A 144,179-nucleotide genomic window follows, 5' to 3' on the forward strand; every position below is an offset into this window, starting at 1 on the left:
CATCAACACTGACCGCCATCACTGAGACCTACGGCTGATCTGCAGAAAGAGATCTAAATGGAGGTGGAGAGGGACGCCACTGATGCAACATGTACACCAGTTTACATGATTGGACATCAAGGCCTATTAAAAATAGGATCAAGCACACACAACACTTTGTCAGCCTTGTGCTGTTTGTGTTAATGATATAAACATAAACAGACCACAACATAAACATTATTTTGCATTTTTGAGAGGATAAACTCCCTTGAAATGCATTTCGTTAAATGTGCATGAAAATAATCATTTTAGCTACTTGGTCTACTTTAAACCCACATTTAAATCAAATACAGTGAAGAACAAAAAGATTAAAAAAGCAGCAAAAATAAAATTGTTGAACATGTCTGACTTTTTGTGTGTCTCAGAAATGTAACGTTTTTAAAAAATAAAAACATTTATAGCACCCTAAACATTATTCTCACACCCAGTGGTGAATGGCCATGACCAGATGGGTGTTCAAAGAAATCCCCGTCTGAGTCACTCAGACTGGGGCTGTGGCATGACATCAGCTGCTGTGGCCTTTCAGTATCACATTAACAAACATACCCTCATGCAATCTAGAGAAAGAGTCAGGTGTTCAAATACTCATAATGCAGGCAGAATCAGTGACTCCTGTCATGTTGTTTTATTATAACACTGGCAAGTTATTGCAGATGACTGTCTGTGTATGCATTTTTGATGTGGCTGCTTAAAGTAAAGCCACATTTGTATTTTTTGTTTAATGTCAGGTTGGAATGTACCTCAGAATAAGAATTCCATTATTAGTTCCACAGAGAGGACATTTACAAACTGTGCAAAGCATTTGAGTAAATGCACTTGGTTACTTTCCACAACTGGATACACTTACAAAATATCTCCAATATTTGGATATAAATCCCACCATTAATAGATTTTAAGGGTATTTGCTTTGGGAAATTAAACAGTTTTGATACTTTCATTTTCTTAATTTTGAAATGTAAAGTAATGAAAATATTTTAGCATTGGTTATTGACAAAGGAGGTGGGCACAGTGGCCAGTTGCAGCCCTCGACACATTTTTTTACTTGTGACACTGCATAGATAGCACGTGTTGTAGCCTGATGAGCAGGCTGTTTTGAAGAGGGTGCAGACGCTGTATCACAGTTGTGATAATGAAAGAAATCCAAGAACTCTGATGAAAAAACCCATCTGCTTAATGTGAGATGCCAAAGCAGTATTGCCACATACATGACAAGCATACAGTATTTCCAGAGATGAAAATAAATGTTATTTAGACAGAGGCACAGGAGAGGGATTATAAACCCCTTTGTTATCTCATTTTATATTATTCTTTGACATGAACCCCCCTCAATTAAGTTGAGAGTAAAAACAGACCACATGTTGAAATGTTAGTGCTTTATTGTACTGCTTTGTTAGCAGACTGTACAGTACGTCCTCTTTCATAATGCATTTAATCCCTTGTCCACAGACATATTCATTTATTGTTTATCAAAGGTGTTCAAAGTTGTTTTTCAGGACCCGGCTGTCTTGTGACCGGAGGCTTTCTGCCTCTTCTCCTCCTTTCACCTTCTATCCCTCTCACATAAGCTCAATGGTAGCAAACATTACGCAAGATGTTGGCTGACTATCCCTAGCCAGGAGCACATGGTGTAGCCGCAGGTTTAGCAGGAAAACAAGATCACACGTTGAAGTAAGAGGGGGCGGGCCTGTGTCACTAAGGTCATAAGGAAGTGGGATGGGCCATCATAAATATCTTCTGGGGCAACAAGCTCATTTCTGACATGAATGGCCCTCATCAGGAGATACTCAGGAGGAGGGGGGCTCTGTTTTCACGCAGAGGTTATTACAGTTTGAAATTCTACAGGGGTGTGTTTCTGTTGTTGTCCTTGTACAGAGGTTAGTCTTGATACTGTATAGAGTTGAAGCTGCAGGTATTTCTGCAAGTACGTGTACATCTGCATCATTTCCTATTTTACAAAACTATGTTCTCAAATCTACTGAGTGTGCACTGTATTAAAACATAATGTATGTATGACACTGTCGGAAACCTTAAAGCTACTTAGTAAGAATTAAAAAATATAATGAAAGGTACTAATAAGACCCCTAAATGCTGATATCCTCTGTACAAAGTCCAACCTTACATATATAACCATGTCATAGTAAAAACCTACACTGATACAGCTTTGTTAGTGGATAGAAGTCATTTTGGTTGACATGTTGAAATGAACATTGAGCCAGCAGGATTATTTGCAAGAACAATCCTGTATCTATTACAAAAAGTACTACATGTTACATACATGTGTCTGTGCACGTGACGTAGAATGTTGTTGATCTTAAATCTATTCATTATTAGCACCTGCCTGGCACGCCAAATAAAATAAAAACTGTCAAACATTACATAATGTGCTAGAAGGCGCAAACAGCCATGTCTTACAGTACACGGTTGCAATAAGTTGCATACTTTTCTCCCGTGGGAGGTGCTGGTCATACCCTTTCCAAGAAAACTCCCAGAGCAAACTTCCTAGAAACAAGTAGCCTGCAGTTTGGAAAGCCAAACATATCTGGTTGGGAAAATCTATGCCTTCTATGTATTACGTTGGAAAGAAGCCATACTGGAGCACTGATATGAATCCAATATTTAGCCAAACTCTAAACACAGAAAGAGTTACCAAGCATTTGGCAACAGCATTTGTTTTGTTTCGACTTGGTTCCCGGGAACACCTTCTTTTAAAAAAATAAAAATCAGAATGTGCTCTTGTTACGTAACATAACAAAGCATTTTGAAAACAGTCATGTTTTAAATACTTAGAATCTCCATGCAGATTGGATAATACATCAACAAATACAGTCTGCAACTTGTCAGCACACAGCTGAAATGTTATTTCAATAATCTTTTGGGGCAGGGCTGCCATGGTTGTCACTATTTTTAATTTATGAATGTCTAATAAAGTTTAAGTGGGTACATGTTATAGATCATCACACGTTTGCTCTTTTTAAAAACCAGTGGTGTAAGATGACATAGACATGGAAATGTTTTAGTTTGTTATGTAAACATGTGACATTGTAATGTGTCTTTATGGGATCATTGTGACAATCAGGGATGCAATGAACTATTTCTTTCAGGGTTTATTTTCAGTTTTCTTAATTTATTGTTTGGCCTGTTAAACTGCATCCTCTTCAGCGTGAAAAATCCCCTAAATGTTATGATCACTTTCCTTCCTAAACTAGCTACAGCTTTACACGTGGTGAACAACTCACAAGACACAAAACCGTTAGGGTGTGTGCTTGAACATTTGCAGAGTCACATTATCTCCCAAACCCTTTACTCTGTGCAAATAATCAGTTTCATCAAAACAACAGGGCATACACTGCTGTTTACACACTGACAGAGCTGGACACGCTCCAGTCTGATTGGCTGCGGCCTGAGCTCCTTCCCCCTTTTCTTGGCCGCTTTCCAGTACTTTCCTTCATCTTGCAACCCCTTCAGGGGCAGTCTGGTACATTCCAGAAGAGAAAAACACAGCAGAGGGATCGAAGAGCAAAAGGCGGGTACACACGTAACACCAACTGCGAGTACAGTGGGGAGTTGAGGAAGTGACTCCACTGAGAGGAGGGACAATCCTGTAAGAGGATCAGGTTTCAGCAGGAAACCAGGTCATCACAGTGCTTTATGGTATTGGCTATTGGGGCAGAAAGTTACATCATGTTTATTCAGATGTGTTCTTCATAATAAAGTGGGAATTATGAATGGCAAGTAATGTAGACATAATATATCCTACTGTTGGAGAGGGATGGAATGTAACAAAGTAAATTTACTGAAGTGATGCAATTTTGAGGTAGGCCTACTGGTTTTTATTCCACTACTTCTATGGCATACCTCTTCTCACATTTCAAAAGCACACTATACTTTGCTTTACTTCATGTCTAAAGATATCATAGTTGTATGGCTCCTTCCAGTGTACCTTGTTATTGTGTTATTTGTGAGGTGTTTCCTTTGTGAATAATTGATCCTCATTGTTCACATAATTCATCCATTATTTATGACTGTTAACTTCTAAACCAAACCAACAAGGTTGTTCTCAAGATTTTCCATGACCATTGTTGACCCGATCATGCAGAGCCGGCCTCACTCAAAACAAATCTCTCTATGTATGCTGCTCAGCTCAGTCTGGCATGTTGCTTGCATAACCAGCTTGATCCAATCATTAACTCCAGTCAGTTCTAGAAATACGCAATTTCCTCTTCATGACAATAACTGGGACATCGGCCAGATTGCATAAAGCCTCTTACATTAAACTGTAGGATTAGTTATGTTCTCACTATATACGGTTATGGTGTCTGATGCCACCCAGTGGACAGATTTATATTTATTCTTTTAAAAGTGCCAACAGTTATGGCAGTGAGGATTTGAGTCGCGTGTGACCTTCAGCTGCAACCAACACCTACAGGTTGGTCATCTGAGAACCTGCCTGGTGGCCCGCGGCCGAAAGTGTGGAATGAATCAGACTTGATAATGTCTTGATAATGTATAATGAGTTTATTATTATCTGTGTGTAACTTAATGTGTGTATAACCAAATTGATTGTAACATTTGTACATTATACTCTTAAATAAAAAAACTAAATTACTACATTGATTGTTCAGATGTGAGTGATTAAACTGATTAAACCTGAGACTAAATTCAAAACGCAATAGATTTGTTTAGGACGTAGCCCGGCACTATAAGCTTCAGAAACAAATGCCAGTCAGTGTGAATTTAAATACTGATTACCAAAGTCAATTTATCACAGTACAGAATCATTTTGATGTAACAACATAGTGATTTTTATATAGTACAGTAAGAATTCATACTAATTTTAGATTGTTTTACAGACAAATAGACAAAAGCATCCTGGAATGATTGAGATTCAAATAAAATAAAAAAACATTGAGACAAACATACACCTCTTAATACTTTGCTCTGATAATATGTTTGAAAACGCTTTAAAAGGAACAGAACGCCTCATCTCACAAGCTTAAAACCTACAGTATGTGGCTAAAATAGATTACAGTACTTAAATATAAAAATAGACTATTTTTCTAATTTGTTTGTTCTTTTAGTTCTGCAGTCTTCTTGATGGACGGATGAGATCGTCCGGTGTGTGTCAACCGGTCAGTTCTGTCCCTTCAGTGACACATCCGGGAAGTCATCTCTTTCTGCAGACATGAGACACACATAACTCAGAGTTAGAAAATACAGGGAAAAAAACTTGAGATGTTACCACACTTTAGGATGCAATAAGCAGGTTATTTATATATAACTGTAAGCTTATGAAGATAAGATATTGAATAAAAGCAACAAATACATAAAGCAAAGCAACATATTGAGATGTACTACTGTTGGGGCTAAGAGAAGCTACAGCACATCAACACAGTACAAGACAATGCTGGGTATAGCAAATAATAAAGGTCAATATCTGCACACTAAAGACCTCATGAAAGACGACACAGGAAGTGAGGATACCCGGCCCGGAGGGAGCCCGGGGTCCCCTTCTGGAGCCAGGCCCAGAAGGAGGACTCGTCGGCGAGCGTCTGGTGGCCGGGCTTGCCACGGAGCCCGGCCGGGCCCAGCCCGAAAAGGCAACGTGGGCAACACCTCCGCTTCTCCGTCCCGCGGGCCCACCACCTACGGGAAACAGCGATGGGGTCGGGTGCGCTGTCAGAAGGGTGGCAGTGAAAGCGGAGGGTCTCGACGGAGCAGACCCGGGCGACAGAAGCTGGCTTTTGGGGACGTGGAACGTCACCTCTCTGGGGGGGAAGGAGCCGGAGCTTGTGCGGGAGGTGGAGCGTTACCAGTTGGATCTGGTTGGGCTCACCTCTACGCACAGCGTCGGCTCTGGAACCTTACTTCTGGATAGGGGTTGGACTCTATTCTTCTCCGGAGTTGCTCAAGGTGTGAGGCGCCGGGCGGGTGTGGGGATACTCACAAGTCCCCGGTTGGGTGCTTCGTTGTTGGAGTTTACCCCAGTGGACGAGAGGGTCGCCTCCCTACGCCTGCGGGTTATGGGGGGGAAAACTCTGACTGTTGTGTGTGCTTATGCACCCAACAGCAGTTCAGAGTATACGGCCTTCTTGGAGACCCTGGAAAGAGTCCTGTATGGGGCTCCTGAAGGGGACTCTTTAATCTTGCTGGGAGACTTCAACGCACATGTGGGCAATGATGGAAGTCAGGGAAGCCGTCCGACTGAAAAAGGAGGCCTTCAGGGATCAAGTTGTATTTTGTTGGACGAACGCACTTATTGTAAGTCGCCTTGGATAAAAGCGTCAGCTAAATGCAATGTAATGTAATGTAATGTAATGGAGACACTTGGAAGGGCGTGATTGGGAGGAACGGCCCCCCTGATCTGAACCGGAGTGGTGGTTTGTTACTGGACTTCTGTGCTAGTCATGGATTGGCCATAACAAACACCATGTTCGAACATAAGGATGCTCATAAGTGTACGTGGTACCAGAGCACCCTAGGCAGAAGGTCCATGATCGATTTCGTTATTGTATCATCGGACCTGAGGCCGTATGTTTTGGACACTCGGGTAAAGAGAGGGGCGGAGTTGTCAACTGATCACCATCTGGTGGTGAGTTGGGTCGAGTGGCGGGGGAAGCCTCTGGATAGACCTGGTAAGCCCAAACGTGTAGTTCGGGTGAACTGGGAACGTCTGGAGGAGGCCCAAGTTCAGGAGGCCTTCAACTCATACCTCCGGCGGGCCTTTTCGGGCATTCCTGTGGAGGTTGCGGACATTGAACCAGAGTGGTCGGTGTTCAAAGCCTCTATTGCCGAAGCCGCGGCGAGGAGCTGTGGTCTCAAGGTCCTAGGTGCCTCAAGGGGCGGTAACCTTCGAACCTCCTGGTGGACACCGGTGGTCAGGGAAGCCGTCCGACTGAAGAAGGAGGCCTTCAGGGATTTGTTATCCCGGGGGACTCCCGAGGCAGTTGCAAGGTACCGACAGGCCCGAAGGGCAGCAGCCTCATCCGTGGCCGAGGCAAAGCAGCGGGTGTGGGAGAAGTTCGGAGAAGGACTTTCGGGCGGCACCTCAGGAGGGGGAAGCAGGGAACCATCCAAGCTGTGTACAGTAAGGATGGGACGTTGTTGACCTCAACTGATGGACTGTTAGGGCATTGGAAGGAACACTTTGAGGAACTCCTGAACCCGACAACTCCGCCCTCTATGTTAGAGGCAGAGCTGGAGTATGACGGGGGACCAATCTCCCGGGGGGAGGTCACTGAGGTCATCAAACAACTCCACAGTGGCAAAGCCCCGGGGGTGGATGAGATCCGCCCAGAAATGCTGAAGGCTCTGGGTGTTGAGGGACTGTCATGGTTGACACGTCTCATCAACATTGCGTGGAAGTTGGAAACAGTACCGAAGGAGTGGCAGACCGGGGTGGTGGTTCCCCTTTTTAAAAAGGGGGATCAGAGGGTGTGTGCCAATTACAGAGGCATCACACTACTCAGCCTCCCCGGGAAAGTTTACTCTAAGGTACTGAAGGAGGGTCAGGCCGATTGTCGAACCTCAGATTGAGGAGGAACAATGCGGATTCCATCCTGGTCGTGGAACGACGGATCAGCTTTTTACTCTCGCAAGGATCCTGGAGGGGGCCTGGGAGTACGCTTATCCGGTCTACATGTGTTTTGTAGACTTGGAGAAGGCGTATGACCGAGTTCCCAGGGAGTTACTGTGGGAGGTGCTGCGGGAGTATGGGGTGAGGGGGTCTCTACTCAGGGCCATCCAATCTCTGTACTCCCAAAGCGAGAGCTGTGTCCGGGTCCTCGGCAGTAAGTCGGACCCATTTCCGGTGAGGGTTGGCCTCCGCCAGGGCTGCGCTTTGTCACCAATCCTGTTTGTAATATACATGGCTCGGATTTCGAGGCGTAGTCATGGGGGAGGGGGTCTGCAGTTCGGTGGACTAAGGATTGCACCACTGCTTTTTGCAGATGATGTGGTTCTAATGGCTTCATCGGTCTGCGACCTTCAGCACTCACTGGATCGGTTCGCAACCGAGTGTGAAGCGGCTGGGATGAGGATCAGCACCTCCAAATCTGAGGCCATGGTTCTCAGCAGGAAACCGATGGACTGTCTACTCCAAGTAGAGAATGAGTCCTTACCCCAAGTGAAGGAGTTCAAGTATCTCGGGGTCTTGTTCTCGAGTGAGGGAACAATGGAGCGTGAGATGGGCCGGAGAATCGGAGCAGCGGGAGCGGTACTGCAGTCGCTTTACCGCACCGTTGTAACGAAAAGGGAGCTGAGCCAGAAGGCAAAGCTCTCTGTCTACCGGGCCATTTTCGTTCCTACCCTCACCTATGGTCATGAAGGATGGGTCATGACCGAAAGAACGAGATCGCGGATACAAGCGGCCGAGATGGGTTTTCTCCGCAGGGTGGCTGGTGTCTCCCTTAGGGATAAGGTGAGAAGTTCGGTCATCCGGGAGGGACTCGGAGTTGAGCCGCTCCTCCTTCGCGTTGAAAGGAGCCAGTTGAGGTGGTTCGGGCACCTAGTTAGGATGCCACCTGGGCGCCTCCCTAGGGAGGTGTTCCAGGCACGTCCAGCTGGGAAGAGACCAAGGGGTAGACCTAGGACCAGGTGGAGGGATTATATCTCTTCGCTGGCCTGGGAGCGCCTTGGCATCCCCCAGTCAGAGCTGCTTGATGTCGCCAGGGAAAAGAAAGTTTGGGGCTCTCTGCTGGAACTGCTACCCCCGCGACCCGACCACGGATAAGCGGGAGAAGATGGATGGATGGATCTGCACACTAATCTCTAGGGATGTGCTAAGAGTCCTTTTCATTTTCTCTAATGCTTCTTTTGGGGTTATCGAATGAAGCTTTGAATGTGGGTTGTCATTTTTTTTTTTAACCTGCTGTTAAAAATGTTGCTAGACTGCCCCCCTTTGTGTGCAGCAAGCACTACAGCAAACTGTTTGTTGGTCCCTGAAACAATTATGAAAAGCTAAAAACAGGCTAATATGGATATAGATAAAAACATGTTCTGAATTTTGGAAGAGAATATTTCTCTTTTCTAAATGGATTTTGAAACTCTCTGGAGTTATTGGAAATATTTGGATCACACAAGGCGGAAAAAGTCCTAAGCAGCCAATGCAGGAATCAAATTCTGCAAACAGTACAATACTAATAACGGAATGAAAAGAATGAAAAGAAAATGCAAACAAATAAACTGCGCAGCATTCCTATGTTAATTTATAATAAGAATGTCAACGTTATGAATGAAGCGTCAAACCATGCGTGCAGCCCTGCTAATCTCCATAGCCAACATCCAGCTTATTGTCTAAGACTTTGGTCACACGGGCCTTTGTTACAGTTTGACACATGCCCAACAGACACAGAATTTAGAGACTCTCACAATGGGTGGAGGGGTCAGAGGTGATCAATAGACAATCAGCACACAATCAATCACATTATAACATAAATTGGGGCAGTACAATAATCCATGACTGATTCATGAATTTCAAGAAGGACCTATTGTTAAAATATGATTTATAGAGATCCTGAAAAGAAATGTAAGTTGCTTAATTTGGGAACAAACATATATAAATATATGTCTGTATGAAATTGCAAGGTTTATTATAATTGCAACAAAAAGATCCAGGGTCTTGTTTGACATAAGTGACCTTGTAAGTTGTGCTGCTTACATGCAGATTGCGATGCATCCTGTTTCACAAATGATTGTCTCAGGTAAATTGCTGATAAATGTGAGTCCTACCAGGCTCTTGTATGCTCATGTATGCTTTACAAGTACATTTCAACAAGAGGAAATTATCTCATTTTGTAAATCCCCATCAATGACTTTTTATTTAAGTTTTTATACCATCTGTAAAATGCAAAATGTTAGGTAGTAAGTAAAATAAAAAGTACAAGTGATCTTTGATTACTGGCATCTTAAACATTTTTTTCTACTTTATGAGGTTTTTGAAATACAATATTTTAAACATGATTTTTTTTGTGTCAGCTCTGTCACTCACCAGAGGCTCCAGCTCTTTGTGGTCCGTGAGGTTGAACTCAGTGACAAAGTAATAGAAATGCTTATAGCAGGTATTGACGTGAGCCTCGGCCCCCATCTGGCTCACACGGTCAAAGTGGTGGATGTAGACGTGAACAAACACCCGGAACAGACGAGACAAAATCTTCTTAGCCACCTGCATGAAGGTCTTAGGGAAGGGAGTACCTGCGGGTCAGACAGATAAAGACGAGACAACACTGAGGTCAATCCAGCATGACCTTTTGACATTTGCTTCACAGAGAGGAACACATTTGAAATCCTGATGTGTTTAATGCAATAGTTACAGAATATTTACTGTGTTGAAACTTTCAGTGTGTGTCTTTGTCCTATGGAATCCCTCAGGTATGATACTAGCATGCTGAAGGGGCCCAGACAGTATCACCACATAAGCAAATGGAAAATCAACATGGCTTAGTCTGAGTGATAAGCCTCTGATCTCACCAAGTGATTCATTTATGTCGTTTTGCTTGAACTAATTCAATAATATTTCAGGAATCTGTTCCAGAGGGCACACGAGTCAGATGTTGTCTAATTATAGCCTCCTGTATACTGTGTGACCCATTTTTTAATCCATTGCTTGGATGTTTGTGTAGTTAGTCAGATTGCGAGCCACAGCAAAGGTATGCAAACAGATACAGAATGAGATAATGAGACACCGTCAATGCCACAGCAGCATAAAGGTTTACAAGTCATGTTTGTAATGTGCAACACTTTGGGTAACGTTATTAATTTGGCCTCCAAGATTTAATCTAATACATATTTTGGTTATCTAATAGAGTGAATTCAGATTTTTAAATGCCTTCACTCTGCATAATTGTATCTGTACCTCATTTTAACTTTGCAATGCATTCATTACATGTTCTTTATTATTTAAAAACGTTTTATTTTGGGATCTTTACTATGACTAGTGCTGGCATGAGTAGCCAATTGAAAGAAATACTAAAAATGTTTTACTCTTTTATTTCTTCTGTTTTTCTACCTGGCATTTTTAAATAGCCAAACTGCCGTCAATACTAGCAAACCAAATTGTTGAATCTTTTCATCCCAGGTTTATATTTGAATAGCGGCCTGCAACTCTACGGTGTGAAAGACGTTCTGTTTGTTTGCAGAAAGGATTCAGCGAGAGTTGTTTTTAAGATGACGTCACGTCAGTTTCACGCGTCTATGTTACGTGGATGAGCGGACAATCCTGCCTACACTGGAAGGTACTGTGGAGTGGAAAAACAAAATAGAGAACAGCACCTGGTACGAAAGAGATTGAAGTCTAGTCTAGCAAATGCGTATCATGCAGTGGAAACACAACATAATATTTGCTCTCTACAGGTTCATGAACCTCTTTAAAAACAGAACTACCTCTACTTGTAACTAGGGCTGGGCGATTTTTTCGGTTTTAACGATTAATTTGCATTTTTACTTTCCTACGGTTTGTGAAATGGCTGAACCGAAAAATCGCGATTTAAAAACATTTCTAGACTCCGCAGATTTGTTTTGCTTTAAGGGACTCCGTAGTAGCTTACTCTCTCACTTTCCAGAACGCGCACAAAACTCAGACACATTGCCTGTGACTACCCGATCTGCAGCTCTGTGTACACATATATCACTTAAATTATTCAATACATCCTTTGTACTGAAGTATTCAAGAGTAAATAAAGTAAATAAAGTTTAATATAAATGATTTGCTGTGGCCAATTGTTTTCATTGCATTTACAGACCCGTGTAAATCTCTGATACCACCCAATGAATGCATTGACTTGCTTGTAGAACCACGCTACACAAAACAGATAGCAACACCTATACAAACTATTTAAAAATAAAGGGGCTACTGTATCGACCTATATAAAGTATATAAATATTTTTTTTTCTTCAAAATACCAAAAATATCTTGCATTTTAGCCATGCCTCATTTCGCTCCATTTGCTTTTTCCAGCGCTGTTTTTGCAGGGGGCTGATTCTGTGAGCTGCAGCTGACCACGCCCCCCTGCAGGAGAGGGAAGCGTGCTCTGAGATCAGCTGCTGGGCGGTCTGTAGAGGGGGAGGAAAATAGATCTCCGTCCTCCGTGTTTTATTCTTATAGAAGTAAGAAGAGAAGTAATGGGGCAGAAACCCTCCTTGTTACGCAGCGGTCCAGACATAGACATCAAACGGCGACACATATTCAGTTGGCAGTTACTTTGGCATTAGGGCAGGGATATCTAGATACTTCCCAAGGTCTGACATCATGAAGTGTGCTACTTTTAAAGCAAGCAACGATGTTTTCAAATCTGTAATCAAAAAGCTCCTCAAAAACACTATCGAAGCAGTTCCTGCCATTGCTACGTTAGTTCAAACAGTAACAACGGACTACTTTTCTTAGCGGATGCATGTCAATTTAAATCAATACATAAAACTATTTTTTAAGTCAATAAAATCATTTTCTAAATCCATAAAAGCATTTCAATTAATATTAGGAGTCATGTCGTTACTTTGTTGAGAATGTGGCCATGTGTAATAAGCGGGATAATGTGCACATTGCATAATGTGACTTCAAGCCGATCTAGATCCCTCCGCAAAAAAAACAAAAACACGGCTCGTTCGCGGGCGAGAGCCGGCTCCCGCCGTTCACTTAAAAGAACCGGCTCTTTGAGCCGGCTCGTTCGCGACCCACACATCACTACTGACAGTGTCGTCTACCTCCCAGTCAGAGCAGGACAAAATTGAAGCTGAGCTGTCATCCTATTTGTTGTCGTCTGAGACAGACCCTGATACAAACCCACTGCAGTAGTGGAAGCTACATGAAGCTAACTTCCCAAGACTGAGTAATCTGGCCAAGAAATATCTCTCCATTCCTGCCACCCTTCGGAGAGGGTTTTCAGTACGGGGGGTAACATTGTAACATGCCAAAGAGCATGCCTCAAGCCAGAGGCAGTAGACAGGCTTGTCTTCCTCGCGAAAAACCTGTAGACAACTTCCTAGAAAGTTAAAGGGATGTTATTTTGTTTGAGGGTATTTTTTTATTATTCATTTCATTATCATTATTTATTATTTGTTGTATTTCATTTTACAAGTTTTTTCAGGGATGGCCTAAAAGAGATTTTTTTTTCAGTTTGATTTAAAAATAATCTTTGCACATTAATGACAGCCAAGTGCCGTGGTGCTGTTTTTATTTTATTATTTTTTATTCTTGAACAACTGATTTGTTCACATAGGCCTAGACTACTTGGTAATCTCATTTATTGGTATTGTGTTAATAAAGAAAATATGTATTTAAATGTTGCCTTGGTCTGGTTTGTTTAGAAAAAAACTGAAAAAAATCGAGGTTTAAATTGAAAATTGTCCATTAGTTAGAAAAAAAAAATCTCGATTTTATTTTTAGGCCAAATCGCCCAGCCCTACTTGTAACCCAGTTGCAGGCAGTACGTCTACCAGTTATGACCAGTTCAACCAAGTGAGAGTCCCCACAATCTACATTTTCTTTATTTTACAGGACAAAAGTAGACCTTAGAGGGAAATCTGAATTATAAATCTAACTTTGTGAGGCATAAATATGCTCCATTTTACTCTTCTGTTAGTTATTTTGTGACCCTTCATATGTATCCTGCCAGCCATCGTGGGGGTCCCGACACCAAGTTTGGGGACCACTGGGTTACAAATCTCAACTGTGAGAACCTGAATCATTATTTATCAAACATCACTGGGGGCTTTACTGTTGTAAATCACTTTGATGTGAATGTTATTATTCTGGATGGGCACTGATCATTATCTGTGGACCAGAATAGGAACTGAAATAGCCTACTGTGGTTGATTTAATTGATGTGAGTAATAGCTGGTCAATGCCCTCTTTTGGCGTTACGAGGAGTCTGTGAACATTGTTGATTTGTTGAGTTGATTATCAGATTCAGGGATTTGAACCAACCGCCTAATATTCTTTACAGTAGCCTTGTTGAATGTTGACAGCTAAGATACATTTTACTCTTTGATAGGACACGCAGAAACCAAAAACCTGCGACCTAATTCTGGATCTCAGCATGAAGAGTTTACCACACTAAAGTCTTAACACCATAATCTCAACACTTACCGACATTGGTGGGGAAGATGTTCTCATTGTTGACTTGTACCTCAATCCAATCCATGAGCAGACTCATGTATTTAGGGGCCGACAGGGCTGTGGGTCTCTTGTATTTGTGCTCGTCCTGCCAGCGGTATTCGTACCTGGGCCCTCCGGACATGACGGGGCAGGTTTGATCGGTGCAGGAGTCGCTGATGGTGCCGTAGATGAGGTTAATGCGGTTAAAGAAGTCTACCACGTGGACGGCGACCCAGTCGTTGAGGTCCTCACCGTGGGGCAGCTGCACGGCCATCTTCAGGTCCAGCCCCGCGTTCAGAGAGGCCTGGGCTTTCTTGTGCAGGTCGAAGCGCTGCGTCCCGGGCTCAAACTTGCGCTTGGGCCGGAATGTCCTGTCTTTGTTGAAGACTTGTTTAAGAGCCATGGACATTGTTGAGTGAGGCAGAGTCAGGCGATTAGTTTGAATGCTTTGTGTGTGTTATTTACTGTTAAAAAGGTTAAAAGGTTGTTTAAACAACCAGGGCAGAGTTTGTGTTATCAACTGTCTTCTGGTATTTGTTTCGAGTCAGTGTGTGATCCTGCATATGACAAAAGGAGGGAAGAGAAAGAAAGAAAGGAACAAAGTTTTATTAATAGAAGTATATTTTCGCTTAAATACATACTTTTTATAAAGAATGATTTGAGTTTACAACCTATTCCTCCTGCATCACAAAACTATTTCAATCTATAGCTGCAACTTCAACTCATTATTGATAACTCTACTGATGTTTTTTTACCGAGTAATCATATTTATCATTTGTCATATCAGAGAAAAGAGAGACAACTTTCCATCACAATTCCCAAGGGTCAAAGTACCTGAACAAAAGCAGCAAATCCTCAAAAGTAAGAAGCGTGAACTTGGTAATATTTGGCATTCATGCTTTTAAAAATACCTAAATGATTTATAAAGGATATAAATACTTTTACCTCTATTACTGATGTGTATTAAACATGTAATACATGCTGGCTTTACATAACAATGGCATCAGTGTTCCAGTTGTTTCATTGTCTTGGGCCTAGAGTTGCTTGCAGAGATGCAGCAAAGTATAAAACACTCACACACCTTCTTATGAAAATATAAATCCTAAATATCTTGAGAGCTAACCTTTTTTGTATTCTACAAAACATAAATACATGTGAAAGCTAATGATTATCACAAAACGCCGACGTTTTTACTTCATTATGATTTTATCTAGGCACTACATTGAGAAGAAGTGATGAAGCCAAATGCATTGATGGCAACCTGAACATCTTAGGTAGACGTGAAGTCTCAACAGAGACAGAAGCTTGCATTAAAGATGAAACATCGGCCTGAAGTGAACATGAGTCATTTCCTATTTCAGCCGTGAAAAACCAAGAATCTACGGAATGACAATAAAACCAAGTCACACGTCTACCACCCATATAACAGAGCATTACTAGCTTTATTCATACATTTATCTAAATACGACACCGTAATCTTCACAATGATGCGGACTTTAATTCGTTTTAAGCACACTTTCAAGGATAAAAGAGATTAAACAGCGGGGCACATGACGACTGTACGAAGTTTATTCGTGACGCGACATGCTAACTCGGGCTGACTTGTTGCTTTCTAAAGCAGCTACACACATAGAAAAGACAAACCCCACGCTATTCATAGTAAGGTAACATCACATGTTAATAAAAACCATACGGAAGCATGTATTACATTAGACGGACGATGAAACGGTGACGAAATCGCATAGTTAAAACAGCACTTTCACGAACTTACTTGTTCCGCCTTCCTGTTCCGCTCACTTTGCTTCGATCTTTTCTTATAGGAGATTATCTGGTTACCAATGAATAGTTTTAAATCTACAGCATGCACGACCTACATTATGGATACGTGATACATGATGAATAATTACTGCTAATTCAATAAACATCTCACTTTAATAAAAGAAACTAATGTCTGACTCCTCCCTACCAAACGAAAAGTACACCAGTGTCGAGTTAAATCCGTCGGTGGCTACTTCCGGGCAGGACCTTCAAAAATAATGCAACCCTTTGAACATTGTAATTTTGTGTTAAATCTCTTTATTGTAGAAATCAACTCTTACAATATGTGACGTTGAAAGACCGAAACCATTTAGTCATGATGACGAAATAAGGATAGCATAACAGGCATGACTCCACTCTTAACACGAGGACACATTTAACATGATTGCATTACATAAGTTAACTGAAAATCATTATTTTTTAAGAGGGAAAATAAATCATTAATATATAATAACTTTACATAATTTCCATATCGACAGTACACTTAACTTTGTGTTCCACCTTAATTGAGCATTTATTCTAAACATAATTTGGGTTTTAGTAAGAATATTATTTATTTGTTTATGCATTTAGGAAGTCATACCACCATATTAATCCTTTACTTTTATGTTAATAATGGTTGTTGTCGAATACATTGCCCTTTACTTTTACTCAAGTACATTCTAAATGCCTCAACTCGTCATAGATCATCTTTCAATTGTTGTATTCAATGTTTACTAATTAAAGCAATTGAGATCTCACTCAACACAGCGCTTGAATAAAACATGCAAAGTGTAGGCCTAATGCTATCGACAAAACATTACGCCATTACTTTGAAGAGTAATCCTTTAACTTCCGGTGTCGCGTGCCCTTCAGTTGTTGCCTGGCAGTTTAAGGGGGCAGAGAACAGAATCATAATAAACCACAATACATCATGGTTGGATTATTGACAGGAAAAACACAGGAAACTCTGCTTTAAAGTCGTTTAAATAGTTCAACATTAATGTGTATTTCAAACCATAATGCTAATGTCCCTTTTATTTATACTGATTATTTATTTACTTTGAAGGATACCGTACAAATTATCATAAAACTGCTATGTTTCTTCATACAATTCTGGAAACAATTTACATGTTTTCTATTATTTTAAGGCAAGGCTACATTAAACCTGTCTTGTGCTTTTCCAATGTAGATGATCCAGATGAAGAGCTTTGCACATGTACATGTGCACATGTGTAAGGCATGTTTCAAATACATTATTCCCCATATGTCTGCCATAGGTTGAAACATCTGGAACATCCCTGTGCAAGTCAGCAGAAGGAGTAATCAATGACTATATAGTTACATTGTTATGTGTTCTATTGTATTACTTCATAATATCTCAAAACAAAAGTGCATGTAGGTCTATCTGATTATGAACTCCACATTTAACCATGTGTAACAGGTTAACAGATTGAATCATTGACTTCACAGGAATGTTAAAAGAACATTATTAAAAAGTGTACAGTTCTAGCAATTTCTTTCTACATTATTTGGCATAAAAAAGATACTGTGAAAAACCAATTGGATAAGCACTATATACTCCCATTATACTCCAAAATACCATAGTATAAAATTAAATTGTTCAACAATGCAAAGATGTCGAAACTTAACATTCAAATCATGACAGACAGACAGACAGACAGACACAGATCCTTTTTACATGGCCGACCTACTGAAGTCCAATTTACAATGCACATTTATTATCATCGAGGCCTGTTTAGCTGAATTGGTACAGCAGTTGAAGCTGGTCAGTGTGCACTGTTCATAAAAAGCTCTTTGTTTGGGATCTTTAATGGCCGGTTGAAAGGATGCTTTGTGCCGCATGGGGACAAAATGTGCCTTGTTTCTGTCTACTTGATAGGCTCGGCAGCGGCTGCAGCTCCCTCAGGCGTGGCCTTGTTCGATATGGAGTAATGGTAAGACCTCATGGACTCCTCAACCTTCTTGAAGTCAGGACGCTCCTCGTGCCTGGGGAGAGACGAAGGATAGGATCAGATGTTTGAAGGGTTGTGATTAGAGGAAGGCAATGCAGCAAGATGAGGTCACATTACTGTCTGACGCTGACCGAATGTCAAATACAACACTTGAGATGGTACATTGTCTTTAGTTCTGAGTGAGGAAGGTAATGTCCTTCAGCCCCAGCAGTCATGCTTTAGACTTGATAATAACACAATAACTGATTCGGTTGCTGCAGTGCATGACTGTTCATTTGCTTGATAAAAGCAACATTGTGCTGCACTCTTTAGATATCTGCTATCAGGCTTTTGTTCTGGAGCCGTGGCTTGAAAATTGAAGATATTTCTATATTCCACCACATTAAGGCATTCTTTTTACAGTATAATGGAGCACTGAGGTCTGTGATTCAATTCATTCACATTTCCCAGACTGTGAAAATAACATCCACAAACTTTTAATGTACAGAAAATAGTAACTCTTAAAAGTCTGATACTGATTGAAGCAATTAAAACATTGAAAGTTTCAGATATAGGAGTTTTAGGACGAGGGTATTTTTATTTTTATTATAACAAGGACTCATTGTTGTATCGTGATGTGATGATGGCTTTGTGTGACTGAATTGTCTTTATGTGTATGTATTGTAAATGTAACTTGTAAAGTTGCACAAGCATCACATGATCACTTTCTTACTTGTATATCCAGCATTCTTTCATCACTGTATACATTCGCTCAGGACACACGGCTGGACAATCCATGCGGCTTCCACTGTCAATGAAGCGCATCACCTCTGGGCCTTTCATTTTCTAGACATAATTGTGACACAAAAAAGTTGTAATTCCATTTAATATGTAATGTAATTGATAGATGACTTTGATTGTGCTCTGGCACCTTGTAAGGTTTCCCTCCGAAGGAAAAGGCCTCCCACATTGTGATACCAAAACTCCACACGTCGCTTTTACTGGAGAATTTGTGGAAGTTGATGCATTCTGGAGCGTACCACTTCAGAGGCCATTTACCTGCAGTACGAGCCTAGACAACACAACAGGTACGACAAAAAGCAACATGTAAATGAGAGGCTGCCTGCATCAGTATTGATAATTATAACAATCTTTATTTAAAGAGTAAAGGACTTTTAAGCGCTTTAACGATGGGCAAGGGATGCTGAAGGATTTGATCATTTACATTTTGGCATGCAACTTTTCTTAACATTAAAACATTTGGTGATTTATACTTTAGTGACATTTAACATTATTGAACAATATCAGAGCAGAAGAAATATCCAATAGTTATAGAAATAAGATACGATAATAACAACTTTCTCAACTATTTAAATATGTATCTGTAAGTCTAACACAGGCCAGTATAATTTCACTTGGTATTGATATTATTTCCCATTTTTCTTAATTGTATTATCTCCTTTATTTTGTGATTTATTTGGAGTCTTTACTGATGTATGCTGTGCTTATAAAGTGCAGTATAATCACTCATTGTTTTGGTTTGTTTTAACTCTTTGGTCTTTGTGCTTGCCTGGTTATTTAAACATGATTGTGTATTTGATTGGTGTGTTTTATGTGTTTGTTGTAAAGAAACTCTGTAACATCTAACATTTACCTTGTAATAGTTGTCGTCTGCTCCAAGGGCCTTGGAAAGCCCGAAGTCACTGATTTTGGCGAACTGTTTGTTGACCAGCAGGACGTTACGAGCCGCTAAGTCTCTGTGCACAAAGTTCTTCTCCTCCAGATACTTCATTCCCATCGACACCTGGTGCATCAGGTTCACAATGTTCTCCACGCTGACTGTGTCCCTGTGATGACCAAAACACTGATTGTCACAAAAATCAGGAGATGACGAGGAATATTCATTCAGTTTTTGTCTTTTAGAACTGTGATTTGTCCATATCCAAAGTTCGGACAATAGATGGGCTTGTATGACACTTTATTCTAACCATGGGGTACTACATTAATCTGAGGAGATAGAAGAGATTTTTGTTGCCACACAAGATACTTTTTTTCTGAAATATTTAATACTTTCACCACCATCTTTCAAATGCAGCCCTTTGAGAAGGAGAAATCACTCTTTAAACTTATAATAACATTAAGGCATGTCTGTAAAGAGGACAAGTGGACATTGCTACAATTTAAGTGGTAACATGCAAGAACATGGCAAAACTATTATTTATATAAGTATAATAAAAAAGACTTTACTAGTTCCCCAACTAAGTATGATAAAGTAAGAGGAACAACTGATCATTATCAAATATGTCCATTTTAATTCATTTCTTATTTTATAGTTATCTATCATTTTTAATTTGTATCTTTGATTTTACCCTTAATTTTATTAATCTGTGTGAATCTGTGATGTCCTGTTTTTCAATCTTACCCTGTTGCTGTTAAACTACTGAGTTTCCCCATGGGGATTAATGAAGGTCCATCTTATCTTATTTTGTATTTTGTAATGATCAGAGGTGTTACATATATATATATACATACATATGTTTAACTTACTTATTTGTGGAGAGGAACTTGTGGAGAGGCCCGGCAGAGGCCATCTCCATGACCAGCATCAGGTTCTCGGCGTTGCACAGACCCAGAATGCGGACGATGAAGGGGTTGTTGAGCTGGTGCATGATCTCTGCCTCCCTCATCATCTCATCCCTCACCAGCTTTTCATTGTCACTCTTTAGTATTTTGATGGCCACATCAAGCTGGCCCCTGAGAGCACACAAACAACAAAACATTGTGGATTTACTCAAGAGACGGTGCATGGGCTAAGTACAGCTGCTTGCAAGACCACTTCTGGGTTTATTGGTGAAACTTGTTTTGTTTCATAATGTTTAAGTCCTCACGAATCAGTCTTGAGGACTCCTTTCTTGACGAAGCCAAAGTTCCCTGAGCCGAGCTCCACTTCATCGACCAGCAGCTGACTCCTCTGGATGTTGAACTTCCTCACTTCATTTGGGTTGTGGTACGGGTTGAATACCTCGCAATCCATCGGCAGCACCTCACGGTCTGCAGGCACATTGGTGGCCATCTTCGATGCTGAGGGAGCAAACCATATAGGGTTGAAACCCAAGACAGGTTTAATGCTGTACATGCTAATGAACTGCTGAGAGAAGATACATCGTTTTTTAGATGTTTTTCTGTGTTTTCTTTTAAAAAAAACACTCAAAAACGATTGTGTGTGATTCTGTGAAGTTTTGAAATAGAGCTGCAGTAACAGTAATGTTTGTAAGCATGATGAGTATTTTTTTTACAGTTTTAGGGCACTTACATATTGTACTTTCTACTTCACTACATTTATTTGAAAAGCAAGGGTTAGTTATTTTTCAGATTACGTTTTTACCATCAAAATATATGATCTGTAATCCATATGGTGCTTTGCCAATATTAAACCAAACAACAACAGAAACCATTTCATGCATAATGAGTCATTAAAGTACATTTTATACTATTAATATTGCTTTAAATGTATTTTAATAGTATCACTTGTACTTGTCATAGAGAATCTTTATCCTTTTGTATTGTTGCTTTTCTAAATAAATATCTATTGATTATTTTTGTTTGAAGCATTTTTATTTGATTATTTATTGAATAGTACGGCATCCTGGGTGTCGTGAAAGGCCCCCAAATACAATGTATAATTATTTTGTTCAGTTTTATGTATTTCAAACATAGGGAGATACATTAGAAACAAGCTTAGGCTATAACTTCTCCTGTGGTGTTTGGTGTTGGTTAATACATTGTCCCTAAAGTAACTTTCCTGCAAGTGCATATAACTGAGCATTTAACTGTGTGGTATGAGTAAGTTGTATTTCAGGTGACTGACCATGAGGGGGTGGTGTATATCCATTTGCTGGAGCACGCCTCTGAAAAAGTGACATTCAAATTAATCTCAGAGAAAGAATAACATGCTGAATTTAACAATGCAGGTTGTACTCAGTACTTACTGTTGTAGGAATACTAGGAGTTTCTGAATGGTTGTTAAGAGAAAAATATGTATATCATTAGTTTCAGTAGTAAGTGTAATGATCAACAAGGTTAAATGTTACAAATAACACACAATCACTAACTGGAAACGCAGTGAGGGCTAGGGTTACGGTTTCGCAAAAATTACAAAATGTTAACACGACTGTGAAAAGGAAATGAAATGTTCAGTACTTGCAGCAGCTTTGCCATTTAGGCACGCCTCCTTGAGATTAGTCATCAGGCCATCAGCTTTCATCTTCTGGTATTCAACCAGCTAGAGAGATTAAGAGAACATTACATTTGAAATAAAACATGAACACAATAAGTTTATACCTAATCAATAGATAATGAAAGAAGAGGAGAGTGTTATGGGGCGCAGACCTGCCAGATTGTGTCAAACTTTGTTCCCTCTGGCATGGAGTATTTCCCTGACTTGTCTTGGAGGATCTGGTAGTGATACACTGTTTTTCCGTACACCATGGAGAGAGCAAAAGTACCAGACTCCTCTCTGTCTCTCACTCTGAGAAACAAAAAAACAGAGTTGCTTAAAAACCGCATGGTGACCTCTGACCTTTGGATGAAAAAAAAAAGAAACATCACCTTGAGCGACTTACAGAAACTTGCCGTCGGGCTGTGCGCCAGAGTAAAGCCGCCTCTCGCCTTCCTGCCGGGTGATTTTAGCGTGGTACCAGGGCATCTTCTCGTGGGCCGTGGTGGCAATCAGTTTCTCCAGCTGAGGAGCTTGACTGATGATGGCCTGCTCCATCGCTTCTCCCTGAGCAGAAGAACAACAAAAAGACAAAAAACAGACAGAATTCACACAATGATTAAGAGTGTATTTACTGTTTCAGGTATCCCAAATGGCATCCCTAAATACATTCAATCAGCAAGGTCTGTAAAAGTTTTTGTCCCTGGACCCCTGAAAACTTGCTGCAATATATTTTAATATACAGTATGAAAGAGGTGCATATCATATCAGGCATTTATATTTTTTTGTAGAAAAAGCACTTAAATATTTGTAATATGTTCAATTTCTTTATGTTTTTTATGTGAAATGTTCTAATTTGCTAAAATGTTGTTACTTTTCACTACTTCTAAGATATGTTGCATCTATTGCAGGGTTATGATTGTTCTGTCTCCTTTTGGTCCCTGCAGGGGGGTCCACAGACATCTGGAGCCAGTTTGGCTGTTTAGCAGAAGCCAACCAGTGATAAAAGGCTACTGGTCTCAGTGTGGGACTGTCTGCAGCAGGAGACCAATCATAAAACTACAGGACTTCAGATTGAAGTCCTGCTATAGATGGCCAGACCTCAAACGCAATAAACAAAGACATTTAACAAATTATTTATTTTTTTGGCCTTTTCGTGGAATAATTGTTAACCCTTAATGCTGTTTGTATTGTATAGGCTTTTGTTGGGTTGTATGATTGTAGTAACATAAAAACGAATAAGTAAGTAATATAAATACTTAAAAAAATTGCAAGCAACTAAAAACATGTAAATTGAGTTAAACTAATTAGTAACATTAACTACTAAGTGTAAATATTATGTTAATCTATTCGATTACAGAACAACTTATTTTAACTATTTGAAAAGTAAGAACTCTTTTCACTTTTATAAAACTTCCAAATGATGAACAGCAGCCTCACCTCCAGGTTCCAGGTCTGCTTCACGTACTCCCTCATCATGTTTTCTCTCATGCTGTCTAACACGCCGGGACGTATCGGAGTGTCCGGGGTGCGCAGACAGGGTTTCCTCAGGAGGTATACCAGCCCTTCGGGGTCTTTGCTGTAAAACTCACAGAGCTCCGCAGGCCCACAGTGCGGCTTCCCCCCTGTGATGCAGTAGGTCCCGTTAAGCTGCTTGTCAACAGGGTAATGGTGAAACTCCAGGTTAAACGCGATAGAGAGAACATAGCCTCCCAGACTGCGGAGACACTGTCGCAGCAGGAACATCCCATCAACCATCCCGGCCAGTTTCAGGTGCTGCTCGGCGTCTGAGCGACTGATGCTGCCGTAGTAGAAAGGCAGCTCGGCCGCCGGGTCGATGGACATGGTCAGGCTGTGAGAGAAGAGCTGGACTTTGGCTTTGAGTTCTGGTTGGTGGAAATTAACTAGAGAGAGAGAGAGAGAAAGGAAAGGCATTAAAGCAAAAACTGCATTTAAAAGGCTAAAAGCGCAAATTGTTTGACCTCTGACCTTTCCACCTTTAAGCAGCTACGTTCCCTCCAATGTCTGCTAAAACATTTTTACAATCTAAATTACAAACCAGCTGTGAAATGACAGTTTCAAATCAACATTTAACAAGTGCTAATCATGCTAATTTCACCTCTACTTCTTGTCTTCTACGACACACCAAGAGAGTTAGTTTTTTCAGTATAGTCAACATTACACAGACGTGATATTTAGCACCAAGCACCCACACATTTTGGCTGCATGGAGCTTTCAGACTAACAAACTGGTGACAAAGCCACAACAGGAAGTTGCAGTCCGCCCTCACAGCCTCTTTTCTCCAGCATCTTGTTCTTCCGTTGAACAGGTGCTTTTTTCTATGAGATCATTCCTTCTGATTTAGAAACTCAAATGTAAAAGTTTTCCTTACTGAGAGGAAATTATATTTAGGAAATTCCCCTCACTACATATTCAAAACAGCTATAATGTGATAAATGAAATAAAAATGCTGATATAAAACTTCAGGCGAGGTGTTAAATGAAGACAGATAAAAAGATGAAGATAAAGATGAGATAAAAATCAAGCAGGTATTGACTGCAGTTTGGAAATGTGATAGCAGGCGGAAAATGCCTGTTGGAGATAAAAACAAAACTGACAATGATCAAATTGCGTCCGGCACACCACGCAGAAAGTAAATAACTTGAATTTGCAGATGTGCTTGGAATAAAGATTGAGATTTTATAAAGTCCCACTATAAGAAGAAACAGCAGCTAAAACCATAGCTTGTCGTGCAGAAATGATTTAGTTCAACCGTTAAAGAACATTAATAGTTGAATTTAAGATGAACCTTTTTGGTAATTGATTTATAATTTGATTTGTTGATCTGTGTCATATATATGAATGGAAAGCTCATACTCCTAAGAAAATGCATTCTTATTTATTTACTGAACTCTGATAGGACATTTTTTCTGAAAGAGACAAATCTTTTTTTTATGTAAAACCTTATGTTGCTAGAAAATCAAAACAAATTGAAGGCAGTGAGTAAAAGTCTCAGCTTCCTGGCTACAAACTTGTGATTCTTGCCCACATCTATAGTGGACAACCGAGGAGAAACACAAAGCCGCCACAAGACCCCCCCACAACAAAGACCTCGAGAGCCGACGATGTGGACACAGATATCCCACACACAAAACAAGGCTTCATAAACTACACCTGCAGCTGTTCATCTGATGTTTCTTTAGGGCATTTGAATCCATATAGTTGTCTTTAGGCGAGGCTAAATGTACTTGGGTTCTGTTTTTATTGTTGATTAGAAGTTTAAGGCATTTATAGAGTCAACATGTTCCTGTTACTACTTTTCAAAAGTGAGGATAAGATTCTTCACAAGTTAAATATATTTCATTTTTAAACTGTGGTTTTAATAACGAGACATGTAAAGACTTTCAACAACAACCTGTTGACTGAAGATTTCAGCTATTATACTATAACCATCTTAATAATGTTTTCCAAAATTGTAATTCCCAGTAAACATTTAGCATTACAATTGTGACACTATTCCTTAATTGATCACAGACAGTAATATTACTTAAATAAACTCAAACTGGAAGAGAAAAATAGTTTTATAACACACCAAAAAGCATGAAAATAATATTGGTCACACTGAATGTAATTCACGACACGACCAAACCAGCTAAAAACAGTTACAGATTTCCAACAAGACATAAAAGTATTTTTATCTAATCCAAAAGGCAACTCTTTGCTCCACTTGTGTTCTTTTCAACATATTTTTTTATGGTTCATTTTATTTCATTTAATCGTTTATTTGACAGGGACCATGCACATAAATGAACACTTAAAACGAAAAAAATGGATTTAGCTTTGAGCTAATTTCCATCCGCAGTCCCTCACATAAAACATTTAAGAACATGACATTTATAAACATGGCAAAAACAAAATACATGATATGCAAAAAGAGCAAGAGCAGCATACACAAGTATTTACCACATGGCAGTACAATATAGCAGCAACGACATATAAAGTGCAAGAGAAGATACAAGAGCTACATAAAGTGCGAGAGGAGATACCCCTGTATTAAAGTGCATTTAGCGGTGATTGCACGTCTGTTTGTTTCTCAACCATTATTTGAGTTGACTTTTAAAACTATTGAGAGTGGGACAATCCCGTATCTCAGTTGGGAGGCTATTCCAGAAAGAGCTGCCTTTAACGGAGAGGATATTTTGTCCAAAAGTGGTCCGTCTACGGTGGACTTCACAGTCTCCTCTGGTTTCTGACCTAGTGCAGCGTCCAGTGTTTTTTTTGTGGATTAATTCCCCTAAGGGGAATGTAAACATTTATAAAAAAAACACATACTTTTAAAAGACTTTAAATTGTCAAAACTTAAGAAATTTAGTTTTTCAAGGATACAGTGGTGGTATGAATTTGGCTTTCTGTCAAACACCTTGATAGCTCTCTTGTACAGCTGTTCTATTGATGTAAGGTTTGTGGCACAAGCAAACGACCAGTTTGTAAAACAGTATTCAGGTTATTCTCCTCTATGTATAATAAATCACGAAAGCAAAGCGTGTAACGATGAGCTGACACATGATGACATGAACCCACATTGTTGAGTTGTATCCTTCCTCTGAAGCCATTATTTCAATTTAAGACAGCGTACTTTAAAAGACAGAAACTGAATTAAAAGTAGAAAAACGTACTTCATTAAATAAAATAATTCCTCTGCAAATAAAGTGTCAGAGTGTGCAGACAGTGAGCTGTGTAGAACCTCCTGTGAGTCAGTCGGTTTTCAACAAGTGGGAAGTGAGGTGACCGTTTGTTTTCCACAGAGGAGTCCTCACACGCAAAGTAGATGTTATTAAATACAAATGAAAAACCACATCTTGATTATCATCTAGTCAAGCTTTTGTCTACAAAAACTGAATATGATTTTTTTGTCGTACAGGTTAATCAATGCCAGAGATTGAAAGGCAAGGATAAGGATAATACTTAGAGGCTTGTGCCCCTGCTTCCTGGGTTATTAAGTGAGTGAGTCTATACACTTGTTTACAGTAGCAATGCTATAGTCTACGCCTAAAGAGTGTAAAGCTCCCTTGAATATTCTATTGCCCCAATAAAGACATAAAACAACCATCAAAACAAAGCTTTAAGAACTCCATCAAACAGTATTTGAGATCTTTCATTCTGGACCAATGTAGTGAAATGACAAACATACGTTGTCATCCACAGAGCCATTAGCATTGGCTGACACAGCCTTAAAACAATAATGTTTATATTTGAAAATATATGAAGCCCTTCACTAATAATTTAAACGATTTAGATTTAACAGAGGATCAAACTAATGACTTATTTTTGTTGAAAATGTAGTTTCCGAGTTAGTAGATTTTTTGATAGACCTTATATACTCCATTTGATATAGATTAACAATTATTAAACAGCCTTTTTGTTTAGCGTTTTCGGTCTTTGTTTTGTGTCAACGCCACCATTTTAGTTTTAGTGTTAAAAATAAAATTATATATATAGTGGAAAAAATGTGACGTGATGTCATTGTCTTCGACTTTTTCATTATAACATTGCACCCAAACATCTAAAAAACTTCAGTGCTAACGTTAACGTCAGGCTGCAAGATCAAGTGGGGGTCAGGAAAATAAAGACCTCTTTATTTCTGTTTATAGAGAGTAAAAGCACAAAACGCAAACCCCTTCAACAGCGTCGAGACTCATTCGTACAGAGACATTTAAACCCTTTTATTCTCATGAATCATACGTGTGAGCAATACCATGAGGTCAGTGATTTAATGTGCTTCTTTAACAAGGAAAAGCTGTTATTCTGTAGATAACTTAATCAAGAACATTCCAGTGATAACTATTGAGCTATTTACGTTATTTTAGATCCTGATTATTTGGGTTGTGCTATCAGGAAGTAAGCTTGTTGTTATGTAACTCAGAGCATTCCTCCATACGTACATCAGCATTAGAGAACATGTAGGCATCAACCCACAGATAATGTGTCCTTTAACCCTCATACATGAACTAATTGTTTCCCACCTTTGTTTAAGTGATGATTGGAAAACAACTTAAGGATAAGCTGCACTTGGATAAGAGGTTCATCTGCATCTGTCAGTTAAACTTATTATAATGAGGCTTTGGTGTCAACTGTTGTTTCAGCTGGAACTAAATGTAATGTTTGAATGTCAGTAAACACTGTCACACTTACACTCAGAATTAACAAGCACATTTTGTATTTTGTATTTTGTAACCTTTTGGCTAACCAGACCGATATTGTCAGACTGTGGCTGGAACATTTCATGCTTCAGTCCAGGACCAAAAATACATCCAGTCATTTCAAGAAAAGTAACAAGCGATAAATGACACACACACAGAGCTCTTTACCCATTTTTGGTTTTCTATTCCAAGGCACAATGAAAGCAGCTATTTATATTTTTGCACATGTTATCTCTACTTCTGTAAGCCAAAGCAACAATGCCTTAGCCAAACGTTGTAACACACACACTTGGCTATGGAAATATAGAAACAAACATTTAAACTGTGAATGTATGGCTTAAATTAAAAAGATTAATTCGAATATAAATACCACAGATCATTTTAGGTCACACACTCAATTTGGATTAAATTACTGGGAACTTTATGTAAAAGAATAATGATAAAAAGTATTAAAATACACTTTTAACACAGCCAAACCCCCTAATAAACTATGTTATAGATAGATGTGTATTGGAAAGCATTTTTGATTCAAGAGAAACATTGATTTTAAGGGAAATACATTTTAAAAAGTAAACATTTTTGTTGCATTACTTTAATACAACTTTTCCTCAGGCCCATTAACCTAATCGTATTAAGTGCAATATTTCTATTTTTGTTAATTTAAAAATGTGTATTCCAACAATACAAAGCATGGCTGTTGTTGAATCAGATAAACATTGACAATTTAAGTTACTTACAGTTCGTTTTCCTGCTTCACCGCTAAACAAGCGTGCTGTTGCATCAGAGACAAGGATATATCTGTTGATCTGACAGTGGAGTATGGTGCTGTGAACAAGTTGGGGTTACACACACGCACACGCACACGCGCGCACACACACACACACACACACACACACACACACACACACACACACACACACACACACACACACACACACACACACACACACACACACACACACACACACACACACACACACACACACACACACACACACACACACACACACACACACACACACACTCTATAGGACTATGCATTTTCTTTCTTCTTTGGAGCTCTTTAAATCATGATTGAACTGCAAACTGTATAATGTGTCAAAATATAAAAGCTCGGTTAACGCAACATTAAATACATAATTTTGTTGACACCTTTTGGAAATATTATTCCATGTAGTTGCTTTCTTGCTGATATAGTACAATGAAAACAGCAACCCCCCCTCTCATGTGTGTTTAAATGTTGCTCTACTTCCTACTTTCTGCCAATATATATTGGGATCATGTGTTTCTACCATTATGTCGTATACTATTCCTTTAAAATACGAAGCCAATATTTGGATGGTTAGCTTAACATACAGAGTGGAAACAACAGTAAGCATGGGGGAACCTTCCAGAGGTAATACAATTTACACAAAAGCATCAAATAGAAATATTGTTTTTACAATTTAATTGTAGCATTCTTTACTCCTATGTTATGTCTTGCTAATTCATCTTAATGTGAATGTATGTACACAGTGGTGAGGTTAAAAAGGATTTAATCTTTCCTCATTTCTATATGAAGTGTGTTGTACTTTTCAATACAGATGAACCATTACACGTACGCACACAACACTTGTGGAATAGCCACAGTACAAATAGCAGAGATACTAAAGTGGCCTCTCAAACAAACCCCCACCTGACGCTGCAGCTGCTTCCTCGGTCTCAGATCAGGCAGCCAATCAGCAGACTCCCCTCAAGCAAGTCTCACAACAACACACGAAACTAAAACGGAAAACAAGATGCGTGCTTTCAAAATAAAAGCAGCAATGTTCATTCAGACTGTTCTTGAAATTGGTAACCAAGAGTTCTCCGTTTAAAAAGTACTTTCTGCTGATGAATCTGCAAAGCACCTTTACTCTTGTCAATGTATAAAAAAGGTTATGAGTAAAAAACGAGTAGGCAAGTATGTTTTGACAAAAGGAAAAGTTGAGTTTGTGCTTGGTTTGAAAGTGTATACTTTTTACTTTTAAACACAGCAGAGCATTAAGAAAATAATAACCTGGAAAAAAGTTGGCAAACGTATATGCAGTTTGAATTAGTTCCACCATTGGGTTTTTTATATATTTTTTTTACTGAATATGATATGGATTTATAGCTCCAGTTGCTTCTCTGCTCTCAAAAAGTTTGAAATAATATAATTTAATAAAGCCATACTTTTACTTATTAACGATAAATGCACCTCTCTTCCGATGGAGTCAAGCTTAGCCTAAAACATGGCATTAACATAATTTTAGGAAACATTACATTGTTTTTTACTTTGTATTTCATTTTTTAACAAAGCATTTCGTCACCTTTTATAGCACCTAAAATACAAATAAAAAATGTAAAGAAAAGTTGTGCACTTTAGAAAACATATCATGCAAATCCTCCTTCGTTATTACAATTATTTAGGAAACATCTCAGAGTTGCAATCTGTCATAAAGTTACTCCTCCCTTGCCTTGGCCCATAATGGGAATGGACCACAGAAAATGAAAACTATGCAAACCAAATTGGATGATGTAGTATGATGCAGCTGTTAAAATATATAACAAAAAACGAAATAACTATAGTTCATTGATTATATAGGAGAGAAGTCATGTGGCTATTTAAGGGATGAACCAAGGGTAGTGTTTTTGTGTTGTTTGCAGGAGTGATACACATGTAGGTTTTTAAATAAATAAGTAAATTAATCATTAATAATTGTGGCCTAAAATGAAAAGTGCACAGAGCAGTAATGCAATTAAAAATCAGGGTTATCATAAACAAGTGTATTTACTATATACCACCTGTCTAACCATACACACTCAATTCAGCTCATTATTTGATCCAAAAACTGCAAAGGCCCTTTTGCAGTTCCGACTTTTATTTTGCAAGCTGTCACCGGAAGTCCAATAAACTAAGTGTGGGTGACTCGACAACAAACTGTGGATCTGTGCTGCTGGAAGTGGAAGAAGTTGAGTCTCCTCAGTCACCCGCCGGCGCCGCCTCCTCTCCGCTCCGCTGCGGTGGACAGAGGGACAGACTCACAGCGGAACTTCTGCAGGGGACAACGGGAAGGTAGGTCCGCGCGCCCGGCCACACTCTCTGTTCTAATGCACACCTCTGGAGGAAAGCGGCCATGCCATGATGCTGGCAGGAGGCTGCTCTCAGCTAGAAAAACGCAAATTTCTGCAAAAAACCATTTGCAGACGTTGAATGTTTCGTCTTTTAGCTTTTTCATTGTGTTACCAAAGGATCATGGTATGCATATACATTTACATTTTCTTTAATGCATGTGTGTATTACATTAGGGCATTCCTCCTAAGATCAATGTTTTAATTGGCTCAAGATAAAATAGTTATTGCTCGAATCGCCTCATTGACTGATGACAAGGCAGTCCAGTCATCGTGTGTGTGTGTGTGTGTGTGTGTGTGTGTGTGTGTGTGTGTGTGTGTGTGTGTGTGTGTGTGTGTGTGTGTGTGGTGTGTGTGTGTGTGTGTGTGTGTGTGTGTGTGTGTGTGTGTGTGTGTGTGTGTTGTGTGTGTGTGTGTTTGTGTGTGTGTGTGTGTGTGTGTGTGTGTGTGTGTGTGTGTGTGTGTGTGTGTGTGTGTGTGTGTGTGTGTGTTGTGTGTGTGGTGTGTGTGTGTGTGTGTGTGTGGTGTGTGTGTGTGTGTGTGTGTGTGTTGTGTGTGTGTGTGTGTGTGTGTGTGTGTGTGTGTGTGTGTGTGTGTGTGTGGAGATGATGTGGCTGACAGGTACATAAGCTAGGGGACCAACATGTAGCTCATTGATGGAAAACAAAGCAGTAATTAAGCAGAAAAACACTTTATCTATCAGGATTTTAAAATATTATAGGGATTTATTTATTATATTTCCAGCTTTAATATTATCTTCTGTAACACACATAATGTGAATATATGTAGGACTTCTTTGTGCACATGGATGCCAATATTTGGTTCCTGAATATGCATCAGAAATGAGTCATTTTTCAGCAGAATTTGCAGAAAGATGCAGGTTTATTTCTATCATAGTTGCATTCTTGATCTTTGTGAGTCATGCATCGGTTTTTGGTAGAATTAACACATGCTCTTAAAATGTGTTTAATATATTTGTTTGCATATTCGGGTGGTAGACATATTATAAGATTTGTTTTTCAGGGTTTTTTCTCACATTAGATGCACAATCCACATCAGTTTATGCATGCTGATCACTGATGTGGAACCACTGCATTCAATTTGCAGCTATGTGACTAAACTGAGTATATGTGGTGTCTTTGCAGTCCTAAAGAAGATACAAAAAATGGTGAAATTAATATGATAAAAGACAGAAAGAGAAAACCTTCCTCTACCATCTGTGCTGTGTTCCCAGTGCTGCTGGCTGACTCACTAGTGTTGAGTCAGCTCGCTCTCTCTCTCTCTCTCTCTCTCTCTCTCTCTCTCTCTCTCTCTCTCTCTCTCTCTCTCTCTCTCTCTCTCTCTCTCTCTCTCTCTCTCTCTCTCTCTCACTAAATATTGTTTCAGACTCGAGAGGCACATTTTCAGAGTTAGGGGAGCACGTCCGAGGTTCTCTGGCCTGTTTATGTTCCCACTTTTCATCTGCACACTGTTTATTTGGGGAAATTGAGAAAGGAATGCCTGCCTCTTTCTCTCTCTGTCTTTGTACCAGACAGAGAGAATGAGGGTTTAGTCTGGGAAATATCCCCCGGTTCTTTGCTTTATTTCTATCACCTGTTCAGGGTTTCATGTGGAGCTCTTTGTGAAGCTATAGTCTTATAGAGGGAGTTATTTTTGCAGAGGCTGTCTTAAACGCTCCATCTGACTTGTGACATTCGTCTTATTCAGTTATTTGGTCCCACAGCCTCACAGTGTTATTAGGAAGGAGAATCCACACCACTAGTTTAATGAAATAATAAACTGAACCTACAGCTGATTCATGAGCTACTCCCGGATCAAAGTGGAAGCAGTATGTATGTGTGTGTGAGTGGGGGGGAGTGCTAGACTTGAAGCTAAGCTGAGGGACACTTAGCATCTGTTCGCTCCACACAGACTTTACTTTGAGCCGGTCATATGGCTTTGATTAACGTGCTAGTGTTCGGATAGCTCCACTCTCCCTGGCAACAGTTAAAGACAAGGACAGCATAGTTAGCTGTAGTCTTTAAAAGAAAAAAAAACTCACTGTACATCCCTTACACCACATTAAAAGCAGCTGTCACTAGTGGATGACAAGATGAAAAAATGACATGTCAAACTGAGTCCACTGGCGTGATTGCATTGCCATTTGGGCCTATCCTAAAATCCCCACCTTATTATCCTGAGCGGTCCAACTTTTCTCTCTTGTTAACAATGACCCCTTTCTTCTCCCCTTGTTCTTTTCTCTTTTGCAAATTGTGATTGCGTTGGAAATTGTGTGGCCTGTCTGCAGCTCGGACCACTTTCTCTCTTGGCCGCGATTGCAGCTTCATGCTCGATATTCGCAGCTAATCCAAGCAAAGCACAGAGCGGAGAGTCGGAGAGCTTGGCCTGCTGACAAACATACGTTTTTTATTTCGCTCAAAAGTGATACAGCCCAGAGGGAAAGTTTTGCACAAGAGACCTCTGCGAGACAGCTCTCTCTTAATTCAGCTGCAATTCTGTGTGGTTTATAATGGGGCAATCATTTACCAAGAAGGCAGTGTTGTTGTGAGGATCTTTTGATGGCTGTTCACAAATCTTTTTAAGCAGCTTCACTTAAAAAGCACCAAGGGACAGCACTAGGGGGTCCGGTCTCCCCCTTGTTTTCTTGTTTAAATAAACAAAAAGAGAGTTAGATGTAATGAAAAGTCTTGATATCAAGCTGCAAGTTTAATAACCCCACTATAAATTGAGAGAAGGAGCAGAAGAAGTAATGAAAATGGAGGAGAGTTTGGCTTTTGCAGGAAATGACTGGGAGAAAGCCTTAGGGAGGGAAGAGAGAAAGACGTTCCGTTGTACCACGTATGAGAGAAGCTGCAACAGTAAAAAGACCCCTCAGTGTTTTTAAAGAAAGCTCTTTTTTACTATACCTTCTCATTGTTTTTTAACTTAAATAAAAGGCACATTAATGCTCTTTTCAATTCATTCCTTCACACTCGGTTCAGCACTAAAGCTCAAGAATGACTCTCCCAGCTGGCTCGAACAGCTTACACTCCGCTGTCTCTCTTTCATTCCCCTTGGGCTTTGCATTGGTTTTTTTCCCTCCTCTTTTCAGGAGGCAACTTGTTCCCCCTGCTCTCGTCACCAAAAGGTTTCCCATCTGCTTCCGATTACCTTTGGCTGCAGTTGGTTTGCCGCCAGCCATCTGGGGCAGTGTGGCGTCTCCGCTCGCTCTTCTCTCCCCAGACAGCACTGAGGGAAGGATGGAGGGGAGGCAGGGGAGGACAAGAGTGAGCCGGGTGGGCAGACTTTTCTGGAGAATAGCAAGGAATGGTTTATTTTAGCTGATGCTGCAATCCATAGTCAAGAAACTCAAGTCAAACAGAATGGTACCCATAAAATGTGAGTTCCGATCTTGGCTCTGGTCTGTTTTCATAATTGGTACTGTGGGTAGTTTTCCTTTGTCATTATAAAACAGATCCTCTTATGTTGGTCTGTCAGTACAAAATAGAATAGTACCCAATAAAAAAAACTTGGTTTATGTTTAGCACATGAAATTTAAATTAGTAGTCTGGAAAATGAACAAGAGACCCAAGTTTTACATCTATGATGTCAGTCTGGCTGAACTGTTACCTCCAAATGACCATTTAGCGTTGTCATACAAACTTTCTATTCCGAAAAAAGGAATGGACATCATTCCCTGTTGTGACTAAAATGTAAAACCATAATTTACGTCTGCTGGTTGAGAAAAACAATAAATTTCACTGGCATTGTGAAGTAGTATACAGATGACATTCACCAATGGGTCCTGTAATATGCAGTGCCCTGCTGAAATGAAGAGCTGGACGTTCAATAGTTTCATGCAATTCAATGACAATGTCGTGTGAGCCTGAATCTATATTTAAAAAAGCAGTAGTAGGGAAGCAGTAGTTGGTGCTGGATTTTAGAAACACAAACTAGTTGAAGTAGTTTGTCCACCAAGGAGCAATGAAAAACTGAAAACAAACAAATACCAATATCAGTTTTGCCTTCTTGGCCAAGTCTGGTTTAGGCTATAATTATCACAGTACTCTACCCTTTGTCTCAAATGTAAACAAGTTTCATATAGGCACTCATACCATCTGTCTGCGGGCCAGGACGCCTGCCAATTAGTAAGCTGTACTGTCAGCCAGCCAGCCAGCAAGTCACTCAGCCATACAACCCACCACCACAGTCAGCGAAGCAGTGATGGCAACCTGCTGCTCCTCTCAAATTGGCTCATTTTACCCCCAGAGCCTCTGACATAATACCCACTTCAAGCCCTGTTTGGGAATTAAGCGCAGCTTTTTACAAGATCAATGGCTTTCTTTGTGTTTGAACTCTTTCCGGTGGGCAGGCAGCTTAAAAAGCGGGGCCTCAGGGGCCCCAGGTTGGGACCTGCTGTTGTCTCCGGTCATCAGAGTGAAAGACAGGGTGTTTGCCTTTCGCCAAAGCCAAGATTGATTAGCTGAAGGAACAAAGCAGGACTGGGCAGTCCTTCATTGGACGCTGAATATGAACTGGGTAGATTTGTTTTGTTAGAACTGGAACTGCATGGGTCAAAGAGATCTCATGCTCTCTCTCGTTTGAATCGTTTTAAGTCTGCATTGTTCCTCCCTTTTTAGCCTAAATCTGACTCTCCCACAATTTATTTTACTCCATTTCCTGGCCTTCCTCACTAAACATCTTATCTTTCACAGGGATATAGAAGGAGTCTAAATCTGACACTGCTGCTAAGCCCCTTCAGAGATCCCTCTCTTCTGCTCTGAGGACTCTTCAAGGATCCCTCCACACCTGCTGATCTACAAGCTGCAGCCGAGCCATGTCTACATGATCCTGAGGTCTACAGCAGCCATGGCCCAACAGAGCGCTGAGCCGTCCCACTGCTAGGCGTTGGGGCATCCGAGAGGGCAGAAGACATGTTGGGACAGAGGCCCGGGGACCACTGCACTGAAATCTGTTACTATAGCAACTACTGTAGTAACCATGGAAACGCTATGGAGGACTGGTCTGGTTTGCACTGTCATAATCGTAATGGTTGCCACAGAGGTCGAAGGAGGTCACAGAGATGAGTTCGCCCAGTCACAAGGTGAGAGGAGGCGATTATATTCACATCAAATACCTGACAAACTATTGTAATCGTATACAAAATAATTGTAGCCAATTTTGTCAATTGATATGGATCACGGCCCACAATAGGCTAATGTACCCACAGGAAGTAAGGATAGGTACCATAGTATAAATGGTATGACCAAAGCTCCAATGATGGATAAATATATCTGAATCAGACATTTATTGCCAGTTTTTAGTACTTGACAATCTCTTGGTGCTACAAAACATTTTGGTCAATACCAATAATCTGTTGAGGTCTTATACCGAGCCTTCAGTGGCTGAGATGAGCTGAATTTAAGGTGAGAGTACATCATATCTACTATGAAATCAGGGTAATCCCATTACAGTTTCAGGTATACTGTCTATTCTATAGCTATTACCCTAATCTTGGTAATATATGAACTTGTGTTTGTGATTTCCCACCAAAAACAGCAAAGTCAGACACCCCAGTCTTTGAGCAGGTCTAATGCCAGGTTGCATAACACAGGTTGACCTTTTTAAAGAAACCAAACCAGAGTTAGAATTAAACACACTATTAGGTCTTTGGTAAATACAATTGGTTAATTGGCTGTAAGCTTAGCTTTATACTGTGGGAATGTCTAATTATTTTCAGTATGTTGCGAGCAAGAGTCCTTTAATATATGTTACCTTTGCGGTGCCCAGAGTGAAATCAGTTTTTTTATTTAAGCAAAAATAATGTTCACAATCTACCCATACTCATGTTGAGAAAATAATTACATTTTCTATATTTAATGTATTCTTTACTTGTTATTAAAGGATTCCATGTTTGTTCCTAGTACAAAGTACTAGTCTTCTTCCTGAGCTGTAGAAAAAGCATTGAGGTCAGCCTGACCATCTGAGGCACACTTCAGACCTGCAGGTCTGGGCTGCTGAACTTGAACTCTACTTCAACAAATCATGTAGCTGTGGTTCAGCCACGCTCTCCCCACGCTCCCCCCACCACCTCAAACCACACAGTCTCTCTCATGTTCAAAGAGAGGCTGGAGTGCCTGAAATCCCTCTGAAGGCAAAGACTTAAATTCCCTGTCTCGTCATCCTGAACAAGGCTATGATTGTGTATTTCCTAAACTTAACCTTTGACCCCCTCCAGCCATTTGTCTCCAATTGTCTGCCATGCTGCTTTCTTTAAATAACCCACCCCTCCGACCCTGACGTGGCTCATTTTACAGGTACAAACAGTTTGGTCCTAAAGCCTGCCTAACTTTTTTTTTTATTACCAAGCTCAAATAACTGTAATTTAAGAAGGGTTGTTTTTAGTGATTAACTATTTTCTCTTCAGCAAATCTGCTGTCATCAATCGTGTTTTCCAACCACAGTGGGCAGCTGATAAAATCTGCTTAAAACCAAGCAGCATACAGACAAAGATAGCAACTACTTGGTGTAAATGGCAGTACTGTTTATAAAGGGAAAATGCTGTAAATGCAGCTAAAATACCAGAACTATTTCTCTGGAAGTCGTGGACACCAAAAATGAAACTAAAATAGAGACTGAATATTGGACTTAAATCTGTCGCTGACAGGAAATACAATGACAAGGCTTTTGTGGCTGCTGAATGTGTAGGTAGGCAATGGAATATAATGGCCTTGTAGCATTTGCAATTAAGTTTGGACAATGTCCACATTTCTGTATGTGCATATGTCACTTCCCTATTTACAGGAGGAAGACACAGTCTGCATAGAAATACAGGATGATAATCCTAAAGTGAGGACTTGTGCCACCAATTCTCTCTCTTGTAGTTAGTACTGATGGGATAGTCACAGATTATTCCTTCTCATGTAGTAGTTATTTGAAACAAGGCGTTTTGGTCTGAATTGCCTTTAGGGTGTGTCTGGGTTGAGGGAGGGACAGTTTCCATCCAGAATATTTCCTTCCACTATTTTTATTTGCAGATAATAGAAATCAGGGTGATGCCCCTGCTTCTGGATGAAACCGTTTTAGTCTCCTGTTAAATTTAGCCGACATGTTTCCACTCTCAGTTTTCTCTTTGCTTTGATGTCTACTTACTGTAACATAGTCAAATGCTCAAAAGGGCTCAGTTTGCCAAAGATATCATATAAAATATGTGTACTAGTTAATTCTCTCAGGGTGAACTTGAGAACACCAGGAAGGAATAGTTTGCATTGTATATACTGTAATATAAAATACTTGTATATATAAATAGTAGAAATTGGAGGTTTTTTGATATGCAGTTGTAGAAAGTCTTAAGACATTCCTCATCCATTTTATTAAGTCATAAAATACTTCCGCTTAAACGTTTAGTTCAAACTACATAGTAATTTGTTTAACTAGTTTTCATTAGTCTACATTTTATTCTGTGTGAGGTCTCATTAATTTCTTCCTTGGAGGTGAGGTACATCTACTTCATTAACACACTACCCTTATTTTCTCTCCGGGAGCTTTTCCTGTGCTTCAAAGGTAATGATAATCCCACCTGCCTGATAACTTGTGGTGGTTTTTCAGAGCAGGATGGATGTGTTGTGGGAAGCAGTTTAGAGCTCTAAGAAGGTAACAATATGAAGTTAAACATTCTGTTGCCACTATATTTTTTAAAAACCGGATTATTTGAACTAACAACAACACTTGCCTCTTTCTTGGACCTTCGGCCAGTTCGGCATCCCATGAGTCAAGGCATGTTTAGCTAGCTAACGTTTACCCAGTTATTCATTACATGGCTCGTTTTTATCACGTTAATATAAATGAAATCGAGTTCCTAAGTGTGGGCCGATCACCCTTTTGTTGATCAGTTAATTTAATTGTTGAGTATGAAAGCTTGCCATGACTACCCGCTGCTTACACAGTTTTACAATGATTTCAAGTTATAACTTCACAGGCTGTCCCTCCTTCTCAAACCCTTATTTCAAGAGGTTCACCTACATATGGGGAAGAAACATAAACTTCAAATTTAAAATATAAAAAACGCCAAGTCATTCACCAATTTTTGAAACCAAGCCAATTTCCATTTGTGTGACTTAAACCTAAAACGCAGAGCATGTTTTTAACTTTACTCTCCATTTCGAAAATACAGTACAGCCTCACAAGCTCCATGTGAAGGCAGCATTTGTAATTGTGCTTACTGTTTATTCAAGCCAGACCTATCCGTTGCCTTCAGAGTGGTTTTTCCCATAACAGAGCTCTCCAAGTCTGTACCAGGGAACTCTGATCTCTGGGTATTTACTCTGTGTGGGAAGGGGCCACGGCCCCACCAAGTGAGGCCAAAGGTTTGATGAAAACTGGTCTCATTTGCTGGTGACCTTTCCCCGTTAGTTAGCTGACGGTGGCTGTTTGGAGCCGTGTGTGTTTGGACAATAAATCTCCACCAGGCCCGTCACAGACTGGGACAGACAGGAAGTATACAGTTTCAGGGTAACTATGGCAACATCCCTTTTGGCCTCATGCGGGAAGGAGCTCTTGGAGTGGAGGGACCTTGTCAGTAATGGGCCAGAAAGTTATTTAAAATAAGCAACCCCCAAATCCTCAACTTTTTTAAATTAGGGTGAATAAGATTAAGCTGCATTTTGGCATTATTAAGTTAAACTCATATTTGAGGTTTTATGCCTTTTTTTTCTCTCCCTCCAGCTGCCTTCCTGTCCAGTCTCGGCCAGTATGAGATTGCCATCCCAATACGTGTAGAACCCAATGGCGAGACTATGGATGCAGAAACGCCACAACATCACAGAAGAAGACGCAGCACTGAGGACAGAGTGCCTGACTCTGTAAGTTACTTTTTGAAAATGACTTCATTTTTTTCTTTGTCTTAAACGTATGCACAACTTTTTTTTTTTAAATAGAGATTTTTGTTTAACTCCACTCTCTTTTCTATCTATTAGCTCTTCTACCAGCTTTCCACATCACGTAACAACTTCCTGCTGAACCTGACGCTGCAGGGAGGCCTGCTGTCCCGGCAGTTCAGGGTGGAGTATTGGAAGAAAGGTCGTTTAGCCTGGAGTCATCCCTACTCTCCCCATTGCCATTATGTAGGACACCTCCAAGACCAGCCGCACTCCAGCAAAGTCGCCCTGAGCAACTGTAATGGCCTGGTAAGACTTAAAACCTGCAAGTCTAATCCACATCTAATACATTGAGTGAGGTCAGCGGCCGTCGTGCTGGCCCAGCAAATGAGGGATCAGCTATGCTTGATTTGGACATCAAAGCTTGACATTTAAACAAAGTTTGAGCATTCAAGCCAGCTTTATTCTTTGCAAACCAACCAGTGTGGTCCTCAAAAATGTAGGGCACTGGAAATTAAATCCTAAAAAGGTACTTTAATTCTTTCTGTAGGCATTTATATCCCTACAGATACTTAATCAAGTTTATAGGACATAACAATGATGTTGTTAAATATCCAGTACAACAACTTCAGGCATACAAACTTTGACCACCATTTAACAATCAGGTAACTGCAGATGCAAATAAGCTGTATAGCTAACTCTGGCTCAAAATGTGTGTTCTGCATGGCCCATGTTATATAAAGTAATAAACGAAAATAAATCTAGAAATTACTTTACCATTCCCTATGCTCTCTTAAAAGATGTTGCCATGTTCACGACACGTCATATGGAATGGAGGGGTAAAAAATGATGCTTATGTGAAGGTAAAAAATGTTGTGCATTGACAATCTAATTTCAAATACAAAAATCTTGGTTTAATTTTCGTGAAAGATAGACTTTGGCAGACATTGGTGTTTACGTTTGTTTGGTTTTCAGGCAGTTTCGTCTCATATAGTGCCAAGTCAAAGCTTTCCTGTTTTAATTACTACTTGGATTTTGATCTGAACACTATTTAAAGGTGGGGTAGGTAATTTCGGAGAAACCAGCTCGAGTGCGCTAGAATTTGAAAATACACAACCGGAACAAATCTGCCTCTTCCTTACAGAGCCCCTCCTCCAACACACACGAACGCGCACATGACCAATGAGGGCACGAGATAAGTTTGTGCCCAGATGGAAGGCTGACAGGCAGGTAGGCCATCCAATTATTTTAGCCGGGCCGGCTCAGATGATTGGTCGTGCTTTTTACAGCGCTACGGCTTCCACAGATGACATTTTGTTATGTATTTATTGTCAAAGCACTTCAAATATTCATTGCTATCGGGATGTTAAGAGCATTCCATGGAATATAACAAAAAGTGTATCTCGAGCCGGTTTCTCAAATGTACCTACCCCACCTTTAAATTTGGAAATTGGTCATAACCATAATTCAAATACAACAGAAACGTGGCATCGGCATGTATGAAATGAACAAAGTTGATGAGGCAAGTAAGGATTATGTATATATTAGCGTTGATTTATACACTTCGGCAAGAATAACATTTAAAGTGCTTAACATAAAAAAATCAAAAGCATCAAGAGAAATGCAAAAGAAAGAAAACGACGAAAGACACTCAAATACAAAAAAGACAATTAAATAGGAGATTGTTTTTGGCTCTAGATGTGAACAACCTTTTTAGGCAAGACTCAGTGTGTACAAATTATGATATTCAGCACTATATTTCACAAAAGTGATTAAAATAATTCCATAAAGAAAGAATAAAAAAACGTTTCAAAACCTTAGAAAGAAATGCAAATCTTCCCTAAAGCTATATTAAATGGGCCCTGTTCTGACATGGTAACAATGCAGGGGTGTTGTTAAACAGATCAGCACCTTCAGCACATTGTTTGAAGTTTAACATCTACCTATAACCTACAATGCATCATGTTCTGGCATGCTCAATGGTGCTGTTTAAATGCAGACTGGGAAAATATAGGATATTAGTAACCGGAGCTGTGGTCAACCAGGCAGGTTTTAAGAGAAAAACATCTGAATTGAGGACCCTATGTCTATATTTGAACAGTTTTTCAAAGCATACATTTAATTGAATATACTGTATTTCCCACTCTCATGAAGTCATCAGCGTGTGACTGCAACAAAAAAAGAGATCAAAGTTAGTTCCCTCTATGAATCACTGGACTGGATCACCTAATTGTCATGCATCAGTTTGTTGGCTGAAATAATGTCCACGCATTCACAGCACTGTGTATCTGTGTATCCTCTCACTACAAACAGCAGGCTTGTATACACAGCTGAGGATTAGATGTGCTCACAAAGCGTTAATAAGAAGCACACTTAATTACTGTTGGTCAGACCAGCATGAGCACATTCACCAGCGAGCGGGTGGTGTGTCCAGGGGAGCATCACTAACTTTATTATGGGATTAAAGTCACTTTAAAGTCCGCCGCAGTGAGTCGAGGGGAGACGCTCGCTCTGACCGAGCCAACACATCTGAGCAGACTCAAAGGAAGTGTTAGTGTATCGCTCTCTGTCTCACTCTCATTTTTCTCGCTCTCATTCACTCTTTCATGCTCTCACGTGTGATTATGTGTGTTTGTGTGTATGTTTGAATCAAATATCTCTCACTAAATGCTTTGTAACTGCTGCTAGTATTGTACCCATCAAATGTTACCTAAGAAACTATATTATGAATGCTAACGTAATATAAACTGATGTGCCTCTTTCCAAATATGATGCTCACTCTGAAAAGTATGTAAAGTTCTAATTTTCAAATTATAGATAGAAAGTGATCGTACATGGAGTTCAGACATTTCATCAAAACTAAACCCTGTGCTCAAAATCTGCTGCAGTGGAAGCCCAGAGGTTGTTATGCAGTCTGACCCTCTCCAACTGCCAGTTTCTGACCCATTAGCACGAGGATCCCTCAGAGGGCCTCAGACTCACTTCTGCTCACCTTAATGTACCTTGCCTGCTTTGTTGCTCATAGTTTTTTGTCACTAAAGCACATAAGTGATTGATTTTGGTTGTATAATTACTGGAGCATTTTGGATGATGTGTGTTATTTAATAATGTGACGATTGTGATATTTCATGAAAGCAATGATTCCTGTTATTCTATTCTGTTCTATTCTACTCTCTGCAGCAGGGGGTGATTGTTGCAGGGGGAGAGGAGTACCTGATTGAACCCCTTGTCTCACCAGATAACCAGACCGGGACGGAGCGGGGGGAGAGAACAGAGGGGCGCCCCCATGTGGTTTACAAGCGGTCATCGCTCCGCCATCAATACAAGGGCAAATCCTGTGGAGTCGTTGGTAAGAGGAGAGATATCCTGGGCTTTTTATTAGCAGAAGTTTGGTCCAGACTGGAGGAGTAAACGTCCCCAGACTGATTTGCATAGCAGCCAGCCGCAGCAGCAGCAGGTTGAGGTTGAGGTTGTGTCTGAGTTCCCATTTGTGATTGGGTGTGACTGAGTCTGTGTTGTAGGGCGTTGCTGCAAAAGCAAAAGTATTTTCAGAAAACAATATTGTTGCAAATAAAAAGTTAAAAACAAACCCCTTACTAACCTTGTTTGGTATGCTGTATATCAATTGAAAGTGTGTTCAGGCATCATTCTGGTTGGTAGAGTGCTGTAGGAAAACTATAGTGAGTCGTTCTTTTTTCAATGTATAATTGGCTGATTGGCTGCTGTGCTTCTGTGATTTCTTACTATATGCCATCAAATCGTGTATGTGTGATCTTCCTCAGATGAGAAGCCGATGAAAGGCGCGTCATGGTGGCAGCGAACTCTAAAGACGCCTCCCCATCATGTCGGTCGTGGCCAGCTGCCTCTAAAGCGCTCAGTTAGCCGCGAGCGCTACGTGGAGACGCTAGTGGTAGCTGACAAGATGATGGTGGGTTACCATGGACGCAGAGACATCGAGCAGTACATCCTGGCTGTCATGAATATTGTAAGTTTCACAACACCGGAGATGCAAATTCACAATGTATTGAAAAGCCACTTTCCCAGTGTTATTGGAGTCATTACTGATGAATAAAATAAATTCATTTCTTAGGCATGGCAGATCTACCTAAAGCTTTAAGCCAAGATGTTGTTCTGTATTGTGTAGTTCAGCTTTTTTCTAAGCTTTTAGTAGGAAAATCAGGCAATTGTGGTTTGTTTACTTGACATCGAAACAAAACTGACAGCAGGTTGGAGTCAAGTTAATATTAGAAATATTTCAGAGGAGATTAAAGAATGTGTCTACAATGTGAAATATAAGTTGTGTTTTTGTTTTGGACAGTCTTTGTAAGCTATTTTGGTGTTCAATATGTCTAATATCACTTCTTTGTACGTGTTTGTACAAAGGAAATATATATATTTTTTTATAGATACTATAATGATGCAATAGTATGTTCATGCAAAACCCTTTTAAAACCAGTTAAAAACCCAAGTAAACAAAACATTTAGGTCAACAACTTGTTTATTTATTGTTAAAATAAATTCATTTGGTTTAATTTAGTTGCATGATTAATGCTTAGAGACAGAAAGGAAAACAAATGCATAAACCTTTTCTTTTTTGTCCTGGTGAAGGCCACATGTTTTACTGTCACGCTCAGGTTGTATGTCATCATCTTAACCGTTTCTTGTCACTGCGGATCTTCTCACACACAGTTAATCACTTTAAACTCATACAGACACATGTTAGGAATGTATGTAATGAAGGGTTGGTCAGCCACTATTGTTACAAGCAGGTTGCATCTGGAGTGTTACAGAATCTCTGAAACCAACAGCGTGTCCTCAGTGGTGCGGAGCAAAGTGTGCCAAATTACAGCAGACACCACTAATGACAAGTGTCTGTAGTAGTGGTTCTAACTCTGGTTGTTTTTTTATTAGTGTTGGTGCTTTAACTCTTAAATAATCAGTTATACTTGTGGTGCACTGACTTTACAGCCCTTCTAAAATTCTCAGACTATTCTGTCTTGTAAAATAAGTGTTTGGTTATAATGTAAAATTGATCTTGGTAGAGGAAAAGACAGGGATGAGTGCAAAGCACTCTTCTGTTTTCTCTTGCCATTGAGCATTTCTCGCTACAAATGAATCCAGAGTTTACGGTGGTCTTATTTAGAGAATTGACCAATACGTTTTTAATCTTCCAATATAATGCATGAAGGCTAGTCTCTGAACTGGAAATCAGGTGGTATTAGTGGTAGTTTTCCATCAATTTTCAAGATTGAGTCTTTCTCCTCCTAGAACTTCTCTTGCCATTACAAATCTAGTTTTATGAGGAATTACTCCGGTGTTTATTTCAAGTGTTGTCTGGGCTCTAGTGTTATTTTCTCCTCTGGTCTATTAACTATTTTTAAGACTGCTCTTTTCTTGTTTCCCTGGAGGTCAGGTTGCCAAACTGTTCCAGGATTCTAGCCTGGGGAATGCAGTGAACATTGTGGTGACGCGGCTCATCCTGCTGATGGAAGATCAGGTAAATAGACATGGTCAACTCCTGTAATAAACGTGGCTCTCCTATTCTCTCCTCTTCTCTTACTGTACTTGTCTTTCCTTTTCCGACTGCAAAAAACTCTTCCCCGACAATCATATATGAGCTCCTTGTGAAATCAAATTATTGGCTTACGTATCTTTTCCTCCAAGATCCCAGGTCTCTGAGTGTGTAAGTGGCTCTTGTGAATGGTGGCTGTAATGAAATAGACGGGAGGTTGTAAGGAAGAGGTAGATGGGTGAGGTAAGGCGGAAAAGTAAGGATATGAGGGGGGGTCTGTACCTTTCAGACAGAGCAGCTTTGTAACTGTCCTGCTGGTTCACTCTGATGAACAGTGACCTCTATGAGCGTTGCTATGACGCACATCCAGGGTGTAGAAAAACTTGAAGTTAGATTTAGCTGCTGATGCAAAACACAGCCTTTAAATTAAGTCCCAAAAGAACACCATCAGGATCCAAATTCAGCAGATTCCTCTAGATTCCGTTTATGATTTTACAAATATTTTAGAGCCACGCTAGCAGTGTAGCAATAACGGTCGGACACTTGGTCCACTACTTTGTCCAGACTGAAATGTCTCAAAAACGGTTGGGCAGATTACCATAAGAGTTTTTACAAATATTGATGTCCTCCCAAGGATGAAAATGTGGGTAACTTTTTCTTCAAGGACGACTATCAGGTTAAAACTTGCTAATGCTATGTTAACACGCTAATTCAGAAGGTGAACATAGAAAACATTCCTAAATATTGGCAATTTAGGAGGTAATTTAAAGAATATTAGCATGTGACATGTAGCTCAAAGCATTGCTGTGCAGAGCCTCACAGGGCTTTTAGCTTGTCGGTCTCTTGTTGTATGACATAAGTGAGTGAATGGATGTTATCGAAGGAGCAGAGTCTGAATCCACAACTGACATCTAGTCTGGGGTTCAGCTCATAAAAAGTACATGACCTTATCATCACAGCCAGGGAGATGACTGGGCCATCTGAATACCTCTTAAATGTCCTTATTAGCCGGCCATTAAACGCATGTGGTGAGACGGTGCGGCGGTTATAATGTTGACATTCTAGCAATCTGACATCTGAATCATACTGAATTAAATATTAGGCATTACAGTGTGGTTTTAGGTTTCCTCCATAAATGTCTTATTAGGGAACATTTATGATTCATACTGCCTCAAAATTAGTACCATAATTTACTTCTCGGATGTGTTCATCATTTTGTCAGAGTAAAGAAGTTCATGTTTGGAACATTTGCGGTGGGCAATATTAGTGTTGTTATTCTTTCTCCATGGACTGTGGAGGTTGAGTTCAGGACAGGATAGAGAGTAGTCTTGGCGAGAGTCCTGCTGCTGGTTTCCAGCTCTGAAAACGGCAAGCTGCCCCTGGAAAATAAAATCAGGCCAGCATCGGGACCAGAAATGAGAGACTGTGGGATGAGACAATTACTAGTTATGTCACCACATGCATTCCTTGGTTACGGGTTCTCTCCAGCTGTGGCCAGCAGAGCACTCCCTTCTCTTTTTCTCCTCTGTGCACTCTCATTATACTATAGAGCTCCTTCACTGTATACCTGCCAGTGCCTTAGCATTCACTTGCAGCGAAGCCAAGGAAGTTTCTTAAGCCTTTAAAACTGGGAGCCTTATGTTTTCTCACCACGACACACAGCCCAATGAAATGCAATCTAATGAAAACCATGTAACGCTGAATGTGCTGATTTTAGATTATGTGGTTCTTTATGTATTGAGAAAATGCCAACTTCTTTAAATAAAACCATTCTAAACCATTGGATAATCGGAAAAATGTAATGTAAATTGGCATTTTAGAGATTCATGGTTTCCCAGCACAGTAAAAATAACTGGTGTGGTTAAACAATGCAATACAGAAAGACTGAGGCTGGGCTATCATAGCATTGTTGGGCTTATCATCTGAGGGTTGAAATCACCCCTTGTTGACACTTGAATACAGTTATATTACTAAGTTGAGTATCTTTTCAAAGATATACAATTGCTTGAATCGTTTTCTCCTTTTATGCGTTCAAGATAATATTACGTATATTTATTTTCCTAATTTGCTTTTAACTATTTATTACCTCTCTTGTCTCTCTTCCAGCCAACCCTAGAGATCAACCACCATGCAGGGAAGTCTTTAGACAGCTTCTGTAAGTGGCAGAAAAACATCCAGCACCGGAGCAGCTACGGTAACGCCATCCCAGACAACGGGATCGCTCACCATGACACTGCTGTGCTTATCACCAGGTAAGAAACCTTCTTCAAAGCAGTAAGAACTAAAGACTAACTGTGTTTTAGAGCTTTCTTCATAAATTATTTTACAAAGGAAATTTAGAATGAAGACATTGTTTGTAAGTCCAACACAAAACTTCCCAATGTGTGGGTGCACAACAAGAAGCTGCACTGGGCAACATAACGCTCCTACTGCGACTTGAAAATAAAAATATGTTAAGGCTGATTCCCAGGGCAAAAAAGGGTTAAAGCAGCGTTTCCTCTTAGCTGAATTCCTACATTCCCAGCCCTTATCCTCATAGGCTTTCATCACGCCAAGTCCAGAGAGTTAGACTGTATCTTGTCCTGTTTGAGGTGACGATAGCAGTGGCGGCTCTGCTCAACTCAGCATCTGGAAAGTAAAACGTAAAAGAGATATGAAAAGAGAGCAAGTGACATATTTATGTTTTGAAGAAAGCAGCCCAGAGAAAATGGACAGGATAAGAAAGTGGGCAGAAATCAAAGAAAAGCTGCGATGAATCTTACAGCGCTGGTTTCCCGCGATCTTCCGTTATTTCTCAAACTGCCCTTTCTGTTACTAATACTGGAGGAAACAGACAACAGTGGTATCTGCATTTTAAGCAGCTCAACAATGTGCTATTGACTGAGGAATGTGCAACAGCTAACAGCACAACCATGGTTTGGACAGAGTCATCTGAATCAGACAGGACAGAGCTGACACACAAATAAATTCCTATTCTTCCTCACAGAATGTGCCATAAAAATATATAAGATTGATGATTGTCTTGTGCTTTTGGTGGTGGCTTTTTGAGAACACTTGGGTTTTACGAGAGGATTTATCAAGCAGAGGATGGAAACTGTCCAGACAGATGACACCACAGTGACCGTCCATGGTTTCCTGCTTTTGTTCTTTTAAATCTATATCTGTCTGCTATCACGTCTGTCTCTGTGAGTGTCACCATCTGGGAGGGTTACTACATCTCAATGTCAATGTGCAGTGGTTAAATGAAATTCAGTATATAATTAGTCAAGTACTGTTAAGTACAATTTTTGAGCCCATGTACTTGTACTTAAGTATTTCCATTCTATGCCACTTTATACTCCATCTAAGAGGGGAATATTGTATTTCCCTCCACTTTAAATGCAATACATTTATTTGAGCTATCCAGCAGAAAACAAGAGTTAAAATCAGCCCTACATCTATCAGCTAACTATAGTCCAATAACATGATACATATTGAGTACTCTTATACAAGTTACTTAAGTATCTTTAGATGCTAATACTGTTGTACTTTTACTTGGGTAAGATTTTGAATGCAGGACTTGCTATGTTTCCTTAAATAATAAGAACTAATATCTGAATATTTTAGGAGTCTTTTTGCATATCAATGTGTGATTACATCTATTAAGTGGTGCTGTTTCTGTTTGTGTGTCAGTATGTAGTTATTAGTCTAACAGCCTTGTTGTTTCCGTTCTTGTGTACAGATATGACATCTGCATCCAAAAGAACAAGCCCTGTGAAACCCTAGGTAATACACACCCACACACACAGACACATACATACATACACACACATATGAATATTTGTACTTTTCAAACACTATACTCACTGTACTATTCTTATAAGAATCCTCACCCCTTAGCCTGACCGTAGGCCTCACAACTGAATGCCTATCCTCAACCTATACACTAAACTGAACTAAAATGGAATTCTAAGTGTAATCCTAAAACCAAGTCATAGATAGGCCAAAATATTTGAAACTCAAATCGGACCAAAGACAGATATTACAGAGCACGCATAATGTTATTATTACTGTATAGTACTGATTTGTGTGTGTGTGTGTGTGTGTGTGTGAGGCAGGTCTGGCTCCGGTAGGAGGGATGTGTGAGCCGGAGAGGAGCTGCAGCATCAATGAGGACATCGGACTGGGAACAGCCTTCACTATCGCCCACGAGATAGGACATACGTGAGTGAAGCACACACACAGGGCCTATCTCCTTATTTAAAACCCAAACAAATCCATAATGAATTTAATCCTTTATGGGTACTTTGTGGATTAAACTATCTTTCAGTTTGATCTGTGCAGATTTAGCAGCTCACTGATTCTTGGGAATTTGGATAAAAGAGGTTTTAATTTTGAAATGACAAAATCTGAAGTTATATCATTATAGACCAAGGTCTTGGCTTTTCAGCAATGTACCGGTGCAACCTCCTCATTTTGTATTTTTTTCATAAAATAGGTTTTTCCAGTCATTACTTTGTTTTTGTAAACACCGTCAGACACAATAAAAAGTGATTTATTTTGTATTTGTATTTAGTCTAATATGTATTTTTAAATCATTATTTTTAAATCATTATCTGGCATTCTAAGTACACATATATGCTGTAAAATGTTGAATATTCACTTTTGCTCATTTTTTATACTGTTTCACGTGTGCTCCTTTAAAAGATCTTACATCATACAACGTTTACTTTTAGCTTAAACAGACAAAGTAATGTTTTTTTACTTAAAAAACAAATTGTTGTATTAAAAGAGAATATTACTTTAATAACTCAACAGCACTGAAGAAACAGATTACAAGCATATTCATTTAAAACAAATAAAACTCCCTCTGACGGTGGTGACTTTGGAACTGACGGTGGTGACACTAATCTGACGGTGGTGACACTGGCCTCATTACAACATACAATTCCAAAATGTATACCACTCAAGTCAATGCCTTGCTTAACAACTTTATTTAACAATTTGGTACAACAAATAACAATTGTGAGAACTGTGATAAACATTTAATTAAGGAACTTAAGGTACAATTAAGCAATATCATTAATAAAAGTACCCCACCCCCATATCATCAAATATCAAATCATCATAGTTAAAAAATAAAGTGATTACCAGTTGCAATAATGTACAATTCATTACTGACATCATCTTAAACTGTCATCTAGTGCCCCCTACTCATAATATAATACATTATATTGTTCTGTAAACTGTATATTGGACGTGAAGAACAGATAACAAATAACAATTGTGAACACTGTGGCAAACATTCAATAATAAACATATAGGTTCAATGAAGCAATAAGCTATCATTAATAAAAGTACCCCATCCCCATTAATAATCATCATAGTAAAAAATACCAGTAGCAATAAGATAAGAATTCATCACTCACTGTGAACTGTCGTCTCGTGCCCCCCACTCAAAAAATAATATACATTATATTCTTCTGTAAACTGGACTATAAACTGTATATTGAACGTGAAGAACAGATAAATGAATAACTACATCTTACAGTCTCTTTTCCATAAACTGAAATGTTTCTAAATACAGAAAGCATTCTGTGTAAACATCACAAAACACATCTGGCACAAAATAATTATAATAATAATAATAATTCATAAGTGAACTCCTGTGAGTATTCCCTGACTGTTTCTACATCACTCCACCACTCATTCAGCTTTATCAGGACGTAGGCCTATATGGTGTATTATGTTTCTCCTCTATGAAGTCCATGACTTCACAGACAGGTTGTATATCTCCCTCGTCCTGCTTGCACGACCTGGTGATGACGGTTCCACAAGTTTGACCAGAATATGGTCAAATGGTATGAAGCACATATCCTTTCCACCTTCCACCTCTTTTGGATAGAATCGTGTGTTGGGCCCATGAGGGTGGAAAAACTCCACTTTTACATCTTGATGAGGTGCATCCACAGTGACAGCCTTTGCTAACCACCAGTTCTGGTCATAAATGACCGCCAGCCAATCTCCGCAATGAACTACATCAACAGATAGATCTGTCATAGTCCCGTCAGGACCCCTCCTGGTCATTGGCTGTTGCTCACTTTCCTCCTGCTCACTTTCCTCCATCAACATTTCCAAAGGACCTTTCTTCTTTTGCATTGGTATAGGACCATCATCCTCAACCTGTACCCTGGGTCAGAGTCCTGCACGGGTCTGATTTTCAAGACCCGCTCCCGCCCCACACCCACGACGTGCAATACCGAACCCGCCCCGCTACCCGCACATATTGCCAATTATTTCCACAACCCGACCCGAACCCGCATAGCCTATGAGCAGTGAAAACGTGCAATTATTAACACACGCAGTTTCATATTTGTCTCAGAAAGCGTGGGATGTTGGTTATTTCCTCCATCTAGGATGACACAAAAAGCCTCCCAGACGTTGGATTTGGCTCTTGAGGAAGTGTTATTGAAAATGCTGTATTCTCCGCTAGAGAGCTTCACCTCAGCCATTTCGAATGTGGCGCGCACAGCAGCAGATTGATGCGCTGCAGAGGTTATGATTATGCGCGGTCCCGCGGGGGAGAGGTCTGAGGATTTTAACATTAAACTAATTTATTATTATTTTAATATATTTATTATGCAATACCCGCGACCCGACCCGCATCATCTTTGTTTTACCCAGAACCGAACCCGGAAAAAAGCGTTTGAAAAAATACCACCCGCGAATCACCTTTTTTGCGGGTCACCCGTTGGGTACCCGCGGGTACCCGACCCGATGCAGGACTCTGCCCTGGGTGTGTTGGCAATCAACTGGAATATTGTTGGGCAGAAACACTCACTGCAGAAACAGGACAGTGATCTGCAATGGATCTCAGAGTTGTTTCGGTGTGTCGGTGTGACCTGATGGAGTTTGCTTGTTGCAGGTACAGGTTTTAGTGGTTGAAAAAGGAGTGCATCATATGGCATGTCAGCTTCATTAATAATATAGAGCTTAGTACTGCAAAGGCTTCTGCCAACCATCTCATGGAAGATATGCCATCCACAATGTCATTCCCCCGCAGTATAAGACTGTCTGCAGTCCTTTTCACAGTTCCTCCAATGCCGTCTGGCGCTCCCTTCCCATGTGAGGTGGGGAAGAAGTTCCAGGTTGTTCTCTGGAAACCTAGTGTTGGAGGGACACTGCAGAGAAGAAAAAAGTTGTTCTTGTTTTTGTACTGCTTGCTGGGGCCATCTGACCAAAAGTGAATAGTATCAACTTTTGGAAACTTTAAACGAATATCTCTCAGGACTGGTTCCATTTGAGTCCAAATGGCAGACGCATCTTGTCGCTTGGATTCTGATACTGTGCAAAATCCTGTCTTCTCTTCTTTTGTGTAGTACATGCCAGTGTGCAGGTTGAGCTGTGGGAGGTTCTGACCAAAATGGCATGACTGTACCTCAGAACTATACTTGCATTTCCATGCCTCAGAAAAGTCCACATGCAGAATTACTGTGCTATCATTGCAGTTCTCTATCATGCTCCTGTATTCTCTGGACTGGTTCTGAACCGAGCACACATGTGTTGTTGTTTCACTCTTCAGTTTGTCTTCATATAGTTGGATGAGCTCTGCCAGCGTGCCCACTGTGCATTACAAGTCTTGTGTTGAAGTGGAGCCCATCTGCTGTTTGGTCCTGAACTCGTTCCCATTGCTGCCATTCAACATTGGTCTGCTCTTGCTGTGGTGTGGGAAGTGTATGTTTGTAGAGACACCGTGTGCAGGAGCGCAGAAGACATGCCTCACTTGTCTGTGAACAGCAAACAAGTTCAAAACTATCCTCCAATTTGTTAAACTTAACAACACCATTTTCTCTTAGGACTTCAAGCATCAGCTTAGCATTTTCATGGTACTGGCATTGGCATGTCTTGCGATCTGATGGTCTTGGTGCTGTGACATAGAACGGACGTAAGGCACAGAATGATGAGTAACTGAGTTTCATTGTTGGTTCCTTCTTGATGAACTCCTTGTGGAGGTTCAATACTGTATCAGTCAGAATCATTCTCTGATGCTTTATTTTCTTCCGTGTTATTGTGTCCTATTTGTCAGTCGTCATTCGTGCTGCATTATGGTAGAAATCCTGAACCCTCTGAGTTATTGTTTGAATGTATGCAGGTTTTTTGTCAGTAAGCCTCCTCTTCCGCAGTGTGTTATATGTTACGCAAACTGCCTTGTCTGGTGAATTAGACGATATTTCTTCAGAACCTTGCCTGACAGAGTCAAGTTCTTGTTCTTGTGAGCAGACTTGTTTTGATTCAGTTCATGAATGAGTGCATTGTGGAACAGCAGAGTTTTCTTGATTGAGGGGTTTTTGAGTTGGCTTCCCCGCAGCAGCTGCTCTGTTTTTTTTCTTGGTGATTCTTGTGTTTTTTTATTCCTAGTTTGTTCTCGTACCCAACGCTTTTTCAGCGTATCTTGCTCTTGTTTTCTTTCTTTCCCTTTCTCCTGCTATAGCCTGCCTACTCCGAGCTGGCTCGTGTATGGCATGATCCACTGGACTATCTGGGGGAGTTACTGGGTGATCTGAGCCCTTTCTCTTACGTTCTCTTGATTTCTGTTGTCTATGTTTCCAAGCCTTTCTCTGACTTCTCTTTTCCCTTTCATTCATGTCATTGACAGTTGTTAGCTTCCCTTCCTCCACCCTCTTCTTCCATCTTTGTCTTTCCGTTCTGAGGTATTCCTCCTTTAACTCTGCCTCACTGTGTATTTTCTCTCTCCGCCTTTTTTGATATTCCCTGTTTCTTCTCCTTCTCTCCTCCACAGATAGCTGCTGCCTAGCCATAACTTCCTAAAATACATAAAGTCAAAGTTGAGTGTAATGACTATATAAGCTGCATTTCATCTAAAGCAGGAGTGACTTATTGAACACATTGACTTAAGAGTTTAAGGTTTGACGGTTACCACTGACACATTTTACTTTTTACAGACCCCAGTGGAAATTCAGCCTCCTATAAGGTATAGTCAGAGTAGTCTTACCAATATCAGATGACAAATTCAAGTGTGGAAATATATTGTTTTAACATATATTTGGTTAAATGTTGTCATGCCATTTTCATTTGGCTTTAGTCATTGGAGATGCATAGCTTACAAGGGATATTGTAGGTGTACTATGTGCTATGTAGGTAGGTGCACAGGGCCGCCCCTCCCTACAGGCCAATCACGCAGGCTGCATGGGGCCCCGCCTTGCGCAGGGGGCCCCGCCCAGAGGGCCTCAGCTGCTGTGCGCAGTTCTCCGCGCACCCGCTGACACGCGAGAGTGAGAGGTGACAAGGGGAGCACGTCTGTAACCCTTTATATATACAGTCTATGCTGTAACCCGACACCGTTGCAATGAATCGACATCTGACCAATCACGGCTTTGATACGGCCACTATGCAGGTGAAGAGATGTCGGTGAAAAGACAGTTTCAGTCCGGCGCAAGCAAGAGGGGAAAAAAACAAAACATGAAGAAACTAGAGCATCACTCGAAGGTGGGTTATTGTATGAGTCAAATGTACAACTTGCGAATGTTGTATAAGTCAAATTGCCATATTAAAACATCAGCTGCAATTCACGACATGAAGAAGGCAGTCTCTGCATAGCATATAGGCTAATGGAGATGCAGTTATTTCTAACATTCTTTATTTAACATTCATTCAAGTATGTTATACCTTTTATCTGCTAATGTACAGGAGGAAGAGTGATAAACTGTCTGCAGGGCCGGCCCTCGGCATAGGCAGTATAGGCGAATGCTAAGGGCGCATCAACCCATAGGGGCCACCGAAAATTGGTTAATTTCATAACACAGTTTCCCGATTTTGGATCAACAAAGTACATCTTATTATCTTATACTAACAGAACTACGCCTATATTGCATGCCCCCGGACCCCCCTAGAGGAGGTGAGTTCCCCCCCCCCACTTAAATCATGTTCAAATGGATAGGAAACTAAATACAGTTGCACACATCTTGTGTCCATATCTTTCTGTTTTGGTGGTCATTTCTGACTTTCGCGAGTCATAGTGAGTGTCTGCATTGGCTTGCATAACAGTTAAAGTTTACAGCCTAAAAAACATGGAGCATTTGTTCCCCTTTTATTAATTTTTATGTCAATTTGCACATTTCATGGTGATGCTCAGCCTCTCCCCTTAACTCCTGCAGTCATCATCATGTCAACCACAACACAGATAAATACTGATAGAAATGTGTGTGTAGTTGTTGATACATTGCTGACAGAGGGAACTAGAATACAGATTTAAGAAATATCAGTTTTTGAGCATGTCATAAGCATGTTTTGTCTTGACTATATTACAACTATATTATAATAAAATAATATAGTATTTACATTATTGAATTGATTATGATTATTATTATTAGTAGAAGTAGTTTATTTGCATTAATTATATTTTAATCTTTTTGAGGCTAGTATTTGACAGGAAATGCAAACGTATTCACCTGTAAACGCACACTGAACGACATACATGCACATTTACCTTTTACCTCACTGTATACAAAAGTAACTGTGTTGATAATAATAATAAACAGGAATTATATTTGCAAAGTAGCCTACTTTGTTTCCAAAAAAAAAAGTTTCACTCCTGTCAGTTGGGGGCCTCATCTCACAATGTCGCTTGGGGCCCCAAGTTGGCCAGTAGGTGCACTATGTGCATCCCCATTACGTAAGCCAAATGAACATGGCATAATAGTGAATTTAGAAAGAGAGAAGGCACACCTCATCCCCTAGGATTGAGCGATAGGCCAATGGTATATATATACAGTGGGGCAAAAAAGTATTTAGTCAGCCACCAATTGTGCAAGTTCTCCCACTTAAAAAGATGAGAGAGGCCTGTAATTTTCATCCTAGGTAAACCTCAACTGAGAGACAGAATGAGAAAAAAAAAATCCAGAAAATCACATTGTCTGATTTTTAAAGAATTTATTTGCAAATGATGGTGGAAAATAAGTATTTGGTCAATAACAAAAGTTAATCTCAATACTTTGTTATATACCCTTTGTTAGCAATGACAGAGGTCAAACGTTTTCTGTAAGTCTTCACAAGGTTTTCACACACTGTTGCTGGTATTTTGGCCCATTCCTCCATGCAGATCTCCTCTAGAGCAGTGATGTTTTGGGGCTGTCGCTGGGCAACACAGACTTTCAACTCCCTCCAAAGATTTTCTATGGGGTTGAGATTTGGAGACTGGCTAGGCCACTCCAGGACCTTGAAATGCTTCTTACGAAGCCACTCCTTCGTTGCCCGGGCGGTGTGTTTGGGATCATTGTCATGCTGAAAGACCCAGCCACGTTTCATCTTCAATGCCCTTGCTGATGGAAGGAGGCTGTCACTCCAAATCTCACGATACATGGCCCCATTCATTCTTTCCTTTACACGCATCAGTCGTCCTGGTCCCTTTGCAGAAAAACAGCCCCAAAGCATGATGTTTCCACCCCCATGTTTCACAGTATGGTGTTCTTTGGATGCAACTCAGCATTCTTTCTCCTCCAAACACGTCTAGTTGAGTTTTAACCAAAAATATTTTTATTTTGGTTTCATCTGACCATATGACATTCTCCCAATCCTCTTCTGGATAATCAAAATGCTCTAGCAAACTTCAGACGGGCCTGGACATGTACTGGCTTAAGCAGGGGGACACGTCTGGCACTGCAGGATTTGAGTCCCTGGCGGCGTAGTGTGTTACTGATAGTAGCCTTTGTTACTTTGGTCCCAGCTCTCTGCAGGTCATTGACTAGGTCCCCCGTGTGGTTCTGGGATTTTTGCTCACCGTTCTTGTGATCATTTTGACCCCACGGGGTGAGATCTTGCGTGGAGCCCCAGATCGAGGGAGATTATCAGTGGTCTGGTATGTCTTCCATTTTCTAATAATTGCTCCCACAGTTGATTTCTTCACACCAAGCTGCTTACCTATTGCAGATTCAGTCTTCCCAGCCTGGTGCAGGTCTACAATTTAGTTTCTGGTGTCCTTTGTCAGCTCTTTGGTCTTGGCCATAGTGGAGTTTGGAGTGTGACTGTTTGAGGTTGTGGACAGTAGGGATGTGCATCTCCATCACTGAGGCCGATGCGATGCGCATCTCGATACGTTGCCACGATACGATACATTAACGATACATTTGAAACACCAGGCGATGCGATACGATACGATTCACCCCTGTTGCGATACAGTTCGATACGATTTGATTCAACATTATGCGATTCGGTGCGATACGATGCGATTCAACACGATGCAAAAATAATGATACTTCAATTTGGTACGACAGAGGATTTTTGTTTTATTCCTTATATGCAGCAAATCATACATTAACAAAAAAGTGCTTTACATATTTGGTACTGCACATCCCATCATGCCGTTTATTTGTTTACCTTTAAAAGCTCTCCAGAGTACAATTCTATAACACCTCACAGTTAAACAATGTAAGGATGCATTGCTCATGATTAACAATGTGCAAATAACAGCTACCATAGAGCAATGCCCATACAGCTGCCAGCCTGATGTGCTTAACACTCATTCATAGGCTAACTCACCAGTGAGCAGAAAGCGGTGGGTTCTATATGAACAATAAATAATACAAATAACCTTTCACAAACAGGTATTTCATAACTGCTTACAGTAAGGAAGACATTTAAATTATTATTGGCCGTCACAGGCTGCTGTAAACTAAACACCACTCTCTCTGACAGAACACCTCACTGAGTGATTTAACTCATATGTCTAACTTTCAGGTTTCTCTTTTCAGCCGCAGACCCCATGTCGCCTCTTTATGTGCGTCGCTAAGTTCCTCGTACTACTTGTGTACTTTAAATCGGCTCGGCATCGTTAACAATTTGCGAGCGATTTTTCAAGTTGACCGTCTGTGCCGCGCACATATACCATCAGGACGTTACTGATGGGGCGCGGCTGCGGAGTGATACTGTGTGTATGCAAGACCGCATCTAGGACGGATCTATGTATCATGGCTGTAGACCTGTTAAGTAATAAAGATACCTCATACAAAAATCTACGGATACCTTATTACTCTCCATGACCTGCGGTCAACTATATAGCATAAAGGACTATTACACCGTCTTTCTTGAACAATCCGAAGTCTTGGCAAACGTTTGATTTGTAGGTATTTTTCGGTGCGCTGTGTTTCTCTTTCTCCTCAACTTCCGTGTGTGTTGATAACTGAGACTCTCGGCCTCCGTAGTGGCGAAGCAAATATCAAAGATCGTCTCTGCTGAGCAAGATGAGGGAATTTTATATGAATGAATCGGTTTTTTACCGATGTAAAGACGCTACGCAATCGATGCATCGCGAGTTCAACCCGGTTCAACTCAAACTGTAGCCGATGTGCCCTCTTTCAACCGGTGCACTCGCATCTTGAACGTTTATGCCGGTGCACCGATGCGAATCGGTGAATCTTAACATCTCTAGTGGACAGGTGTCTTTTATACTGATAACGAGTTCAAACAGGTGCCATTAATACAGTTAACAAGCAGTGGCGTTTTCTCCCGGAGGCCAAGGGAAGCCAGGCTTCCCCTGTTTTTTCGGATTGTAGTTATAATTTAAATAAATAAATAAAAACACTTTGTTTTGTTTCGATAATTCTCCTTTGCTGTGTGTTGCCTTCTCTCCCCCATTCTCATTGAGTATTTTACAAAGAGTGAAACAAACAGCGCCCCTCTAGATGTTATGGTGAAACAGTAGATTGCACTCACTGTTGCGAGAGGAGGCCAGCCGAATCTGGCTTCCTTTGGTGAAAAAAAATGGAGGGATTGACCAATCAGATGAGGCCCACGTGATGCCCCTGCCAACCTGTGATTGGTCAGGGCCATGCCAAGGGAAGCCAGCCGCCTCTTGCTTCCCTTCAGAGGCGGCTGGCGGCTGGCGATTTGATTGGACACTGCCATCCAATCAAATCACATCAACATCAGTTTTAATACTGTAACTGTCATCACCGCCGTTAGAAATTATCAAGCAAATGAAGCATTATGGAGGGTGGAGATTTGGCGTACTTAATCAAACATAACTTTACTAAACTTCCGCTACAGCAGCAACTAAAAATTAAATCAGATGACAGGCCAATGCCCGCACTCGAGCTGTGTGTACACAGAGGAAAAAGGGAGAGAATCGGACGTTCAATGAGGACAATTATGTCCGCACGGAGTGGCTAACTGGAAGCGCTAAACTTCAGCGTCTATTTTGCTGGCCATGTCTTCTTTTTGACAAGGATTCGTGCTCCCTGAACAATCCTTGGGCAACTTCAGGATTCATCGACCTTGCCAACCTGTCACGGGCAATTGAGAGGCACGGTAAATCCAAAAATCACATAGATTGTGTGATTGTCTGCATACATTAATAAGTAAAATGCTTAAATTAATAAGGAGAGAGTTTCAGCTGGAGAGTGCGTGCGGACCTGTCGGTTAGATAACAGGCGTGTGCAAGTCCTGCATCTGTGTGATACAAATGTGTGTCAATTGATACCGGGCGCTGTAATCACTCATCTGGTTACGTTATTGACCGCCCCCCGACCCAAAAAATGGGCTTCCCCTACATTTTTCCCCACGCCACGCTACTGTTAACAAGTGGAGGACAGAGGAGGCTCTTAAAGAAGAAGTTACAGGTCTGTGAGAGCCAGAAATCTTGTTTGTTTGTAGGTGACCAAATACTTATTTTACCGAGGAATTTACCAATTAATTCATTAAAAATCCTACAATGTGATTTCCTGGATTCTTTCCCCCCATTCTGTCTCTCATAGTTGAAGTGTACCTAGGATGAAAATTACAGGCCTCTCTCGTCTTTTTAAGTGGGAGAACTTGCACTATTGGTGGCTGACTAAATACTTGTTTGCCCCACTGTATATGGTTCATCAATGGTGGTAGTAGCATGCAGTGTATTGTTATTGTGGTAAATAAATATACTTTAGCCTCCCTTGAGTACAATTTGGAGGTTTTTGTCACCACCGTCAGACAGTATGTCACCACCGTCAGACTGTCGGTGGTGATGTCTGACGGTGGTGACAAAACCTACTCTTTTACATGATATGCATGAGTTGTTCACATTAGCCATCTTGTTTCCCCTCTGTTGCTAGCTACCTCAGACCTCGTCTTAAAAAGTATAAATTTATGTCATAATCTAATCTAATATTTTCTATACAAAAGAGACGGTGTTGACATGTTATGGTTGTGACAGTAGCAGTCAGATAACATTTTTACAAGTTTTAGAGAAAATAGCAAACTTACAGGAGCTTGAGTGATCTTGAAGCATGCAGTAAAGCTGAAGGTTTGAAAAGGGGGTCCTAAGGAATGTAGCTGACCTTGTAGTTGCCTGATTTTATTGCTTTTTATAAATATCTGACGGTGGTGACGAATATGTGGGACGCATTTTGAGCAACCACAAAATATTGGTAAATATTGTTCAAAATTCACTGTTTGTAGTTTTTAATACATATTACAATGTACTCTTTCATTTGGTAAGAATATTATTCTATTAAATTATTACTTTTTGTTTTTTTAATCAAGTTGAAATGATTATCTCCGATCCGAGGACAACTGATTTTGTAGGCAATGGGCCAGCATATCATTAAATTAATAAAAAATAAAACTAAAACTATGAAAGAACCATACATTTGTGCAAAAGACCCTTTGATTATAACCTTGATTCTTTTTATTCATGAAAATGTTATTCATTTCCAACAGAATTAGCACTTTTCTTAGTGGGACATGTTTTTGGCAAAGTTTCAAGAATCAGTGAGCTGCAAAAGCAGAACTTTTCTTAAAATGTGAATCCACCCTGAATCCTTACCAGAGGCTTGTACTACGAAGCCGGATTTTCGCTTAGCGAGGTAACTTCAGGGTAAACTCTGGGTTTCCGGTCCTACGACGCTGGTTCTCTTCTTACCGGAGTAGATCTCCATGGTAACTTATGCTGAACGGCCAGTGGCGGTTCTAGACCAATTTGACTGGGGGGGCCAGACTGGGGCCAGTTATTTTCTGAGGGGGGCACAATAAATGCAGGACGAGAAAGACAAAGACAGTATGAAGTAATTGCGCATAAGAAAACAATGCAATACAGTTATTGGTATTTGTTTCAGTGCACATATTTATTTCAGATACTTATAGTTACAGTTTTTACACTCTAATGCAGGGGTCTCCAACCTTTTTAAGGATGAGAGATACTTTCAAAAAATAAAACAAGTCATGAGCTACTTTTACTCCTCTTTTTATAGTTTTTTGCAGTGTATATAATTAGCACTTTTTAACATTATTATATGCTTACCTTTAACCTTCGTGTGCTGCCGTTCACAGGATAAGAGGTCAACTCAGTGAAAGCACCGCCTGCTGACCAATCAGAGCTCAGTGTGCAGAGTTTAAAGCTATCCAGTCATATTACAGGATAAAGGAAATACAGAAAAGCTGCCGTTGCAGGAAAGACGGCCGGCAAAAATCAACCGACTGTGAACGTGAACATTTATAGAATATCACCTCCCATCTTCAGAGCAATCTGACTAATATAACATTAGCGTTAAGAAAGCTTAATTAAATATCTGCCACAACATAAGTAACCGGATCAAAGTAACATTACGTATGCGGCACTGTGAGTGCAGACGTCGATGTGTCCCATTATCATTCATATCATATCACATCATAATGTATCATATATTTCCTTATCTGAGTCAGCTTCTTGAGCCGTATCTGGCCGTGCAACACTTACAGTGTCACATACTGTATGCAGAAGTATTATTTTTAAGCAACACATTAAGTTGACGAAACACTTGAGTCGAATGTAATTAAAGTCAGATCCACTCGTGTCTTAGACGGGGCAGTGATATCATAAACCTGTTAGTGTACGCATTCAAACACATTTTTCGCTGTATTCACCTTGCAGGTGCAGCTATGTGGCTTTTATCCTGGATAAAGTGTTTAAGTCATGGATGTTTAAAGTTTAACTTCTTCATATTTTGTCTAATATTATAGTTTTATTTTCATTCAGGAAGTATGACGCTGCACTGTCAGTACGCTTGTCCATGTTTGTGATTGGTCAAATGTTGCTAACCCTGCCCCTTTCATGTGAACGCACACTCAGCCGGACAGAGAAACCCTGGCTTGAGTTACCGAGTTGATAACCAGTGTCGTAGGACCGCTTAGCGAGATCGCGTTTGTTTTGGGTTAGTTAAGCCAGATAATTCAAACATATCCAGGTTATGTTGAACTGGATTCGTAGTACAGGCCTCAGATCTATTGTTGATGTTTTTTAGCTGAGGCTGAAAAACAAAATGTCCCTGAAGGAATCCTTGAGGTGTCTCATTTGTCTTTTCTTGTTTACTGGTCTGAGAGGATCCTTCCCTCCTCAAATTACTCCCCCAGATCACTGGAGAGAGTTCATGTAATGCCTAACATTATGAGTCATTTCCATGTGTTAAAAGTTGTATATTTTCTTTCAGTCACACTATTTTATGTGCAATTAGTTACATGTTGGGTTGGTGAAGCACCTGGAGATGCCTCAGTTTTTTTCTTTAAATCTGGATTCCCTGTGTTATTTGGAAACTGTGTTTACTCATTTGCCTGATCTGTATCACTTAGTAACATGCAATTCTCTCTTGAAATGGGCTTTATTTCTGTCATGAATACAGTAAGAGAAGTGACCTATTGTATCCCTCTTTTTTCTCAAGCAAACCATGGTTTATTTTAGTATCTTACTTGCTCAGAGTACTGTAATTGAGTGTCACGTTGCATTATGATCCCACACAGCCCCGATAAGTATTAATGCAGATGGTGGATCCATAACTGCATATACAGTAGTGTGCTGCTATACACAATCCGTTTCCTCTACACAATCAACATGTGTTTTTAATTGTCATATAAAGTGTTTTGACATCACAGTGAAGCTTTAGATTAAATGCAGGCCTGTTTGTGGTTCAGAATACCAACATGAAAAGACTGAACCAGACAGAAATGACTCACAGGGATGAAAAGCTTTCAGAACATTTTTATTTCAGGCTCAAACACAGCTACTGTGAGTGTTAAACTACAACAAATGGACCACTAACACAGTATCTTAATACAGCTGGTAAACTATTAGTAAATATGTTGAACATGGAGTATTTTGAATAACTAAACATCTTTGGGCATGACTTTCCATATTTCAGTATTTCATAATTGAGGTCAGTGGGGTTCAAACCCAGAGCTCTGCTATTTTACTATCCTGCATGCTGATGGAATAAGTTGCAGTTGGGAATGGAGTAACAAGTTATCCTGGAACAATTCATCTGTAACCATTTTGGTAATTGATAGTTTACATTGGTGCATTCTTGTATCTTTGTATTTATGTATTAAAGAGCATTGTCCACTGTCCTATTATATTACGTATGTATCATCTGTTTATTTTATTATACATAAGAGATGCATTCAAATTAGATACTATGGTTAATGGTCACATGATTGGTTGTGTTTTAGCCATGACTTCAACATGTGGTCACAGATTTTTATGGATGAATTTATTGTAACATAAATAGTTATATTTCCCGTGGGTTTATGTTTCAGGTAGTATATCCTTTCTGTTGTTAATGTTCATTTTATCAGACAGGGTTCTGACTGGCACTCGACTTCTATAAAAACCACTCGGTTATCCACTTTGATGGTTTTTTCCACTCTCCTGGTCCCTGCTGCAGCAACGATTACCTGACCACCCGACCTCAAAGTGTTGTCATTGTATCATTATGTGCGTTAGGTTTGGGATGAACCATGACGGGATGGGGAATGCCTGCGGGCCCCGCAGCCAGGAGACCGCCAAGCTGATGGCCGACCACATCACCATGAAGACCAACCCATTCATCTGGTCTGCCTGTAGCCGGGACTACATCACCAGCTTCCTGGAGTGAGTCAGCCTATCAGATATGTGCACCACCACAAATCATTTTGTAATCAGAGGTTTGAGAAATAAAAGAAAAAAGACTTGGTTGTCAGAGTAACATTTTCGATGGTCAGAAAAGACAGACACAGGTAGAAACATCAATTTCAATTTAATTATCTACTTTGTTTTTTTCTCATAATTCATAATCATCATAAATACAACAGTTCAATTATATTTAACTCTCCCTCCTTGTTGTCTGTGCTTTAGCTCAGGTATGGGCTCTTGTCTGAACAACGTCCCCCCGAAGCAGGAGTTTGTGTACCCCACAACAGCACCGGGTCAGGCCTACGACGCAGATGAACAGTGCCGCTTCCAGTACGGAGTCAGATCTCGACAATGTAAATATGCGGTAAGTGCTCTGGTATAGTTCCTTACTTTACATTAATGCTTGCTCTCAAGTCAGTGAAGAACAATATGTTTACCTATTGATCTTAAGCAAGTGTAAGGTCTAACACCATTTTAGTGCAATACTCTAAATTAGTCATGCACTGTAGAGATAATGAGATTTTTTTAAAACTCTTTATTTTTTTGACGATACAATTCTTCAGCCACCCAAGTCAAAGCACATCTTGAAGTCTTAATTCTAGACTACTGCAGTTGCTGTTTCAGTTTTTAAGACTGACTTTCATCACTTGTCCAATAGCCTTTGCCAGTTGTACCATTAAAAAGACCAGATGAAAGCTCTTTGATGTTTGATGATAAACATATGTATTCTTATTCTTTGTGATGGTACCAGGCTGACTTAATCCTTCTCTAATAAAGGATTTCATCTTAATTAAAGTTGTTTACCTTGCTTCTCACATCTTATTTGTATTCCTCCGCCTCTCTCCTTCAAGTTGGTCTCTTTGACATCGTGAAACTTCTTGGAATATATTTGTTGAATTGCATCCACTTTATTGCTTGGTCAACTTTTATGGTGCCAGATTCAGCGGGAATGGACATCTGGAACGGGGTGTATACAGCTTTATAGACTCATTACTATTGTTACTATATGGTCAGAGCATATGTACTCAATAAAACATATCCCATGTGTTATAGGCATCACTGTAGAGAGAGCAGGAGGAGGATGAGTGTGTCTGCTCTTGTGTCCTCATAATGAGCTTGTAAAGAAACACTCACTGACAAGTTTTCTCTCTTTTTCATGTTTTTATTCTTCTTTCACTCACACGCAGGAAGTCTGCAGTGAACTTTGGTGCATGAGCAAGAGCAACCGTTGCATCACCAGCAGCATCCCCGCTGCAGAGGGCACCATCTGTCAGACCAACACCATCGAGAAAGGGGTAAATACTTACATTATTATTTGAGGGCAGAAGGGGGCCTGTTGCCTGCACAAAGTGTACATGTAGGACAACTTTGCTTCTTTCTTTTACAGGGAAGTCTTTAGACAGCTTCTATTAACTATTAAACTAGTTTTTTCTTATATGCCAACAAACACTCAAATCTTAATTTAAAGACTTCAATAAAAGCCTTGAATGTACAATGGGAAAAAATAGGTATTAAGTACGGCACAATTCAAATAGCTTTATTCGTATGACCACAATGACATACAGCATCTCTGACACATCTTGGCGTGTTTTGTGTCTAAAGCATGATGACCCAAAAAATATAAACATGCTCAACCCTTTTTAAAAGAGAAAATATCTGTTTTAACAAAGTAAATACAACTGTTCTTAAAGTATCCTGTGTAGTATTAAATTTGCTTAACAAACTTTAAAATGTTCCTAACTTAATTGTTTACATGCGAAGTCCATGTACCTGAAGATATGTATAAAAAAATGTGTATTTGAATTGCAGTGGTGCTACAAAAGGGTGTGTGTGCTGTACGGGACTCGTCCGGAGGGCGTGGATGGGGGCTGGGGTCTGTGGTCGCCCTGGGAGGAGTGCAGTAGGACGTGTGGAGGAGGGGTCTCCTCATCCATCAGACACTGTGACAGCCCCAGGTAAGGCTCTCAACTGTGACCCCTCTCAAATGCTTTATCTTTGGGGTTTAAGATGAACTTGGATATATAGCGGATCTGTTGCCGATATGACATTGTCAAGTATCAACTTGAAAGTACTGATCCACATTCCAGACTGTTTGTAGTTCCTCTTGTTATGAAATACAATTAAAACCCTTTCTTGATATATATATAATTAAAAGTTTTGAGGAATCTTGGTTTAAACATGTGTTCACTTACGATTTAAGAAAAATACGTCACAATACAGCCTCATGCTACCTTGGAAATAGAAGAATGATCATTTACCTGCCAAAGGACACTTGAGAACTCAGATAAACCCACTTATTACTATAAACATATAAAATCACAGCACAAAGCTCCACGGCTCATATTAATTTACAGGCTACAGTGCCACTTTTTTTTGTGTATAAAACAACTCCGATGAGTCATCACCAAACCACTGGCAGACTTGCTTTCGAATCGCAGTCACTATATCCCTCATCTTGAATTGATTAAACTGAGAATAAATTGATTCAAATCTGAGGCCAACGGTTTTCTTTCTTATCATTTTTGAGAATCATTTGCACATTTGTTTTGGCTCCATTCGGTTCAATTTGCTGAAAGTTGAGCTGAGGTGCTGGCTCGAGATTTCTTCTCTGGCGTTTTAAAATATGTTTTTATGTAGAGGTGTTGTCGTGCCAGTCTGTAATAGACAATAAAGCAATAAAAGGTACAGACAGTGAGATTGAAAACACACTGATGCAGGCAGACAACGCAGGGATCAGGAGCCAGTGTTGTGTGGGGAAGTGATGGAGGTTAGAGCTTTTAAATTGTACTCAGATGTGACTGACTTTGTGTTTGGTTGTAGGCCAACTATCGGTGGAAAATATTGTCTGGGGGAGAGAAAGCGCTTCAGGTCCTGCAATATTGATGTGAGTATAGCTGCTCTTCATCGCCGTCATGGTCAACATACTATAATCTAAAACATGAATATAATTTATTCAATGTGTTTGTGTGTGGTACTTTGCATGGGACTCTGCTGCTTGCATGTGTTTTCACGTGTGTGTGTGTGTGTGTGTGTGTGTGTGTGTGTGTGTGTGTGTGTGTGTGTGTGTGTGTGTGTGTGTGTGTGTGTGTGTGTGTGTGTGTGTGTGTGTGTGTGTGTGTGTGTGTGTGTGTGTGTGTGTGTGTGTGTGTGTGTGTGTGTGTGTGTGTGTGTGTGTGTGTGGTGTGTGTGTGTGTGTGTGTGTGTGTGTGTGTGTGTGTGTGTGTGTGTGTGTGTGTGTGTGTGTGTGTGTGTGTGTGTGTGTGTGTGTGTGTGTGTGTGTGTGTGTGTGTGTGTGTGTGTGTGTGTGTGTGTGTGTGTGTGTGTGTGTGTGTGTGTGTGTGTGTGTGTGTGTGTGTGTGTGTGTGTGTGTGTGTGTGTGTGTGTGTGTGTTACAGGAATGCCCTGCAGGCTCTCGGGATTTCCGGGTTATTCAGTGCGCAGATTTTGACAGTGTTCCTTTCCGGGGAAAGTTTTACACCTGGAAGCCATACAGAGGGGGTGAGTAAGTAACTGTGTGTGTGTACCTCTTTGCCTTTAACATCTCCCTCTGCTCTATTGAGTGTTTTAAAGCTCATTGTTTGGGCTTTACATCCACCTTTTAAAATATAAGAGTTCAAGGGAAAATCTAAAGTAGTTTCAGTAGTAGGTTCACAATCAGATAAAACAGAAAGATTTGGGCTGAAAGCAAGGGTTGACGGGACACGATCAGCAGTCATGAGTTGGAAGGTGTGTGTGTGTACACGTTTGAGGGTGTTCATGGAGAGAGAGAGAGGTGAAAGTGAATTGAAGCTGCAGACTGCTTCTTGTCTGGCCTGCAGATGCTGGCTGCAGAGCGCCATGCATTCCCAAAATGCTTTGCGAGAATTCCTCGCTCCTGATGAGCACTGTGCTGGATGCGAAAGAGAAATAGCGACATAACTGCCTTTAATCTATCCCTCCAATAACCTAATGGCTTACAGAGATGGCCGGCCAGCAAAATCCAACTTCAGGCAACAAGTGCTCCTTTCATCAAGTCAGCTGATTTTACAATGGAAATCCCTTGCAGCTGTTAAAATAGGAACAGTGCCATAGACTCTGCCCTGCGTTAAGGCCATATCCCACCGCCCAGCCCCTCTGCAGCCCTCTCACTCTCCTCACATTCTCATGTCAGCTTACCTCCTTTCACTTTTACCCTCTCATTCCACGAAGACAGCTTCCTTTTCTTCTTCTTGCTTTTTGACTTTGTCCTTACTGCTCTGGTCTCTCCTCCTCTCACTTTATTTAGTTCACCATTATGCAATCTCTCTCTGGTGACATTGAGAACAGAGGCAGCCTTTCTCTCTCCGCTCACGCAGCCAAAGACAGTTCATTAAAAAAGGTCTGTTGTTTAAGCTGTTTTTTTTTAACAAACATGCTGTCACACATTGCTGTTCTCAGTCCAACAGCTTTTACGTTCAACCTTCACACTCCATAAAACACACCCTGCCGCGAGCCGCGCTTGCCCTGCCAAAGCTAGGCACCATGGGAATTGTAGTTTTCCATGGTCTGACCACTTCATCGTCTACAGGTCATCTCAGTACATTCTCTCTCTCCCTTTTTCTCCATTCCAGTACATATTGTACCTGCTACAGCGCTGTCAACAGCCACTCAAATAGTGGAGCTGTTGGAGAGCCGCACGGATGAATGAAGGATATATACAACATGGCCAGACAAGACCTCAGAGTGTGTTAGTGTGGGCGTGTGTGTGAGAAAATATGGTATAGTCTTGCAAGTGCAAATCACTCTTAACTGTGTGGGTTTGTGTTATGAATTGTGTTTAGTTATGGATATCCTTTGTCACAGAGCATTTACAAATCACTAGAGATCTGAAAAAACACAAATATAGTGATTTGTCTTCTATGATGGAACGTTTTAAATATCTTTGAACTGTTTGGAAATATAAGTACATATCATTTTGTATGGTTTGAAAACACAAGTTGTTTTAGTATGATGTGCTTTTTCACTGGTATGTATCATGTTGGACAATAACAAACATGACCTAAACATTATGGTGGTTACAAAATGATTTATAGATTCACATTTAGCTACTTGTTCTCTGTTGGTCAGCACTGGAAATTCGTTTTTGGTAAATTGGCCTTGCTGCAGAATTGAGTGCTGCCTTACTAACTTTTCTATCAGCCTCATTCAAATTCTGCTCTGTTTGGCATATTTTCAGTAGCTCAGACTAACTTTTTACAGGACTTCAGTGGGCTGTATACAAGATATTATTTGAAGTGCCTCAGAGAGATAGAGCCCATATACTGATGCTTTATCATTTACATACACGTCACCTCAAGTTTAATTTATAAGCTTTTCTGGACTTGAGTAACATTTAAATTATAACTATATGGAAATTGAAAGAGCAACATTTAAATGATAACTTCTTAAATCAAACTTACATTTTCAGCCTTATCAAAGGGATCTAAAAGTATCAAATATAATCTATTTTTCATTATGTTATAGTATTGGAGAACTGTCATTTGTCCTATACTGTATGCCTTTGCCCACATAAACCAGTGCACAACAAAGTGGGTTGTCACTAGAGTCTGGACCTGGCATTTGGTGCAATTTACTTTCAATTTTCATATTCTGGTAAATCAATACAACAGCATAGACTAAGAAAATAGGGAACGTCAAAGAACGTTTTGGCCAGAGAACTTGTGCGTGCCATTTGTGGAAATCTTGAAATACATGTCTTTCAATTGAACACTTTTCCCCTGTGACCGTGTGCGTGTTTATAATATTTAGATTTGTGCAGACATACACTACATGTGCATGTGTATTGTACTTGCATCGGGACCTGTGCATGCAGCTTTAATAGAATGGGTTGATGTCCATGTTTGTGTGCTATAAATCCGGTATACTGATACTGTGGTGTGCTCCCTGTGTGTATGTCTGTGTGTAGGTGGGGTGAAGCCTTGTTCTCTCAACTGTCTGGCAGAAGGATACAACTTCTACACGGAGCGTGCTCCAGCCGTGGTGGACGGCACGCCTTGCCGAGACGACTCTTTGGATGTGTGTGTAAATGGAGAGTGTAAGGTGAGATAAGGCTTTTCCGTGTGTGTTTGTAAGTCTTCATGTAAGCGTTTAATTGAAATAAATTAGAGCCATTAGACATCTGCATATGAGCAGACAGTTGAAGCTGAAGCAGCAGAATAGAGGATCAACAAACGAATGAGATAATGTTGTTTATACTCGCTCTCCAAACCCTGGATTGCCGCCACTGTGTTGTCTAAACAATGACTGCGGACGATCATCATAATCAGCTGCTTAACTGAGAAATTGTTTTAACTTTGGCAGTGATCTCCCATTCCCATCAACCAATGCTCTCTCTTAATCTCGGCTGTTAATGAAAACAAAACATCTAGCTGCTCATCTTAAAGTGAAGACCACCTAGAGGCCCAAAAGGTTCCTGGAACCCGTTTTGGCAGCCTCATGGTCCATTTGTTAAGGGATGTAGACCAAATGAATGGTAATAGCGTGCAGCTAAAATTGATCCACTTGTTGTTTATTGTGGATGTAGCATTTTCCAAAAGTTGAATCTTTCGATGGAAAAGGAAAAAATGTGAGGACAGAAGAAAGAAAAAAATCCTGATTTCCAGCGTGTTGTCTTGTGGTTGTCCGAGTGCCAACACAAATAGTTTTCACCTCCCTTTGTCCTGGCTCTTACCCCCCATGATCTGGCTTATTGACGGGTCTCAAAGGTTATGTAAGGGAGGCTGAACTCATCCAAGAGGAGAGTTTTGTTTATCAACATCTCCTCTCTGTTCTCTCCTCCTGCACCGATCTCTCTGATTTCCCCCATGCTTTGCTCTGTTCTGATCTGAAAGAACTCAGTGACCCTCCTGCTCAGCTATTAGTCTGTCTGCACTGCAGGCACGCTTTATTCACTGCAGTTGTTCTCTTTCTCTTTTTCTCTTCTCCTTTCTGACTCTCTTCATCCATTCCTACCCCTGTTTTAGTTTACTCCACTTTTCTTCTGACTTATTCCACTCGGTCATACTTCCCATTATTCTTCTCCATCATGTCATCTGTCATATGTTTTATATACACATTTTAAATGACAATCTAACTTAAAAAACACTAAGGATAAATATCTTCTTTTTGGTTTCAGTTTTCTGATTGCGGTCTGACAATGATAAGACTGTAGAAACAGAATGAAGTGTTGGAGATAGGAAAAGGACCCGAGAACAGATCTAGTTGTACAAAATCTGCTGCTGCAGACGAAAGGCACATGAGTCAGAGCACCTTTTCTCTTGGACAAAATATACAGGGCCAGATTTACTACATGTATGATAATGGTGTTCTGCTAACATGTGGCACAGCTTTCAGTTGACTCCTGGACTGCACCTGTTGTTATAAGGCTTCGAGAGACGAGTGAAGTAGAGCTCTTAAGTTAAGAGGTGGGATTTGTTTTATGGTCATTTGTATTAAAGAAGGGGAAAAAATGCACATAAATATAAATGAGCACCTATTAACCGTGCTCGGTATTTTGTCAAAAAACCTCATTAAAAAACTCTGTTTGCTTTCAAAGTATTTACTTTGTATAACTCTCTATAAACATATTTAGCATATATCTGATATGAATCAAAAAGATGGTTCTAGTATGCAGTAAATGCCAAACCAAATGCAAAGTTAAATATATGCTAACATTTTAGGTGGAGTCTGTAGTGACTTTACACTTTAGTTTAATGAATACAAACCACAACATCCCTACACTTTTTGTTCATTAATTGTGGTGTGGAAGTTCATTTTTTAAAGCATATATTTCAGCATCACAAAAACCCATATATATAAGCCTTCTAATAGTCTAGAGACCTTTATGTTTAAAAACGTCTTTCTACCAACAATAAAAAGCCACCAGCCGATACCCATGAGTTGAATCTCAGTTTCAACCCTGGCTTTAGTTTTGAAATGTGATCTAATCAGTGTAAAAGTAATAATAAACATAAGTCTCATTATCCCTCTCTACAATAAACAACTGCCATATGAATATATGAGTGTGAGCGCTGTTACCATTCATTGTCTACCCTTTTGTTTAGGTTTGGTTCCCTGTTAAAGAGTTTGAGTGAAACCACCTGCTTCACTCATCATGAAACTTATTTATGTCGACAGCTATGAGTTTAGCAACCTCAGAGCATTAAGTCTACACAGGATCAAAAAACACATCTGGTCTTACCATCTGATAATTCTGTGTTTTGGAAAAGTGGTCTTGAAGACATTAGAGGTAATCCCTCAGCCCGGCCCCCGACACCTCTCCACTTACTGACTGTGCCCCATGACCCTGACTGACCCTTTAGCTCACTTGTTTCTCCCTTCTTGCAGCACGTAGGCTGTGATCGAGTCCTCGGCTCGGACGTGCGCGAGGATCGCTGCCGGATCTGCGGAGGGGACGGCAGCAGCTGTGACTCTGTGGAGGGACTCTTCAACGACTCGCTGCCCGAAGGAGGTACAGAACTCAAACACTCAAGCACCAGCCAACTCATACATTTTTTAAAATGCTGCCACGGAGATTTCTGCACATATAGATTAAGATGATTTCATGGCCGAGGGAAGATTTGATAAATATTGAAATACCTCTGCTCCTGAGATTCAGATTAAATGAACGGGATGCATTTACCGTGAGAAGTTATTCATTCTATTCGTTTTGTGCACAATCAACATTTGGATTTGAATGCTCTGGACTGTAAATGCATCTTGGAAAGCTGCCTTGCCATGTGAGTTAGGATACCCCAGACATTGAAAGTGTATCACATACAGTGGGGCAAAAAAGTATTTAGTCAGCCACCAATTGTGCAAGTTCTCCCACTTAAAAAGATGAGAGGCCTGTAATTTTCATCCTAGGTATACCTCAACTATGAGAGACAAAATAAGAAAAAAAATCCAGAAAATCACATTGTCTGATTTTTAAAGAATTTATTTGCAAATTATGGTGGAAAATAAGTATTTGGTCAATAACAAAAGTTCATCTCAATACTTTGTTATATACCCTTTGTTGGCAATGACAGAGGTCAAACGTTTTCTGTAAGTCTTCACAAGGTTTTCACACACTGTTGCTGGTATTTTGGCCCATTCCTCCATGCAGATCTCCTCTAGAGCAGTGATGTTTTGGGGCTGTCGCTGGGCAACACGGACTTTCAACTCCCTCCAAAGATTTTCTATGGGGTTGAGATCTGGAGACTGGCTAGGCCACTCCAGGACCTTGAAATGCTTCTTACGAAGCCACTCCTTCGTTGCCCGGGCGGTGTGTTTGGGATCATTGTCATGCTGAAAGACCCAGCCACGTTTCATCTTCAATGCCCTTGCTGATGAAAGGAGGTTGTCACTCAAAATCTCACGATACATGGCCCCATTCATTATTTCCTTTACACGGATCAGTTGTCCTGGTCCCTTTGCAGAAAAACAGCCCCAAAGCATGATGTTCCCACCCCCATGTTTCACAGTAGGTATGATGTTCTTTGGATGCAACTCAGCATTCTTTCTCCTCCAAACACGTCTAGTTGAGTTTTTACCAAAAAGTTCTATTTTGGTTTCATCTGACCATATGCAGTGTTGTGCTAGTTACTGAAAACCAGTAACTAGTTACCATTACTAGTTACTTCATTTCAAAAGTAACTCAGTTACTTTACTGATTACTTACACCAAAAAGTAATGCGTTACTGTGAAAAGTAATGTTTTAGTTACTTAAAAAAAGGGCTCCCATTAATGCCCTTATAGCCTTCATTTCAGTACTGTTATTGCATTGGAGAATAATACAATCTGTTGATCAACTTGACATGCATTATATGCAATCTGGATTGCATCGATATTAGCTGGCTTTCCATTTTTGTATATTCTTTCTCCAGGTAGTTGGAAAAAGTGTTCCGTCCCATATGCCGTGTGCCGCCCGGACATGCTATCTTGCTAACTATCTCCCTGAAAGCGGGTGACTCCACTGTAGCAATAGCCTGCATGTGTTCTACAACATACCGTGCAATGGCTTTATCGACTTTTCCCTGGCTAGCAGTCCCTTGGTTAAAATCCAGCCGCTGTTGCTTAGGTGGAGGTGGAGTGGCGTCGGCTGAGTCTGGGTCTGTGCCGGTCTTAGTTACTAGCTTCGTCCCAGCATGTTGTTTTTGCAGATGTTTTAAGAGATTTGAATGACTGGTTTGGGCAGTAGATAGGCTCTTTGACCCGCCAGGACATAACTTACATTTAACAGAAACTTTCTTTTCTTTGTGCTCAACAAAAGTGAAATAGTGAGAATATCTCCAGGTGGAGAAACTAGACTTGAGCTCCGCCGCCGCCATGATAGTCTTGTTAGTAAACAACACAAACACGCCCACAGCCCGTCTCCGCATGTGACACAGGAAGTATCTAAGTACATTTACTCAAGTACTGTACTTAAGTACAGTTCTCATCTCTGTTCGCCTGGCTGTTGACTATATAAAAAAACTAACGCAGTAACGGAGTAACGCACCATGTAGTAACGGTAACTGAGTTACTGAATTTAAAAAGTAATGCGTTAGAGTACTAGTTACTACCAAAAATAACGACGTTACAGTAACGCGTTACTTTGTGACGCGTTAGTCTCAACACTGACCATATGACATTCTCCCAATCCTCTTCTGGATCATCTAAATGCTCTCTAGCAAACTTCAGACGGGCCTGGACATGTACTGGCTTAAGCAGGGGGACACGTCTGGCACTGCAGGATTTGAGTCCCTGGCGGCGTAGTGTGTTACTGATGGTAGCCTTTGTTACTTTGGTCCCAGCTCTCTGCAGGTCATTGACTAGGTCCCCCTGTGTGGTTCTGGGATTTTTGCTCACCGTTCTTGTGATCATTTTGACCCCACGGGGTGAGATCTTGCGTGGAGCCCCAGATCGAGGGAGATTATCAGTGGTCTTGTATGTCTTCCATTTTCTAATAATTGCTCCCACAGTTGATTTATTCACACAAAGCTGCTTACCTATTGCAGATTCAGTCTTCCCAGCCTGGTGCAGGTCTACAATTTTGTTTCTGGTGTCCTTTAACAGCTCTTTGGTCTTGGCCATAGTGGAGTTTGGAGTGTGACTGTTTGAGGTTGTGGACAGGTGTCTTTTATACTGATAACGAGTTCAAACAAGTGCCATTAATACAGTTAACGAGTGGAGGACAGAGGAGGACAGAGGAGGCTCTTAAAGAAGAAGTTACAGGTCTGTGAGAGCCAGAAATCTTGTTTGTTTGTAGGTGACCAAATGAATGAGGAATTTACCAATTAATTCATTAAAAATCCTACGATGTGATTTCCTGGATTCTTTCCCCCCATTCTGTCTCTCATAGTTGAAGTGTACCTATATGAAAATTACAGGCCTCTCTCATCTTTTTAAGTGGGATAACTTGGTGACTGACAAAATACTTTTTTGCCCCACTGTAATTGTCTGTTCACATGCAACCTCTGTCCACAGCAGCATACTGTTACAGCCATGCGTTAGATGAACGCTACAAAGCTGCAGGAGAATCATTTGTTTCAGCACCTGCTCTGCTAGGAGATCAATTATGTGTATATCCGACCATTTACAGTTGACGCAGCCCAGGCTTAAAGTTGGCATTACAGATAATAACAATCGCTAGTCTTATCCATCTTTGTGTACATTAGTTTCTTCATGACATTTCTTATTATTGTGTTACATAATAACCAACGACTATAAATTGCTCTATAGTAGTTGTTAGTTCAACTGTCTCATTGTCTGTAAATATAGACTTAGAATAGGGTTGACAGGAAGATATAATTGTATATTATCTGCATATAAACAATGTAATACGTCCACCAATGACATGACCAATGGTAATCTTATACAAAGAGAAAGATAAAGGGCCCTGAATTCTTACAAAAACATGTCCGTCAAAAATATAAACCATTAAAGAGCCAAGTTGCTTATCAGTGCATGGTTATAGAGTCAATTGAATACATTGTTGTACAATTAAGTGGCAAAACAGCTCTAAGGTCAATCAGGGTTACGATTTAAGTAAAGGCCAGCATGGGTTACTAAGTAGAATTTGACAAAATAAATTCGGAGAAGTAAAAATACTCCCTGAAAAACTCTTAACCCATAAATATACGCATATACAATACCATACGCTGTATTTGCATACATATATTTATCCAGCAGCTACCCAGGGACACGTGGCAGGCAGATTTAGGTGAGGTCGGACCAGTGTGGCTTGAGGTCCAGCTGCTTTTGGATCTATTCTGGGTTTCATTTCTCCCCGCAACACCGACTTCAGAGTTTCTCACCCAACTGTCAACTCACCCCCTTCCAGGATTCCTCGGAAGGGACGCACCCTGAGCCGGCAGCTGTGCTCTGCACCGCAGTGGTCAGGCCAGCCGGTCAACCCCAGCTGAGGTCGCAACTATGTGCCAAATATCTGACATTACTGTTACCCTTAAAAAAAATCCATTAGGAGAGCTGAAGTCAAAGTGTAGGTTGCTGAGTCACGTGTTTCATGATCTGGGGATAGTATTTACGGTCAGTGTTTTTATTAAAGGGAGTTTTACAGGTTTACCTGTATTCCTCGTGTCAATTACACTGATGTCCTAAAACAGTGAAGTGCTCCTTTAATCAGCTGCAGTCCCAGCATGCATTGCAGTTGTTGCCACCAGTGCAAACTTAAAGCAAAAGCGCCAAATATAGATTTAAGGTTTTTTTAACAAAGACAATATGCATCTGTTTGGTTTTGCGAGTCTTGGTTCATTCCAAAACAATGGTTATTAATGTGCTGCTATAACAGCTTCTGGGACGGCTTTCCCCTCAAGATTTTGAAACCTGGCTGCTGGGATTTTCTCCCCTTGAGTTGCAAAAGCATCAGTGATGTCCACAGTGGTGTTAGGCAATGAGGCCTGGCTTTCATTTATCCCAAAGGTGTTAGCTGATGTTGAAGTCAGGGTCCAAGCTGAAAAGATAGTAGTGTCTATAGGTTTGGCCATCTAATTACAATGTTTGCCAATACAAACTTAAGTAAAAAGAGGTCACTTAAGTTTACATTTGACTAACCTGTCAGAAGTCCTAAAAGTAGGGACTTGGTCACAACTTCCGTACAGCTTGTTTTCATCTCAAGGCAAACTGAAACTCCAGAGCCAGTCAAACATCTCTGGAGGTTTATTCTGGATACAGAAAGATTTCTGAATCACTTAGTCATGTCTATAACAAGCTTTTGATTACGCTGAACTCCCAAAGCCTTTAGCCAATGCTTCTCCTCTCTGCTCAAGGCATTTCAATGTGGTCTGGGATTAAGCCATTGAACCTACACTTTAAAATGGAGGGAAAAGGACATAAATGACTTTTTTGATAGACAATGCAATATTTAGTCTATTCTCTGTGCTCTTGGCTCCAATCCAACAATGTCTCTTAAAAACTATTTCCATCTGTCCAGCCTGTGTCTCTGGTAGGCAGTAAAGTGTACCACACAGGTTCCCAATTATTAACAGATCAAACCTTTCTCACACTTTTGCTCTCCCAGTCTTTGTGGCCATCAAACTCCAAATCTGTTGCTCTAACCTTTGTCGCCTCCATCCAGAAACCCAGAGCAGGGTCAATCCGACCTGCAGAGCTCCATAGGGAGGTCACAAGCCAAACCTCTCCTTTTGTGGTCACAGCTTTGGAAGGAATCATTGAATTCGTTTTTATTATTTTTGTGTGCCTACAGTTATTTACAGGGCTGCACTGACTGTAAAAGGTTGGTTTTCTCTGCAGAGGTGAGATGAGCGTAAAAAGAAAAAGGACAAGAGACTAAACCAGATGGCAGGACGAGATGAAGAGGGGAGAAGCCGGCTCTTGGCTCGGTTCTTTCTCTAGCAGAGAGCCGAGCTGAGGCCGGCTGCCCAGGAATGCAGCTGGAATCTGAAGCCTCTGCTTAGTCCATTGGCGTCCCGCAGAGCTTAAAACTGCTTATGCATTGTTATCCCCTTCTTTAGCTTTTTGACTTTGTGTGTCTCAGGTTATGAAGAAGTGGTCAGAATTCCTAAAGGCTCAGTGTTCATCCACATACAAGAGCTCAACATCTCCCTCAACTACCTTGGTAAGATTATATTCAAGCTTATGTTTAGTGTTATTGCCTGTACATGTGATGAGTTAGAGAAATATACATAATATCTATGATAGAAAACTACAAAGCTGTTAAAATACTAAGCAAAGTACTTAATTTATCCAAAAGGAAATTGTTTTACAGCAGGTGAAATCCAAAGTTGTAAAGCATGCAAATAAACAGAATATAAGCAAAATAAAATGATGATAAAATGATCAGGAATCGTTATAGGTTTTTATCTGAATGTCTTAACTTTACTCTGAATACTCCTGCCTTCCTATCATTTATGTCTTCCTTCGTATTGTCCCTCTCCTCTGGTTCCCAGTGCTAAAGAGTAAAGGGGACCAGTACTTCATCAATGGGAAGCTGACCATTGACACGCCGCGTAGTTTTGATGTCGGCGGGACCATCTTCCACTACAGGCGGCCCACTGACGGACCAGAAACTCTTGAAGCTCTGGGGCCAACAAACATGACCCTGATTGTCATGGTAAGAATGGATCAAAATTCCGTGTTAACAAATTGGGATCTTGAAAAAGTTTAACCATCATGTATTTTAAACGTTTGAATGTTCAGGTGCTGGTGCGTGAGGAGAACCCGGGGGTCCACTATCGCTTCAACCCCCCGATGAACAGGGAACCTCTGACGGGCTTTGCCTGGCACTACACCTCCTGGTCCCGCTGCTCAGCCCTCTGCGCTGGAGGTACACACACACACACACACACACACACACACACACACACACACACACACACACACACACACACACACACACACACACACACACACACACACACACACACACACCACACACACACACACACACACACACACACACACACACACACACACACACACACACACACACACACACAGGATTAAACCCATTCATACTGTAAGTGTCCAATGTCACATAAAAGTTAAGGGTAAAAGGGCAAAAAAAGTAGAGTCCCTATTGAGGCATTTGGGCAGATCACCGACTCTGAGATTGGAGATATCACACATTGCTAATCTCCTTTTCCCTCACTGACCTTTTTTAGTTTACGAACTAATGTTCTCCTCTGAGAAGTAAATGGAATCCTAAAGGAGACAGCCTGTTAAATTGTGTCACTTTTTTATGAATGACAGTTTTACATCAACACTAAGGCAACACTGTCGATGGCAATAAACTGAGTGGAAGTAAGAGATAAAAAAATGCTGTTAGACCAGATTTTTTTTCACATTGTTTTCCATACTGAAGCTTTGCTAGCACTATCATAGATCTTGGATTACCCGGGCCTTTCCCACATAACTAATCTCAGCACTGTGGCAGGGTTCAAAACAACTAACATGGTGATGCTAACATATCCACTCACTTTATAATGCCTATGTGTGTCATGTTGTCGCAGGTGTGCAGACACAGCAGGTGGTGTGTAGGAAGCAGGCACATCATTCAGTCGTCTACAATCACTTCTGTGACAAGAAGATCAAACCTAAAGAGAGGAAAAGATCCTGCAACACTGAGCCATGCTCCCCATCGTGAGTAGTCTCCTGCTGATAAGACTTTCTTCATGTGAAATAGAAATACATATTTCTCAGGATTTGTTCAGAACTTTTTACCTGATAAAAGCATTTGAATATTTGTGTGATTGTTCAGGGTTCATTCTACAATCACTCTTTTGACGGTGAAATAACTCCTCATAAGACGCATATTTTATCTTAATTCAGGATTAGACTCCTTTTTTGTCAGATTTCCTTTAAGGTACTTAAAATGTTGTCTTTATTAAGTGTTAACCGTTCATAAACACGTATTTGTGTATTGTAATTGTATCAGTATCATGTCTTCACTATATTATGCAATGCAATAAGGAAAATGTAAACAAAAAGCTCCCTCTCTGCTGTAGCTGGTGGACAGGAGATTGGACGGAGTGCAGTCGCAGCTGTAACAGCGGCCTGCGTACCCGGGAGGTGTTCTGTAAAAGGCGGCTCTCTGTGACGGAGGAGAAGGTCCTGGACGACTCCGCCTGTGCGACGCCGCGGCCTCCTCTCACTGAGCCCTGCAGCAACCACAGCTGCCCCCCAGAGTGGCTGGCCCTGGACTGGTCAGAGGTAACAGGCATTCAATCTTACATGTTTTAGTAGCATTTAAATCTTTCTCTTATATGAAGTTTGTCCAGTTGAAACCTTAGAAACGTAGACATCAGCGCAAGAGAGTAAAGCCATGCAATATGCAACAGAATCGCAGAGCAGACCACAACATTACAGTTGTTGCATTCTTAAAAAACATAATATTGTTACATTTGTCATGTGGGGAATCCCTCACATGTTTTTAATGTTGAACCTTAGTTTTGGGGAGACAGTAGGAGTTTAAATATCTCTTTTATGCCTTTGCAGACTTGTAAAATATATTTTTAAGATCTGCTGGTTTCAGCTTTTATCTGGTGTTTGTGTAATTTAGCAATGACACACACAGAAAAGGAATTTGTCAGTGAACTTTCCAGGAACTGATCAGGCTCTTGACTTTGTTTCCAATAGAGCAGCTGCTCTCTTCTGAGTGGATTACAAAAGCTTCTTTCGCATGATTTTTGATTGCAATGACCCGCTGTTGCACCCTCCCATCGACTCCAAATCCCTGTCCCTTCATCAACCCCTCTGTTCACAGTGTACGCCCAGCTGTGGTCCTGGCTACAGGCACCGTGTGGTATTGTGTAAGAGCGGGGAGAGCGGAGACAACCTGCCAGAGTCCAAGTGCCCCAAACATGGCCGACCGACCTCCAGGGTGCGCTGTAACCTGCAGCGCTGCCCCCCCCCCTCACTGGGTGACCGGTCCCTGGGGAGAGGTAAGACAGGCTTTTGCTTCAGTCTTTTTAATATTCAGTATTTTGTAGTATTTTGACTTAAAGATGATCCCCAATGTGTTAGTGTTCTGCCAGGTGTGGTCTGGGTCAGGAGAAACGCATGGTGCAGTGTCTGACTCCCACCGGCCAGCCGTCCAATGAGTGTCTGGAACATCAGCGGCCCGCAGCCATGCAGCAGTGCAAGAGCAAATGTGACCTCAATCTGGCCATCAGCACAGACAACCCTGAAGGTCAGAGGTCAAATCATCGCTGCTCTTCATGTGCCATAGAAAAAACATTATAGAAAGATTTACTGCTAAAATTAAAAATATAGTTTTTAATTTTTTTATTTTAAAGGTCTCCTATAATGCACTTCTCTATGTCTTGTATACATAAATACGTGTCCCCGGTGTGTCAGGTAACTCACTAAGTGTCAGAAAACAAAACCCTCTCTCTTTTCCTCCGTACCCACATCTTAAAAAACGGGGGTACAGAATGTTTCAGAAATAATCCTTAATGTGTTTTTGAACATGATATGGCGATTAATCACGGCAGCATTTAGCATTTAGAGTTTCTGGGTAGAATTCTCCTGATCAGATACTCAGCATAATTGTTTTTCTTTTATTAAAGCTTTAGACCCAGAAACAGCATTTCAATCAGGAGAGATGTGATGCAGTAGCGTAGGCAGAAATGTACTTTAGGGTGGGCCTGTAAAAAATAGGGTGGGCCAGATTTTTCTTCTGCGCATCAGAAGCTAACAACAATCCCCGCTGGTACCGGTGGCAGATTACTTTTAGAATACTTTTGGAATACTTTCTTTTTCCATAACAGATGGGTATGTTTTGGTGAACAGGAGACACGTATTTTACTGTTTTAATGGCTTATCAAGAGCACAAACACAACATCTTGGTGTCATTCTGGACAGCTCTCTCATCTGCACCCCACATAAAAAACATCACCCGGACTGCATTCTTTGTACTGTCTTAAAACCTTTCCTTAGAATATGTTATGAATTGTAAGGTGTCCTTGGGTGCTTTGAAAGGCGCCCCTAAATAGAATGAATTATCATTATTATGTATTATTATTATCTGAAACGATGTAATAACTTTTAAAACTGTTTCCAGTCACTTGCCCCATGCATTCAGCAGCAGCAGGCCATTCACTTTGATTTGATCCCGTTATAAATGTCATCATTTCGACAATAAAGAAATGCTACATAAACGTTATCTTGCACATTTTATCTAACCATCTCCGTTTCTAACTTTCAATATATTTTAAAAGAGATCTCTCTCTCTCATCTGCGTGCGGGGGCGGGGCCTCACAGACATGCTGCAGCGCCGTGCAGTGTGCACACAGTTCTGCTAGTAATGAATATTACATTTTGTGAGGAAACTTTTCCTCCAATAAGTATTCCAAAATGTATTCACTTCAGGTTTACGAAAGTAACTGTAATCAGATTACTCGTTTTTCAAATGTAACGCCAGCTGAATACACTTGATTTTTGTATTCTGATTACGTAACACCGTTACATGTATTCCGTTACAACCCAACCCTGTGTATATCTCTCCAGCAGATGAAAAACACCCACCTCTCCGCCTCTTCCAAGGGACGAGGGAACCGTGCGGCAGAGTTTCCGTTAACATTTTCTTTCTTCTGACAGCCCAGCAGCAGGAGAGGGAGGCGGGGCTATTTCATCGTTATCAGAAAATGATCGTATAGATCGCTGCTAGATGAGGGCAGTGGGGTATCTTCTTGGAGTCTGGCTTTTTTTTTTTTTTTTAAACCAAAGTTCATTAGTGAACTTTGAGCCATCATTTATTTTGCAGGCAGCTCTCTGCCTCTCTCACTTTATTATGGCGCGCGCCGGAACCAACGATCAGTTTTTACCGTAAATGAGTTCGGTTCAGAGGACAAAGCACATAGGTTCAGAGGACAAAGCACATACAACATTAATTAAACTCGATATTTGTTCACTTGAATTTCACTTTGAATGCTTGGATATTCTCAATGGGTGAATACATTTTTTTATAATAATAATAAAATAATTTTTAAATTTTTAAATGACACAAAAGCTTTCTCAGGGTGGGCCAATGAGTAAATTGGGTGGGCCTGGGCCCACCCTGGCCCTATGGTGGCTACGCCACTGACGTGATGTATGAAATACATGTTTATTACCGGGACACATAATATGAATGAAATAGTGATTGACAGATTATAACGAGTGAATGAAATGGTGTTTGGCGATTAGGCCCCGGTTTGCAGGATAATCATTCAGGAGGGGAAAAACCGCCCCGATGAAACCCCCCGGGGTCTAGACACTGGTGGTGGTGATAAGTAGTTCGGTCCGGTCTGAAGGGAGAAGGTTTTAGCTTGGCCCTGTATGAGGAGACAGGAGGCCAAGGGGTGGAGGAGGGTTGCACGTTGTCACCTGAAATGACAGCTGACGGAGAGGGAAGAGCAGATTTAAAGGGGTTAGCGGGTGCAATGATAGGCTTGTGAAAATGGGGTGAAGTGATTGGTTAGCTGGGGAGTGACGCCCCCGGTCACTTATTGAGAGAGCATTGAAATGACGTGTAACAGACATAGGATATTGGTCTTCCTGATTGAACTTGCGCTAAGCTTAATTTCTCTAACAGGGCTGGAACAGAGGGATATGAGGGATGTCTAAAATGCATGATCTGTTTGGTATTTTGAGCAAAACACATCATAGACATGTTTTTTATATATTTTATATCGGAGACTCATAATATATGCCTAACAATAGCATGATAGGAGATCTTTAAATTGTACATTTCTTATCACATTGAGCCTGATTCCATCAAGCACAAGATGTATAAGTCTGAACAATATAAGTGATAACATTCTTACATTTAATTCTTAATAATAAAATGTAATTTCCATGCATTAATTACTAACTGCTTCATGTTTGTCTTCCCCGCAGAGTGTAAAGATGTGAACACTGTGGCCTACTGCCCCCTGGTGCTCAGGTTCAAGTTCTGCAGCCGGCCATATTTCAGACAAATGTGCTGCAAGACGTGCCAGGGACACTGACCTGGACACAGCCTCCATTCTCTGGGCCCTGTACTCTCACAGTAGCCTGACCCCCTCCCACTGAGCCTTTTACAGCAGCCCTCACAACTGGGACGCTGTCGAGCGAACATCTAGTCCCGTTACTGTTAAAGAGGGACCTTTTCTTTCAGCCAGAATCCAGCACAAACCTCTCCGAGCCGAGCTGGGCCGAAACAGCCCTGGCTGAGTTTTACATTCCACTGGAGGGAGGGGGGGGGGGGGGGGCTGCTGAACCCCGCAGACAGAGAGACACAGAGAGAGAGAGAGAGAAAGAGAGTGAGAGAGTGAGTAACTTCCCTCCATCGTCTGTCTTTCTATGATCCCTCTGTTGTAATATTTTGGTGCTACTATATTTTTCTTTGGCCGCAGGCCTGGTCACCGTACTCTCTTAAAACCTGTATCTTAACAGGTGATTTTTGTTTTGTTACGAGTTTAAAAGAAATCCACTTTGTAAAGAACATGATTTTTCCTGATATCTTCCCTCATGAAAAAGAATATCTCGTGCTATAAAATGAAAGATCTGTTTCTATGTTATCATTACATAACAGTTGTTACCTGACCACATTGTTTAAATGCCATTGTTTAACGCCAGATCAACGTATTCATAAAGTCCTGGCTGTTATGTAGCTGAAGTATGAGCAGAGTTTGATTTGCAAAGTGTCAACAGTCAGAGGATTTGTGTGTTTTGTTTGTTTTAATTTGTATTTGTGAAAGCTATAGATGTGTCATTGCAGTGAACCAGCCGTAGTCTTGCCATTTTGAAAAGTTTGCTAAAAATGTTATCACCTATACAGTAAAACAGAGCTGCACGGGGCAAACAGTGACTCTACCTTCACTATTTGATGATGTGAGACAGGACATTTTCAGATTATAGGATGTTATTTTGTGGCTGCCGACTGTGGGGCTTGTGCAGTAACTTTTATTGTTAGTGCAATGTTCAGATCACAGTGAGACACCGTAGAATGAGCTCTGCCAGCAAGAACAGGCCCAGAGGGAGGAGTGAAGACATCTGACCGCACTTACTTTCAAACTGCATTTTATAGTATTAGTGCTAATTTGAGGATGGATTAATTCACCCGTAAAATATCAGATGTCTTTGTGGCACAGATATGATGAATTAAGGACTGTTTGAAACCATCATTTATGTCCCTATGAAAAGATTTCTGCCACATTAAAAAAAAAACTACAGCCATCTTAAATTAGGGTGATAATAGGTGATTTCGTTTGACCACATGGGGACAGCATAAGCAACATTGACATAGCAATTGTTATGTTAATAGGTGAACATGTTAGCCACCAGTTGCTTATTTCTGCCCACCAGACAAGTTTAAGACCAATATTGACTCTTTTTTTAGTTCTGTTTTAGGTCTCCAAATCCGGAGGGAAATATCTGACCCTTTAGCTGCTCAATGATCCACTATGTTCACAAGCTACTCACTTACTGCGTTTCTGCTGTTTAATGCTAAGATAAGACGTTCTCACTGGGGTTTTCTGAGCTTTTTCATTAAAAATAGTTACCTGCAGTAGAAACAAATATACAATGAATGAACCAAGTCAAGCAAGACAGCTAACTGTGAAAACTCAATCCAAAGCTTTTTAAAGAAACCATTATCATCCTCATTTCATATATTGAAAGAAATCAGTTATAACTGATTTATCGAATTACACTAACTGTATGAGCTGGATGCTAAAATATTAAAAGGAAACCTGTCAGCTTGTCCTTCTAAAGATAGTATTGTGACCATTGCACCCTAAAGGTCACTGTTTTACTGCTGTTCTAAAGGAAACTAATCACCTGACCCACATTTTTGCTGCCCTAATCTTAATGACGTATTTTTTTTTTTTTAATGCAGTTTCAGCTGTTTCTTTATCCTTAAAACTGTCAGAAATGCTGTGTCATCACTGTGACGTCCACTGTGCTCTGAAAGCAGCTCTGTTTAACACATGTCTCATCATTTCATTATAGAATCTACAGTTTGTCTTTGAGGATTTGCTGCGATGCTGTTCCTTTCCTTTTTTCTTGTGGTGCTTTGGTTTGGATTGGTGCTATAAGTTCACTGTTGTTGTCGTTTCTATCATTTTAACAATTGTGCTTTTAAATGTTTTTGTAATAATACCAATATTCAGAGTTGTAATAGGTGGGTACCACATTTGGCTTTTTTGTTCATTGGTGTCGGAATATAAAAGTTTAATTTACACTCCCTGACTTTGTTAAAGTGGCCAGTAATGCCTCAAAATCTCCAAATGTAGCTCACCTTGCAGATCATAAACTTATTTCAAATACTGTAACAATTTCTAAAGGGCCACTGTACAAGATATTGGCATTCCCAAGCTCTTAACAATTTGAGCCTTATAATAAAACCTATTTTGGCAGCATTTAAAAAAACATTTGGTTTCTCAGATTGTCCCCCCCCATAAATATTTGGTTCAGGAATGAACATAACCCGTTTGTAGCGATTTCTGTTGCTACCTGTGCCTAATATGAAGGTTCACACTGAGAAACGAGCCTGTTTTATCCGAGTTAATAAGAGGGACAATACCGGTATTTGTTGTTTTGTTTTGTCACATGCTAATTATACCATGACATGTACTGTATGTTGTTGAATACTATAGGTTATGAATCCATTTGTCCTCCATGTACATCCTTTTAAAAGTAAATATTAAATTGATTAAACATGGTGCATTGTTCATTCAAAAAAAAAGAAGAAATGTGGTCATTTGATATTTCTGCCCTCAATGTACTTGTACTTAAATGGCACATTACAGCATCCAGACAGAGGTTGAGATCATCAGTGATCTATTTCTGGATCTGACAGACTTCATGGAAAAGATGAAGCAAGAACTTCTTCCTTTTGTCTGATGACACTGAGACATCCTCGTCCATCGGATGAAAAATAAAGGGGTGAGTTGATTTTGTGTGTGTAACATATACTGCATGTGAACACGTGTGTCCCTGTAAAGTGTTTTAGATGTATGCTGTCTTCTATCCTCATTGAGTATGAAAACAATATCGAAAAGACAAAAAATGTAAACAAAAGATACTTGAGGACCAAAGACGCAAAAAAAACTACAAGATATAAAAACGAACAACCTCGGACAGATGCAAAAAGCCTACAATTGAATCGTGTGTGTGTGTGTGTGTGTGTGTGTGTGTGTGTGTGTGTGTGTGTGTGTGTGTGTGTGTGTGTATGAGTGTGTGTGTGTGTGTGTGTGTGTGTGTGTGTGTGTGTGTGTGTGTGTGTGTGTGTGTGTGTGTGTGTGTGTGTGTGTGTGTGTGTGTGTGTGTGTGTGTGTGTGTGTGTGTGTGTGTGTGTGTGTGTGTGTGTGTGTGTGTGTGTGTGTGTGTGTGTGTGTGTGTGTGTGTACAGTAGTGGGAGTTAGAAATAGCTATTCATTGATATATATGGTTTTCATTTATAACTCTAAATAAAAAAAACATCTAACTATTAATAATGTACAGTTTATTATAATGAAGAAACAGTTCTTAAAATGCGTATTTTTCCAAATATGGTCTGCCATTCAAGAGTCTCTCTCTCCCCTCCCTGAGTAAGACCAGATCCACATCGATCTACAGAAGTAAATTGTAATCCCTGTACATTTTGCTGTATGATGTCCTTTTGTTGTTCTGTTGTTTATGTCTTCTTGTGGAACCTACTGCTGCAGGTCTCCCTTGAAAAAGAGACCATTGATCTCAATGGGATTTTACCTGGATAAATAAAGGTTTTGAATTGAATTGAATTGAAGGAGTTGCACTCCCACACAAAAACATTCTCAGGCAAAAAGACATACAAAAATGTGAAAACCACATAGTTGACACCACCTCACACACACACACACACACACACACACACACACACACACACACACACACACACACACACGTTTAAAACACACACACTCCTGTCAGCACGGTGCACTTTCCACCTCTGGGTGAAGCTGCTTTATGATGGGCGTTGGAAGCAGCAGCCTGTGTCTGAAGACACAATCACAACATGAAGAAACCACAGCCTGGGTGGAGCCGGCAGCTCACAACTGAAACACCATCATTTGGCAACAGATAATTATCACTTTAGGTTTGTTGATACCATCCACCATCGGCTGCTGCTGGCCAGACGAATTAGAGCTACTAATTGTTTTACCTTCAGACCTGCTGAAACAGACACAGTGAGGTCGTTGTTTTATGTTGCTCAAATGACTTTATACAAAATAAAATAGAAATACAGAAGTAGCTGCTTCAGTGTGTGTGAGTGTGCAGTTCTTGTTTCACACACTGCATCTGTGGGAGTATGAGGAAGTAACTGTTTGATTCTTGCAGTGGATGTTTTGCAGGTCGCAGGCTGCTGTTGGCTCGGACCGTCTGCCTGCCTGTGGAGGCTGCAGTCTGAGGAGCTCAACCTGTGGATTATAACCACAGACGCACAAACTCTCAACGTTGGACACCTGAGGAGGAGAGGAGGCCCGCTGGAACAATGGTACGGTACCACACCTTCATTCATTTACTTTGTCACACACACACACACACACACACACACACACACACACACACACACACACACACACACACACACACACACACACCTATAGGGAGCTGTATTATGTGTGTACGCTACAATAACCAGAACCAGTTAAGATAACATACATATATCATTTCAAAAGGCGAAGACGATTTTTTAAGTCTGTTTTCTGGCTATTAAAATGACAACAGCTCACAGTTACCTGCATTTCATACATCACTTTATATCTGACAAGACATAAGAGGGTATTTCACGCTCTAAGTTCAGTTGTGATATGATAAAGGATATGATAGTGTGTCTTAAAAGGTAATCTCTTCAGAGAAACATCAGCAGCAGAGTGAGTTTCCTCTTTTCCCCTTTCCTTTAAAACAAAAGGCAGCTCAAATAGATAGAGAAATAGCTTATCATTTGTTATCAAGAACCAATTTCCTTTCCACAGTAGGTGCATATAAAGCAAGACACACATCTAAAAGATACTAAATCAAATTTAAGATTTAAAATAATGTTGATTTTGACTCATTTCATTAGGAGCTATACAGAGAGGAAGTCCACAGAACATGTAGGTGTTTGTGTTAAAGTTTTGAGAGAAAAATTACAATATACAGTGGAGTTATCGAGCTGTACTGTAATCTCGGTTTAGTAGATTTAGCTCACAGGGTGTTGCAAACAGCTTTGGCAGCCCCTCCTGTGAGCAGCAGGCCGTTGCAGGAAGAGAACCAGTAGCATGTACAAAGTTTGTCGAGTTTCACAAGAGGCAGAGATGAGGTGTGAGAGGAGGAAGTGGACTACAGGAGATGCCTGCAGTTTCTGTCACAACACTTCCTTCTGACACACAGAGCGGACCTCAGACATCATAACTCACACAGCTCTATTGCTAAGGTCATGACATGCTGCCAACTGTCTTTAAAATCTCTTAAATTAATCTCAATGAGTAGTTTCAAAAGTGAAAATGTAGAGATGAGTTTAACTTCCTGTGTTTTCTCTCCAACCTTTACCACCTTCATGTTTTAAATTATTATCCTTTCAAAATAAGAGTCATAATTAAATGCAGGTGCATAGAGCTGAGGAAGCCACATGTAATTACATCTGCTGCCAGGAAGTATGACAGGTGTTAAAGGGTCAGCTCGTACGGCAATTTTGTATGACTATGCAGAAAGTTCCTGTTTGTTGCGGCGAGGTTTTTGAGATCAGGGCTGGTGTATCTTCTGCCATTCACCACAAAAAGACAAAGTTGACTGACGTTTTGTCTGTGGTTCTCAATGCATAAGAATGTTGCCTCTCAACTCCACAGCTCTCTAGAAACGGTCCAATATCTAAAAAGCAGAAAAAGGTTTCTCAATGGAAACTTGTCACAGTGACGTCAGTGGTTCTTCGCAAATGTCAGAAAAACGATACATCTTCCGCCCGCCAGCTACACACCTGTTCAATTTGGTGTATGCATCTTGTATGGTAGTGGTGGTGGGGACAACAACTGTACACAGACAGAAAAATAAACACCTGACTAACAACTAAAAACCTCTTCTGTGTTAGTTCCTACTGTCGGTGTCTTGAGGCGCACATTTTGCCATGATGACAAACACACAGACTTGCAAAGTGAAACAATACAAGCGTTGATGTAGTGGCTGGTAATTATCCACAATTCACACTGGCTATGTGAGACGTTGACACATGAGTATATCTTGAGTTTTTCCCATATACACTGATTGATAGCATTTCTGCTTTTGGTTGTATTTAGATGAACACTCATGACTTCCGTCTGAATTTCCCTCGAGGATGTTTAAATTATAGAAATAAAAAACCCTCTTTAGTAAGCTAAAGCTTTCTCTGACATATTTAGTATCTTAAAACCTCCATGTTTGCACAACTTTGTACCAACATTTCATATTTAGGATTTCTTCTTTTGTATGATAATTTCAGAAGTTAAAGTATTTTTATAGGCAGATGTGTGGGTTCATACTGTAAACTGTTCTTTAATTTTCTGTTAGTTATAAGAAATGAAGGAAAAGGAAGTGAACAAAAACGTATTTAGTGGGGTTATATAGTCATTTTAATCCTATTGCTGTGTCTGAATAAACACTAAAGAGAAGCAATTAGTTATGATTGGCAGCTCTGTCCTTTGTAATGTCACGTGACTGCCAGGCTGAGGTGCAACATTTGAAGGGTACCTGTATTAGTTTCCCTGTGATCAGTAATGTAGGTTGAAGCCGAGACCACAGCCCAACCATCATGCCAGAGACTAAACAGACTTCACACATCAAACAGCCCAACATCTTTAGGGAAAACCTAAACACAACAAGTCAACAGGAAACATGTCTGGGGAAGCCTGATCATAACAACACAACCATTATTAATCCTAGCCTGTCCTTGTGATCAGGTATTAATACATGTTAACATATAGTCAGACACATCACAAAGTTTGGCGGTGCTTCTTTAAAAATGTCCATCTTAGTTAGCTCACCTCATCTGTAACCTGTTGCTTGGCAACAAGCACCAGCTTCCTGTAATGGCAACCACAGTTTGTTACGTTTTTAAAAGCCACAAACACGTAATCATTAACCTTCTTTATTACAGACGTTAAAGTGCCCGCTCTGTTTCTGTCTGTTTGTCTACCTTTCTTTCTTTCTTTTTGTTTGTTCCTTATTTGTTTGTTTGTTTTTTGTTGTTCATGTGTTGTTTGCTTGTAAGTTCCTTTCTGTATTTTAATGTATTCTCTCTGTATTTCTTTATTTGATTTAGCTTGTTTCTGTTTTGTTTGTTCTAATTTGTTATTTATTTCATTTTCATTTCCTTTTTGTTTTGTTTTTTTACCTTTTTATTTTTTCCTTGGTTCCCTTTTTTCTTGTTATTTAAAGTTACTCCAACTTTAAGTAAGACATAGATTATAAAGCATATAATGTCTCAAGTAGGTCAAGCCCCGAAAAATAGTGGATTCACCCCAGCCTTTTCACTTTCTATAAAAACCATTGTCTCCAATCCCAAGCCAAGCTTTTTACAAACAATAGAAAGCTAAAAAATAAGAATGAATTCACAATGAAAGTGGCACCTCAACAACATGATGAACGTGTGTATCTCTTTCTCTGGTGTGTTTCAGGCGAAGTACCACTGGCAGAGTCAAAATGTGAAGCAAAGCGGCGTGGACGACATGGTGCTGCTATCCAAAATCACTGAGGACGCCATCGTGGACAACCTCAAGAAAAGATACATGGACGACTACATATTTGTATCCTGCAAGCTCACGTTTACATTTTAGTTTTGTCATATTGTTCCATTTTGTTTTTAATTCTGGTCCGTCTTATAATAGCTAACTTATAATAGTTATAGCTGTCACAAATATTGATTTTGAATTTAAAATGTTTTAATACAGGGAAATTAGGAAGATTATTATCAGCAGCTACAGCCTGAGCTGGCGTCAGAGTTTAAAAAACAAACAAACAAACTCTTGGTGACATACAGTAAGCGAGAAGTACTGATGTGACGTTAAGCCATTATGTGTCAATAATATAAATCAGATCCAGGCCCCATGCCTAGGATCATTTTTTATCTCTCAAAATCACCGGAAAAACAAATCCTAATATGGTGAAAAACATCCATCTCCACTGGAATATGCTGACACAAAACAAAAATGCACACTACTGTAGAAACTAACTACATGTATGTATACATATAAATACATAAACATATAAGGGCATAAATAAAATGAAACTCTTCCCCTTTTGCATTCACCAAATGACTCAACAGCTCACTTCCGTCTTCTTAAAGCACAGCTGAATTTCAAACCCATATTTAGAGTCAGGAAACCAAATTCACATCAACTCCACAAGCAAGAGCAGCTGGCATCACCTCCGATATTAATTCTATGCAGCATTAAGTCATGATTACAATGGATTACTAATGTTTTTAGAATGACTATTATTGAATCATCAATCATTAACTACCTATCGGCCATTTACATTTTAAGTCAACATGTAACTCTTCTGTTGTAGCTCATATGTTGCAGCCGATAGCTGTTTGTGCTTATCATTAAATTGTATTTTAATTTATCTGAAAAGCTCTTTAGTCCACTGGTTTTGTTGGTAAATATACTGTATACAAGTTCTTGAACTTCGCTGCTCAGACGTACATCGGCCCTGTGCTGATATCAATCAACCCGTTCAAACAGATGCCGTATTTCACTGACCGAGAGGTCGAACTCTACCAAGGAGCTGTGAGTAAAAGAGGCATTTCATCACCAATATCCTGTTAATACGGGTTGTTTTTGTTAATCTATTATCTTTCTGTCTGTGTGTGTCTGTAGGCCCAATATGAAAACCCCCCACACATCTACGCCTTGTCTGACTACATGTACAGAAACATGATGATCGATGCAGAGAATCAGTGTGTCATCATTAGGTGAGCAGCTTTGCCTCTTAGGGTTTTTATTGGCTGTCTCAGTGTTGGTAGTTTGAGTAATATGTAGTTGATTTGTTGTGTGGCTTATTTTCTTATTTTGTGTTAGCGGTGAGAGTGGTGCAGGAAAGACGGTGGCAGCCAAATACATCATGGGTTACATTTCCAAAGTATCTGGAGGAGGATCAAAAGTGCAGGTAGAGACAGAAAGCAATGACTCTAGACCTCTTTAAATATCCATCAGCGCGAAGTAGAGGTATTTCTGTCGTGTCTCACACTGAGTCACTGTTTGTATGTCTGTTTCAGCATGTAAAAGACATCATCCTACAGTCAAATCCTCTGCTGGAAGCCTTCGGTAACGCCAAGACCGTCCGCAACAACAACTCCAGTCGTTTTGTAAGTATGACCTTTAGTGGAACACCTACTGTGGACATTACCTATAGCTCTTGTAGGCAATTTATTTATAGAAGTATTGTATATTTACCCCACACATCACCGACAGTCTTGGCCAGTGGAATAATGTGTTTTGTTTGTCCGTCCTTATGTCCCATTCTCTAGAAACGCCCTGAAGGAACTTATAATCCTGTAATGAGATTTATATATGACAAATATTCAGTAGCCAATTTGTCAAAGCAAAAATGAATTTAGTTTCAGCTAACAGCCGCTGAGGTTTGGTGCTTACAAAAATACACAGGGTCTCAGCAGTGGTCCTGATGCATACATTTCACACCTATAAACCACATCAGTGTGCACATCAATTTGTAACGTTTCCTGTCACAGTTGAAGCAGCGGTGTTCAGGTCAATGCAGTTCGATGTGTTTATGCGGATGTAGTAATGATGGAAGTCACAGTTTATATCTGAAAATAAATGCTGCATTTGTTGAGAACTGTCCCATTCTGACAACAGTCGTTTAGGACATCTTAATTATATCTATGCTAAGTTTATTTGCTTGTATTTTTGTCTACAATAAAGTTTTGTGTCAGGATGGGTACACAATGAGTTGCTTAACCTTTGCCCCTGTTAATTTGATTGGATTTCTCTACTGACAGCCAGTTTGTTGCCTTCGTTTTTTGCATCCACCAGGGGAAATACTTTGAGATTCAGTTCAGCAGAGGAGGAGAGCCAGACGGCGGCAAAATCTCAAACTTCCTGCTGGAGAAGTCGAGGGTGGTGAACCAGAATGAAAACGAGAGAAACTTCCACATTTACTATCAGGTCAGGAGTCACAGCCACTTTAAAATGACTAAAGAAACCTCCTTCTTTTGAAACTCGTATTCCCCAAATGTTAGTGCATGATACCTTCACATTTACCTGCTCTTCTTCCTGCACTGTTGTCCTGTAGATGATAGAGGGTGCAAACACTCAGCAGAAAGAGGCCCTGGGCATCATGACGCCAGACTATTACTACTATCTCAACCAGTCTGGGACCTACAAGGTGGACGGGACCAATGACAGCAAAGACTTCCAAGAGACTATGGTACGTATATTTATATACTGTAGAAACACAGCAGTGGTCGGGACCCTCTGAGGGGTCACAAGATAAAAAAATGGTTTACTTTTCTCTTATGGTTCTTTCTAATTTATAACTACATTGTTTACATCTTTTGGTATATAAATATGTATTCAAAAGAAGCAATCTGTGGCGTTTGGAGGGGAATATCCCCCCTTTTGATGTTCCCCTTGTGACGCGGATTTGCATGCATTATCCTAAGGGACCAGATGCAAAAAAAAGTATGATAATGGCCTTAATAAACAACGAATCATTTAGAAACTAAAATTATTAAGATCAAATTGCCTGATTTTGATTAATTAATAGCTCAGAGCCACTTTATGGCCCTCATTTTAGTATTGAGTATATCAAGTTCCCAAACAAAGCTTCAGTTGGCCATTGCAATTAAAGCATAAGACTTTGTGATTTACCCTGTAGTCTATGAAGGCATAAAATTCCCCAATCAAAAAAAGCAAAATATGTTTTTAATCATCAAATGAAACAGACTTTAAAGGGGACCTATTATGCAAAATGCACTTTTGTATGTCTTTTATACATAAATATGTGTCCCCGGTGTATCAGGGAACTCACGCAGCGTCAGAAAATAAAACCCTCTCTCCTCCGTACCCAAATCTCTAAAAACGGGTGTACAACGGAGGTGATCCAGATTTGCGGCCGATATGACGTCAAATCGGCGGCGGACCCACAGCACTATCAGAAACGTTGCTATCAGAAACAATGCCCAACTGTTTTGGACTTAATATGGTCGGTGTTTACATTAGCATCGCTAACACTCAGAGCTAACCTGTACTGGAGAGAGCATGTGTGTGTGAAGAAGCAGGAAATAAAAAGGAACTCATCTTGTGGTATAACCGGCAAGAGAGAATTTGTATTTATTTTATTTAAACAGGTGAAAATCTCATTGAGACACAGGGTCTCATTCTCAAGAGAGACCTGTTTATACGGGTTTGTACCCAGAATCAGCACTTTTGTAACAGAAAGTGAAATAGAGGGATATGAGGCATGGCTAGAATGGGTGATCTGTTTGGTTTTTTGACCAAAACACTTCATAGACATTTTTTTATATTTTTTATTTATCTGAGACCTTTAATATAGTTTTGACAGTCAAATATTTCATCTTAATCTCATCCATACTTATAATAATAATATTAATACATTGGATTTTTCTAGCGCTTTTCCTAATGTTCAAAGACGCTTATTACTTGTTTGTAAATTGCGACAAACTGCTGCCTTCACTGTATGTTTTGGTGTCTCTGGTTTCCAGGAGGCCATGCAGGTGATTGGGATACCAGGAGACATCCAGGCTCAGGTTCTGCAGATCGTCGCAGGCATCCTCCACCTGGGAAACATCACCTTTATAGAGGCAGGCAACTATGGGCAGGTGGAGAGCACAGACTGTGAGTCACATGCATTCACTCATCCATGCAGCTGCACAAACATTCCCACCCGGCATATAAGATGTCCCATGTTCTCCCCGAGGGATATGAGCAAATTAGAGCTCACAATGAAAAATCAGTCCCATGGCGAACACCCTGCTAATTAATAGAGTTGGTGAACATCAGTACGGCCTTGTTTATCTTCTCCTTTATTTGCTGCCTGGGGATTCCCTGCACAATAGATAATTGGTGTTCACATCTGCTAGCATCGTGCAATTAAATCTACTGCGGATTTAATTCAGTTAGGTTTTACATTTACTGCGGAAAGATACAAGGCTGCACATAATTACCTATTTTTGTATTGAATATTGTGATAACGATATTACTTACGAAATTAATTAATTAAATAAACATAATAAATGGTATTCAGTTTTGCAATGCTTTCAGTATTCTGCTTAAATGCTAGACTTTTTTAGAAAGAAAAAAAAGGAAGTTATATATCTAAAACATTTTTTATTGAAAATTGAACTGAAACAAAACACACCAAGAAAGAAAAGAACAATACATTCACATTTTTAACTGCAGTTCTCTACTGATTCGCCCTTTCAACTAAATACAAAAATATCTGACTTCAATATTGCATCTTTACCGATGTGTTTAATACACAAGAAAAGCCATATACAGACAATGCAGTCCCTCAATCTCAAAGCTGCCACATCTGCATCTTTATTATAAGCCATGTAGGCATAATTGATAAGCTTTGTTTATTAAAATCTTTGGCTATTCTTTGCTTCAGTGCTTGCATTCCCCGCCTATCTGCTTGGCATCGACCCCAACCGTCTGCAGGACAAGCTGATCAGCCGCAAGTGGGATGGGAAGGGAGAGTCCATCAAAGTGACTCTGAACCAGGAGCAGGCCACCTACACCCGAGACGCCCTCGCCAAAGCCCTCTACGCACGCCTCTTTGACTACCTGGTGGAGGTATTTAAACCTTTTATCTCAGTATCAACAGATGAAATGACAGGAGAAAACAATCCTCTTTTTACAGAGATACCAATGCAAGTTGAGATACTGTAAATGCATTTTAATTTAATATTTCCCTTCTGGTTTTACCCTGTCTGTTTTCTCCAGTCCGTAAATAAAGCCATTCAAAAACCATGTGAAGAATTCAGCACCGGAGTACTTGACATTTATGGCTTTGAGATATTCCAGGTTTGTCCTCTTACAGCTAACAGTTTCATAATATTGAAAGACAGCCACTGAAAAGAACATATGTTAGTTTAAAAGATGGTGCAGCACAGCAGGATTTGTTTTACTGTGGTGATAATCTCACATTGACGTGTTTTTCCCTCCTCGCAGAAAAACGGCTTTGAGCAGTTCTGTATCAACTTTGTCAACGAGAAACTGCAGCAGATCTTTATTGAACTGACTCTGAAGGCTGAGCAGGTAGCTGAACTGCTTTTGTTGCATTCCTAACCTCTGGCACATCTCTTAATTTGCCTTCTTGTCTCTTGACATATGCACTATGTATCAGGGTTGGGTTTAATTTAGTCTGAATATGGTAGTAAATTATTTAAATATAATCTCTTGAAAATATTTCATTTAAACTTTTCTCTTTCTTATGTCTTATTTTCTCTCAGGAAGAGTACGTTCAGGAGGGCATCAAATGGACTCCCATCGAGTACTTCAACAACAAGATTGTGTGCGACCTGATTGAAAATAAATTGGTAAGCTCTTAACTGTATCCCCATAACAAATAATACTAATAAGTAATACATTTACTAATAAGCAAATATACGGTATACAGGCTTTACACTGATGAGTTTGAGGTGGTTCAAACAAGAAAACATGCATTTATTCTGCACTCAAGTGCTTTGCCTGAAAATAAAAATGGCGTCTATGACTCATAAAGAAAAGCGGCAACCACAAGGTCCGAAACATAATATACAATCATCTTGTGTAATATACTATGTTTAATCTGTATTTTTATTCAACTGCTTTTGGTACTTATAGACTTGCAAATGTATTTTGCATGTCTTTCATGGTTTTACCCATATTTTAAATGGGACATTGTCTTCTTCTTTTATTATTTACTTAACATCAAATTATGACACTTTAAACTCTATGTTTGCATTAAGGATATTTATTTTTCCTTTATTTTTACAAGACACTTCCAAATGTGTAATATCAGTTGCAAGTGGTAGATTAATTCACACCATTCCCTCCTTGCAGAACCCTCCAGGCATAATGAGCGTTCTGGATGACGTGTGCGCCACCATGCACGCCAAAGGAGAGGGTGCAGACGGCACGCTGCTGCAGAAACTGCAGGCCGCCGTGGGAACGCACGAACATTTCAACAGCTGGAACTCTGGTTTCGTCGTACATCACTACGCTGGCAAGGTAGGAGCCTGACTCTCCTGGAGCATAAATACTACATATTTTACTACTTACTAATTTAAGTTAATTTCAGACACATAGGTCCATATCAGTATGGAAATAGTAATAAATACATATGCAAGGATAACAACAAACAGATACAATCATCAATCAGTCTGCTGTGCTTAAATCACATGCAGATACTTGTTCCAACTTTTCCAAACCCTCATGTTGAACTTAAGTCATTTTATATCCGTTAAAGCCATTCAAATTATATTTTTAAAGCAATTATTTGCACATACATTGTACATGAAATTCCAAAGCAAAGCATGAAAGATGGGCACTATTCACAAACATATAACTTGCACTTCTGAATGCATCATTAAACCTGAATAGACAAGATAGTGTATTTTTTATATTTGAAACGGCACTATTGCTTGTGTAGTTGCTGGCAGATGTGTTGGTCATGTGTTGTATGACCCAATTAAACTGAAAGCACATCTGGATTCAAAGCTGTATAGGAAATAACCTAAGGATGTTCTCTACTAAATAATAATGGTTGCCTGCTTTATAAAGTCTACCCTGCAGTTCTAACATTGCGTCCTCTCAGGTGTCGTACGATATCAAAGGCTTCTGTGAGAGGAACCGGGATGTGCTGTTCCCCGACCTCATCGAGCTCATGCAAAGCAGTGAATAGTAAGTCTCTCACACTTTCTGGTGCTTCCACTCTTGGTTTGTTTAGTAAATGCATTAAAATAAAGAAATTGAATTTCTCTTTGCAGTCACTTCATCTGTAGCTTGTTCCCTGAAAAACTCAACACAGATAAGAAAAGCAGGCCGACCACAGCCAGCTCCAAGATCAAGGTGAGAGTTTAAGCTGAGAGTTTAACCTAAGAATGAACTTAAAGTTAAAATGTTTTGGGTGTAACATTGCATTTCTGTTGCTTTCGACAGAAACAAGCCAATGATCTGGTGAGCACGCTGATGAAATGTACTCCACACTATATCCGCTGCATCAAACCCAATGAAACAAAAAGACCCAAAGACTGGGAGGAGAGCAGGTCAGCACCCTCACTGTGACAAACATTAACCCCTTAAACTAAGGGTAAACACTTTTTCTTCAGTTCTATGAATGGTGGCATTACTTTTGTTTTTCAGGGGGAGGCATCAGGTTGAATATCTCGGACTGCGGGAAAACATTCGTGTAAGAAGGGCTGGATTTGCGTACCGCAGACCCTTCAATAAGTTTCTGATGAGGTGAGTTTAATCCCTTTAAATAGGTATGACTGTTTCTGCATGTTTCTACTGAAAGAAGAACACAACACAAACACAAAGTCTCTCAAAAATAAATGTTGGTTGGTGTTATAGGGTTGCCAATTACAGGGTCTTTGCAGTCCGCTGTGAGCTAATAAAGGTGGTATGGCAAATATGTGACATGACAGCATGACATGAGTAAAGTGTGTATATGAGTTTAAAGTTTCTACATATTGGAAATAAACTGATGCTATTATGGAAATACACAAAGGCAAACCTAATTCAAAATGTAACATTTATCCATGATGAACTTGCACATACGTATAAGTTATACAACAAATGTAAATGCTGCCTGTTACATAAAAACAATATGACTTGCTTAGGTAAGCTGCATTTTATATTCTCAGAAACTATAACATTTATATTGTAAGAATGTAACTTTATAACAAAAATCACACAAACTAGCTTGACACATTTGAACTTTGAGTTCTGAATGACTTTCCAGCAGCAGCAATATCAATAAACACTTCCCCACCTCCCCTTCAGTATTTGTGTTCATAAAGCATTGTGTGTGTGTGTTTTTTTTCGTGTGCAGGTATGCCATTCTGACAGCGGAGACGTGGCCATGTTGGAGGGGTCCGGAGCAGCAGGGGGTCCTTCACCTCCTCCGCTCCGTCAACATGGATACTGACCAATACCAGATGGGCCGCAACAAGGTCTTTGTGAAGAACCCTGAATCGGTAACAAATGGTTTATACATTTTAGTCTGGGTTGGGTTTTGCTTTTGTATTGATCAGTACATCTACTCTCGTCCTGTACTTAGATGCACATCTTAATTCATGGGAAATGATTGTACTTCATGCTCCAATACATTTATTTGAGACTTTACTTACTTTACAAATCGACTGTTCTGTTCTGAGTTTTTCACTAGGCGCTTAAAGGTTATTGTTAAGCTTTCAGGTCCTCATCTTTTCACTGTTGTGGTTCATTTGCACTGCTCTCATTGTGTTGTTTGGGTTAGGGTGAGCAGACAGACACAATTGTAAACTATCTGGTTGACATAATTTAGGGTTTAGCAGCTTAAGAGTCATATATATCTATGTTAAAGACCAAATACAGAGCTAAATAAAGTGGATAATGGACTAACATTCATCGCAATGACATAAATACAAATATGAATTAAGTTAATCTAGAAATATGGAGGTGTAAATAAACAGATTGCAAACTAGTTTTCCATCTCATTTTATAAGGTGGTGCTGTGTATGTGTTTTGTTTCTGCTGCCAAAACATAGCCTTTTCAGGTATAAGTAAATAATCGTAAAACGTTCTCATCCACGTATTGATCTGCATGTGTTGAAATAAAGCTCTTCAAAGGACCGGCTGATATATTTCTGTGAGCAGAATCAGAATCAACTCCTTTATCCGTCCCGTCCCACAAAGGGGACATTTGCATTGTTACAGCAGTATAAATAGAGACTTAAAATCAAAATAACACACTATTAGATAAAAAGGCATGCACAAAGTATTTAAAATAAAAACGTACCGAAGTACATGTAAACATAAAGGAGACGCTCATTTTACAAATGGATCGTTCTAATTGATAGACACAACATTGCTTTAATCCAGATAGATTATGACACATCCTAAAATGCATGATACATTTAACCTCCTTCCTCTTGCTGTATGCTCCACAGCTTTTCCTTCTAGAGGAGATGAGGGAGAGGAAGTTCGACACTTTTGCCAGGATCATTCAAAAATCCTGGAGGAGATGCATCGCCAGGAAGAAGTATGAGCAGATGAGAGAGGAGGGTAAGGGACAAATGAAACACCATTACTATGTTTCCACCAAACAGATGGAGCTGTGATTCTTAATGTTCTTCCCTTTCTTGCGACACAGCCTCAGACATCCTGTACAACTCGAAGGAGCGAAGGAGGAACAGCATCAACAGAAACTTTGTGGGAGACTACCTCGGCCTGGAGCAGAGGCCTGAGCTGCGGCAGTTCCTCGCCAAGAGGGAGCGCGTTGACTTCGCCGACTCCGTCAACAAGTTTGATCGCAGATTCAAGGTGAAGCTCTATGACGCTTATGTGTTAAACTTGATCAACAAGAAAACTACTGATGTTAGAAATGTGCAAACATCTTCCCCTTTTAAAGATTTAGGTAAGGGTTCTCTTTGGGGACTTCTCCTTCCTGACATTGCTCACAGTTCTCACTTCCTTTTTTCTCACCACCCAGTCTATCAAGAGAGACTTGATCTTGACCCCCAAGGGGATCTATCTGATTGGTCTAGAGAAAGTGAAGAAAGGACCCGAGAAGGGGCAGATAAAGGAGGTGCTGAAACGAAAGCTGGAGTTTGGGAACATCAGTGGCGTCTCTCTCAGGTGGGTGTCCAGTTCAAAACTAATACTTTAACTACACCTGGCGATGCTGACTTGTGGTGGAAACTGTGGTGGAAAATTCAAGAACTAAAATGCTGTTGTGTCGGTCAATAACCACATATGAGAACTCACAGTTTGCAGCATGAGTAAATATAACAGACGAACATATTGAACTGTAAACTCTCAGAAGACGGGCTTCTTTTTGATCTCTGCTGAGAGCGTGACATTTCAGGGCCAGGGCCAGTTTCACAAACAGAATAAAGAGTGTATTCAAATGTTGAGGTACTTGCAGTTCAAACAAAAATACATTTCCCCATTAGACTGTTCACATTGTTTCTGCTTAAGTAAGTGTTTAAGGATCAAATACATACACAAATCCAATATAAGATAAATACATTGTGGTTTTACTACTTGTACTTTAGTACAGACTCAAAATAATTGTTCCAATCCTTAGTTTATGCCACTTTACAGTATATTTCAGTGGTAAAGTAAGATTTTAAAGGCAGGACTTTTACTTATATGGAGTATATTTTCGCTCTGTGGTATTGGTATTTTAACCTAAGATCTGAATATGTATTCCACTGCCTAATCTCTTAAACGGACCCTTGTAATCATTAAACTTACTGAAATGTCAGTATCATTATTTGAACTTGTTCAGTTTGCCATGAACGGACATTTAAAGTGCTAGTTGTATTTTTGTGTGTGCTGAGAAGCTCTTAATGTTTTGTTTTTCCTCTTCAGTACGAGACAGGATGATTTCTTCATCCTACATGAGGCCCAGTACGACAGTCTGCTGGAGTCCAACTTTAAGACAGAGTTCCTCAGTCTGCTGTCCAAACGCTACGAGGACATCAACAAGAGAAAACTGACGATCTCCTTCACCGACAGGTGGACCAACACACACACACTCAGGCAGCCACACATTCACATAGAAAACACAAACCACTGACACACTTTGTTCCCACTCAGGTTGGAGTTCAGAGTGAAGAAGGAGGGCTGGGGTGGAGGAGGCTCCAGGATGGTGGTGTTTCTGAGCGGGCAAGGGAACCTGGCTCAGATCAAACCCGGTGGGAAGACCCTCACCATCACAGTGGGTGACGGTCTGCCAAAATCTTCCAGTAAGTCCTAATAAATTATGAAAATACATAGCCTTGATATAACAACGAGCAAGTCAAAAAGTTTGAGGAAATGTATTCTACGAATTTGTTTTCAAAATGAATTCCTTGACACCAATTATTGTTAACACGAATGTTGCATGATCTTTCTTTAGAGCCAACGAGGAAGGGTGCCCCGCAGTCTCAGGGTGGTGGAGGGAGAAATAATGTTGGGAACAGAGGTAAAGTCTCAACTCTACCAGACTGTCATTGTTCAAAGCAAATTCCTCGTATGTGTAAACCTACTCGGTAATTAAACCAAGCATTTTATGGTTCTAAACTTCATATTGAAAAATTCTAACATTTTACACCACTACACTTATCACAGCTACAGTTACAACTTGCTTCAATATTAGGTTTAACATACAAAACTGATGTCAAAGATCTTGTAAAATATTACTTATTGTAGATAAATTACCCAACAGTATGTAAAGTAATAGAATCCACTTTACTTCAACCAGTAGCGACAAAAGTGCTTCACACACAGGCACTTTTGTATAAACATAAAAAAATCATTAAGTAAAATATTATAACATTTTTCCCACCACTGACCACAAACACATTTAAAAAAACTGGATTTTTAAGTTAATAGTTTAAAAATCAGCAGTAATGTATATATTGATGTCTGCAGGTTGTTTGGGTTTTATCTTTATTCCACTTCCTCTCTCCTCAGGGCACCAGAATGGAGCAGCCAAGTTTTCCAGAGCCCCTCAGAGCCAACCATCAGAAATCACGTATTCTACCCCGAACAAACATGGCCGCCCACCCAGCACAGCCCCACCCAAACTGGGCTCCCAGAGGGCCCCTCGAGTCCCAGTCCACAACCAGAACAACCAGGGGAACATGGACTTCCTCAATGTGCCTGATCAGGGCATGTCAGGGTGAGAAAGACATTAAATAAAAGGGGAAGGGGGGATGATCACAGCATGTGTGGGTGGAGCTGATTAGTCACAAATAATCAGTGCACGCGAACTTTATGAGTCAAGGCACGTCAGGGTGAGGCATACCACTCACTAAGGCCAAACTAGTATATTATATTGAGGGAGATAAACCTGAGGGAGATAAACCTGTTTATAGAGAGCTGAAGTCCTGAGGCCTGTACTACGAAGCCGGATTTTCGCTTAGCGAGCTAACTTCAGGGAAAACTTGGGGTTTCCGGTCCTATGACGCTGGTTCACTTCTTAGCGGGCTAGATCTCCATGGTAACTTATGCTGAACGGCTAGCCTGGTCCGGAGCAGGTTAGGTTCCATGATAAGTGATCAACTCAGTGAAAGCACTTCCTGCTGACAAATCAGAGCTCAGTGTGCGGAGTTTAAAGCGATCAAGTCATATTACAGGAGAAAGGAAATACAGTTTAGACTGCCGGCAAAAATCACCGACTGTGTGAACGTGAACATTAATAGAATATCGCCTCCCATCTTCAGAGCAATCGGACTATTATAACATTAGTGTTAAGAAAGCTTACTTAAATATCTGCCACAACATAAGTAACCGGAGTAACATTACGTACAGTCCGCGGCACTGAGTGCAGACGTCGATGTTTCCCATTATCATTCATATCACATCATAATGTATCATATATTTCCTTATCTGAGTCAGCTTCTTGAGCCGTATCTGGCCGTGCAACACTTACAGTGTCACATAACATAACACATTAAGTTGACGAAACACTCGAGTCAAATGTAATTAAAGTCAGATCCACTCGTGTCTTAGACGGGGCAGTGATATCATAAACCTGTTAATGTATGCATTCAAACATTTTTTCTTTTACCAGCTGTATTCACCTTGCAGGTGCAACTATGTTGCTTTTATCCTGGATAAAGTGTTTAAGTCATGGATGTTTAAAGTTTAACGTCTTCATATTTGTCTAATTATTGTTGACTTTTCATTCAGGAAGTATGACGCGCTGCGCTGTCAGTACGCTTGTCCATGTTTGCGATTGGTCGAATGCTCCAAATACCACCCCTTTCATGTGAACGTGCACCTAACTAGATAGGGCAAAGCTGGCTTGAGTTAACGAGTTGATTTGTATTTGTATTTGTTTATGCTGTGTCCACCATCTCTGTAGCTTCCTCTAGGAAAAAGAAAAGAGAAATCAACGGAGAGACAAATGTTTTTGCAGATGCAGACATCATTACATACTTCTTGTGGGTCACAAGCGACGATTGAGAGGGACTGTTTTTTTATGAGTCTGTAACAGAACTTGATACTTTGACTTATAAGTAGACAAACCTGAAATAGCTCTCTGTCATTTAACCTCAAGTAAAGTTTACAAGTCCCTCTCGTCGTCAGGTCTTTTCATCTAATTGTCACATTTCTCTCACAGGAAACAGAGGAAGAGGAGCATCAGTCAGCGACCTCCTCCTGCTCCTAAACCACAGCCACGGCCCCAAGGGCCTCGCTGCCGGGCGATTTACCAGTACATCGGCCAGGACACAGACGAGATCAGCTTCGATGTCAATGACGAGTTCGACCTCGTCAAAGCCGGTAAGTGGATAAAAAGAAAGCAGGATGGACAAAGAAGAAATTAAAATAATGAAATTGTAGGCTCCTTATTTGCTGATCTGAATTGTACTCCTGTGGTAGAAAGGGAATGGATACCAAGCAGCCAGACATGTCCATATTTTAAATGGCTATACATTTGAATTCTATAGTTGTACTAGATTAATGCGCTGGTATTCATATGTTGATTATAATGGTCTCTAAGAACCTTCTCAGGGATGCAGATGGAAATGAAATAATAGCTAAATCTGGCATCTGCGAGGTGTAATAAGCTAAAATAATGATAAAGCTGACAGATTTAAAAGGCCCCACAGTGATTCATGATATTTCTCTCCGCTCACTCATTTTCTATGCAGATTCATCAGGGTGGTGGACGGGCAGGCATCAAGGAAGGGAAGGCCTTTTCCCTGGTAATTATGTGGAAAAGATCTGAAAATAACTTGATCTGTCTTTGGAGAAATATGTGTATTTTGTTCTGTTTGCTTTAAAAACTGCATGGTTGCATGGTAGGCCGTCATCCATAAACTGTCCAAGGGTGGACCGCGTTGACATTCCAGCAACATATAACTTGTTTGGCATCATTATGGTCAGAATAATCAAAAAACAGTTCCACTGCAAATAGCTGCTCAGGTTTTATCCGTTGTTGTTCTGAATGACAAGAGTTTTTATTTCACCTGGTCTCCCACAACAGCTTTCTCTGAGCTCTTACTTCCCTGAAGTTAAAGTTACAGAAAAATGACCTGAAAATAATGCATCGCCTTTTGGTGTCTACAGTGTTTTGTATTTTTCCTGAAGCTTCTCCAACATCCAATACTGCTCAGTATTTGTGATTAAGAAAGCAGCGTGAAATCAAGTAAAAGTAGATATTCCAAAATATAATTTGATTGTTGTGTTAAACATTTAACCGCTTCAGATCAATGAAATACCTTGAAAGCCACAATACATTTGATCTCAACTTTTAAAATAAATACATATATCACTGTTAGTATTTACTCCCATATTTTTTCAGCTAAATAAAAAACAAGAAATATATTTTCATATTTTGTACCTCAAGGAATTTTGCACTGGTTTTTGTGTTATCATCAGTAAGTTATAACATATGTCTAAATAACAAAAGAGAAAGTAATGTCTAATTAACTTTACATTTTAAAAAAGGTGTTTATTTCTGCTTTATTATTTTTGCTTTTTTAAATTTGTGGTTGATTTTGTAAAATAATGTAATTCTCTCACAGCCAATCAATATCTGTTTTTGTATGGAAAATAAAGAGTTTTAACCCTCTGAATCACTCTGATTTTTTTTGTTTTTTTACATACATGTTTTGCTTTAATCTCCAAATGGTAAAAGTCCTGTATTAATTTCAAAGTAGTTACAGCAACTAATATTTTTTTACATTATTTTTAATAAGAGATAAAAACGAACAATGCAGTTTTCGAAATAAAAAATACAGAGCAAACAAACTCATAAAGGTGCATTTACCTGTACTGATGTACTCCTGTAAACATGCACCCACATGAACTATGACATAGGCAACTGGGGGTTGTGGTATGTAACTTAGTATACAGTATTTACTCAAGTAATGTATGTGACGAAATTCTTGGGGCAAACAACTGGAAACACAAGAACAGCTTTGAATGGATGTCAGACATGAAAATGTATTGGAAGCTTCGGCCGTATTGACAAAGACACCTGTGCCCAAACCAACTCTGAGGTTCTGTCCCCTAAGATGCTCCTTCTACTAACAGACAGCTGGTAATCAAAACATTCCATCAGTAACCAGTTCAGCTTGTTCCCGATAAGCAGGCTCCAGAAGACCTCAGTCAGGTGAGGTTTACTCTCCGCCAAATTGCATGTTTAGCATGCAGAGAAATTCCTCAGATCAAACGTTCAAACCTGAACGCTGTAGGCTACAAGAATATAGCCACGGTACTCTCGCACAGCGAGAAGATGAAAAGGAACAGATATTCTGATGACGCCGGCCTATGTAGCCGGTGTCACGTGGGTCACAGGTGACTTTGTTGTTATTGGTACTCGAACTGCGCATGCGTGCGATGGATATATCCAGTGCTAAAGTACCGCCTCTGGCGGTCAGTATAGGGACGAAATAGAACTGCTGTCTGCACAGACAGAGGCCGTTTCTCAATCACGAGGAAACTGGCTTCCAAGCCATTATTTCAAGGATACTACGTCATCGAGTGCCGCCGAAGGACTGTTCCAATCTTCAGCATACTTGGAATTCCACCGAGGCAGCGTCCTTGGTTTGGGGGTAATTTCGAGGCTGCACATGGGTAGACTTCGCGTCCTTAAAATCCCCACAATGCTTTGCGCACGGACCAATTTCCCCAAATCTGTGGGGGAAAATGTAAGGTGGGCCTCTCATATGACGCACACCTGCACACTTGCTAGCCTGTTCCACTCTTCGTTTTCCGAATGCCAGGAAGGATTCTTGCCTAGGACAGAAGCATAGGTGGGAAGTAACTAAGTAGATTTACTCAAGTCAATTTTGAGATACTTGTACTTTACTTAAGGTTCAAGGCTTTTATATGTCATATACATACATAGCTAGAGTGTAGTTATGTCAATGAAAATCTTAGGTCCATGTTATGTTACTTAGTACTTCTACTCCACTACACCTTAGAGGTGAATTTTATACTTTTAATACACTGCAATTATTTAATACCCTTAGTTGCCGATTTGGATTAATAATGTGAAATATAATCAACAATTAAATAAGACTTTATAATCAACTTAAATGAGACTTTAGTTACACCTTGGGTAAATTCACAAACTAACCTGCAGTATATTAAGTGATTAAAACTAGCTGCAAATTTACCAGTTTTGATAACAATTTAATGCATCAATATTTAAAATCAAAACATATAATATGTGTTATTCTGAAATGGACCAATTTGGCATAATAAGTACAATAAGACAGAAGTGAAGAAGGTACTTGTATCGTGAGTATTTCAATTTTTACTACTTTATACTGCCAGAGCTACTTTTAAGATTCTGATTATTTATGTATAAACCAATTGGTAAAATATGTAAAATATTATGATTTGTTAAGCTATCCAAAACATATATAATCAGTAATGTATTTTTGTTCATTATAAAAGTAATAAATAGTTCTACCCAAATGATGATGATTATACAGCTATTAAGTGAATGTGACACACACACGCACACACCTTCTCTTCCGCCCACTCATTACGTTCATGCTTTTATTTTGGAATTTGCATAGCTGGTTTTGCCCACAGAGGAAGCAAAGCAGATGGACCGGTTGAACCTTCTTTACAGAGGAAACCTAAATCCACCTGTAACGCCTAAGGCCTGTACTACGAATTCAGTTCAACATACCCTGGACAGGGGCGCCGCCAGGGATTTAAAGCCGTCACATTGGTTACTTAAACTATAATTAGACAAATATGAAAACGTTAAACTTTAAACATCCATGACTTAAACACTTTATCCAGGATAAAAGCCACATAGTTGCACCTGCAAGGTGAATACAGCTGGTAAAAGAAAAAGTGTTTGAATGCATACATTAACAGGTTTATGATATCACTGCCCCGTCTAAGACACGAGTGGATCTGACTTTAATTACATTTGACTCGAGTGTTTCGTCAACTTAAAGGTGGGGTATGTAATTTATTTCAGAAACACTTTTTGTTATATTCCATGGAATGCTCTTAACATCCCGAAAGCAATGAATATGTAATGCTTTGACAATAAATACATGTTGTGGAAATATTTTCCAAGGCCCATAACTTTGACCCAGTTTATCAGTTCAAACTGTCCTGACTGAGCACACGCACCTCGTAACCTTGGCTGCTGTGCTCTCAGTGTTCTGTCTCCCTGTTCCTGCCTGTTGGCGTCAGCTGATAGAGGTGTTTTGATTTTATCTTGTTATGCAGCATGTTGATGATGCTCTCAGAACTAGCTAAATACATGGGTCTGAGGTAGAGTTCTTGAGAATTGACGTGGCAACCCACCCGTGCAGTCAGACCGCGACTGCTGTGATTTGTGATGTGAACTCTCCGGCCGAAACTCCAAATAAACCATCAGTGTTTGACATCAAAGCTCCTGCTCCACCGTGTCTCCTTCCTGAGTCGGTGACTCCCACTGCATTGCTACACAGAAGTTTCCCTTACAAATTGGCGTTGTCGGCAGGATACCAACAAATCTTCAGAGCTGGTAAGTGTGATTTTCAAATCTACATTTGGACATTGCCTTACCAGAATCTGTGATTGACGGTATCCTAAAAAATTACCTGTGAAACCGAGCGGCTGTGTTTCGTTTTTGGTTAATGAACATTTGGGGATAATAAACCCAGGGGATCAGTGTCTGGGGACTTTGTCCTGGCTGATTTCATCAGTGTAGCTGCTCGGGACGGAAGTGCCATACAAGCATACACAGCTCGTGTTTAGAGAGACCTTAAAGAAAGGCATCAGTGAAGTGGAGCTTCTGTGTGAAAGCAATGTAAAAGATTTGTATTGGACAAATCACCGAATTCTGAGGGTTTTAGCGGCCAAACACAGCAGTTGAAAATAAGCAGCCAGAGATATTACTGCCATCGCCTCTCTATAAAAACACGGCTCCAGCTGCAAGCCGCGGGTGTGTGTGTGTGTGTGTGTGTGTGTGTAAAAAACCTCCCCGTGTTTGTGGGGCTGGAGCTGTGCAACTGAGAGGGAGAAAGTCACAGCTTTTGTCTATAGCTTTAACTCACAACACCGCCGTCTCTATTACAAACGGGACGGTCTAAAAAGCACTCGTTGTTTAGGACCGCTTTCTCATGGTAAGACGGGCCAGCGCGAGGTGCGTGCATCACCCGATGTGCCACAGTTCCCTACACATTGAGGAGCAGGTGGCGGTCAGGGGTGCATACATGAAATTATAGGCTAATTGATCACAGGTGGGTAGTGGCAAGCAAGCATAGAGCAAACTGTGTTTCATCATTGTAAATGAACTCGATAGCAAGTGTATAGGCCGGTCGTGTCGGACTACAGTCAACTGGGCTGTCGTTTGGAGAGAAAGGGAAGAGGGAAAAGTCTGTGGGCTCCGATCGGGGGGGGGCACAGCGCCACTAGAAAAGAGTAGTGGTGTTGCATGAGGATAAGCTAGTTATCGCTCTTGGACGGCTTTCAGGCACCGATCTATGACTTGTATACAAGGGTGGGTGCGTGAGTCAAGGCGTCCCATCTACAATTCTCCACCCCCTCTGAAACGTCTTAATTCGGACTAAATTGAGCTGGATGAGCTTTGCTGTCACGCTGGTGTTTATTACGAGTTCATGTTTTGTTTGTCTGATTGTTTGTATGTGGGGTCTATATTGGTTTGTCCCGCCGTCTTGTGTATGTTTTGTAACAACTAATAATGAATCAGTCCATAGACAGGGTAAAATGAACTAAACTTTAGTTATCTCACCAAAAGTAAATGACTTGAGAAAAATAAATAATATAAAGATGTAAAGCAAAATTCTGGTAGTATAAATGTGCTGCAAAATGAAAATAAATAGCAAAAGAGTGTTTTTATGTCCTGCATCTGAGTGTGCAGGGGAAAATGTAAACAAGAAGCCCACTGTTCAGGGTGTGCGCTAGGTGTAAGAAGAAAAGAAGATTATTGCTTTAAGAATCCATTCTTAAATGGTATTGCTGGTATGTTAAGATATGTTTGTGATCTTGTATAAACCCTATGCCCCGTCCTGCGCCCCGAGACCCTCAGAGACCTGCCTGAGGAGATCAGGGTTGCAAAATCTGTTTTTGTAGGTCAATGTTGTATTATTTGTTTCATTAATTGTTGTTGAAAACTTTTGCGCTGTTGCTGCAAAATGGAAGCTTTGTTGATTATCTGTTCCAACTGGCCACTGGAATCAGATAATTAATATAAGTTGAAGTTCAATTACAGTTTTAAAAATAGTTTAACATTCTTTATTAAACTGCTTCAAATTATTTCTCGTATCAACCAATTGGTCTTCATAGACATTGCTAAAATTAAAATAGTTGTTAAACTACTGACAAGTTTTCTGAAACCGAGTTTATGAACAACAGAGTAAAGGTCGCTGGTTAAGCCAGGATCAATATATGTGTTGAAGTTTTTTATTGTGTGCATAATAAATGTGTTAAATTAATTGAGCAATTCTTTAAAAAGTATAATGTTGCAATCTCTTTAAAATAAGTAATTACAGTTAAAAAATAGATGTTGTTTTCCAAGGGCCTCTCTTTCACAGGCCCACACTTTGAATCATGACACTTCCAAGTCCTACAGAGATCAGTATCACTTTGTGTTGCAAGCCAAATCCAGGGGTTCTACTCGAGCCCAATTTTAAATACCATAAAGAAAAGTATTGAACCCAGCTCGAGCTAAATGTCAAATGTATTTAATTAATGTGCAAGTGTTTTGATTTATTTCAAATGTTCCAGTCTAGCTTCCTTCGAGTTTAGTGTAAACAACATATTGGTTCTCATGACATTCTCACTGCTGTGCTGTCCCAAATGTTTTAAACCTTGGGCAGACAAGCACACACACAACACACACACACACACACACACACACACACACACACACACACACACACACACACACACACACACACACACACACACACACACACACACACACACACACACACACACACACACACACACACACACACACACACACACACACACACACACACACACACACACACACACACACTTTGGATAAGTATTCACCTTATCCAAATTGTAAATTGTTGCCTTTTTTAAAGTTATTAGTAATTCAAGATTAATTATTAAATTAAATGTGGTACATCAAATAGAATAAATAAAATAACTTTGACTTGATCATTTTGTTCACAACATTAGGCCTTGTCCTCTAATCTCTACTAGAATAAGATAAGTGTGCATGTTTGGGTGTTTTAACACTCCTGTAATGTACCTAATCTTGTTATCCTTTTCATTACAGAGCTGGGAAAATGGTGTATTGCTTAGATTCTGATCCGTGCAAGTCCAATTTTGACTGACTTTAGTTCTAATGTTAATGTTAATTTGATTTCAACCCATAAGTAATTATTTAGATTAACGCAACATTTCACATGATGGATTAGTGCTCCACATTTTTTTCCACTAATTTGTTGTGCAATTAGGCCGAAGGTAAAGAGAGACATTGATGACCTTGTGTCCCTTTTGTTAGTACGTGGTTCCATTTTGTCTATGGCCTTGGACGGCTTCACTAAGAGTCACCCAGTTCTACCCTGCTACAGTCCGGCTGAGTGCAGTCACAGAGATGCTATGGCTGCTCTACATGAAATGACATTAATGGTCTGGTCCGAGAATGGACACCAGCTCCTCAAACTGAACATTACAGCCATTGATACTGTCTCACGTGGGTCTGCTCCCCCCACCGAGCCATGAACTAAAAGCTTGACATCTGCTTTGAACACCTGGAAGCCTCCCCGCCACACCAGCACCAACCCTTGGGTCAGTCAGATGGGACTAACGGCTTCACTTGGGGCATTTGGGTCAGACACATGACTCTCGTTACCACAGAGTGGGTTGTTTTTTTAAGGCTATTCATACTGCTATGCAGAGGATGCCTGTAAGTTGGCAAGCTGTTAAAAGCCCCTACTATTTTTAAAATAGGCCTAATGTCAGGGGCCTCTTAGTTCTACATGTATTCACATTATATAGACAATGTGTCCACCTGAAACAAACTAGAGGCTGCACGAAACTCAGGCTACAATACGACCATTCTGTTCTGCTCTGACGATTCAATTGATAGATTCTACATCAAAACAATTATCTTTTATTGTTTCCAATGATAACGTCACCTTAAGTGGAGGAATGCAAACCTGTTTTCAAATGTAAGGTTTTGAATTTGTTTGACGTTTCTCAGTAATGACACCCTCAGACATCCAATATTATTCATGCTATGCCATCAGTAGTGACTCAGATGTTAAGGGGGATGAAGCTTTTCCTCCCAAATCAGATATGCTTTGTTTTTCAACAAAGGTATACATTTCCTGCATAATATATATTTCTCACAATAGATTTTATAAGCTGCACACAGGTGATACTGAGTCTTCTCGAGTAATAGATTACACCATGCTTAAATAGACTCCTAAGTTATTATTTCATATGTGACATATGTAAGAAAAGGGAGGGAAGAGTCAATTATATTGAGTAATTGATTTTATATTGGAACATTTGATATGTTATCAAAACGGTAAATGGTGAATTAATATAACATTTAGAATCATTGAGAAGGGGTGATATCCACAGGGACGAGCTCACCTTTAACTTAATATAACATTTCTCTGCTTTGGACTGATGAGTATATGATTCTTGCATGTTAAATGACTAACACAAACCTTACATGTATGCATGTGCATGTGTCAGGAAGGCTCCCAAATAATTCTGAGGGGCCTATCCTATTTTTATAATTAAATGATAATGTGCTAATCCATTACTTTGAGTTGTCTGCACTCAGGAAAACATCCCTATCAAGTGTTAACCCAATAACTAGGACAGCTCTGAAGGCCAAGGGTCAGAGAGAGAGGGTCACACTCTCCGGCTGCAGAGGGCAACCCCAGCCACTGGCAAGGAGGCACGAGGTTGTTCGAGATGAGAGGATTCTAATCTTCAACTATCTGAGGAGATGGGATGCTTCTTCACCATTCTGCTCGGTGGGCTCAAGCAGACAACCCTGCGGGACGAGCGAGGACTTCAGAGGCTTCATACAAGGTTCCTTGTTTCTTGGAGGAGCAGATGTCTTTCTAACCTCTCCCATCACGGGGGGAGACCTGGATGCGCCACTTGGAATACGCAGGGGCACTGCTCTCAAGCAGATAGCAGAAGGAATGCAGGCCGATGAGCCTCCATTTCACTGGGGGATCAACTACACTGCTCACTGAATGAGCCACACAAAAGCAGAGCAATTGGGGGGTTTAAATATGGGGCTCTGATGAAGAAGAGTTTTGAGCCAATCAGCATCTACAGTATCAGGATGCCTTTATACACACCAGACACTCTTTGTCATAAAGAGAGGAGGAGAACGAGTCAGAAAGACTGAAGGACACGTTCTTCCAGCTCTCGTACAAAGATGAACTTTGCATTGATTTTATATCTTGGATGTTTACAGATGTACAATTAATGACTGTCTTTATATTTCCAATGATCAGACATGTGTTGAATAGTGGTGATTAATATATTTTTGCCGGATCAGATTACACTTTCGCACTAAACAAAATGTATTAATTAATATTTTCAGATTATAAAGTATTGAATAATAAGATATTTCTACTATTATCACAGATAATGTTAATATCCTTAATCGTCCAGCAATCAGGCTTAACAACACTACTCTTTAATGTATTATCCATGCACAGAAAGACCTACAACAAAGTACTGGATTAATTTCTGTTTAATGTTTAAGGTGTTTTGTGGCCCAAAACAAATATTTTTGCTATTGTGCACCTGTGTTTTATGTGTGTTCATTATTATGCTTTTGACAAAAGATGATCCAAACACTGATGAGAGATTATTTTTCTATTATGATTGGCTGTATCAATCATTGTGATTGAATGTTTCAATCTTAATGTGATTGTTATTGATGTAATTGATATTGTGTAAGTCCACACTCAAATCTGAAGATTCCCATTGATTTAAGTATTGAACAAAATATTATTAGACTAAGGTTTTTTAGATTATCAAAATTGATAAAAAGAGAGAAACTGTTGTGGAAATATTTTCCAAGGCCCATAACTTTGACCCAGTTTATCAGTTCAAACTGTCCTGACTGAGCACACGCACCTCGTAACCTTGGCTACTGTGCTCTCAGTGTTCTGTCTCCCTGTTCCTGCCTGTTGGCGTCAGCTGATAGAGGTGTTATGCTTCTATGTTCCTGCCTGTTGGCGTCAGCTGATAGAGGTGATAGAACAGCTGATAGAACAGCTGATAGAACATGTCACCAAGAGAAACTAAGTTGAGACCAGACGCAGAGCCAGGCTCGACTGCAGATATCAAGGGAAGGATAAAAATCAGATCAGATGCTTTAACCTTTCCAATTAAAAGACAGAAGACATGGAACCAAATAGAGAAACTGTTGGAATAGTGGCAAACAAGAGGACTGGTTCCAGCAGATGATCAACCTGGACCAACAAAAGCCCATAGAAGAGCAGTACTCGACTATGAGCCCGAACAATGCCTACAACAGCTAACTATATGGAGAGAAGCTGAAGAAAGATTTATAAGAGTTACAAGTCTGATACTCCATCTGGAATATGCCAGCCTATTGGCAGACAGCATACATGTGGTCCAAGTAGCAGACCTGGCAGTGAGGGAAGACATAGCAGAAAAAACCAAAGAGGCTCCAGTTATCCAAACTCCGAAGCTGTATCTAAGCCTGGCCGAAGTCTCTCCTCCCTCCCCGAATGTTGGTTCTATAGGAGAAGTCTTGCAGTTGGATGGAGTCTCCACGGACAAACATCTCAAAGAATTGGAGTATGAAGTAAGAGTGCTAACCAGTAAATCAAAACACCTGATAGAAGAGAACATACTATTAGAAGAAATCACAGAAGAAAGACAAAAACAAAAGACAGAAATGGAAGCACTACAACTGAGACTCTTGAAGATGCAAATAGCTGAGAAAGATACCGAAGCTAATAAAAACAAGAAAGCGGCAAGGCAAATGGCAGCTACATCAGGGATGGCCATAGAACCAGAGAAGGCAGGTCAGACACCTCCAACAATTCAAGCTCAGGAAGTGCCAGAGATTCAGATGCAGAATCAACAAAGAGGGGGAGGAGGTTTCCGAGGAAGACAAAGTGGCAGAGGAGGAGGGCGTTTCCAAGGAGGTAATCGATCAACAGGACAAGGTTTCCAAGGTGAAGGATGCTCCATATGTGGTCAGTTCTCACATTGGGCCAGATATTGTCCGCAACACAGGATGCTGCAAGTACCAGAATATCTTCCCACACAATTTCGGCAACAGCAAACACCTGCATATCCTCCTACCCAAGTACAGCCGCAAGCACAGGCATACACTCCCATACAGCATCAACAAAAGGGACAATGGAGAGGAGAGCCACGATCAAGACGAAGAACAGATGAAGGCTGCTACAAATGTGGTCAGCTGACACATTGGTCCAGAGAGTGTCCGCAGAACATTGCACCAAACAACGGCCCTCCATGCAGTTACCCCGGGGAGGTTTCCATGATGACAACGGAGGCAGGGGGTCCCAGAGATGTCAAAGACGAACAGGGGTGCCAAACATGACCCAAATGCCACTGACACCCTGGTAAGCAATGAGGAAGCTCAGAGGGCCAGACCACCAGGTGATGCATCTTCAGCACAAGGGTATTTTGAAATCCAGCTACATTGAGCCATATCTGTCACCACAGGAGGGAGAGGTTTAATGTAAAACAAAATCGAGAGTAGCATTTGCATTTACACATAAAGCATCCACAGAATAGAACATTTAGCAGACTATTTTTGTAACTATGAGAAGGAAAGAGATTACGAGTGATGTTGTTCCCCTACACAGAAAACTATTGTGTCCACACAGCTAGTGAGGTCAAGACGACGGGTTTCCACCCAAAAATATGAAGACGGAAACCTAGTACTCGCCCAAGACGGAGGATCCTTACCAAGTCCTCCTGTTTACACCGACTGCAGTTCAAGGGGCGGCGATACACCTGATGTGGAGCTGTTGAGACCTAAAAAAAAAGGGACAAAGGGAGGTGTCCGATAGGGTCGCTTGTCTCAAACTAGTGAAGAAGTCAACAAGAACCCAGCAGAACTAGAGAGTGACTGTTAGCGGGAGAACAGTGACGGAGCGACAGAAACTGGCACAACATTTTCCAGCCAGTACATAGATAGACCCTGTCAGAAGACCGGGGCTGTGTTTAAAGGGGAACTTCATTTATTGTTAGTGGAAGTGTAGTTTTTTAGTCAAATAATTATGTGATTTATGGAGTCAGATTACATTTTTCTCATAAACAACATTTTATAATCAGCCAAGTATCTGTTTTAAGGCAATGAGCTGCAGATTAAATAACATAACACTGATTGAGAGCTTGGATGAAGAAGTTGTAAGGTTTTTACAACAGTTTCAAGAATCAGTTTTTATTTATTTATTCTTGAGTAATTTTACTGATTTATAATGTAGTGCGTAAGGCAATATCTAGTTAATAATAGGTCTCATAACGACAAAAGGTATGCCGACGCTTGGGCCTCCTCCAAGGAGGGAGTGGTCCAGTTTTAGATATTAGACGAATAAAAGTAATGAATATGTCAGAACTCTGAGTAATATTATCCAAGTTTTGTCTACACAGGCTAGGAAAGCTACAGAGATACCAGACGAGACACCAGAAGAGACTCCTGTTCGGCCAGGTGATTGGGTGAGGGTGAAAGTTCACAAAAGACAGTGAGCTGATCCCGGTGGACGGAACAGTGAGAAGTTGTAATGAACTTCACACGCGCTCCGGTTTAAAGGTAAAGAAAAAGGAGCAAATTGACACCACCTCACACATTGTCACCCTTCACTGGCAACTTCCAGAACATTATTGGGAGTTAGGACTGATTTGGCAGAACTGGAACAAAACAATAAATAGAAATAAGATAAAGATAGAAACAGCTCAAAAGATGAATTGTCTATAGATTTTTATAGATTGTACACTAAAGTCAAAACCTATTTTTTGCTTTACATCTGAAAAAGAGTCCAATTTTTGTATACGTTATTATAGTACTCATTATTTAAATTCTGTAACTGACACAACCATGGAGAAAATAGAGATGATGTCAAGAACAAAGCCAAACCAATTGTGGGGTCCCCTAGGGATAAGAGTCAGAATAGCATTGTTGATTGTGCTCATTACACTTGGCACCTTTCTGGTTGGATGGGGAGTACAATATCAGGTAAGACATGGATCCATTAGTACACTCATAGATAATGCCCACATCACTAACAAAACTCCAGCTGTGTTTCAGAGACTTTCACTTAACCCCAGAGCCAAAAGATCAGCTGAGCAACAAGAGGAGGAGTTAGAAATACTCGGTCCCAAAGGTGAGACGGTTACAATCAAGATGATTCACCCCCCATATATGCAGTTCTTGTATCAAATGATGAGATGGGTTTAAGTGATCGGGATAATCAGTGATGGGGATTTACAGATTAGGGGAATCTCCAAATACACTGGATCCATGTTTTAGTCTGTACCAGAAATACCCCCTGTTAAGTTTATGGACAACCGACCGGTGACCTGAGCACAATTATTGAAAATGATTACAGTAGAAACAGGCTACTAACCCACAAGTACAGCTTTGTACGTACAAACTCTATGAACAAAATTCCCCAGCAGATTGTGGCGACATTGCAGATATGTCCAGTCACAAAAATTACTTATGTTCTAAATAACAGTGAGATTTAAAGTGATGGAGAAAATATGGGGATGTTCTTTTATAGTGTGTGAAATATGTGGTGCTTGAAACATGTAGGTATTTTTAATTTATAGAAGAAAATGGTTTCCTGAAAGAGTTATTTGGAGTAGCCATGTTACAGTGGGTGGAAGCAATGTTTAGGGATATGGTAAAACCATTAGTAGACATTAGTTGGGTTTAGATGACATTTAACATCTAAGACAGATAGTAAGATTAGGAAAATAGAGTGGAAAGGATTGGATTTATTTTACCTCAGTGTGTTAGAATGAACTATAGGTAATGCGGCCCGAGATCTCTCTCTCTCTCTGCCTGTCAGAATGCTACGACCCCATCTTCAGACAAATGACCTCACCACAGGAGACTCCTCCTCCTCCATCGAACAGACAGAGAACCCGAGCTGAACCAACAACGACCTGAGGCATCCAGAACCATCTCCACCTGAGGCATCCAGAACCATCTCCACCTGAGGCATCCAGAACCAAACCAGTATGCTGACAAAGAGGCAAACTCTCATCGGTCCCTCAGACAGGACACAAAGTTCCAAACTGAGCCACGAGATTTGGCACAAGAGCAGAATGTGGGACATGAGAGCGGAATACGCCCTCCATGCAACAGCGTAGAGACTGAAAAGGAGGAGATGAAATGCAAAGCAGTTGGGCCACTGAAAAGAGTTACAGCGGGAGGATCCAAGAGCGGATGGACTGAGGAGAAGACAGGACGGAGGAGAGGACAGAACCAGAGGAGTTGGCATGGGCCAGCAGAACGTGAGGGGGTCGTGGCTTGACAACCAGAGGGGGAGAGAAGGAACACGGGAGTGAGTGAGTTTACACATAAACACACTTATTAGAAAATAATCCTAAAAACACACTGAGGGTAGAACATATTATTCAATCTTTTCATCATATAAACAAATTATTCTTATAGAGATTCTTATTCATGTGAGAATTTGGGGAAGATTTAATTTGTTACAATATAGAAAGCAGGCAAATCTTTATTTGAATGGAAAATGTTAAAGGTCGAGCTAGAACCAAGCCAAAGAAAGTATTCCAATCTAAAGTATTGATTTCACCATTGTAGCATGGTTATTACCATAGGAGAACTGTTAAGGTGGAAACAACATTTGTTTGTCGTCCAAGATGTTGAGTTTTAAAAAGACACTAGGCAAAGAGCGATTGAAAATTTAAATTTTGAAAAACTAGTATAATTGGGAGTAATACATGCGGGGCCTTGGATCACTCATTTTAATGGTGCATATTTTCGACAACAAATATCGTTCAGGGAGAAGGGGTTGCTCAACCCACCCTGCAGATGTTTTAAATCTTACTTGCAGCTTCAGAGGGAGCGCACGGCACCAGAGTATGAGTTTTAAAAGACAAGTGCCACCACCTCCTAATGCTCATCCATTTAATCAGTGATGACCTGACATTTAGAGATGTTATTTAAAAGGAGAAACATATCTGCCATGAGTGAAAATTTCTGAATTGAACTACAAACCATTAATGAAATTACTTCTGTTTTTAAAGTCCTTGTTAAAGGAGGGAGTAATTATCACATGCTCGGGCACCCAAGGTTCCACACACTGTTAAAAGGGGTTAGCATAGTTATTTAAGTAGACCAGAATTGGAAATAAATTAGTATAATGCGTTAGTGATATTCCACCGGTTTTCACACCATTTCAGGGACTTTATCACTGCATTAGAACATACCACCCAAAGCTACTGAAGTAGGGACTTTATCACTGCATTAGAACAGACCACCCAAAGGTACTGAAGTAGGAACTTTTAAGTGATGAAATTCTACAACTGTTGTAACTGACCAAAATCTTCTCCCAGAAATGACTGTCTAAAGTGCCGTATCCCAGAGTAGATGTTTGGTGGTATCGTGGAACTAAAACCTTGTACTCAGTCTTGCCACAGGATTGGGCTGGGACCTGTGCACTAGCACAGCCAGTGATGTTTTTAATCAACATGGCGAAACACCCCAAAGCCAGTAGGGCTAAGAGACCAGTCCCAGGGGGAGTTTAGGCTCCAGGGTACAAGGATAGCATAGGGGCGCCCAGGGGAGGCCTAGATGTTGCATTAATTCCATGTCCTAAAATACCGATTGATCACGACGGCCTCTTCTAGAGAAAATATTACTTTCATACCTTAAATGGAGGGTACATTTCTCATGAGGAGACAGTTACAAATGCTAGTAGAACAGGACGATCCACCCCCGTATACAGATGTTGATGAAAATGATGAGTTAGTTTGAATGATGTTAAATGATATGGATGTTCAGAGATGAGATTGTTCAATGAATGTCCAGCCGATGTGATTCTTTAAATGATGAAATCATGTGAAGAAGTGAGCAAAATAAAATGCTAAAATGGAGTGAATCCATTTCAATTTACTTATACTATTCCAAGATAGTGTATTTTTATTTTTTATTATTACTCTCTATACTATTCCAAGATAGTGTATTTTTATTTTGTATTATTACATTACACTGGTCCAAGATAGTTTATTTCATTTTTATTATTTTTCACTGTTCTATATGATAGATTTCATGCATTTTAGAATCATTACTATTTTAAAATGGGTTGTTTCTTTTCACTTTGTAAAAACAAGTGCCTTAACACTGAGCGTGGTATGAGAACGGTTTCTGTGAAAGGAGGGAGGAAGAAATGTTCTAATACCAAGCCATTGCTGCTATTTTGAAGAACCATATTGAATGTAAACACTAGAAGTTAAGCACAAGGGAACAACTTTTGTGTTTCACCACAGTCAAAGTATTTTTTGTATTTTTGTAAAGTTGAGGCTATTTGAACCATTCCATTTGATTGTATGTTTTTGATATGAGTTATGTACTATGCAGAGTTCAGATGAAGAACTCATTGATTTCAGTATTATACACACCTTTTAGGTGTGTAAGGAGGGACTGTTAGAAATTAAAATCAATGTTTTTAATGGCATAAAGTACCTTAAACATACCGTCAGTTGAAATGCTGTTTTATACTGAAAAACCAGAAATTCTTGTGCACAACCAGTTGTTAAGCTTTTATTCTGAAAATCCTTCATCTCCGGTTAGCATTTAGCATGAGGCTAAGAGGCGAAGTCACGCCCATCTACTTCCGGACCATGGGACCCCGGAAGCGAAAAATTTACATTGAATTCAATGGAGAGAGAACACGTATATTTTGATCCCGTTTGAATTGTGCCACGAACTACACATATGATGTTTGTCAATCTTAAACAATCATTTCCATGTCAAAAAAGTCACATTTTGTCGTAAAACTGCTGAAATATAAGACTATGAAAAATACGCTACTACAAAGACTACAAATCCCAAATCCCATTCTGGGTCGCGTAAGTGATGTCACAGGCATGCTCGGTGATTTATAATAAGACTCGTAATTAAAGCGAAGAAGAAGAAGATCTCATAACTGATTTATTCCCTCCAATAAATTATAGATCGCTAAAAATAAATTCACTTTTACAAGATGCCTGTGTGCTTTGTACCAGGTTGTAATCATAAAAGTGATCATACCACTTGGTCGTTCTATCGCTTCCCGTCTGATGAAAGGACCAGGAGTCGCTGGATCAGACATATCAGGTAATATCATAGGTAATATACATGTTGTGCATGGAACATAGTCAAGTTAGCTACCTAGCTAGTAGCGACGAGTAGCGAGCACGTTAGTTAGCATTACATTACTTAGCCTTGTCATTTTTAGTAGCCTTACCATGAAGTTATTATTTTATTACATGAAGTAAACCAAAATGTTAAACAGTAACCAAACATGATGGTAAGTATTTCGTGAAACATTTGAAGAGTAGCCTACTGCGCCCTCCACCGGGTGCTAAGGAAGCAGTTCAGGGAGAGTCGAAGGCAGGCAGGGAGCTTTGCATGTCATTCTTCTGGACGTGTTTCATTGTGATGACAATCTGTTTGTTGGAAAGACAGTCGTTGTGTGCTTATTGAGAGAAAATTGTTAGAAGAGATAATTATTCAAAGTGTTGTTACTTTAAAGTGTTGTTACTGACCTTTTTCTCTTTTATTTTCTTTACCTCACCTGTAACTGCTGAGACGTTGAGGAACATGCACACTGACCTGCTCTGGCAACCTGATTTCCACTGTACGTAATAGTATTTGGTTATGATATATTATTTATATACATCAAAGGCACAATGCACCCCCCAGAGACACACATGTATTGAGTGTGATATTTTGCATAGGTCATGTGAAATCATCTTTACATACTAGAAAACTGTAGGAGCGGCAACTTGTTTTGAAATTGAATTTTTAATATCCGATAATAAAGTTGATCTGTTTTCTTTATTCTTCTCTCTTCCCAGCTCCATCACCATTCTCTGTTCCTGCAGGTCCTGCTTGCTAATCAATGCTCATATTTTTTTACACAATTACAAATAAAGTCATTGTATTGTATGACATGAAGTTGTGCTTCATTCGGAGTCAATCATAAATTCATTCTGCCTTCAACTGCGCAATGATTGTGGACTGCACCGACATCCATGTAGCTGCCCCCCAGTAAGATGAACCAAGCAAAGAGGGTCCCCATCATGCCCAAGGACATCCAGCTGGCCCGCCGCATCCGCGGAGAGAGGGCTTAGACTGACCTGAGACCAGCACACCCAAACACAACAGCTCTTTTAAGAGCCACATACATTTTCAAAGAGTTGCAATCCTACGTTATTATAATGATTAAACTGGTTCATGTATCACTTAGTTTACTGAACCTGGATGAATGAAAGAAATGAGTGAGGTAGTGGTTTACTGAAGTTACAAAGACATTAATATATGAGTAACAGGTCAGTGTAAACACAAGCTTCTGTCAATTATGGATCATTCAAACTATTTATATAAAAATATGTAATAAAGTTCTAAAACAAGTATTCGGTATATTCCTTGATAGCTTTTGGAGAAGGTTGTTTTTAAGTTTACTAAAATCTATCGTTTCAACTGTTTCACTTTATAAAAAAGGAACGGGTGAGTAGAGCATCATTGAGTTTCTTATTCTGTCAGTAAATTATCCAAATGAATGTTTTTCATTATTTTAGTCAACCCTAAACAAATTGATTGTACCTTTTAATGATGACCTTACATGGTCGGCAAAGTTAAATTAACTTCAGAAAATTAAATCTGTTCTGAGAAAAAACTAATAAATGTTTAAAGATAGGAACTTGCCATCCCACTGAAAAACAGTCCGTAGAGATTTAAAGGCGTAGTTGTAGTTCAGTCCAACGTTTCATTTGGATTCATTTGACAACAGTCAACTATTTTCATAAAGAATATATATATTTTTCAAAGTCAACTTTATTGTCAATCTTACTCAGTTTGAGAGATCAAAAAGACGTTTAAATACAATTATACAATTTACAGATATGTATACAAATATATATATCCTATATACACCATCATGTATAATGATGGTGTATGATGTAGAAGGAAGTGTGGTAGATAACAAGTAAATATAGAGTTACATACGGATCCATGTTACAGCAAAAGATGGAATAACTAAGAAGCACGCAGTATAATAATAATTACATGCAACAATTAAATAAGTGCTCAGCATCTCCACCACAATCCCAATCTGCTGTGTCCTGTTTTCCTCCCCTCTGCATAACACCCCATCACACATACGAAACACAACGCAGAGTCCGAGGGTGTTAAGAGTATGTTTATTGAAATGTCCTCCTCTCTACTGGCCAACACAGGGAGCATATGCTGGGTGTAGAATTGTTCCAGGAGGAGGAGATTTCCATGCCATGCAGGGTCTTTGGGGATGGGGATGATGATCGCCTCCTTCGTGGTCCACACAACAAAGTAGCAGAGACTCCGGTCTGTGATGTGCAGCTGCCCTTGGACCTGGTGCCAGTATGGGTGATTCTCCTTGAGAATATATGACCCACCCTCCTCACGGAGACAGAAGGATGGTAACTGGACTGCCTCCGCGATGGTCATGTTCCTCTGGCAGTGTGGACACTTCACCTCCAGCAGGGCAGATGGCTGCACAAGTCCATCGGGTGATGCTCCCAGAACACCCGACTCACTCACAAAGAGACCAGACTCGATTCGAACACTGTCACTTGATAGGCCTCCACAAAAGCCTTCACCCCTTCGGCCTCGTTTACAACCCCCCAGTTGACAGTTGGCGATGTCTCTGGCCAGTGGGTTGTATGTCTCCTCTCGCTGATGGTAAAGTTGAGACACCAGCTGGACTACTTTGGAAGTGCCAGGCTTCCTCCACTGGCACTCACATCTGTGGAGCTGATCTGCCACATGGCAAATATTGCCAATGCTGCAGCGTGGCTGCATTTGTACATCTCCTGTGCACAATCACAGACAGCGCTCTGTATCGCGCCATCGTCTCCCATGCAGATCTGTAAAAATAAAGTAAGTACCATTTGTTAGCATGCTATAATAGATTGAATGAGCAATAATACAAGGATGGTCCGGATCTGGGGGTGGGAGGGTTTATTTTTCCATAGTTTTGTCCTCTTGTCTGTTGTTATTGTTTGTTTTTCTGTATTTTTTGTAATTTGTGTTGTATTGGTTGTGATTGTACATTGTATTTTTCTAAATGTGTATGAATACGTTTTTGAAAAACATTTGATCAACAATAAAAAAGGATTTGGTCAGGATCTAGACTCAGTGTGTAGTTTATTAATTAATCAATGCTCTCTACATTAGGAAAACACATACCGGTGTACCAGAGGGAGTCACACACAGCTGTGACTAGATAACCAAAATCCTTGAATCGACACGCAGCAAATATACTCAAATGACACAACGAGAAAAAGGAGATCACACATACAGTATAGTCGATATAAAACTGGCCGCTTCAATCTGAAGAGCAACTAAAACAAAACACGGGAGTGTACCTTGTTCTTGTGAACACTAATGTTATCCACAGCATACACAGAGACCACGAAGTTCTTAAGGAGAAAACTAGTTGCTAAAACAAAACACGTTAGTGTACCTTGTTAGCTAATGTTAGCTAGCTGACATTAACGTTACACATTGCACTCATATTACTCACCGAAACCTTGTAAAGCCGGTCCCGCATGCTGGCTCTTACAGAACCGACTAACTCCCATTTCATATAGGTACAGCTCTCAACGTACCCAGACTTGTAGTGATTTTCACCTCGTAAAATACTTTTATTCTCATTCTGAAAGAATGTGGTGAAATGTGCTAACGTGACGGCCATCTTTATGTTGGTGACGCGTATTGTGCGAGACGAGAGACCTGTAGTTCACTGAGCGGTTTCACACGAAAAAATGTGTAACTTCACAGTTTTACGACACATTTTTATTTTTTTGACTTGCAAAATGTTCTTTTAAATTGACAAACATCATATGTGTCATTCGTGGCACAATTCAAACGGGATCAAAAGATAACCTTTCTCTCTCCATTGACTTCAATGTATAATTTTCCGCTTCCGGGGTCCCATGGAGGCTTTCGGAAGGGGAGGGACTTCGCCTCTCTATACCATTTATTATAGAGGTGAATTTAGCAGCGATATGACAGGATGTTGCACACCGAAACCTTCTGATTTCAACACTACAACTATAGACGTCAAGATATTATTATTGTTGAATATTAAATGAAGGTACAGTTTATTTGAGTACGTTATTGTTTACAGATGTGGGTAGCATGTGACAACATTCGGAACGACCGGAAACCAAACTGCTGTGAAGTATTTCCTGTATTTTTGGAGTATTGATTACAGCGTTTAGAATGTGTTAAGTGAAAAGTCATGAAAGAGTTAAGGAGGAGAAAAGGCGTGTTTAGATATATAGTAGGCTTGTTTGAGACAAGCAAGACCTGCGCAGACCTGCGCAGTTGCGATCAACGTCTTGCTAGTGCGTTGCATGATGGTTAGTCATTTTGTCCGACTTGCTCTGGAGGCCCGCCCACATGAGACTTTGAAATTTCGCGGGACAAAGACGCCCGCAGCCTTGAGAGCGAGGCGAGGCGAGTTGGCGCAGTTGCTCTCCACGGGCTGCGGAAGAGAGTAGGCTTGTTTGAGACGCGTTGCGGCTCGCCTCGAAAGTAGACGAGAATAGCCGATCGCAGCTGGGGGAGGTCTCAAAAAGCTTGCCTGAAGTCGGACAGCTCGGAGTCGGCTTCGTCTTCTTCTTCTTCTCTCGGTTTTTTGGCGGATTGCAAACAGCTTGAAGGTACTGCTGCCTCCGGAGTCGGTTTGACTCGGTTTGCATTTATAAAGAATGCACACATGTGTTTAATCGTTAATGTCAGATATGTACTAAGTAAATACATTTGTTCCTGCTCAAGATTAGATTCAACTTTATTGTTATTGCACATATTACAGGTACTGAGACAACAAAATGTAGTTTAGCTTCTAACCAGGTGCAACAAGCAGTAAAGTGAAAAGTAATGTACACAATCAGAATAAAATATAGAATGAATTGAATGATGAATAAACAGTGAGGGGTATGAATACACTAGATATCAGCCTGTGAGCAGTAAGAACAGTGTGTATGAATATGCTAAGATATATAAAGTATGAAAACGGTAAGCAGTGCAAGTATAGTATAAAATATATGGATATTAATTTCATGATGATAAATATTGTGGAACAATGATGAAAAATGTGAATGGAAGTGGCGACGTAAAACTGACACAAAACAACAACAAACTTTTGCCCAGCCAATTGGAGAGTTTCATCACCAGCACGTGGAAAAAACCACCAATGAGCGCTCCGCTCGAGATACCAGCGAGTCGTTTCCCATCAAGCATTTCGCTTCCGCAGCCCGTGGAGAGGAACTGCGCCGCCTCGCCGCGCCTCGCTCTCAAGGCTGCGGGCGTCTTTGTCCCGCGAGATTTCAACGTCTCATGTGGGCGAGCCTCCAGAGCAAGTCGGACAAAATGACTAACCATCATGCAACGCACGAGCAAGACGTTGATCGAAATTGCGCAGGTCTGCGCAGGTCTCGCTTGTCTCAAACAAGCCTAATGCTTGATGGGAAACGGCTCGCTGGTATCTCGAGCTGAGCGCTCATTGGTGGTTTTTACCACGTGCTGCTGATGAAACTCTCCAATTGGCTGGCAAAAGTTTGTTGTTGTTTTGTGTCAGTTTTACGTCGCCACATCCATTCCCATTTTTCATCATTGTTCCACAATGTTTATCATCATGAAATTAATATCTATATATTTTATACTATACTGCTTACCGTTTTCATACTTTATATATCTTAGCATATTCATACACACTGTTCATACTGCTCACAGGCTGATATCTAGTGTATTCATACCCCTCACTGTTTATTCATCATTCAATTCATTCTATATTTTATTCTGTAGATGGTGTACATTACTTTTCACTTTACTGCTTGTTGCACCTGGTTAGAAGCTAAACTGTATTTCGTTGTCTCAGTACCTGTAATATGTGCAATAACAATACAGTTGAATCTAATCTTGAGCAGGAACAAATGTATTTACTTAGTACATATCTGACATTAACGATTAAACACATGTGTGCATTCTTTATAAATGCAAACCGAGTCAAGCCGACTCCGGAGGTGGCGGTATGCACCTTAAAGTTGTTTGCAATCCGCCAAAAAACGGAGAGAAGAAGAAGAAGAAGACGAAGCCGACTCCGAGCTGTCCGACTTCAGGCGAGCTTTTTGAGACCTCCCCCGACTGCGATCGGCTATTCTCGTCTACTTTCGAGGCGAGCCGCAACGCGTCTCAAACAAGCCTATTGAATGTACAATGTCTGTATCCTCTAATATGCGTAACAACGGACATTAAAACGTTGGGGAGCCGGCCCGCAGGGAGGAGCCAGCAGAGGATATATAAACAACAGGACCTGAGGGGTTCGGCCTCTTTCTTCACCTGCCAGAGCCAGAGACACAGCTGATTTTCTGTCGAACAATATTCTGTTTGTAACATAACCGCGCCTTTATTTTTAATTAAAGTACCAATTTGAAACAATCTCAGAGACTCCATTTAGTCTCCTTTTTAAGCTTCTCTCCTGGACGCGAGAATAACCAACACAGATAACACCTGCAACGGCAGTTTTTCTGTATTTCCTTTCTCCTGTAATATAACTTGATCGCTTTAAACTCTGCTCTGATTGGTCAGCAGGCGGTGCTTTCACTGAGTTGATCTCTTATCCTGGAACCTATCCTGCTCCGGAACCGGCTAGCCGCTCAGTTACCATGGAGATCTAGCCCGCTAAGAAGTGAACCAGCGTCGTAGGACCGGAAACCCAGAGTTTTCCCTGAAGTTAGCTCGCTAAGCGAAAATCCGGCTTCGTAGTACAGGCCTCAGGTTAGCCGTTCAGCATAAGTTATCATGGAGGTCTAGCCCAAGCCCCCAGGAAGTGCGCCGGACTCTGATGAAAATATTCGTTGTGTCCAAACGGCGGTAGGCCTACTACAATTTCCATATCAGTCCGTGACGTCTTTGGGCCCAGAAAGACTTTTCCCCATTGACTAACATTGGGTCAGAAACGTCTGTAAATCAGCAGATACTTTTAAAAAAACTAAATAAACTACCCAGTATGAACTATTTTATAGCCCTTATTATAATCATTAGGTCCTTAAAGTTGTAAAATGCACTAAAAGCCGAATCTAGATTTATTTTCTGTCTCTATTCATTCTACTGAGCCGAGAGTGGGAGCTCGGGGGGCGGGGCTTAAGGGGCGCATGCTCTGTGTGCGCACATATGGGTTATTCTGCTCTGAAAGCTAGGCATGACGGGTAATCTGTGACGTTTCGCTCTCTCAAAAGTTGGGCCATTTTGTCATCATGCGCCAATGAGCAGCTTTCATAGGAAAGAACGAGACCCCGCCTCCGACGCTGTATCCAGTTCTTATTATACATCCATGATCTAGTCCGGTAAGAAGAGAACCAGTGTCGTAGGACCGGAAACCCAGAGTTTTCCTTGAAGTTAGCTCGCTAAGCGAAAATCCGGCTTCGTAGTACAGGCCTCTGTTGCTGTGATCAGTCTGTTCCATATCACTCGTTTATGTTTATGATATAAAAATATTAGATTCCTGACATGTAAACAATTAAATGAATTTTATTGGGGTGGCCAGGCTGGGGCCAGTTATCTCATGAGAGGGGCACAATAAAAGCGGGTTAAAAAGACAATTGTAATTGTGTAAAATAAACATAAAATACAGTAATTGGTATTTGTGTTTGTAAAGGTATTTGTTTTAGTAAATGTAAGTTATAGTCCTTTGGTCAGTGTTACGGGGGCACTGGCCCCTGTTGCCCCCCCCCCCCCCCTAGAACCGCCCCTGGCTGTTAAATCACTCGAATACTCGAGATTTCTGTAAAATACTTTTTACCTCACTTGATGAGAGCTATCAATCAAATATTGTCATAGTTGTCATAATAATAGTTTTTCCATTAAATGCCAACATTTTAAATGAGGTAACAAAGCGAACCCATTCCAGACATATTCCCTCGGGATAGGGTGACTAGGGTTGCGTTCCAATAGAGAGGCGAAGTCACGCCCATCTACTTCCGGTCCATGGGACCCCGGAAGCGAAAAATTATACATTGAATTCAATGGAGAGAGAAAACGTATCTTTTGATCCCGTTTGAATTGTGCCACGAACTACACATATGATGTTTGTCAATCTTAAACAATCATTTCCACGTCAAAAAAGTCACATTTTGTCGTAAAACTGTTGAAATATAAGACTATGAAAAATACGTGACTACAAATCGCAAATCCCATTCTGGGTCGCGTAACCCCCTGATCCCACCGGAAGCGTCTGCGCTGCGGCTGTGCCGCGCTGCGCCGCGCTGCGACCTCCTCCTGCGTCATAACCCACCAGGCGCGTTTCAAAACATTGCAGAAGCGGAGCGTCGTGTGTGCAGCCTCGCAGTTGTTGGATGAACGTTCCACTTCCTGCCTGCGCCGCGCTGCGCCGCCTCAAAAATAGGATCCATCCTATGTTTTAGAAATTCCTTGTGGCGAGGAGCTTCTGGGACGCTTCGAGCCGCGGCGCAGCGCGGCGCAGCGGGTCTGGTGGAATAGCACCCATTGACTAGAGTGGCCGCGATCGCTAAAAATGCCGCAGCCGCAGCGCAACGCAGCGCAACGCAGCGCAGACGCTCCTGGGCAGTGGTTCTCAAACTTTTTCTGTCAGGCCCCCCCTTTGGAGAAAAAAAAAAGTTGGGCCCCCCCCAACACAAGTCAGGCTCAGTGGCGGCACCAGATATTTATTTTGTGGTGCTGTGGGGTAGCTTGACGTTTCATAGAGGGTGCTCAAACATTTAGGGTTTCCCATTAATGTACCGGGCGCTACAGTGGGAATTTTCTACTGCAACACTCCCCACGCAAATACACAGTGTGACAGTTACAATGAAGGCTCGAGGCATATAGGTGTAAACAGGGGTAAAGTGCTATTTTTATAGGTGGTGTGTGGACCTCACATAGGGGGGTCCGGGGGCAAGCTCCCCCGGGAAGATTTATTTTTAAATATTGAAGTTAAATGCATCAATCTGGTGCACTTTGAGAGCAAAATGAAGAGATCTATGGACACCTCTCTCAACACCCATATGAAACAGAACTGTAAACAGATGTAGCCTACTATTTCTTTATGGATATTTTACAAATCACCCTTTTAAACTTTATTCTTGTTTTACTGTCATATAGTATTTCATACCTGTTTTTCATTTATTCTCTTATTTTTTTATAACTATAATGATCATTATAAACGTGTGCCTCGGAAATAATTGTTTACATTAATGGTGACCAAAACGTTTGAGACCCACTGAGATAACACTGAGAGAGTCCTTTAGCTCACTGAGTCTCTCAGTCTGACAGGAGAGGACTCTCCTCCACTTTGTTGTTGAAAAAACTCCCTATATCCGTTAGCGTAGCTCGCTAGCACCAGAAGTTAACAACAACGCTCTCCGGTACCGGTGCGCTCTCTCTCTCTCTCTCTCTCTCTCTCTCTCTCTCTCTCTCTCTCTCCTCTCTCTCTCTCTCTCTCTCTCTCTCTCTCTCTCTCTCTCTCTCTCCTCTCTCTCTCTCTCTCTCTCTCTTCTCTCTCTTCTCTCTCTCTCTCTCTTTAAAGGATGGTTGAAGCCATTTATTGGAGATGACACACGGGCATACTGTATTGTAAGGGATATTTCTACTAAAAACTATTCAAACTATTTCTACTTTCTACTATAATACATGATAAAATATGTCTTGATTATATTTTGTAGTGTTCGGAATCTTCAAAGTTAACTGAAGTTATCAAATAAATGTAATGTACAACTGAATCAAACCATAAACAAGGTGGCCTGTTGGGATTACTATATATATATCTGCATTATTTTATCCCACTTTATGCTTTGCTCTTGTTGCTTATTTTACACTGATTTTATATCTTATTTCTTACTGATGTAAAGCACTTTGAACTGCAATACCCTGTATGAAAGGTGCGATACAAATAAAGTTATTATTATTATTCAGATGGATGTTTCTATAACCAATACTAATGCTAGGGCTGCAACTGACAGTTATTTATGTAGGCACATTGTTATTGTTTCTTATCGCTGTGTGATTAAAAGAATAAACACAAATAGCAAGATAGGCAATGCAAAACTTTATTTCGTACGTTCATACATACATAACACACCATTAGAATGAGCTTTTATCAACGCCTACATGATGATAACCTGTCAACATGACATTAATACAGATCGGGCAGAACCCAAAACTAGCTCCAGTGCCGCACGAAACAAGTTTTCGATGGACGAGAGTGAAAATGGAACGCATACGCTATTTGTTGTTTGTTTATATCACGGTCTGTTCATCTTCTCTGTCTTCCGGTTGTTGCCTCTTTTTAATGACGAATACACACTACCGCCGCCTGCTGGTAAGGAGAGTTATTGCCATTCACGCACTGAAGTCTTTGCGGTGTGTTCCCGTGTGACAACCCAGTCTCACGGCATTTCGTGTTCACCAACACGATTTTTAATCTATTGATTCGTGTTCACGAACACGATTTGCCCCTTTTTTTCGTGTTGCACAGCACGATTTTAAAAGCAATGTATTTCTACTGCCTGCAGCACGTCTTTTTCTCCGGTCGGGTCGAGGAAGACCGGAAGCTGTGTGGTTCATAAAAACATGTTCTTACTCAATATCAAGCCACAGTTATTGCTTTTATTTGAAATCGTATAATTTCGGACTTTTGTTGCCGTCTGTGAGGAAAATAAATGGGGCTCAGAGCCTCAGGATTCTGAAATCTGTATTTTTAAAATCTTTTTTTCCTTCTAATTTGTTATTCTTTTCAAAATAACACACTGTTATTTACTCAACAATAACACACAATTATCCTTGCTTTTATTTATTGGTTTAATTCCATAATCTCGGGCTTTTTTGGCGTCCGTCAGGAACTGAATTTCAAAATAAAAATAACCGGAAACAGACGTAGGCATTTCGAGCGATTACCCAAGATCCTCAGCTATGGTTTTAAGCTCGCTTATTGGATGTTTTAGCCGCAATGCATGCTGGGATTTGGTGTTTATATGAAATGAAATCCGGAAAACATTTTAAAAGAATAAAATAATACTTAATTCCGAGCGCTCTTGCTTTTCTCTTTGAAAGTCATCACATAACGGCATTGTAATACACGGTTCGGCTGCATTGTATATTACAGATCTGCCGTAGTTCTTTATTTATAGAGCCCTGATGAGAAGACCTTTGGAAAAACTGAGAAAATGCCGCCGAAACTGAATACTTGACGTGGATCATAAATATATTCAACAATTAAACAACATCTTCAATTTCTCTTCACACAATACGTCTCCTTGCAGTATCAACACTAATTCGGCTGACTTTTACATTTGATCTAATTCACAGATAGGTTATATTTACACCATAACGGTGCACAGCTGATATAAAAGGACTGTAGTTTTTAAAGATATTACTGATTTTCTTTGAATGTAAGAATGTAAATACTGAATCTGAAATAGTATAGCAATATGCTGTAAAATTATGTGAAAGCATGCATAAAACTACACATTTTCAGATGTTGTACGAAAACAAAAGTGTCCTACACTAATAATACAAAGTTATTATGGCTGTGTGTACCTTGTGTGCACCTCCTAGTGGTTAAAGCACGTTATTGAATTATTGTGTTTTATTTGATTAAAAAAATATTAAGAGTACATACTTTCATAGGGGGAAAGTATAAATATAGAATATAAAAAATCAAGAAGATACTATAAGTTATCTCTACAATAAAACAGTTTAGTGCAGAATGTACAAAGATATTAATAGGAGGAGCTGCAAAACAGAAAAACGAATTAACCTTTATTTAAACATTAAATAACAGATTAAGGTCTTCTTTTAAATAAGAAAAAAACTTTGGGGGTATCTATCTACAGATAAATATTAAGCCTGACAAAGTACTTAACGTCTAATATATTGCTTTCCTGCAATGTTAACTATGTTGAAGCACTTATTTTAACTGATATTATACATATGAATGATACTCTTATGTATGTAGATAGAATAAGAAATGTGCAGAATATGACAGTTTAATGGTGGAGGTACACACATATTGATAGATGTCTTGTAATGTACTGTTGAGGAACCTGTGACCCAAGTGTTTCATTCATTGCATAACTACACCGTAGTTGTGTATATGATATGTCAATACACCTTTGAAAATCTTGAAAGGGATGTGCAAAATAGCCATAATATACAGTCTTTAATTAACTATTAGTAGAGAATAACGAGTAATGAATATACTTTAGTACTCGTTTCCATTCATGTCAATTGCAGATGCATGTTTAGTCTTCTCAAGCACCAACTATCAAATATCTCTCCCGATTGTTGGCACTTGACAATCACCTTACCTGAATTTTACTCAGGTGTAACTAAAGTCTGATTTAAGGGTTGTTATATTTCACATAATTAATCAGAATCTGCAAAGTAACTCAAATAAATGCAGTGGAGTAAAAATACCAGGTTAACCTCTGAATTGTAGTGGAGTAGAATTACAAAGTAACAATGAGCTGTCATGTGGGTATTAATGCTGCGCATTATGGACACAAGCGATTTTCACCCATTTATTAATTATATGCTTTACATTTGATAACACCAATGTGTTTAATACTGGCAACTTCTAATTGTGGGAAAAACGAAAACGTTCAGTAGAGACGTCCCATAGAACATTTTGCGAAACACAATAGCCAGCATGTGTAGTTCTGGGGGGGCGTTCGATTCCAGTTTTGGATAGTCTGGCGTGGTTTCGTTCCATTTCACACAGCTGTTTGACGCTCTGCGTAACCTTACGGGGACTGTATAAAAAATATTTAAAAATACAGATTTCCGTATTCTGAGGCTCTGAGCCCCATTTATTTTCCTCACAGACGGCAACAAAAGTCCGAAATTATACGATTTCAAATAAAAGCAATAACTGTGGCTTGATATTGAGTAAGAACATGTTTTTATGAACCACAAAGCTTCCGGTCTTCCTCGACCCGACCGGAGAAAAAGACGTGCTGCAGGCAGTAGAAATACATTGCTTTTAAAATCGTGCTGTGCAACACGAAAAAAAGGGGCAAATCGTGTTGGTGAACACGAATCAATAGATTAAAAATCGTGTTGGTGAACACGAAATGCCGTGAGACTGGGTTGCGTGTGACCAGGGCCGACATTGTGAGATGAGGCCCCCCCCCAACCGACAGGAGTGAAAAAAAAATGTTTGGAAACAAAGTAGGCTACTTTGCAAATATAATTCCTGTTTATTATTATTATCAACGGTTACTTTTTTATACAGTGAGGTAAATGGTAAATGTGCATGTATGTCGTTCAGTATGCGTTTACAGGTGCATTTTGCATTTCCTGCCAAATACTAGCCTCAAAAAGATAAAAACATAATTAATGCAAATAAACTACTTCTACTAATAATGATAATCATAATCAATTCAATAATAAAAAATACTATATTGTTTTATTATAATATAGTTGTAATATAGTCCAGACAAAACATGCTTATGACATGCTCAAAAACTGATATTTCTTCTGTATCTGTATTCTAGTTCTCTCTGTCAGCAATGTGTCAACAACTACACACATTTCTATCAGTATTTCTCTGTATTGTAGTTGACATGATGATGACTGTTAGGAGTTAAGGGGAGAGGCTGAGCATCACCATGAAATGTGCAAATTGACATAAAAATGAATAAAAGGGGAACAAATGCTCCATGTTTTTTAGGCTGTAAACTTTAACTGTTATGTAAGCCAAGTAGACAGACAGTGTATCACTCTTCCTCCTGTACGTTAGCAAATAAAAGGCATCACATAATGAATGAATGAATGGTAAATAAAGAATGCTGGAAATAACTGCATCTCAATTAGCCTGTATGCTCTGCAGAGACTGCCTTCTTCATGTCGTGAATTGCAGCTGATATTTTAAGATGGCAATTGGCAATTTGACTTATACAACATTCGTAAGTTGTACATTTGACTCATACAATAACCCACCTTCGAGTGATGCGCTAGTTTCTTCATGTTTTGTTTTTTGCGCCGGACTGAAACTGTCTTTTCACCGACATCTCTTAACCTGCACTAGTGGCCGTATCAAAGCCGTGATTGGTCAGATGTCGATTCATTGCAACGGTGTCGGGTTACAGACGTGCTCCTCTTGTCACCTCTCACTCTCGCGGGGGGTGCGCGGAGAATTGAGCGGAGAACTGCGCACAGCAGCTGAGGCCCTCTGGGCGGGGCCCCCTGCACAAGGCGGGGCCCCATGCAGCCTGCGTGATTGGCCTGTAGGGAGGGGCGGCCCTGCGTGTGACACATGGCCAAGACGCAGGAGAACACGGCGACGCAACAGCCGGCGTCGGCGAGTCCTCTGGTGACTGCTTGGTGTGTCAGGGCCTTAAGAGTAGTCATGATGGTAAGTATTTCGTGAAACATTTGAAGAGTAGCCTACTGCGCGGCTGCGCCCTCCACCGGGTGCTAAGGAAGCAGTTCAGGGAGAGTCGAAGGCAGGCAGGGAGCTTTGCATGACATTCTTCTGGACGTGTTTCATTGTGATGACAGTGAGGGTGAGTCAATCTGTTTGTTGGAAAGACAGTCGTTGTGTGCTTACTGAGAGAAAATTGTTAGAAGAGATAATTATTCAAAGTGTTTCAAAGTGTTGTTACTTTAAAGTGTTGTTACTGACCTTTTTCTCTTTTATTTTCTTTACCTCACCTGTAACTGCTGAGACGTTGAGGAACATGCACACTGACCTGCTCTGGCAACCTGATTTCCACTGTACGTAATAGTATTTGGTTATGGTATATTATTTATATACATCAAAGGCACAATGCACCCCCCAGCGACACACATGTATTGAGTGTGATATTTTGCATAGGTCATGTGAAATCATCTTTACATACTAGAAAACTGTAGGAGCGGCAACTTGTTTTGAAATTGAATTTTTAATATCCGATAATAATGTTGATCTGTTTTCTTTATTCTTCTCTCTTCCCAGCTCCATCCATCACCATTCTCTGTTCCTGCAGGTCCTGCTTGCTAATCAATGCTCATATTTTTTTACACAATTACAAATAAAGTCAATGTATTGTATGACATGAAGTTGTGCTTCATTCGGAGTCAATCATAAATTAATTCTGCCTTCAACTGCACAATGATTGTGGACTGCACCGACATCCATGTAGCTGCCCCCCAGTAAGATTAACCAAGCAAAGAGGGTCACCATCATGCCCAAGGAGATCCAGCTGGCCCGCCGCATCCGCGGAGAGAGGGCACCCAAACACGGCTCTTTTAAGAGCCACCTACAGTTTCAAAGAGTTGCAATCCTACATTATTATAATGATTAAACTGGTTCATGTATCACTTAGTTTACTGAACCGTGATGAATGAAATAAATTAGTGAGGTAGTGGTTTACTGAAGTTACAAATACATTAATATATGAGTAACAGGTCAGTGTAAACACAGGCTTCTGTCAATTATGGATAATTCAAACTATTTATATAAAAATATGTAATAAAGTTCTAAAACAAGTATTCGGTATATTCTATCGTTTCAACTGTTTCACTTTATAAAAAGGGAACAGATGAGTAGAGCATCATTGAGTTTCTTATTCTGTCAGTAAATTATCCAAATGAATGTTTTTCATTATTTTAGTCAACCCTAAACAAATTGATTGTACCTTTTTAATAATGACCTTACATGGTCGGCAAAGTTAAATTAACTTCAGAAAATCAAATCTGTTCTGAGAAAAAACTAATAAATGTTTAAAGATAGGAACTCTCCATCCCACTGAAAAACAGTCCGTAGAGATTCAAAGGCGTAGTTGTAGTTCAGTCCAACGTTTCATTTGGATTCATTTCTCCAACAGTCAACTATTTTCATAAAGAATATATATATTTTTCAAAGTCAACTTTATTGTCAATCTTACTCAGTTTGTGTTTATAGACAGAGAGATCAAAAAGATGTTTAAATAAAATTATACAATTTACAGATATGTATACAAATATATATATATCCTATGTAGATGTAGAAGGAAGTGTGGTAGATAACAAGTAAATATAGAGTTACATACAGATCCATGTTACAGCAAAAGATGGAATAACTAAGAAGCATGCAGTATAATAATAATTACATGCAACAATTAAATAACTGCTCAGCATCTCCACCACAATCCCAATCTGCTGTGTCCTGTTTTCCTCCCCTCTGCATAACACCCCATCACACATACGAAACACAACGCAGAGTCCGAGGGTGTTAAGAGTATGTTTATTTAAATGTCCTCCTCTCTACTGGCCAACACAGCGAGCATATGCTGGGTGTAGAATTTTTCCAGGAGGAGGAGATTTCCATGCCATGCAGGGTCTTTGGGGATGGGGATGATGATCGCCTCCTTCGTGGTCCACACAACAAAGTAGCAGAGACTCCGGTCTGTGATGTGCAGCTGCCCTTGGACCTTGTTTGTTTGTAGCCTTTATTTAACCAGGTGAAAGCCCCTTGAGATCAAAAGATCTCTTTTTCAAGGGTGACCTGCAGGACATTAGTTACACATGTAACATAAAAACAACAGAACAACAATAAGGATGACATACAACATAATGTACAGGGTACAGTTTACAAACTCTATTTACAGAGACAGGTACCATGAGTATCAAACAGCATGTCACCCAGCTGAGTTTTAAAATGATGCAGGGGAACCAAAGTGCTCAGTTTTAAACATATTTGCAGACTGTTCCAATTTAGTGGAGCTGCACAACTAAAAGCTTTCTTCCCTAAGACAGTCCTAGCACTTGGCACATTTAATAAAACAACATCATGAGATCTCAGGCAATATGTACTTTCAATTCGTCGAGAGATCAGAGAGCAGATATAAAAAGGTAGTTTACCCAACATGGCTTTGTAAATGAACATGTACCAATGACTGAGCCTCCGTACAGTTAGTGAAGGCAGACCTGCCTTGGCATACAGGGTACAGTGATGAGTAAGTGCTTTACAGTTAGTAACAAATATCAGGGCACTGTGATAGGCGGCATCTAACTTTTCCAGGCAATGGGCAGGTGCATTCATATAGATCAAATCACCATAGTCCAGCACAGGTAAAAAGGTCACAGTGACTAGCCTTTTCCTGGCTTCAAAAGAGAAACAGGACTTGTTTCTGAAAAAGAAACCTAGTCTAACCCTCAGCTTTTTAAGCAGGTTATTGACATGAAGTTTAAAAGTAAGACAATCATCAAGCCAGATACCTAGGTATTTATAACTGGTAACCACTTCAAGTACTTGTCCTTGCATAGTAACAATATCCAAAACAGGCTCTGGTGTCTTTTTAGCTTTTGAAAATAGCATTACCTTGGTTTTATCAACATTTAAAATAAGCTTGTGCCAGTATGGGTGATTCTCCTTGAGAATATATGACCCACCCTCCTCACGGAGACAGAAGGATGGTAACTGGACTGCCTCCGCGATGGTCATGTTCCTCTGGCTGTGTGGACACTTCACCTCCAGCAGGGCAGATGGCTGAACAAGTCCATCGGGTGATGCTCCCAAAACACCCGACTCACTCACAAAGAGACCAGACTCGATTCGAACACTGTCACTTGATAGGCCTGCACAAAAGCCTTCACCCCTTCGGCCTCGTTTACAACCCCCCAGTTGACAGTTGGCGATGTCTATGGCCAGTGGGTTGTATGTCTCCTCTCGCTGTTGGTAAAGTTGAGACACCGGCTGGACTACTTTTTAAGTGCCAGGCTTCTTCCACTGGCACTCAACATCTGTGGAGCTGATCTGCCACATGGCAAATATTGCCAATGCTGCAGCGTGGCTGCATTTGTACATCCCCCGTAAACAATCACAGACAGCGCTCTGCATCGCGCCATCGTCTCCCATGCAGATCTGTGAAAATAAAGTAAGTACCATTTGTTAGCATGCTATAATAGATTGAATGAGCAATAATACAAGGATGGTCCGGATCTGGGGGTGGGAGGGTTTATTTTTCCATAGTTTTGTCCCCTTGTCTGATTGTTGTTATTGTTTGTTTTTTCTGTATTTTTTGTAATTTGTGTTGTATTGGTTGTGATTGTACATTGTATTTTTCTAAATGTGTATGAATACATTTTTGAAAAACATTTGATCAACAATAAAAAAGGATTTGGTCAGGATCTAGACTCAGTGTGTAGTTTATTAATTAATCAATGCTCTCTACATTAGGAAAACACATACCAGTGTACCAGAGGGAGTCACACACAGCTGTGCCTAGATAACCAAAATCCTTGAATCTACACGCAAATAAACTCAAATGACACAACGAGAAAAAGGAGTTCACACATACAGTATAGTCGATATAAAACTGGCCGCTTCAATCTGAAGAGCAACTAAAACAAAACACGGGAGTGTACCTTGTTCTTGTGAATACTAATGTTATCCACAACATACACAGAGACCACGAAGTTCTTAAGGAGAAAACTAGTTACTAAAACAAAACACGTTAGTGTACCTTGTTAGCTAATGTTAGCTAGCTCACATTAACCTTACACATTGCACTCATATTACTCACCGAAACCTTGTAAAGCCGGTCCCGCATGCTGGCTCTTACAGAACCGACTAACTCCCCTTTCGTGTATGTACAGCTCTCAACATGCCCAGACTTGTTGTTGTTGTTCTTCTTCTTCTTCTTCTCTTGCTTTTACCCAGACTTGTAGTGATGTTCACCTCGTTTTATACTTTTTGCCTCATTCTGAAAGAAACAGGTGAAATTTGCTAACGTGACGGCCGTCTTTGTGATGGTGACGCATATTGTGCGAGACCAGAGACCTGTAGTTCACTGAGCGGTTTCACACAAAAAAATGTGTAACTTCACAGTTTTACGACACATTTTTATTTGTTTGACTTGCAAAATGTTCTTTTAAATTGACAAACATCATATGTGTCATTCGTGGCACAATTCAAACGGGATCAAAAGATAACCTTTCTCTCTCCATTGACTTCAATGTATAATTTTCCGCTTCCGGGGTCCCATGGAGGCTCCCGGAAGGGGAGGGACTTCGCCTCTCTATAGTCCATTTAGCTTAGGAACCTTCCTAACCAAGTGAAATGACCCGGAAGTCCCTCAGTAGCAGCCATGATAAGTGCCGTTCCAATTCTCCAAATGAAAGGAAAGGAGGGCTGAAGTCCAATAGTCCATTTAGCTTAGGAACCTTCCTAACGGAGTGAAATGACCCGGAAGTACGTCACTGGCAGCCATGATAAGTGCCGTTCCAATTCTGCAAATGAAAGGAAAGGAGGTTTCAAACTTCCTTTATAACCTCCTTTAGCTTAGGAACCACTGGACCTCCCTAACCGAAAGGAGAGGAGAAAATGCTGCCCCACAATGCATTGCAGCCACAGCATTTGACGTCACACAACAGTCGGCCGTTCACGGACACAAACGATAATGGGAGAAATTATATCATGAAAGTTACGGTGCTTATTAAGCTTTTTAAAACGTATGTGGTAAGTTGCCAAAGTGCTTTGTTTTGAACGTTCATCAGTATTATAATCAAAAAGAGAAATATGAACGTTAGTTTTTACTGAAATGATCAAATAAAGTCAACATTTCACTGAGCTGTGTGGAGTTTGTTCAACTTTTAAAAGATGTTTGAATGGTGATATACACAGTGATAGGTGTTAAGGACTAACGTTTATAATAAATACATTTGTATTTATTTTAAGATCTTTTAATAGTTCATACAATCATACGTATTGGGATCATTTGTATTAATGTGGACCGGAGGGAGAGGGTGACGAGCATAAGTTTCACTTTCCTTTTTTATTTCAATTCCAACTTTGGTCATGAAGAATATGTTTCTCTGTTGTCCCCGTTCATAAAGCATAAAACAACAGCATCAGAGCACGGTGCAGAGTCTCTAGATGAGTTTACAGTAGTCCCTCGTTCTTATTATACATCCATGTTGTAGTCCGCTGTATAGAAAACTGTGGTTTCCATAGTTTCCCCACAGTAGCAGACGCACATTCATGACGTCCGCTGGCGCATCATAAACACGTCGGATAGGGAAAGTGCATTCGGATTCTCTAAGCACCGCAGTCTCTTCTCCTAAATCCTTTTGAATTCTCCTATCCACTATCCCTTAACCCTGTGACGTTTCACTCAGAGGTCAAGGAATAGGAGATAGGGTTAGAATTTAGGAGCTGATTTTTGGATTATCGGAACGCAACCGAGGTTTCAAACTTCCTTTATAACCTCCTTTAGCTTAGGTGACTTAGGTGACTGGACCTCCCTAACCGAAAGGAGAGGAGAAAATGCTGCCCCACAATGCATTGCAGCCGCAGCATTTGCTGTCACTCAACAGTCGGCCGTTCACGGAAACAACCGATTATGACCGAGAAATGATATCATGAAAGTTACGGTGCTTATTAAGCATTTTAAAACGTATGTGTTAAGTTGCTAAAGTGCTTTTTTCTGAACGTTCATCAGTATTATAATCAAAAAGAGAAATATGAACGTTGGTTTCAGTGGCGAGCCGTGACTTGTATACCTAGGCCCTCTGACCCCCACCCCTTCCGTTATTACGTCACAGTGTATACTTCAGCGGAATATCAAAACAACGGCCCGGCGTGCAAAACGCATCAATGAAAGCGACCCTCTACCACACAAAACAACACCTGTAAATAACCCTATTTGTGTTCTTTGAAATTGAAAAGGATATTGCATTGTGTTTGTTACTTTCGTTGCATGTCTTAAGTGTAATTTGGCATGCTTTTATTTTGAAGGCGAGTTAACGCTATTGACAGGAAGTTGTTGTTGTTATGGAAACAAGAAAAGTTTCACAGCGGGCGGAACTTGTCATAAAATCCGCGATAATAACACCCACCCATTTAGAGGGAAGATATGATTGGTCAATTGTACTGTCATTTGACATTACTCTCTCGTTCAGTTACCGGGGCGGGGCCCTCTGTGAATTCATAGCTGGACCGCCTGGACGTCCAACAGCTCCTCTCTTCACAGTAACTCGCAGAGACGAGCTTCTTTTATGGAGCTAATTTCCTGCCATAACTCCACAAACAAACTAAACAGGTTTTACAAATGCCTCATGATTCAATAACAAACACAATGTGGTTTGCAAATACAAAATACTATCTACAAACTAATGCATTTAGTTTTGCAAAGAAAAAACGGATCTATCAAACAAACACATAACATTTTTCTAATAAATC

General features: G+C 40.3%; 4 protein-coding genes across 4 annotated transcripts; 2 read left to right on the plus strand and 2 right to left on the minus strand.

The window, feature by feature from the left end:
• Positions 1–4,768: 4,768 nt before the first annotated feature.
• Positions 4,769–16,127, minus strand: mob3a (MOB kinase activator 3A). The gene is made up of 4 exons (XM_034209504.1): positions 15,897–16,127; positions 14,117–14,682; positions 10,025–10,227; positions 4,769–5,213 (listed from the first exon to the last, which is right to left on the minus strand). Exons 2-4 carry the CDS (start codon positions 14,532–14,534, stop codon positions 5,184–5,186), a joined length of 651 nt encoding a protein of 216 aa, XP_034065395.1. The 5' UTR covers positions 14,535–14,682; positions 15,897–16,127; the 3' UTR covers positions 4,769–5,183.
• A 54-nt stretch (positions 16,128–16,181) lies between these two features.
• LOC117542212 (tyrosine-protein kinase ZAP-70) lies at positions 16,182–29,152 on the minus strand. The gene is made up of 13 exons (XM_034209768.1): positions 29,031–29,152; positions 23,534–23,997; positions 22,500–22,660; positions 22,267–22,405; positions 22,078–22,159; positions 21,867–21,889; positions 21,746–21,785; positions 20,766–20,958; positions 20,425–20,631; positions 19,532–19,724; positions 18,809–18,949; positions 18,611–18,723; positions 16,182–17,932 (listed from the first exon to the last, which is right to left on the minus strand). The coding sequence occupies exons 2-13, from the start codon at positions 23,936–23,938 to the stop codon at positions 17,815–17,817; spliced, it is 1,815 nt and encodes a 604-aa protein (XP_034065659.1). The 5' UTR covers positions 23,939–23,997; positions 29,031–29,152; the 3' UTR covers positions 16,182–17,814.
• Positions 29,153–31,405: 2,253 nt separating this feature from the next.
• adamts10 (ADAM metallopeptidase with thrombospondin type 1 motif, 10) lies at positions 31,406–87,333 on the plus strand. Its single transcript, XM_034209601.1, is given in 27 exon segments — positions 31,406–31,552; positions 36,120–36,508; positions 40,129–40,265; positions 40,380–40,589; positions 43,461–43,629; positions 44,063–44,265; positions 45,694–45,777; positions 47,899–48,044; positions 49,514–49,557; positions 49,890–49,995; positions 64,511–64,657; positions 64,901–65,042; positions 65,866–65,973; positions 66,488–66,633; positions 67,499–67,562; positions 68,074–68,176; positions 70,602–70,735; positions 73,022–73,145; positions 78,654–78,734; positions 79,066–79,229; positions 79,316–79,442; positions 80,128–80,257; positions 80,623–80,827; positions 81,381–81,521; positions 81,523–81,558; positions 81,641–81,806; positions 84,497–87,333. Coding segments are annotated over 26 exon segments (3,330 nt in total). The 5' UTR covers positions 31,406–31,552; positions 36,120–36,405; the 3' UTR covers positions 84,607–87,333.
• Positions 87,334–88,776: 1,443 nt separating this feature from the next.
• On the plus strand, positions 88,777–107,360 carry myo1f (myosin IF). The gene is made up of 29 exons (XM_034209725.1): positions 88,777–88,793; positions 88,940–89,096; positions 92,230–92,358; positions 93,253–93,342; positions 93,433–93,527; positions 93,634–93,721; positions 93,831–93,920; positions 94,609–94,740; positions 94,868–95,002; positions 96,300–96,432; positions 97,208–97,392; positions 97,543–97,623; positions 97,771–97,857; positions 98,052–98,138; positions 98,644–98,811; positions 99,398–99,483; positions 99,570–99,651; positions 99,742–99,848; positions 99,946–100,044; positions 100,637–100,781; positions 101,736–101,850; positions 101,939–102,108; positions 102,278–102,423; positions 103,162–103,308; positions 103,390–103,538; positions 103,691–103,756; positions 104,248–104,455; positions 105,902–106,062; positions 106,434–107,360. Exons 2-29 carry the CDS (start codon positions 89,094–89,096, stop codon positions 106,508–106,510), a joined length of 3,261 nt encoding a protein of 1,086 aa, XP_034065616.1. The 5' UTR covers positions 88,777–88,793; positions 88,940–89,093; the 3' UTR covers positions 106,511–107,360.
• Positions 107,361–144,179: the final 36,819 nt, after the last annotated feature.

This window comes from Gymnodraco acuticeps, unplaced genomic scaffold (assembly GCF_902827175.1).
Source record: "Gymnodraco acuticeps unplaced genomic scaffold, fGymAcu1.1, whole genome shotgun sequence".
Classification (NCBI taxonomy): domain Eukaryota; kingdom Metazoa; phylum Chordata; class Actinopteri; order Perciformes; family Bathydraconidae; genus Gymnodraco; species Gymnodraco acuticeps.

Bases quoted from the DNA above. Each gene is read 5' to 3' on its own strand.
- mob3a (XM_034209504.1), bottom strand. From the start codon at position 14,534: ATGTCCATGGCTCTTAAACAAGTCTTCAACAAAGACAGGACATTCCGG. The intron at 10,228-14,116 runs GTAAGTGTTGAG...TCTGACCCGCAG, and splicing joins CATCTTCCCCACCAATGTCG to GTACTCCCTTCCCTAAGACC. The intron at 5,214-10,024 runs GTGAGTGACAGA...TCATGTCTGCAG, and splicing joins ACAAAGAGCTGGAGCCTCTG to AAAGAGATGACTTCCCGGAT.
- LOC117542212 (XM_034209768.1), bottom strand. From the start codon at position 23,938: ATGTCCATCGACCCGGCGGCCGAGCTGCCTTTCTACTACGGCAGCATC. The intron at 22,160-22,266 runs GTCTGCGCCCCA...TAATCTCTCTAG, and splicing joins AGTTTGACACAATCTGGCAG to CTGGTTGAATACCAGAAGAT. The intron at 20,632-20,765 runs GTGAGGACTTAA...GTGTGCTCTCAG, and splicing joins GGAGTCCTCAAGACTGATTC to GGGCCAGCTTGATGTGGCCA.
- myo1f (XM_034209725.1), top strand. The intron at 97,624-97,770 runs GTTTGTCCTCTT...CCCTCCTCGCAG, and splicing joins ATGGCTTTGAGATATTCCAG to AAAAACGGCTTTGAGCAGTT. The intron at 102,109-102,277 runs GTGAAGCTCTAT...CTCACCACCCAG, and splicing joins AGTTTGATCGCAGATTCAAG to TCTATCAAGAGAGACTTGAT.